Below are 144,179 nucleotides of genomic sequence, written 5' to 3' on the forward strand. Positions count from 1 at the left end.
ACCATCTCATGATTTGAGAACATCCTCTCATTATGTCTTCTTAGAAACCTTTTTCTGATATTCTTCAACAGACCACATAAATTCAAATAAATTAGAATCACCATCATCCTTTTATATTTATATCCATTTCTACAGATACATTGTATAAAGCTACATATTATATCTATTCCATTGTATTATATACTATGGAGATACTAATGATAATATACTGATACTAATCTGGTTTTTTGTGCTTTATATTATATTATTAAATTCTAGTTTGGTGGAACATTCCAATTTCCCAGATTAGAAGTAGTAGATTTTGCCAATAGCTACAGATAGATTTTGCCAATAGCTATAGATAGAATGAGAACCAGTTTGGTGTAGTGGTTAAAGCATTAGCCTAAAAACCAAGATATTGAGTTCTTGTCCTGTCTTAGGCATAAAGCCAACTGGGTGACTTTGGGCTAGTTACTTTCTTTCACAGCCCTTTCTGAAAAACCTTGCCAAAACAAACTGCATGGCAGTTTTCTTGGCAAGGCAGTCCAGGAAGTCTTGGAGAAATGGCTATGACTGAATAAAAAAAGGGGAGGAGGGGTTGAAGGTACAATACATATTAAAACAATTTAGTAATATATTTTAAGGCCAAAAACTTTATCTAGAGGTAAATCCTGTTAAACAGTATGATATTAGCTTGTCACTAGGCAGATATATAATAGCATGGTAATTCTGTAGGTTTAGGATGGATCGTCACTGTATATTATATTTTCTTCTAGAAAATCCAGGCAGTATTGCTGCCAAGAAATGGTACATCAAGTCACCGGGAGTCAATTCAACTTGAAGGAGATTTTATATTTTAACAGTTAGATAAATTGAATCAAAGCTTGAAAATGTGCCTATTTTTTTTGCTTTGATCTGTAGATCTCATAGAGGAAATATATTTAAAAATGATTCTGACATTACAGCTGCAACTAAATTTCCTCCACCCATGCAAACGTCAGGATAACTTCTAATTTGCTTGCTTTCTAAACAATCGCATATAAACACATCTCATTGTGTTTAAATGTCCATTAGTCTGGCTCTTTCCTAAAATTTGCATCCAAGCTCCCTCTTAATATCAAGACCTGAGATTTAGAGTCCGAAGTATATATTTTTTTGCCTTGGAGATGTACTTGCAATTGAATCTGACAATTGCAAATGCATGTAATTTGTCAGAGGTTGAATTCCACAGAGCTGTTTGTTTCAGTGCTAATTTTGCCACATTAAAAAGATTTGGAGGCCAAATGACAGCAGGATTGGGATGGTTGTGTTGGGCAGGGAAATAGTTGTGAATGGTGACAGCTTTATGTCCACTCTCACGGAAATCACTTGATTCATTGGGGAAATTAAATGCATCAATTTGGCACATCAGGATGAACTTCTCCAAAAGTTACATTTGGTGCCCAGGTCACATGTTTCATCTACTGCATAATTCATAAATCTTTCTGAGGATACTGAACCTCATAATATCTTTCGGATTGAAATTCATTCTCCACCTTAATCCTTCTGGAAGTGTTGGTCTTTCATCAATCCAAGCATTCCATTCTCCCCTTGGAAAGTAAATTCCTCTTGAATTTAATATTGACATTTTGACAGGAGACAACTGGACTTTCTTGTTTTTTCTTTGAAGACATTTTGCTTCTCATCCAAGAAACTTCTTCAGCTCTGACAGGATGGTGAGGAATGGAAGGATTTATATTTCTTGCAGACAGCTGGTCATTTGTATCCTTTTAGAGAGTCGTTGAAGCACTTAGAGGTTTATCTGTGTCCTCAGGGTCACCTGAGTAGTGTTCCTGGTTCCTGTACCCTGTAATTTTTCCTCTGGAAATCCATTCCTACTCCCACATCATTCAAAGGGTGTTCATCCCAAATTGTATAGCTAAAAGTCTGCAGAGATTGTCAATCATCCAGGTCATGGTTATCCCAAAGATGCTTTTTACAGGAGGCAACTGGACTTTCTTGTTTTTTCTTTTGAAGACTTCTCATCCAAGAAGCTTCTTCAGCTCTGACAGGATGGTGGGGAATGGAAGGATTTATATTCCTTGCAGACAGCTGGTCATTTGCATCCTTTTAAAGGGTCATTGAAGTACTTGGGAGGTTTATCTGTGTCTTGGAGGTTTATCTGTGTCCCAACCATGACCTGGATGACTGAGAATCTCTACAGACCTCATTTTGATACTTTGTGTGCAGAAGAAAGGATGGAAAGAAGGAAGCAGATAGCTGGATAGCTCTGCAGACAAGGCACTGTAATTTAACACCAGCTGTCTGCAATTAAAGTAAGTTCAAATCTCACCAGGCTCAAGGTTGACTCACCCTTCCATCCTTTCTAAGGTAGGTAAATTGAGGACCCAGTTTGTGGGGGCAATAAGCTGATTTTGTATAAAATATACAAAAGTATGAAGGCTATTGCTTAACGCACTGTAAGCTGCCCTGAGTCTCCGGAGAAGGGTGGCATATAAATCAAATTAAAAAAAAAAAAAGAAGAAGGAAGGGAGGGAGGGAAGGAGAGAGAGAGAGAGAGACTAGTCATCATAGACTAGTGATGGTGAACTCCAAACTCTCCTCTGGACATTGTACAAAAGGGTCCTGCATGGGAATGCTTGTGCAATATTTAGATGCCTCATAAGCTCCAGAAAAGCAGGGTCCTCTTGTGCAACTTGCCAAGTGTCCAGACCTCTGGAGTTTCCTGAAATTGCTTGAGAACACTCGCAAAATGTGTGGAGGCTCCAGATGCCTCACGTCTCACGTGTCAGCCAAAATAGTGTGTCACCTGTGATATGCCACCCCTAGCTTTGTCATCATCGGCATGGACAGATATGTACACACGTGAACATATCACATTCTCACACACTATTATTTAGGCTTAAGTAAGAGCATAAAGCTTCCATAGTAGTGATTTGATTGACATCTGAAATGCCTGTTTGACGTAGCAAGAATCTGCTTTGTGCCCAGTGCATAAGAGGCCAGCCATTGTTTTAATGTGCTCACTTCCTTTTCGATATATGTGAGGAAGACAGTGAAAACTAGTGAAGTTGCTGCTACTCTCATGGTGAGGGGATTGAAAGGAGATCTTAGGCCTGCTGAATACTCCCAGCAATGCTGTGACATATAAGTATATTATCTCCTTTATAGCAAGACCATAGCTGATAATAATAATAATAATAAAAAACAGGCTAGGAGAAAACTCTTGGCTACAGATGATCAATTTTTATATTTTGCTCAGGTAGCAAGTTGTTCAAAAGCATATGCAGTAACCTTTGCTTTTGTTGATAATTAAGTGGACACTTTCCTGGATTCCCAATATCTTTTTATTCTCTCCGTAGCATTTTGGGAGAGTTGCTCTATTGTGATTAGTGTATGACTATTTATTTGACCAATAGCTCAGAACAGTAACCTCGAGAGAGATAATCATTACAGGATAATCACTATATTCTATCATTAGAACATTTTGTCTCTTACCTATTTAGCTATGCTTAGTCATAAGCTAATTCTAAATTAAAACAGACTGTTGCTACTACTACTACTACGTGTTTGGTAGTTAAGAACTGAGCAAAATGGATGCATACCTATTTTGTTGTCCTACAAAAAGCAAGTGGGCCATTTCAAGCAAAAGTTGGAGTGGATGTGGAGATTCTGAGTTCCTAGCAGCTGGCTAGATTTACTAAAAAGGGCATTACCAAGAAAAAAAATAATGGGAAATCCCAACTGAGAAGACCATTAGTATTCCCACACATTTGAGTTTTTCCCCACTTATACTCATAATGTACAGAGTGTTGCTTCACAAACCTTTGTCTTTTCACACTGTACAAATGACACAAACTTCCCAATTAAAGCCTGGTGGTAAACCTTCTATTGCACCCTGTCCCAACTGAATATTCTTAAAAATTATATGGACTACAGCTCCCATTCTCCAGCAGGTTCAATAGGACCAATGAGATTTGAAAACCTGCATGTCTGGAACACAATCTGTCGGAGAGGTAAGGCAGTATGTTGTATGTATGCAAGTGTGGTAAAGTGTGGATTGCAACTAAAGGGAAAAAATGTGCTGATGGTAATACCTGGATGATGTAAGTTCAAATACCTCTCTTGGGATCTAATTTAGGACGGCTGTCTTGAAGGAGGGCTTGCCGTTTGCCTTTACTTGATCTTGACTTGTACATTTATGATACAGAATGTCATCAAGTGTCAGTGCTTGCCCTCTTATCCAGACAAAAGCACCCTGGTCAGCACAATCCCTTGGAGACTGAAGGAATGTGCAATCATTATCTCCATCATCATATTCTCTCCAGAAATAGAGGCTTTGAACACGTCGTTTGCTATGTGTCATTCATGGATCAGGATGTTTTTGAAGTTTATTTGAACATTTTTCATGGTTGGCAGAAATTTCTTCCTGCACTTCTGGAGGGGCACCTTTATGTGTTCTGGGATGAGTTTAAAAATCGAAAATAATAATAGCAAGACTTGGGATGCAACGTCTGCTCCAAAATAGATATAACTCAGTTGCAAGCATGTTCCCTCCTCAAGGTTTTTGTTTTTTTTTTAACTCCCTCACCCCACCCTTCTCATTGAGGAGATTAAGCCTGTACTCTTCCTCCATTTAAAATCCAAAATGCTCCTTTGGACTGACAAGAAACACAGAACAGATACATGTGACTGCCTATCATTTTCAACTCTAATGCAAAGGATTTATGCTAGAGATAAAGCAGGGGCTCAGAAGAGAATAAGCAAGAGGAGGAACAGAACCCTCAGAAAAGGAATGGACACATTTGCAGTTGTACATGTAGAGCATGAAATTGTGACTATATTGAAGAAGGTGTAAATGATCTATGTATGTGTACTATGTAGGTGGTTAGGTGGCTAATAAGCAGGTGACTAGGACAGAGGATCAAAGGCAGCAGCATTATTATAACAGAAAATGGATTTCAGTCACATAATCAGTCAAGAAACAACTTTATTATTGGTGACCTCTGGCAACCATTATGGCTGGTACTCTGAGGCAATATTGTGTGCACTCTAGGGCTCAGGTAGAAGATGTGGGAAGATGGAAATCCCAGATGCTTTCATTTGTTATTGACTCCCTCTAATACAACACATTTATTATAGATATGTGCACGAATATATTTTTCTTTACATGAACAGTTTCTCAATAGAGAGTTTTACATATTTTTTTATGGAAGAGTTGGATGGCAAAATTCAGAAACGTGCGAATTTTGAAGGCCAACAGGGTAGCTGGGTTTATTCATGCTGATGTGTCTTTCTCGTATCCTGAGACTAATATAAAGTATGCTGTCGTGTATTAGCATACAATCCACCTTCTACATCATCTCAGAATCAAGTCCGCTGCTCCCAGAGAAAGGAAGGCAGGTTATTTAGAGAGTGGTGATTGAGCAGTGGCTTTCTAAGAGGGGCTGCAAATCACACTGGGGAAACCTTTTTTGAAAAATATATTTTGCCAAGTCCCTCAAATCAGAAGTGGACTGGTTGTAGAAGATTTTGTGAATCACAGGTCACTTCTGATCCATAAAGTGGCTAAACTGATATTAAGGATTTGAATTGGGATGGGGAAATACAGGGTGGTTATGCAGAGCTGGTGGTCCTGGTCAGTGGTGGTAGAGGTGGGAGGCTCCGCCCACCTGCCCGGACATCTCTGCGCATGTGCAGAAGAGTCACGCACACGTGTGAGTGCGCGCACACCCGTGAGCGAACCGGTAGCGACTGAAATTGAAACCCACTACTGGTCCTGGTGATATCTGTAGCATTGATGACTGATCTCCATCCTACCCCAGCTTCAAATTCATGAGGTAATTTTGATATTGACTCACCAATATTTTCCTCATCTGTAGCACTAGAGAAGCAGAGGCATCATTCACGGGAGAAGTACCCACCTGTTTACTTCTGAAACAGAGCCTTCCTAAACTCATTCTCCTTTCTGCCAGCCCTTTCTATAGAAAACCTTCCCTCATCCCCACCTACCTGAAAGTGATTTTCAACCAGCCCCAAACTACATGTAGTTCAATAAACTTCACATTTTTATGAAGCGGTGATAAATTAAGTATTTGCACGAATAGTTAGAAAACTTTCTGGGATAGGTTTGGCTCCTTTCAGCAACCAAACTTTAATGACCATGAAGGAATGAATTCAGTGAACTCCTGGGAAGGAGCTGCAAGGGTAAATTTGGAGCCCATTCAAGACACTGTCCCTCTAAGGCCCATCATAAAACACAGGATGTCCATAAAGGAATTCTTCTTCGGTTTTCATGCTGGATCACTCTGATATGGCTTCAACATGCCTCAGCAGTAGACTGTCAACAAGATGGAAGCTCTGTTTTGAAGACAGTTCGTCAGCAAATGATAAGCATGCTGCCTCAGTACTTGGAAAAGGATTCGGTGTAGATGAGGCCCCAGTTTGCAGAAGAATGTGAAACGAAGCCATCTATTCCCCACCCCTAATTCTGGAGGTTGCATTCTGTATGTCAATCCAGCCTTTTAAATAGGGGAAATTACTTAAAATGCAGGAAGCAGCTATGACTGTTTTATTAACTAGGCAAATATGGGAGAAGGATACTGTCTTCAGATCCATTCCAGATCAGATTAGTTCAATAAGCCTCCATACTGAGCATGTTTCCATAACATCCTTAGCAACCAGCTCACTGAGTTAAATACAGTCGGTGAAAGTAGATGGAGGTCTAGGCTAAGTTCAACTGATGAACAAATTAGAATATTGAATTGCAAGGAGTGTGTGTGTTTATCAGGGAGAATAACTGCTGCAAACACAATCAATGAAGGAATTTTGATTAGGGAACAGGGAACTGCATGAAGGGAGCTGTGCAGATAGCGGTGAGATATTTCTGAACTCACATCTCCTGCGTGTAGTTTCTGCCATTATTAAAGACAACATTCTATGCTGGAAAAGGTGGTGAGAGAATTGCCAGTATCCTCTCTGGAATTCCACTGGGTACCACTTGAAGAACCAGAATGGAATTTATGGTTGTAGATTTGGATTGAATCCTGTTCAGCAGAGTGAAACCCAATGCATGAGAGCTGCATTGGGTACAGGGCACGTTTCTAGATACAGCTAGGCCAAGAGTCAGCAACCTGCAGCTCTGGAGCCACATGTGGCTCTTTCACCCCTCTGTTGCTGCTCCCTGTCACTCAAAATATGTGTCATAACCACCAATGTGCAACACCTGCCGGCATGTGATTTATTGAGCTTTTCAAGCTCCGATAGGTCAAACATGGATAAATCCAAGAAAAGAAACATTTCAGAAAAATACAGAATGTTTCATTCAACCACATATGCTAGTTTTGTGACCGCTCAAGAAATAGTCAGGCACGGGAAGGGTTTTGTGGCTCCCGGTGTTTTCTTTTCTGTGGGAAATGGGTCCAAATGGCTCTTTGAATGTTTTAGGCTGCAGACCCCTGAGCTAGGCAATTTGTGCCTATTGGGTCATCATTGGAGAGATATTTCCTTACCTAAATGAAGTAACAGAATGACCAAGGGTAGGCAAAAAAAGCCGCTGGAGCAGGAGTAACTTCCAACTTTCTGCCGGCTTCCCCATTGTGTTTCCTTGTAGGAATCTGGCAGGGAGCATCAGACATCTACCCTTCACTTCCTGGCAGGCAGGTAAGGGGCTGTGGATGGGTGGAGGCAGGAGTGAGGGATTGCAAGACTGGCTGGGAAAGTGTCACAGAATGTTGAAAATAAAGATAACATGACCACAGCAGCAGCCATTAGCATTGATACAGCAACAACTTCCCCAAATTTCATTCCCTGAGGAATCATGGGTTCCGGATTTTGGACATATTTTGTAAGTTAGTGTCAGGCCTGCCTCCGTTCAGAACCCAAGAAAGAAAACCCCCGACTCCATTGAAGTAGAGAAGAGGTATTTTACTGAGTTTGAAATGATAGCGACAAAAGCAAGGCAAGGTCTGATTCAAAAGGCGTGAAAGTTACAGGTTGATAGTTTCCCCAAATCCCTCCCCCAGGGTCCCAGGATGAATGTCCAGTCCATGTCCCGCACAATGTCATGTGAAGCTCATTTTCAGGTATTTTGCCCATCTGGAATTCTAGGACGGTTGGCCTTGACTGGGTGTAAACAACTCCACTAAGCAGCGCAGTAATTCTTGAGAGCAAACCTCCCTTTTAGTTCACATGGGCTTTCACCACACCAGCTCACTTCCCAAATTCAAATGCCATGCCCCCCACTCCCCATTACTATGGCAGCTGATAGCAAGCAAGCATCAAAGGAAAGTCCCATGCTGGAGATCCAGCTGACAGTTAGCTCATTTGAGGTACCTTAGTTCAAAAATTGTTGCCCTATGATGCATCGTAGGGTCATGACAAAAGTTTTAGTAGTAGATGATAGATAGATGGGGGGGAGGGAGGGGGGAGGGAGAGAGAGAAAGTACTATATATACATACATTTATTTGCTTTTGTGGCTTCTACAATATATGTTGTCACTGCTGAGTCACTGCTAATTATGTTTTGTTTTGATTAGATAGACTGATTATGTATTCTGATTCTCAGATTTTGTTTTCATGATTTTTTTTTTTATTATGCGTCATAACTATGATCGACCCAGATCTCAGATTGGACCAGCACACAAACACTGTAAAATAAATAAGCATCTGGCCCTAATCAAAGAAAGGCTACTTAGTTATCCATTTGTCCTATGGTAGTTGACAACTAAATTCCCACCATTTTTTTAAAAAACTGGTGTCACATATTGTGATGGCTGGCTGGCCATCCACTCCAGGGCAAGGGGACAATTAAGTCTCTGTAAAGGCCTTTGTATCTCTGTGGGTTGTGAACCACCAAGAACTGAAGAAAAACTAATTACAGGAGCGTCTTTTTGCAGCCTGGAGAACAAAAGGAAGCTTAATATCAGAATAACCCTTTTATGAGTTCAGAAAGAGTCAAGATTTTAAACCATTTACATTTTTTTTTTCCTGACAAAATTCTGCCTTAACCACAATTTGGAATGTAACATGGATCTCAGTGACAACCTAGGTCAAATTGCACAGTTCCACGTAGTGTGAAGTGCATTAAAGCCTCCCATTTTCAGAGGATAAAATTATTCTTCTTTCTGTCATTTTATTCCTGAAGAGGACTGTGGAAATGGAGTGTTTCTTGTACATTCTGCTTTTTACATGTAGGCCATTTGCATAAACAAATGTTGTCCATGAAGACAAGGCCAACTGATCAGGTCCATAGCTCTCACAGGCTGAATGTGGCCCCACTGCTTGAAATTATCCCAAAAAAGATTCATTCAACCTATGAGAGAGAGTGGAAGAGTGCTTGCCATCTCCTCTAGTGCCATTTTGGTGACCACTTAACAAGTCTTTTCATCGTGGTGGGGAGGGCAACAAGCCCCACCCAGAAAGGGTCCCTCTGCAGAATGTTGCTGACACTGATATACACCATAGGTGTGATGTATACAGAAGAGATCAGAAGCCAGCTCACAGTGTTTCTCAAAGCTGTTTCTCCCCCCCAACCAAAACAGCCCGTCACCTGGCTAGCGAAAGAAAAGAACAGATGATTTGCTGCCAGTCAAGCTGAATGACTGACAGCCTGCCATGGTCCATCAGGATTAGCTGTACTATCAAGCATTTAGCAATGGCAGAAGGATTCTTTTACAGAACATTTAAGAAAGCAGATTGTCTAGTTGGGTAGGGGTGGGGTGTGCTTAGGAAATGAGTCTCATGACCTAAGCCTTTTCAAGTCCTGTATTCATCACCTAAGGCTCCCAAATTACCTGAGTTTGGGGTTGTGATTGTTCAACCAGAGCGAAATTTCTTCTGCCTACCCTAGCCTGGATGCCTTGCTCCAGACATCTCTGGCATAAGGCTGGTATAAAAGAGATCAGGCTAAATTGCTCTGGTTTAATTATGCAGTAGTTTTTTTTTTTTTTTTTTGACAGCAAACTTAGAGAGACGGCTTTTATCAGTGCCTGATGCCCACCTCAGGCTGTAAAATCTCCTCCCTGATGGAGCAGCTAGATAATAATTTCCCCTGATATTGAGAGGCCAAAATCCATGGTCCTGGCTAGAGACAGTGCAGAGTAATGCCCTTATTTATCTTGAAATCCCAGTTTTACTGATTCTTCTGATGCAGCAAATCTTCCCTATGAATCTAATGTCCTTTTCCTTTAAGTCTCTAAAGACCTCAAATCACTGATGCACAGCATCTCCTTCTATCTCATGGGCCTCTTGTGGGACTATTAATTGCTGTTCCAATACAAGTTCTCAAGATTTATACTAGGAGATCTTTCTCTGGATACTGAACACTGGAGACACCAAGGATGGATGGTCTGTCTGTTCTGCTTTCTATAATATTTGCCTGTTTCTTTCAAGCACAGGTTCACTCCATCCTTTCTCCACAGTTGTTTGCTTCTCCCTCTTAGCCACACTAACATTTGGAAACCATTTTGCATGCATTTTTGAAAGACGTTTTCTCTAAGAAATGTGGTATTCAAAAAATGTGTGCTTATTTATTTATAGGCTTATTTTATACAGCTGCCCATCTCAAGTACAGGACTCTGAGCAGCTCACATTAAAACAATTAAAATACTGTATATACAAATATTAAACTAAAACAAAATTTTACTGAAAGTTATTTTTGTAATGTAAAATGTTACTTAAAGGAACAAGTGGCAATTCTGTCTCCAAAATGCTCATTAAATAAGGGAGCAAAACATGATAAAAATAGCTCTAAGCACTGTCTTAAAGAATAGGGAAATAAAAATTCCACTCATTAACATTTTCTGACCTTTTTTTTTTTTCTTCATTTCTTTGGAGATCAGCCTTAATTATTTTACATCCACATTGTTTTCTTACCACTGGTTTCTTACTTTCAGAATGTTTTCTTCACACCTCTTTCTAGCCTACAGCCCTGATATTTCCTGATAATCTTTGAACCAAGTTCTCACCAGGTCCTTCAAGATCAAACAAAGTTGGCTAAGGGCTGCCATCTATTGCAACATACAGGCATATGGTTCTTTCTCACAGCCTGCATTTCTCCATCCTTGAGTATGTAAAGATCATTTCTTTTTTGGCTTGATAAGTCTATTATCTCTCCTTTCCTCCTGAAATTCAAAAGTGTTGGAATTCATTGTTGGAATGTATTTTTATGCAGCAACTACAGTAGTAATCACCCAGTAGATGGCAGTGTTTATAAGTTTGGATATATGGCAGATACTCTATGCTCTTTGTTCTAAATAGTTTCCTGTTTCCTGTTATAGATATATGATTGAGCAGTAAAGCACATGGTGACTGTGCTCTTTTGCTCTGTGATGCTTTATATAAACAGAATTTCTAACACAAAGCAATATATACAACTCTCCCTTTTATGTTTTCCATACAACCCCAACTCTGTGAAATAAGATGGGTTGAGGGGAAATACAGTAACTGGCTCAGAATTTGGGGAACTGCTGTGAGATTGAGCTCTATTCTGTCTCTGCAATGAGGCTCATGACTACTGCTTTCCTTACAATTTCATTGGGAGGCAATTGGTGGATTCTCAAACCCCACCAAAACCAAAGGCCTTGCATACATTCTCATCATAAAAAGATAATCTGTCTATGGAAATTCTCAGTCATCCAAATCATGGTTGTCCCAAAGGTGCTTTTTTCAAAAGGCAACTGGACTTTCTGTTTTTCCTTGAAGACGTTTCACTTCTCATCGAAGAAGCTTCTTCAGTTCTGACTGAATGGTGGAGAATGGAAGGATTTATATATATTTTTGCGACTCAGATGACTGCCAGGATCCTTCCATTCTCCACCATTCAGTCAGAACTGGAGAAGCTTCTTGGATGAGAAGCAAAATGACTTCAAGGAAAAACAAAGAAAGTCCAGTTGCCTTTTGAAAAAAGCTTCTTTGAAACAAAAGGATAAAGTCCCCTTCAAGTCAAGCTTGAGGTCCGCGTAGTTTTCTTGGCAGCAATACAGAAACAGTTTATAGTTGCTGATTTTCAGTTGCTTCCGACACTTCATGACCCCAATGCTCACAATTTCACCAGTATTGTCTGTCAGTAACTGCTTATAACTGAGTTCTTGGAAGTCCATGCTTCTGTCATCATTTACAGTATCCAGTCACCTTGTCTTCTCCTGACTTTTTTTTTTTTATTGCCCTCATTGTGGTGCATAGCTTTAATGTGAATCATTAGGACTTTGCAAAGGAAGAGGTGCTGAGGTTCTCGTATGAGTGTGAACATAGCACCTTTCTGCCATTCATTACAATAAGGTGAGCCTGTTTTTCTCTGGATTTTTACCTGGGTCTGACAAAAGATGCTGCAGCTTTGCACGAAAGCCTGGAAAAATATGGTTTTAAGAATATGGCTGTAATGAGCAAAAGAGAAGTGCTATGTTAGTTCAAGATCCAAAGCATTTCTTCATAATTTAGAAGCATGCACAAATTACTAATAATTATGTGAAATTATGTTTTTTTCAATGCAAATTGCTCTTATTTCAGTCTTATGATTTATTATATGTGTTGTTATCATAAATGCCCTAATGTAAATGTTTAAATCATATTTTATACATCTCTCAGAAATATACTTTTTTCAGTTCACCCCTTATAGCAAATATGGTCAGAAGAACTTACAAGATCCAACTTTTTCCTCAAAATAATGAAAGCCTCATCACATTCTTCTGATACTAGATCCTCTCTTTACGTAGATGAGTGCAATGAAAGGATACCTGGACAAAAGGGTTGGAACTTGCATCACAATGTTATGACACTGCTTTTATCACTGGTTGCCCCCAGGACAGGAGTCTGCAACCTTAAACACTCAAAGAGCCATTTGGACCCGTTTCCCACAGAAAAGAAAACACCGGGAGCCACAAAACCCTTCCTGTGCCTGACTATTTCTTGAGCTGCCACAAAACTAGCATATGTAGTTGAATTAAACGTTGTGTTTTCTTCAGAAACTTTTCTTTTCTTGGATTTATCCATGATTGGCCTACTGGGAGTTGAAAAGCTCAAAGATCGTGTGCCGGCGGGTGTCACCCATTGGCAGTTGTGAGGCATATTTTGAGTGTCAGGGAGCCGCAGCAGAGGGGTGAAAGAGCCACATGTAGCTCCAGAGCCACAGGTTGCTGCCCCCTGCCCCAGGAGATCCCTGTGAATGGGCTTTTCCTTTGATTTTTTTTTTTTATCAGAAAGATATTTTTGAATGCTTCTATCTGTACCATGTAAAACCTGCAAAGACCTGTGTTAGCATTTCTTGCAAATCCCCCTGTAATTTAAAACAAACAAGCAAACACACCATATTCATCCTTTATGGCCTTTTTCCCAACAAAAATGTTCTTGGGGCAAAACATCTTTGTTGCTCTTTTCTCCTTGCACACCAGAAAGCAAACTTTCCATCAGAGCATCCCAAACAGCAATATGCTCTTTAGCTATATAAATAGCCACTCTGTTCCACTCTGGAAACTTTGCTCCAGCAGTCACAATCAGCTAAGTGATCAAAGAAAGGGTCTTGTTATTCTTATTGGTTTAATAAAAGGGGGGGCACTTGATTATCTGGTGCAGGCACCCATGCAATATGTGAGAACTTATAAGGGTTTCAGCATTGCTCATTCCTCCTCCTTTTTTGCAAAGGCATTCCAATTTACTGGTTCTCACTCAATTTCCCCTTCTCAGCTGGCTGTGATATTAACTTTACAGAGAGTGATTTTCAATACAGAGGAGCAAAGAACAGCTCAAGTTCTTTCCTCTCCCTGCTGACTGCCGAGGCTGTTCTCCTGTGTCATAGCCTTGGGCCAGGGAAATAGATTCTAGATAATTGACTAACACTTCCCATCTTCTGTTGAGGATCATTAACCTTTAAGCCCATCTATCTCCTTTACAGTCTTCTCAGAACCTTTCTAACAAGTGTCTGAAAGGAACTTCATTGCTCCATGAGTTGCCTATATGACCACTTCATTGTTCCACATTTTGAAAGGGTTGATGGTATCAGGGCAAACCACTGATGGTGCAGACATTAAACTTAAGTTCACATCCTCACTAAACTGTAAAATTAGTGAGGTGACCCTTGTTCAGGTACTACCTCTTCATATGCCTTATTTAGTAGGGTAGTTGAGAAGATAAAGATAAGCATAAACCTTGCATAAACATTGTAAGTTAATTAGAGTGAACATAGAATGAAAATGCAATAAATATTATTTTTCTTTCGTTAGCATCATTTTTATTAAAGAAATTTTAAGAAGATACAAATAACATTAGAAAAGAAATGAAGAAAATAAGAATAGCGAATAAGTAAGAAAAAAAAGAAAAAGAAAAGATTATTAAAAAATGGCTTCTAATCTTTTCGCCAACCATTATAAATGCATTTAAATTTTACCCCCTCTCGCTAGAGTTACACTGTAATTTCCTTCTTTCCTTAAGCTACCCTTTCTAATCTTCAAATCCATAAATCACAAGATCGGTTATGCTCTTTTTTTTTCAGCAACATGTCCATAAAAGATTTCCAGTCACTGATAAATGTAGTTGTTGATCTTTCTCTAATCAGACAAGATAATTTTGCCATTTCTGTTAATTCTGTCACCATTGTTCTGTTATGGGTATGTTAGAATCTGTCCATCTTTATGCATATAATAGTCTAGCAGCCGTAATCATATATAATAATAATCTTCCATGATTCTTTAATAATTGACTGCCCATTAATCCCAGCCAGAAAAGTTTTAGTTGAACGCTGAACTTTAAAAATCATTATACCATTATAAGCATTTGAACCCAGAAATTTCCTGCTTTTTTACAAGCCCACCAACTCTGATAAAATGACCCTTCATGTTGTCCACATTTCCAACATAAATTTGAAGTACCTTTATATATTCTCGACAATTTTTCTGCAGTCATGTGCCAATGGTACATCATTTTATAATAATCTCTTTTAAGTTATATCATAATTTAAATTTCAGCCGTTTTAACTATTTGTTTTCCCACTGTTCCATCACCATATTCCTTCTTCCTCCTATTTTCCACACAACAATCCTATGAAGTTGGGTTGAGAGAGAGTGACTCAAATTCACCCAGATAGTTTTCATGCCTAAGGTAGGACCAGAACTCACAGTCTCCTGGTTTCGAGGCTGGCACCCATCAAGATGAAAATACCATAATAACTGATAATTTTAAAAATTGCAACTAAAACTTAGTCACTATTGCTCTAAATTATATAAAGGAGATAAATGTTGACGAATATTTAAAGACACAAAATTGATTACAAAAAAAAAAAAAAAACCAGAAAAAGTTTATGAATGTGCCCAGTGGTGAAATTCAAAATTTTTACTACCGGTTCTGTGGGCATGGCTTGGTGGACATGGTGTGGCTTGGTGGGCGTGGCAGGGAAAGGATACTACAAAATCTCCATTCCGTCCCCACTCTTGGGGGAAGGATATTGCAAAATCTCCATTCCCACCCCACTCTGGGGCCAGCCAGAGGTAGTATTTGCTGGTTCTCTGAACTACTCAAAATTTCCGCTACCGGTTCTCCAGAACCTGTCAGAATCTGCTGGATTTCACCCCTGAATGTGCCTATAACAATAAGGGAAGTTTGTAAAGCTATAAAAAAAACTTAGAATAGAGAAAGTGTCTGGGCAAGATGTTTACTATCCACTTATTAGGATTTTGAAGATGAATTACTTCAACCATTTGAACACATGATGAACTTTATTTAGAGACTGAAGAAATATCAAACTATATTGTCTATATTGGACAAAGGCCAATATAGCATTAATGCCTAAAGAGGTCAAGATTTGACCTCAAGCCACTCAATGTTATTGCCACAAAGTACATATTACTCATTTATGATGATTGTAGCTGAGAGAATGAAGATGGTTTTACAGGATTTAATTCAGGAAAATCAGTGTGGTCTTTTCCCTAAAAGTCAGCTGAGAAAGAATATTAGAAATATATCAGATAGTTTGGAATAATTGGAATAACATAATGAAAATCAAGCCGCACTGATTATTCTTGATGCAGAAAAGAGCTTTATCAATTTAAAATTTTGGAGCATGTAGATTTTGGTAGAATATTAGCAAATGAGTAAAATCAATTTACACTTCACAAAATTGTGAAAGGGCAATTAACAACACCTTGTGAGATACAGAAAGGAAGGAGACAAGGACGTCCCTTGAAATCGCTGTTATTTATTTTAACTTTGGAAATAGTGAATAGAGATATAACGTGAGATGAGAGAAATGAATGTTTTGTCAAAACAATGCTTTGTTTCAGACAATCCTGTTTTGACAACTGATGTACTATTCAAACAATGGCAAAAAGACATATTTATATGGCAAAGGAAAAAAGTTAAATATAAAAGTTACAAGATACAAATGAAAAAGGAGGGTTGGGTTTATCAAAATTTGGAATTATATTTCACTGCTTGCGATTTGGTCTGGATAAAAGAGCAGATGTTGCTGAGAAACAGGAGAGTTTTAGAGTTAGAAGATCGTGACCTGAGGTTTGGATGGCATGGATATTTATGATATGATAAAGCTAAATTTAATGTAGACTTTAAGAATCATTATTTAGAAGTGCCTTGTTGAGAATAAGAAACAAATATAAACCCAGATTGCACCCAAAAAATGCCCTTGTGGTTTTCAGCACGAAGCATTTTATAAGAAAGAAACAGTATATAAATAAAAATGGTTAACTTATTGAGAGTTATTACAACAGAAACACGGAGAATCTGAGATGAAATCAAGAGAGCAATCAACTGCAGAGGGATTTAGTTTTCAATAGTTTTTTGTATGCACAGTTAAGAGAAAGATTTAAGGTAGATAATATGACATTTGGAATTGAGCAGCAGAAGACAGAATTTGAACTATCTACAAATGATGAACAGGTAATTGCTGAAATGTATAAACCTTTATAAATATATTTTTTTTAAAAAAGGAGGGAGAAAAGACGCACCAGTTGCATATTTTCTGGTAAATACTGGAGATCTCATAATTCTGTTGCTTCTTCTAGTCTTCTTTTATCTAATTTAATGGAGATCGGAATTATACTGTCAGCAATTGCACTATCTCATTTTCCAATCTTTTCTTTCAGTAAAAGAAACAAAAAGTAGGCGATATAGATAGGAAAGTGAGAAATTAGGTCAGAGTAAAAGAAATGACATTGGGAAAAGGTTAATATATTTGGGACGTCCCACCCTTCTCTGTTACTTGTGCATTTTCAGGTTTGGAGTAATTCCATGCCTTGCACTTCAACCCTGAGAAAAAGACATCAGCTGAGAGAAAATAGTTCTCAAGATAGAGAAGTCAGTTATGTCAGCCTCCAATAATTACTTAACTTCAGTATCATGGAGCACACAGCAAAGAGACTGTTGAAAAGTAAGGAAAATAATGGATTTAAATTGCTATGATTCTAAGAGGCCAATCAACAGAACACAATCAACTATTTATGTGGCTTTATTCTAGTTTGCAGTAAAGATTCTTACTTATCTTAACTATGTTGTGAATCTCAGAGATACATCTGAGCCTAGCAATCAAATTAAGCCATGTGAAATCAAGAATAATGACTAAGTTCTGGTCCATATAGTCAGCTGAACATTTAGAAGGTGCTGATAGAAGAGAATATTTATAGCTCAGGGTTAAACTGTGGGGTCTTTGGTACTCTCTGAGTTTGGCTGTTTGCTTGCAGATATTTCATTACCAAACTTAATAATATCACATTTGCAAGAAAACATTTAAGCTCAGAGAGCACCAAAGACTCCCACTTTGAAGATGGCATAAACAGTAGAAAAGTAGCAGTTTAGGAAAGGATCAATGCCTTATTACTTCAGGTAAGATTGCTTACTTCCCATTGCCATGAACACCGGGATCAAGGACTGTACTGTGCCCAAAGTACAGGTATGTGAGTATCATAAATTACTATGGAACTCTTAACAGATATGAACTTTCTGCACCAGACTATCTGACTGTCCCAAAGGTGCTTTTTCAGGAGGCAACTGGACTTCCTTGTTTTTTCTTTGAAGACGTTTCGCTTCTCATCCAAGAAGCTTCTTCAGCTCTGATAGGATAGTGGGTAATGGAAGGATTTATATTCCTTGCAGACAGCTGGCAATTTGCATCCTTTTAGAGGGTCATTGAAGCACTTGGACATTTATCCGGAGGTTTATCTTGAGGTCACCTGAGTAGTGTTCTTGGTTCCTGTAGTCTGCATTTTTTTTTCCTCTGGAAATCCATTCCTACTCCCACACCATTCAAAAGGTGTTCATCCCAAATTGTATAGCTAAAAGTCTGTAGAGATTCTCAGTCATCCAGATCATGGTTGTCCCAAATGTGCTTTTTCAGAAGGCAACTGAACTTTCTTGTTTTTTGTTTTGAAGATGTTTTGCTTCTCATCCAAGAAGCTTCTTCAGCTCTGACGGGAATGGAACTCAGGTGATCCTGAGGACACAGAAAAACCTCAAAGTGTTTTAGCAACCCTCTAAAAGTATGCAAATTACCAGCTGTCTGCAAGGAATGCAAATGCTTCCATTCCCCACTATCCTGTCAGAGCTGAAGAAGCCTTCTTGGATGAAAAGTGAAATGTCTTCAAAAGAAAAAACAAGAAAGTCCAGTTGCCTCCTGAAAAAACACCTTTGAGACAACCATGACCTGGATGACTGAGACTCTCTACAGACTTTTAGACTATCTGAGCTTTATAAAAGTTAGCTATTCTACTATGGTTAGCAGAGCTTGCTGAAGTTGTGCATGATTTGTAAAGAGGAGGATATTGCAAAGCTTTGCAGGGATGATTCAGTTGAGAAAACTTTGATCAAGCTATCCTTTTAAAGCAGTTTTGCAGATCAAAACACAGCAAATGGAATTACGGGGCTGCCAATAACTCAGTAATCTTATAAAGTGCTCTGGTGCTGCTTTTTTTGTTGTTGTTGTTGTTTCGATGCTGCTTTTGGAGTTATTATAGAAAATACATTATGTGGCAACTCCACTTCCATATGTGAAGACTGCTGAGAGTCTGGAATGGTGTGATGGACTCTCTGACATTGACATAAGTAGGTGGCCCATGAGATTTATCACCTCATTAAACTCTTTGCTGTTTGGGGGAGGCCAAGCAAATATTGCTTTTGATCTTTTTCATTTTCTCGACTCTCACATTTGTTCAAATGGCCACCTACAAACTACATCTTGGTTCTCTTTTGTGCTAATGGAACAGCGATCCTGCCAATACAGCTTCAAATCTATTTCAAGTCCTCAACACACTGAAAACTGGCTCGAGGCTCAGCAGTCCTGAATCAACTCCTTTTAAACTCCACATGAGTGGGACAGGTTGACATCCTTTAACAATGAGCGAATTAGTGCCAGGCTAATTTAGAACAGTTGATCCAAATAGCACTGCCTTTAAGAATAGCGAAGGCAAGATTTAAAATGCTATTTTCTGTTTTGGCATCTCTCTTTGTAACTTGCCTATCTCTGTAGTTTTGTGCCACTAGCACAGCCTGCTTCTGCTGCCTCTGAACAACAAAGCCACCACTGTGACATAAACAATGCCAGACTTTGCTTATTGATGCTGTTCAGCCTCACATCAGAAATGAGATGTTTTCCAGGACAGGCCAAGTTTGCTAACAAATGAAGTTAATCTGTCCGATTCCCCCAAAATCAACAATCAGCTGAAAGCTAGGTCACTTAGATACACCAAATGGGGTTGGTAAAAAGAACTTACTACAGTTTTTTCAATTGCTTTATTTTTAAGTTGGAATAAAACACATTTTGGATTGAATCCATCGGCACAAAAAATTTACCTTTTTATTGGGTAATTTGGACTCCTTTCCTAGTCCTTTTCTTTTCTGTGCTATCTCTGCCCTAAGAGCCTGGGTGGGCAGAGCCACCCAGAATCACTGCGAGAGAGTGGGCAACCAAATAAAGAAATAAGAAAAAGTCCAGAGGAACCATTTCAAACATTTATTAATGAAACCCTTGCAAGTTCCAACTAAAGCTTGACAGAGTGAATGTACTCTAAACAGTAAATGTCCCAACTTTTTCATCCCATTCTACCCAAAAGTAATACAGCTATGAACATGCTGATCCTGCCACATTAACCTGTTCAAGTTTTTTTAATTGACTCTCCAAGTGGCTTGAATTGAATCAGTTGGCCCTTGGATGTACTTAAATCAAACCATGCCCTCTGCATTTTCAAACCTCCCACTCAACTGAGAATAAAGCTGATCCATATAGATTTCATCAAAAGTCAGATAAACCATGGCATTTTGAATAATGCCATGTTATCCATATGCCTTAGGAACATAAGGAAACTATTTATTGCATATGATAAGAGAGCTTTACATAGGATGACCTTCATGAACCCTTCCAGCAGAGGAAAGGTTGCTTTTCTAGTGATCAACAATGACCAAAATATCAGTGACTAGTGATGGAACAAGATAACTTTGAAAGGAAAAGAAACACGGCTCTTCTAAAAGTAGGCAAACATCCAGTTTCCAGTTATCAATTCCGTTCTGGGGAATCATTTCAAGAGCATCACCTTTCTCTGTCTTTCACTCTCAATGTCTAGAATTACTGAACTTTCCTCATGGTGTTTCTACCTTTGGATTATTTTGCCAGAAGAATAAAGACTGGGTCAGTGATATAAACACAATTTGAAATGTTGTCTGGATCAAGGATATGGTCTTATTTTCCCTTTAGGAAAATTATAGTACAATTTTGGATTCTCAACAGTAGTAGTAAATTGTCAGTCTGGCTTATCTGGGTTCTGAATTTTTCACATCTTCTGATTCCCAGCAGCTGGAGTTTTATCCTGTTAGATGAATGGAGAAGGAGCATAGTAACCTCCATCAATTTGTTCAGCTCACACGGTCATGAAAAGACCATGATTTCTGTCTCATCGTTCTTCTGTTTTGCTTGAAGCATAAGGCTTTCCAATCACTTTGGCCAGCTGATTGTCTAATGGTTGCTGGGGTGACTATAAACCAGGATATCAAAGGCAGATTGAGCTAACATAGCACCAGGTGATGAGACCTAGATATATTAGCCTTTTTGCTAATACATTTGCAATGCATGAATTGTTTCAATGGTCTCAAAAACACCCTGTTAAACACCTGTGTCAATTATACATTATGAAACTATTGATAGGAAAGATCTTAAAGCAGTGGTGAAATTCAGCCAGTTCTATCTGGCCCGGGCGAACTGGTAGCTCCGACGGCGGGAAGCTCTGCCCACCCGCCTGGATATCATTACATCCCATTTTTGACCCTCTGCGCATGCACAGAAGGCTCTTTGCGAACTGGTAGCGAAGGTAAATGAATTTCACCCATGTCCCAAGGCTAGGGAATATTGGACAAAAAATGGTTGGAGGAAATTATTGAACAAAAAATTGATATGAAGCCAGAGTTATTCCTTTTGAGTATAATAAAAGGAAATATAAGTAAAGAAATTCAATACATCATGCTCCATATAATCACTGCAGCCAAAATTACATTTGCCCAAAATTGGAAGCAAGAAAACACTCCACCAAACGCACTCCACCAAATGATCATAAAAAAGGTGCTAGAATGCACAGAAATGGACAAATTAACAATGGAATTAAGGGACAGAGGGGAAACAGTGTACTATGAAACGTGGAATAGGTGGTATAATTGGCTTAAAAAGAAGTCTAAAATCAATGTATAGTTAATGTATAGGAAAGATAAGAAAATGAAAAAATATATAATTAGAGTGTAGTAATCATGTAAATATTGTATATATTATACAAATAAGTAACTATGAAATAAGAATGTATATGTATAAAACAATAGGCCTGTAGATAAGTTGAAATTAAGAAAAATTTCCGATAACAGAAAGCTGTAATAGTGTAACTGTGATTTTAAAGGTTAAAAAGGTCAAATAAAAATTATTTTAAAAAAATAGAAAGAGAGAGGAACTTCACAGAAAAAACATTATTTTCTTTGTTGCTACTTCTTTGTACTAGGTGATGTAAAGCACACATAAGAATAAACACTGACCACTGAAAAGAATTTCACCCCTGTCTTAAAGCATAAGGAAGATACAGGAAATGGAAAAATCAAGTCAGGCAGGTGAACCTGTTAAAGCTAATTAAAACAAAGTAGCTGAACAATGAAGATGCTTATAGGGAACAGGTGAACAAGACTGGTGGACTGGTGCAATAAAAATAACCTGCTTCTAAATGTTAATAAAACAAAGTGGACCATTGTAGATTTTAGAAAGAGCCGCCATGGTCATACTCCATTCAGCATCAAGGATGGAACTGTAGAAGTGATCAATAGTATTAAGTATCTCAGGTTGCAGATAACTAACAATCTGAATTGGTCTCTCCACACTTCATCCTTAGCGAAGCGTGCAAACCAGCATCTGCATTTCCTGCGTCGGATGCAGAGAGCATATTTTTCTCCTTCTGTCCTGGCCACTTTTTACACAGACATGATTGAGAGTATTTTAATAAACTGCATCACTGTTTAGCTTGGTGGCAGCAGTGCCTCAGATAGAAAGTCCATTCAGAGAGTGGTAAGGGCAGCCGAGAAGATTATAGGAAGCTCACTTCCTGTTATTCAGGATACTGCTTATAAGCATTATGTACTTAGACCTCAAAGTGTTGTTAGAGACCCCACACATCCACTTTATGGTATGTTTCTGTTGCTCCCCTCTGGAAAAAGGTTTCCAAGTATTTCTAGCAGGACTTCCAGATTCTGTAACAGCTTTGTTCCCTATGAAAAGCAGAAAAAACTGTTACTACCAATCTGCCTTCCATTGAAGACCTGTATACTGCACGAGTCAGAAAGAGGGCTGTGAAAATATTTACAGACCCCCTCGCATCCTGGACATAAACTGCTTCAACTCCAACTCTCAAAACGATGCAATAGAGTACTGCACCCTAGAATAACTAGACACAAGAACAGTTTTTTTCCCAAACACCATTACTCTGCTAAACAAATAATTCCCTCAATACTGTCAAACTATTCACTAAGTCTGCATTACAATTACTATTAATCTTCTCATCATTCCTATCACCTGGGGTGGGTTCTACTTACCTTTACTACCAGTTCGCAATGGGACCGTGTGCACACCAAGCTTCTGCGCATGTGCAGAAGCTTTTGTGTATGCGCAAATCGCCTATGATGACATCCGGAGTGGTGGGCGGAGCCTCCCACCGGTTTTACTACCAGTTCTTGCGAACCAGTCCGAACGCATCTGTGATGGGCAAACCATCAGTGCTATCATCCATCTCCTCCCACTTATGACTGTACGACTGTAACTTGTTGCTGTATCCTTACAATTATATTGATAGTTTCCTAGTATGATCAGATTGCTTATTTGTACCATATGACTATCATTAAGTGTTGTACCTTATGATTCTTGATGAATGTATCTTGTGTTTTTATGTACACTGAGAGCATATGCACCAAAGACAAATTCCTTGTGTGTCCAATCACACTTGACCAATAAAGAATTCTAATTCTAATTCTATGCCATCCATCTGGTAAACTCACAAGATTCATTTTTCTCACCATGCACTGTACATGTATACATCTGAACTAGACTGTGTTATTTCTCTGTGTCATATAATATATGTGGGTATATGCATAATTTTGTATTTATTTATTTATTTGCCATGTTTATGTAGTGTATATTGGAGGTGGTGACCCCTTGAGAGCTGTATGCAATGAAATTTCATTTTAATGTATGCCAATTAGTAGTACATTTAAAGTGACAATAAAGTTATTTTTTTAAAAAAAAATGTTATTCTAGTTTACTAGGTCCCTATTTTGAAATATCAGTTAATCTCACCAATGATTGTGGAAAGTGGAGTAGAATACTAGATTTCTGTTTTGCTCCTGTCCTTTAGCCAGCCCCCCTAAGGAACTGATGTTAGGACCCAGGCCACATTTTTCCTTTCTCTATTGTCTCATCTAAAGAATTCCTTACCTACAAGGATTTGTGAATTCACATTCATATATACATGCTCACAACTGATCCATGATTTGGAGGAGAATAGGGGGAGGGAAGTTTGCAGATTAATTTAGAATAGTTGAAACTGGTGATATTAGGATAAATAAAGTCAGATTACTGCTTGGGATTTATGCATGATCAATAAGCCATCTCTCCTTGCCTAATTAATGCAAATTAAAATTGCTGCTCTCTTGCTTTGCAGTGACATTTGATTTCACTAACATTCTTCCCCTGAATGTAAAATTTAGAAGACAGCAATTTAAGAGGCCAAAATTTCATGCCTTGGGCTATTATTCTGGGATTTAAGCACTGCATTTTTTTTTTTTTTAGAAGATAGGTCAGTATGGTTTCTTTTTATATAATTGGTATTAAGAATTTGTAAAAAGAGTTAAAAACAAGAATTAATATAAAGAAAAGAAACAAGAAAACAAAGAAAATGTCAAAAGTGCAAAAAGAAAAATGAAAATCAATCGAACTAGCTTCTAATTTTTACAGTACTTATAAATACAAATACAAAATTACCTCTTACTCTATAATTTCAAAATATTCTTTCTTTTTTTCTATTATCTTTTTTTTTTTTGTAATCATCACAATTGTAAATCACAAGTTCATTTTTTTCTGTTTCACACAAAAAGTCTTTAAGGGATTTCTTTAAAGTCAGCAATAAACATATATATTGTCTTTTCTCTAATCAAGGAAGTCAATTTAGCCAGCTCTATCATCTTCAACCAACCAACCATTCTGTCATTGTGGGTGGTATCAAAGTTTTTCAATTTTGACCATGTAATAATCTTGCTGCACTTGTCACATATAAAAGCAAGGTTCCATGACTTTTTTCTAGTTGTCTCTCTGTTTGTCCCAAAAGAAAAGTCTCTGGTTTCAATCTGTAGTTTAGTCTTTCAAATTTTCTGAATTAGTGTACGTATTTGTGTCCTTTTTTTTTACATGCCCACTAAATATGATAAAATGTCCCTTCATGTTGCTCATGTTTCCAACATAAATTTCAAGTACTTTTATACATTCTAGATAATTACTGTATTTTTCGGAGATGCTCCTTTTTCCCCCAAAAAAAGAGGGTGAAAATCTGAGTGCATCTTATGCTCCGAATATAGCCCCACCCAGCCTCGCAAATAGAGATTTCAGAGGCTGAAAGAAGCCTCTGAAAGAAGCTCCAGAAAAAAAAGCCTCTGAAAGGCTTTTATCCAAAATAATATGGCAAGCAACAAAAGAAGAATTAGTAAAGGTTCTAACCAAACTATGCTAACAAATCTGGAGAATGACACAATAACCAACAGATTGGAAGAGGTTAATCTATATACCAATACCAAAGAAAGGTGATTGAACAGAGTACAAATAGTCCTTCAGAATAAAAGCCTCTGAAAGAAGCTTCAGAAAAAAAGCTTCCAAACAGAGCTTCAGAAAAAAAGCCTCTGAAAGAAGCTTCAGAAAAATAGCCTCCAAACAGAGCTTCAGAAAAAAAGCCTTTTTTTCTGAAGCTGTGTTTCAGAGGCTTTCAGAGGCAGAATTTTTTTTTTCTGAAACAGAGTTTCAGAAGTTTCAGAGGCAGAAAAAAAAAACAAGGCACAGAGCTCACAACCAAGAACCTGTTGCTAAAATTAACCTCTGGAAACAGCTGCTTGGGGGTATTCCGGGAGGGCGATCCATCCACCAATCAGCTTTTTTCTTATTTTCCTCCCTAAAAACTAAGGTGCGTCTTATACTCTGAAAAATACAGTGTACCAGCAATACTTCATTTTATAAAAATTGTCTTAGAATTATCACAAAATGTAAATTTCAGTCTTTTCAGCCACTTATTTGTTCCATTCAGGGCCGGATTTTCCTATAGGCTAACTAGGCTTCAGCCTAGGGCCTCAAGATCAAGAGGGGCCTACATTCAAATTGTTAGCAAAATTAAAATTACACTTTCACTATAGGTGAAAGGGCCTCATAAGTGGAATAGCCTAGGGCCTCTTTTCATCTAAATCCGGCCCTGGTTCCATTTGTATATTATAAACAAAAGTTTTAGTCATTTTATCATATATTCTTTTTGCCTGTTCCTCTTCTGAAAGACTGAGTTTGAAATAGAACTTGTACAGACAATGAACATATAATTTCTGAAATGTGTACACTTTTATTGAAATTTGAAACAAGATAGGTCAATAGTTTATAATGACAAAGGGACGAAGACTGAAATCCTCCAAAGGATATGGAAAATGAGAGAAGCCATCATTACTGATTCTTCTCTACCTTTTCAGTAATTAATTTGGGGAAAAAGCAAAAAAGAACAATGAAAAAAGTCTAGAGAATGGCAAGAGTGAAAGTCCAAAAATGGAATGCAGAACGATGATCACTAAATCCAATTCCTTTCTGAGAGGCCTTATGATTTTTATTTTTTTAAAAAAGATAGTCATCTGTGCACTCAAGGAGGAAAGTCATTCTTAAAAGGAAGAAGAATTTGATGTTGAGAGCATGAAAGATACTTCATACAAGGTTTTGGTCACAATTGCCATTTTTAGATTGTATTTATTTAATTTAATGTTTAGTACCAATTGATCGCAGATCTTTTTCCGTGGTGAAGAACTGTGACATACTTCGACACCTCTCTCTCAATTGTTCTGAGGTCTTCGAAACTCTATAGTACAACCCAATATACAAATGCAACCAGAGCAAGGATTAGCATAAGAAACACACAGGAAAAGTAGGCATTTCCTTCGAAAATCCAATGAAAAATGGGAATACCTTTATATAAACAGATGGATATCATTACTCACAGCAAGAAGGTGGGAACTTAATTCATCATCTCATCCATTCCCTTATTTCTTTTGCCTCATTCTATGGATCTATTACTATATGTACCTCTTTCCTTTCTCAATCTCTCCTCCTCCTTTCACTTTTAATTCTAGCCTATCTTTTTTTTTCTCTCTCCCCACAAGAAACAGCTGTCCAAATTCCCTAATCACCTAGGATCCCTCTATGCTATTTTGGAGGGGGAGGAGGGCAGCAATATCCATTTTTGTCTAGAGAATTGCCCAATGAACTTTACACTCCTCCCCCCCCCAAAAAAGAAGGTGGATCAGACCAATGATATCAGACAGGCAATTAAATCTAAATTTCAATAAATAACAGAATAACAGAAGTGAAAGGGGCCTTGGAGGTCTTCTAGTCCAACTCCCTGCTCATTGTTTTAATCCAATTCAAGGTAATGACAAATGAATTAATGACATCTAATTAAGACTGTGTTGATGACTATTATACTTAACTTTAATTATGTGTTGATCATGATTTTTTGTTATATTGGTTGTGTGTGTGTGTGTGTGTGTGTGTGTGTATTTATATCAATTTTTATTTTTCATTGATGTACTCCATCCAGAGTCCCAACTTTGGGGTAGTCATATAAATGCAGTAAACAAACCAATAAATAGTTCCCCAAACTGACAGCCCATTTTGGGACTGGGATTGTGGGGACTGCCACTCTAGGCCTTAGATTATAGAACATCACTCTATGAATAAGATACAATAGCTTCTAAGAAACAGTTATAATGAGCAGTCCTGGAAACCCGATCAGTTTTGGGTTAGTCTTTGATCTAGAAATCGGTTACAGCAGGGGTGAAATGCTCCCAGTTCAGATCAGATCACCCGATCCGGTAGCGATGGAGGTGGGTGGTTCGGAAAACCGGTAGCAAAAATCCCTGCCCGCCACCCCCATGCCCAGCTGAGCTGCACAATCATCAGAGGCTTTTTTTTTTTTTTACTTTTAAAAGCATTTTTTCTATGCTTTTAAAGCATATGATTTTTTTCGGCCAAAAAATGCTTTTAAAAGTAAAAAAAAAAAAAAAAAAGCCTCTGATGATCACACGGCTCAGCTGGGATCCTCAAAGGCTTTTAAAAGAAAAAAACCCTCTGATGATTCAAGCTGAGTTGCCTGATCGTCAGAGCCTTTTGAAAGCTCTACAACCTTTTGAGAGCTCTACAACCTCTCTTCGCCAAAGAGGTTGTAGAAAAAATGATTTTAAAAGTAAAAAAAAAAAATGGCCATGCCCACCCAGTCACATTACCCCCCCCCACCAAGCCACGCCCACAGAACCGGTAGTAACAAATTTTAGATTTCACCACTGGTTACATGCAGCGATGTAACCGGTTGCCCCCGGTTTGCACTGGTTCTATAGAACCGGTAGTAAAACCGGCAGAAGGCTCCACCCACCGATCCCAACGTCATCAAAATGCTTCTGTGCTTGTGCAGAAGAGCATGCACGCACACGAGCCCCGCTGCAAACTGGTAGTAAAGGTAAGTAGAACCCACCCCTGGTTACATGACCAGAATGGAAAGAAATGAGAAACCTGAAGGTAGTTGTAGATTTTGAATAAAGAGTAGAGGAAAGATCCCAAGACACTAAAGATGGATTCAGGGTGGGAGCAAACCAAGAGACTTTAGAAGGAAGATATTGATCAATCCCCTTTCGGGTAGAAGTACTTTGGGACTGGCTGTATATCCAAGCTGACCAATTTACTGGCATCTCTTCATAACTCACAATTCAGCAAGACATTTTTGCTTGTAAATGCAGTTCTTTGATAATACTGTCCTTTAATCTAACCAATATCTTATTGATTGAGGGTTTTTTTTAAATCTTCCAATCCTCAATCCCTAGAACAATGGGATACCTTTGACTTGGCATCAGAGTGAGGTCAGTAATGCTGCAAGACTCAAATAAATATATGCAAATCACCACTGTATCAGAATTTCTCTTCTATAGATCATTGAATTCACTTCTACAATTTAATACAAAAACCTTCCTTCTTTTGTACGGGCTGATCCCCGATATATCTTCTTGCAGAATTCAGGTATCAAATATCACCATCATCACAAGGGAACAAGGAAAAAAAAATCACAGTTCCTTTGTGTTTTTAATTGCTTTCCTTGAAAAAAAAAATCCATTGTTTCCCCAAAGACCTTCTTTCTCTGCATGGGCCACCCCATCCTGACAAACCAACACTGAAATCTCTAGGAGGCATTTCATCTCAATCAATTAGAAATTGGATGCTTTCTAACAACAATGAAAGGAGGCTTTAATTTTAGAGCTAATTAAATATCAACAATTGGAGTGTAGCAATAGACGCTTAACCTGAAGTAACCCCACTGTTTATAAAAGAAGAAAACACACTGGCTGCAGGTCTGAAATGAGTTGTATTTATTTTAATGCCAGCTGTCACATTCAGGTTTCTTTTATTTTGCCCCCATTGCAATCATTTTTGTCAACTTCCTCTAGGACCACTACCTTCGGATTTATTTGTTGTTGTGTTGTTGTTGTGTTGTTCAATTGCTAAGTCAAGTCTGATTCTTTGCAACCCAATGGTTTATAGCACCCTTGTCCTCCATCTTCTCCCCAAGTTTGCCAAAATTAATGTTCATTGTGTTGATGATGCTTTCTAACCATCTCACTCTCTGCCATCCCTGCCTCTTTTTGTCTTCCATCTTTCCCAACATCAGGGTGGCAACCATGACCTGGATGACTGATAATTTCTACAGACATTTAGCTATACGATTTGGGATGAGCACCCTTTGAATGGTGTGGGAGTAGGAATGGATTTCCAGAAAAAAAATTGCAGTTTACAGGAACACTACTCAGATGACCCTGAGGACACAGATAAACCTCCAAGTGCTTCAGCAACCCTCTAAAAGGATGCAAATGACCAGCTGTCTGCAAGAAATATAAATCCTTCCATTCCCCACTATCCTATCAGAGTTGAAGAAGCTTCTTGTATGAGAAGTGAAATGCCTTCAAGGAAAAAACAAGACAGTCCAGTTTCCTCCTGAAAAAGCACCTTTGGGACAATCAGGGTCTTTTCCAATGAGTCCCTTCTTCTCATCTGATGGTCAATGTATTTGAGCTTCACCTTCAGTATCTGTTCTTCCAAAGAACAGTCAAGGTTAATTTCCATTAGGATTTTTATATCTATCAGATGATAATTAAATTGGCATTGCAGGAGTGGGTGAAATCCTATGCCAGGTCCAGAAGTTGGGGCAAGGATTCCCAAGGTGAGAAAAAGTTGCCCTTTTTCCTCACCCCAATTCAACTATAGTTGAAGGTGAAGAATGAAATCATTGAGCGATTAAACTCCGTGGGTTTATTGATAAAAAATTTACCTCAGTTTTTACACTGGTTTTTTGGAGAAAATCCATAGCTCTTTCTCTCCAAACTAATCAGAATTGAATACAGGTATGCATTTGTTTCTTTATAAAATACCAGGGTGGAAAACATGAGAAGGAAAGTAGATAATTGAATGACCTATCTTCTAATCTAATGGAGCTGTATACACAAGACTCCATTGATAGCAGCTCATGAAAAAAAGATTATGGATTATTCTTTTCTTTGGGGGAAAAAATACACCCTGAAAAAAATATCTATACTTTTTTTTAGGTAGCCTATATAGCTGTTGTACATCTCTTATAGGTGGCAAAATCTTATTGCTTAGTCTCAGCTTCTTCCCATCGACCTTAGTCCTCTTAGGAGGGGAAGTGCCAGATTTCATTCTTAGAATGAGATTCAGAGAACCAAAAGCATCTTTTACAACTTCAGCAATATGAGATTAAAGCAACACTTGACACAATAGTTTTAGGCAGCTATTAATAAGAAAGGACTCCTGCCTTATTTTATATCAGATAAAGCAAACCTTAATTCATGTGATTAGTTATCCCAAAGGTTTTTTAAAAAATTGGCCATGGCTTTTTAAGAATGATTTTTCACTGATTTCTTTATTTCTAAAAATTACAGATTGTTCCAAAACAAAACCTCTCAAAGGTAACACAGTACAAATATAAATAAAATCAATACAGAAGCAAAACCATCATTTCAAAAGTAGAGCAAAGCATCACATGATAGCATGTCACAAAATAATTAATCATATTTATATGATCTCACAAGAGACTTACACTGGGTGGCATACAGTACTTAATAAAAAATAAATATATATTAAACCAATTGTTATTAAAAACTATAAACATGTGAGATAATTAAAGATAAAATTGTAGTCTAGGTTCCAGGTAGATCTTTGGGAAAAATATTTTATAGCTAGGGGCTACGAAGCTCAAAGCACATACTACATTTGTTTTTAATGCGCTCTTTGTTGTTTAACTATAGAAAAAATGGGTGCTCGCTTCGGCAGCACATGTACTAAAATTGGAACAATACAGAAAAAATGGATTGCTCCTTTTTACTCCTCAGAATAACTGTTAGAAAAACAAATGTTTACTTTTCATCTCTTCAGTCACAAACAATATCTTTAAAAAGTATAGTTTGTGGTCATTAATGATTCACTGTGAAGCAACAGCCTCAATTCTACCAACAGTATATGGCTATACTTGCAAGACACTTTTGAAAACAAACCCACCAAAGGATCTTGCATTCTGACATATGGTAACAATCTGGGGTGCATACATTACAAAAAAAGAGTGGAGGGAGTTTTTTTGTTTTGTTTTGTTTTGTTTTTAGAAAGGCAATAATAATACACAGAGAGGAGATGCAGTTTGTCCATCAGCAAAATTAAACAGTGCTAGAAGAAAAATATCTTGAGTCTCTCCAGTAGTAAATGACCTACTTGTTTTACTAGGGCAGTTCTTTCAGCTGATATATGTAAAATGGATGAAATATTCATTCACCCCTTAGAAAAATAAAAACAAAATATATAAATATCTTCAAAAGGAGCTTGCAATTTTTGAAAACTATGAACATGAAAAATGTTGCCAGAGATTTGTCCATCTAGATTTGTATTCCTCCTCCTCCTCCATAAAATCTTGATATTAACATATTAAAGTAGAGCAACCATCTTTTCTAATCTGAACACATTCTAGATACATAGACCTCAGTTCTCAGAAATTCTAGCCAGCTTGCTCATTGTTGAAAATTCTAGGATTTGAAATCCACACATCTGGATTTGTGCAATAACACAGGCTGGAAGTTTGAATTGGGTTCACCACCTTTTTCTACTCATGGGCTAGTCCCTTTTAAGAATTACACAATAGGCAGATTCAATATACTTCTCTCCATTTCAGGAAGAGCTTCACCTACTGCATAAAGCCAGCAGAGAATTTCCCATGGCTGCAAACTTCACTTTCTTTTAAAACCAATGACTCCTTGGCAGAATTCTTGGAGGGGAAAAACCTTGACTAACTGTAGGATATGGCTATCTACAGCAGCCTTCTCAGCTTGGACACCCTTCAAATTATGAGTGGCTTCCAGTGTCCAGTGCCAAGAATTCTGTGAGATAAAATGAGATGATGCTCAAGTTGGGGAAGATATACAAATAAGCACTGCATCCCTTTCAAGGGATTCAAGTTATTGCAAGCTGTGTTGATAGTGTTGGACTTGAAATGTACCCTGGGAATATTTGTATTTATCAACACGTTAGCCCAAGATCAGCCCCTTTAAAAGAAGGAGTTAAGCTATTTTGACACTGGAGTCCTCAATAGATGCAGATTTTGTCTGAACTGAGTTGAATAAATGTATTATATGAAAATAGTACCTTCAGTTCAATATTAGAACTCAATTTTTACATGTGGTCTATCTTAGGTTCAGACCAGAGGTGGGTTTCAGCTGGTTCTAACCAGTTCTGGAGAACCGGTAGCGGAAATTTTGAGTAGCTCGGAGAACCGGTAGTAAAAATTCTGACTGGCCCCGCCCCCATCTATTCTCTGCCTCCTGAGTCCCAGCTGATTGGGAGGAAATGGGGATTTTGCAGTAACCTTCCCCTGGATTGGGGACAGAATGGAGATTTTACAGTATACTTCCCCTGGAGTGGGGTGGGAATGGAGATTTTACAGTATACTTCCCCTGGAGTGGGGTGGGAATGGAGATTTTACAGTATACTTCCCATGCCACGCCCACCAAACCACGCCCACCAAGCCATGCCCATAGAACTGGTAGTAAAAAAATTTGAAACCCACCACTGGTTCAGACCCTGGGATGGCCAGCCATTAATATCTGCTGATGAAAAAGTCCACTGTCTGCCTAGGAGTTTGGAAAACGGCTTCTGGCAGGAATAAATGAATTAAGCTAGCCTCCCCATCCAAATGCCCATCCATTGTACTGAATTCCAGCTTCCAGAATTCCCCAGCTGCATGTAATCCATTAATAAACATGCAAACGTTGGGCTTGGAAAAAAGCAACAAAGTGTTCATAATTTATTTGGACCAGAGGTGGCCACACTGATATTGTGCTAAATAGTGAAAAGATTTTTGCGGGGGTGTAGCCCTGCTCTTTGCCCACAGATTTGAGCAGGAGCTGCTGGACGGTGTTGTAATTTCTTTTCCCTGCTCTGTTCATTGTGTTTGAATGTTTTTTTTTTCCCTTCCTCTTTCTGCTTTTCTTGTAATCTGCTTAACCAGCTCAGCTGGACAGAGATGCAGGAGGGATGATTTTCTCGGCATCAGATTTGTTCAGTGTAGCTAATAGCATGGTTTTGCCTGTGTTTAATAAAAGCAGGTGACAAGAAAATTCAGGCTAATGAAATTATTTCCTTATTAAAGTGATAGGTTGATTTTCCCCTCATATTTATTCATGCTGCCATGCTTGTCTGTAGCTACGGTCCCTATTATTTCCATTCTCTTGTAAATAGGGGGCAAACTGTCTCTGTCCAAATAATATTTGATGGCTGCTATTGCTGTTTACATGCAACCGCTCTTGAGGTTAGAGAAAGCAGCACAGAGGTGCCAACGCTGGCATCTCAAAACTTTCTGAATCCTGCATTGCTACACCGAATGAAGGAGGTTCTTTGGGAAGGCACATGACTAAAGGTCAAACTTCCAAGATCCCGAATGTCATAGCCAGTAGCGGAGGAGAAAATGCAAGGACAAATAAGAAATACAATGCCCTTCATGGAAAAAAAGTTATGTATCATTAACATTTGCTTGCCAATCTACAGCTAAGAACAAAGCTGACTTTTTCATGGAAAAGAGATTCTAAAACAAAAAACAAAAAAAACCACTTGTTGAAATCTGCAGGTCATGTAGCTGCTAAAGAAAGAACTGAGGTTGGCAACCATCAAAGGGTTTGAGGAATAATGCTTTTGTCTTTTGTCTTATCAGTGGCTATGCTTATATTAATAATGAAGGCAGCTATAATCACTGAAATAATCCTTCAGAATTTTTGCTGTCTTATTACACATTTCCGTTGCATATTAATATTCTCACAGCAATTTATCACTTAAAAAAAAATAAAACGTAAGTTTTTTCGTGAAGCGCTGAAGAGCAAAAAATAAAATAAAATCCTTGAATCCATTCATTAAAAAAACAGAGAAACTCAATCTCCTTGGATGACTCAAACTTTGAAAATTTCATCTAATTCCACCAAGAGCTAAAACATTGATTTATTTCTAAAATAAACAAAGTGAAAACTCCGCAATGTTAAATTAGCTGTACCTGTTTGCCTGAACTCTAATATCTTATAATCCTCTCTGAAGGATTATCATTTCTTTAAAAAATTACATTACTTTCTGTAAATTGGAAAATAGCAATTCCTGCTTTCTGATGATAATGTCTGAGGAATATGGAGATAAAGGTTCAAATCCTGAGTCCAATGGAGAAGGTGCTTCTGCATCAATTAGAAGAAGTCGGTTGAAGTAAGATGTGGCCCAACTCTTGTGGGCTGTGCCCACTTTCAGTAAAAAAAAACCCTGGAATGTGAAGAGAGAGACCTAAAAGGTGAACCATGCAAGGGATAGTAGCAATTTTGGTTTATTACAGTAATGTAATGTTTCCCCTGTAGAAAGGTAGTACCCACCCCTCTCCTAGAAGAATGAAATATTTTGAGAAATATTAAAAAGGCAGAATATTATATTTCCCTAAAGGAGAAACATGCTCTTGGAAAGCAGTCCCCATCTTTCTTAATAGTCCCAGCAGGACTGGGACAGTATATCTACAAAACAAAAGACCTTCAGAGTGATGGGATTAAGACTTGACCCTTCAAGACATAATAGGACCATTTAGCAGAAGACATACAGCTCATTGCATTGCACAATCTCCTAAGAACATTGCATCACTCAGCAACTTCAACCAAACCTGGGAGCTCAGACAAACATGACTCCATAGGAATCTGACAACAGCCAATAGAATACATGTTCTTGGACAGGAACAGGAAGTTCAAGTTCAAAGCCTAAGAGAACATATAACAACCCCCCCCACACACACACACACTCTCTCAACTCCATGTGTTCAGTTGCACCAGAGAATTATGTACTTGGTGGTTCTGCTTCACCATTAAACCATCTTTCCAATCAGCCTTCATGTTTCCAGTATCTTTCTCCCAGCTTGGAACTGAACCTGATGGATATTTCTCCCAACACCCCTATCCAGTCATGTTCGACTCTAGGGGGTGTGCTCATCTCCCTTTCCTAGTCAAGGGAGCCAAAGTTGTCCAAAGATGCTTCTGTGGTCATATGGCCAGCATGACTGTATACCAAGATGCACAGAACACTGTTTCTGTGCCATCAAATTGGTGCCCATTTATCTATTTGCATTTTCATGTTTTCAAATTATTGGTGGACAGGAGCTGGGGCAAGTAATGGGAGCTCACACCATCGCACATTGCTCAGATCTCAAACCTGGACTGTCAGCTTTCCAACTGACAAGCTTAGTGTCTTTAACCAGTAAACCATAGTGCTGCCCCCATTACAGTATAATACCCAAACAAAAACAGGTCACTCAAAAGAAGGAATGTCTCTCTCCCATACAGAGATAATCCTCCTGTATGAAAATGTAAGGCAAGCTTAGAATCCTCTTTTTGTAATTCGGTATAAAATATCATGATGCTTGGACATTCCCACTTAGGTAAAAAGAAAGGGCTGGAATTTTTAATAGTGTTGTTAAGAGATTATTGCCTAGTTATCTTCTGTGCTGGAGATCCTGGGGCTTTATTGGCACCTGGCCTTGTGCCTGCCATTTTAGAAGTTAAGGACTTTCCTGTGGGATGGGCTTCATTTGAAACCACTTGCCTCTCTAGTTTACTTTTTAACAACTGGCAAGAGCATCAACCTTCATTTATAAACTAGAAAATGAGGCACATCTTGAAATATCTGTCAAGGACCTAGGAGTACTCACCTCAAACAATCTAAGCCCTAGAGCCCACTGTAACAGCATTGCCAAAAAGGCATTAAGAGTTGTTAACCTAATTTTGCAAAGCTTTTTCTCTGGTAACATTGTATTGCTAACTAGGGCATTCAAAACCTTTGCCAGACCAATTCTCAAATACAGCTCATCTGTCTGGAATCCACACTGTATATCAGACATTAATATGATTAAACGGGTCCAGAGGTACTTCATGAGAAGAGTAGTCAACTCCTCTACTCACAATAGAATTCCCTGTGCCACCAGACTTGAAATTTTGGGCTTGGACAATCTGGAACTATGCCGCCTGTGGTATGATCTAAGCACAGTACACAAAATTATCTGCTACAACATCTTACCTGTCAACAACTTCTTCAGTTTCAACTTCAATAATACATGGGCAAACGATTGGTACAAACTCAAGATAAACCACTCCAAACTCCATTGTAAAATACAACTTCAGCAACAAAGTGGTCAACACCTGGAATGCTCTACCTGAGTCCGTTGTTACATCCTCAAACCCTCACAGCTTCAACCTTAAACTGTCTACCATGGACCTCACCCCATTCCTAAGAGGTCATATCCATGTTTATATTTATACCTGCTATCTTGTACATGTTTGACAAACTAATAAATACTAAATACTAAATATTTCTGAGTTTGGCAAGGTTTTTTTTTTTTTTAAGGAAAGGAAAAATGTGGACTTGAGGGAGAATTCTGAATGTGGAGGTTTTATCTGTTATTCCTGTTATTATTATTTTTTCTAATATCAGAGACTTCCTAAGATCAAAGAAAATCTATCATGATTTGCTTATTTCAACAGCATTCTGACAAAGAAAATGATTTCAGGTATACTGTAGTTATCCGAGATCTGACCAGAAAACCTTAGTGCTTTGAGACAGCAAATATCTAACTGCTGGCCTCCCCTGTGAGACTTTTCAATGACCCAAATTGCTATGTTTGCATGATATGATTAGCCATACTTAGCTTAAATAAGATTAATTGAATGATTAATTGAATGGAATCAATTTTCTGGATTTGTAAAATACACTCAACCGTAAATTAATCAGCCAGACTGAATTCTACAACCCATGGGACTTAAACGTGGAATCTCACCCAGTAGAGAAAAACAGCCCAAGTTGCAGAAGCTCCATTTATCTTCTCTCCTGGAGGCCCTTAACAATTGATTGAACAAACCAAAGTTCTACTAGTCCAGAATTGCCCAAAAGATATTGATGGGAAACCCAAAACAGAACATGGAAAGGAGGAAATTATTTAAATGACTGTTTCTTGTTTGTATGTTTCTCAAGAACATTTCGCCATAAGGATAGATAGTGGCCTTATTCTCGAATAGTTAGTCTAAAGAATTTTATGCATTTCGTGTACCATTGCCAGTGTATGTTGGAAAACACCCAGCCAAGCAGAGAGGAAGACCTGAGCAGAGGGGTTAGCTTTGAATTCTTATGCAGCCGCAACAAATTCAGGACTGATGCACATGTACACACACACCAAGCACCCTAAAGCCTTATCTTTCTGTTCCCAACAGAAGGCAAGCAGATTGGGGAGATTCCTGTGTATTAGGCAGAATATAATAAAGTTGAACTTTAGTTTGAACTTTACACATATGGATCTGGTTCCTTGTGTCCGACAGTGTGATACCACAGCATCAAAATAAGTGCCAATCTATATTACAAGTCCTCCAGTGGCTATTATGAAATAAGAGAGAAAAAGTTAATAATGATACTTTGGTAGGTCAGCACAACATTCCATAATAGCTAAGGTCAGGGAAGTCATTGGCCAGGACAATTATTTACAGTGGCTGCTCATGTTGTAGAATGGCCACAAAACATTCGTTGTCTCTTAATTTCAGTACAAGATGAGAGGGACAAATGCAGGTTGTCCTTGGGTGACCGTGTATGTCAATTACCTACTGTGGGTTTTCTTCAGCACCCAATCAAAGATCTCATGATCTTTAGTTGATTGAGACAATATGTCAGTGAGGCTGACCAGAGGAAGGCATTTGAGGGGGTGAATTGGAATGCGGAAGAGTATTGTTATTTCAAGGAATTTAGTGACACATTTTTATTTCTTCTTCATATTAAAAAAAAAGTTTAAAGCACATTCTGAGTTAACCTGCTTGCTTTTCACTCTTGTTTGCTGAATAAAGGAGGAGGGAAGGGGGAATCTTCACATCGCAGCAAATCTGTGAGAGCCTCCGACTTTTGGTTCCCATCCCAGAGTCATATGCCACCCAGTTAAGGTCAAGTCTTACAGGCTCATGTGCATGGAAGCAGGGACATGAAGTCATGGTGCCAGGTTTTGATAAAAACTTGAACTTATTGTTGTTCTTGAGAGCTTCTGCATCGTACTTAGCATTGTGTGCTGTGGAAATTGGCTGTCCTTGGGGTATCTCTGCTATTGCTACTAGGGAGCTCCTGACAGCTTTTAAGAGATTTGAGTACCATTTTGCTTGGGATGTATGTTTTTTATGTTATGCTTTTAAATCTGTTTGCTTGAATTAATAAGAAAATTTAAAGTTTTTTTTTATTCACTGCTGTGCTTATTGTCTCTGGATCCAAGGGAACCAATTGCCTGGGCACTTGATCACTGCCCTGACACTTGGCAAAATAGGAGGAAATTGGCAGGGAAAAGGAAAAAAAAATCATTTTATCTATTTCACACAAGGAAAAAGCTAGCATGGCAATGGCCTTTCTTTTTCTCACTTACTCATTAAACTCTGTCCACTAAATGTTGATGACATCGCCCCAGAATTACTTGTAAAAAAAAAGTTGAGCAGAAAGCTGGGCTGGTCAGTTTAGAAGAAAAAGTCCTTCACCTATAATGGAATAGAAAACCAGTCCATCAATACTCTATTACTAAAGAACAGCCGGATCTATAGTATTCCAGGGTGATGCGCAACCTGGGGATCTTCCTGGATTCAGACCTCCTAGTCAGTGAACAGGTGGTAGCTGTGGCCAGGAAGGCCTTTGCCCAGCTCCATCTGGTGCACCAGTTGTGCTCTTTCCTAGATTGTGGGACATTCATTCCCTAGTCACTTCATGGCTTGATTACTGCAATGTGCTGTACATGGAAATGTCTGTGAAGACCACCCAGAATTTCCACTGGTCCAGAATGCAGCATCACAGGCAGTAATAGGCCTTCCTCAATATATCCATGTTATATTGCTGCTTTGTGACCTGCACTAGTTGTCAGTTTGTTCTGGGTATGATTCAAGGTACTGCTTGTTACCTATAAAGCCCTACATGGCATCAGGTGTGGTTCTTGGAGGACCACCTATCTTGCATTGTATCTGCCTAGCCAATTTGATCTTAAGCAATACCATTGATTGGTATCCTCAGAACCGTACCTTCTCTATCACAGTACATACGCTATGGAATGTGATTTCCCCCAAGATCCAAATGGTTCCCACCTTCGTAGTGTTTTGGGGAGGCCCAAACATCTGGCTCTTTGCCCAGGCCTTTTGCGAGGATGCTTGGAGCTTCCTTTTAACTCAGGGGTGCCAAACTCGCGGCCCGCAGGCTGGATGCGTCACGTGCTGGCCCCGCCCCGCCCAGTTTAGCAAAGGGGGAAAGTCCCGCTACGTCACGTGACACCGCCATGACGCCACGAGTTTGATACCCCTGTTTTAACTAGATTGCTTTATGTTTTTTCCACCTAGTTTGTTACTCTTCCATCTCTATTCTGTTTTGTTTCTTGTTGTTTTTATTGTCTTAATTTTCATGCTTAAATAATTGAGTTCTAAATAAAGAGTTGCTGGGAGTTGGGCAGCATATAAATTTCATAAATAACAAAAAGAACAGTAATAATCCGGATGAGGAAGGAGCATGTGTATAACATCTATCAAGGAAGTAATCTGGCTTTAAAGCTAGATTTATTTCCAGATCAGTTTAGCAATTGAGACAGATTTTTGAATAAAATAAAAGTTTGGGGGTGCCTTTACCTCACTGGATATGCTCTAAATGAATTGGAGCCATAAATCCCATTCTGACTGGAAATTATGGGACCATGAAAATTAAGAAAGAAAAGTATAAATTTAGAGGTTTTGCTGATGAGACTTAAGTTTTGATTCTACAAGGACCCCAGAATAGGACAGAACACTTGAAGAAGAAACAACAAGTTGGTATATTAGCTGGACTTAAAATAAGTAAACAAAAACCAAAAAAATGTTGGTTAAAAATATGAATGTTCAAGATGAAGAGATCTTGATGAAAAGGATGGGTTTCAAAACTGAAAAGAAGGTTAAATACTTTGGAGGTTACATTGACTAATATGAATTATATGTTGTTTCAGAATTACTATGTCAAGGTACGGAAGGACATTAAACAGGATTTATTGAGGTGGGATAAACTTCAATTGTCATTGCTAGGTAGAATTTCAGTGATTAAGATGAATGTGTTATCCAGGATGTTATTCTTATTCCAGACAGTACTGATACTGACTACGGATGCACCATTTAAACAATGGCAAAAAGGCATTTCTAAGCTTGTATGAAGGGGGGGGGGGACCAGAATTAAATGCAAATTGCTACAAGATGCTAAAAAAAACGGTGAACTAGCTCTGCCCTATTTAAAATTGTACTTTGCTGTTTATTGTCTGGTATGGATGAAAGACTGGGTGAGGAATAGGAGGTTATTGGAGTTAGAAGGACACAATATGAGCTTTGGATGGCATGGCTATTTATGCTATGACAAAGATAAAGTTAATATAGATTTGCAAATTCATTTTGCTAGGCATGCCAATCTGAAAGTTTGGAATAGATGTAAAGTAAGATTGACTCCCAAGATTCCTTTATGGTTGTCATCCCAAGAGGCATTTTTAGAAGAAAAATGATAACTTTACAAACTTGATTGACATATGCTGATTTACTGAATTTCTCTGAAGGAGATCCTAGATTAAAAATCTGAGACCAATGGAGAGAATATTTGTAGCTCAGAGTAAAAATGAGGTGTCCTTGGTGCTCTCTGAGCTTGGTTGTTTTCATGCAGATGTTTCATTACCCAAACTAAGTAACAGCACTAGCACTAGTAGAGAACAAGGTTTGCTCTGAATTTATATTCTAGTGGCTTGGCATTAACACCAAGATTAATATCAGATCAACAATCAAGAAGTAAACAATACCCCACTCAAAGAACTGCCAAACAAGCTAACACTAAACAGCCCAACCAAAGATCCTCTAAGACTACTCCCACCAACCCTGACAGAGGAAGCCACTAGAATATAAATTGACAGCAAACCCCACTCTCTACTGGCACTGATGATGCTGCATAGTTTGGGTAATGACACATCTGCAAGAAAACAACCGAGCTCAGAAAGCACCAAGGACCTCTCAAAAACCAGAGAATTGCACAGAGAAGATCATATTTGTCAATGATTTGTCAAGATTTAAACTGGATGACAAACATTTTGTTTTTACCAAAGAGAAAACTGATTTTGAGTTAGATTTATGTACTGATGATAAACATCGGTTTGCTAAAATGTATTAATTATTGGTGTAAATGAGTATGGAGGATGAATATATTAAAGATTGCGTGATCAAATGCAGATGATTATAACACAATGCTTAATAAGTGTATGAATATGTGGAGCAAAGGGCTAAAATTTACATTGAATTATGAAAAGGAACTTTTATTAGATGATGTACTGTTGGTATTTCAACACCTAATAAATTGTCAAAGATGTATGAAGGTATGTCAAATGTATGTTGGAAATGTAAACAATCTGAAGGTACTTTTTATCACCTCTGGCGGAGGTTTAAAAGAGCTAAGACATACTGGAATCAGACATGCACAGAGAATTCTTAAACTGAATGTACTACTGAAGCCAGAGGATTTTCTTTTAGATTTGATGGGCAGATTGGGAGGACGGAAATGAAACTTTATTCTTATATATGACAACAGCAGCAAAGCTCCTCTATGCACAGAGTTGGAAGGATTCATATATATGCACAATGAAGGAATGGATGGTGAAATTAATGGAGTTGGCAGAGATCGACTGCTTTGATTAAAGAAAAGATTTTATCTAACTTCATTTCTACTTGGAAACCACTTTTGGACATTTTTGGACTAAAAGGGATGAAATTCTAATCGTGGGTTTTGATGTTTAAACTTGTTTTATGATGCATTGTTTGTTACGGTTTATTCCTCTTCAAAGGGTCATTGATTTTTTTTAGGTTTTTATCTGTAGCAAAGACAGTCAGAAGTTACTTTTTTTACATTTTTCCCATTTTTGTCTGCACTCCCCAATTTGGTTTTTTCCCTACCCTTCCCTCTTCCTTTTTAATTCCTTTTTCTTTTTTGAGATGTGAAATTATGGAAATATGGGATTAGCAATACCAACATATTTTGGACAGACCAATTAAGGAGGGATTTCTTAGAACTATATTTCTCTTAGATAGAAAATCTTATGGGGCAGTGGGAGCAGTTAGTTATGGGCTTCCACAGCATTTATGTTAACATTAGAAAAATTCTGAGGGCCTTGCAGGATTCTGCAGTAATTTGCATATAACGATTCCCTTAATGTTAGTAAGATTTCCTTAAATTATTTGGAGCATCATGTTCACTGAAATATTTATTCACATAGATAAGTAGCTGTCTTCATTGCAGGGATTCAGATTATACTCAGAGTGATTATCCTGAATTGATCATCCCCACAGTAGACAATATAAATGATCAAGAACAGTCTCTGATACATGCTCTGATAAGAATTCTCTGAACCTAAAAAATGCATGTAGGAAAGGAAATTAATAGAGCTGGATGTTTGACAATATTCCACATTTAAATGGAAATGTTGTTGAAGCTGCTGTTATATTTATATCCTTCCTTTCCTTCAGGAACTCAAGGTATGTCCCATAGTTATAGGTAAAGGTTCCCCTCGCACATATATCCTAGTTATTCCCGACTCTAGGGGGCGGTGCTCATCTCCGTTTCAAAGCGGAAGAGCCAGTGCTGTCCAAAGACGTCTCTGTGATCATGTGGCTGGCATAATTAAACACCAAAGGCGCACGGAACTTTGTTACCTTCCCATCAAAGGTGGTCCCTATTTTTTCTACTTGCATTTTTTACATGCTTTCAAACTGTAAGGTTGGCAGAAGCTGGGACAAGTAACAGGAGCTCACTCTGTTATATGGCACTAGGGATTCAAACCGCTGAACTGCCGACCTTTATCCCTATAACCTGAGATCACCCATGGCTGAGTGAGGCCTTAGCACTCTCAAATCTAAGTCTAAAGACAGAACTACATAAACATTTGATTGTACCTCGTGTCTGAATTAGACGACACTCTCTCCAACTTGCCATTCTGGTACTATTACTCTCAAAGTAGTTTTCTTTTCTTGCTCTCTTCCTTACGCACCTTGTGACATCATGATGAAAAAACTGCAGTGTAGGTACTTGCTAATTTGTCAGACACAAGTCATCAGTGTCATGACATCACTGTAGGCTTGTCATCATTTTGGCATAAGCTCAGTTTGCTGCAGATATCTGGGTTTATTTTACTTATTACTATCAGTTCCTTGGGACCGATTGCAGCTTCTTTGTGCTGCTGACTTAACTGTGTTTCAAACTTGCAGCATTTCCTGGTATATATAGTAGTTGGCACTGGGAGTGGTGCGGTAGTCTAGAGGTGGAGCTTTCGCCTCACAATCAGGAGGCTGTGAGTTCGATCCTAGGTAGAGGCAGATATTTCTCTCCCTGGGCACAATGAGATTATATCTGATGAAAAATACTCCACATTGGTAACAGGAAGGGCATCCAGCCAGTAAACACTCAGCCCCATTCAGTTGCTCAGACTCCACCCCACCAGGGATTATGGGGTCATTAAAAGAAGATAGTAGCTAGCATTGGGACCCTACATTATCTTATTTAGTTGCGTTAAGAGTCTGGACAGCACATGTGAATGACTTCGGAGTTTAGGTTTGATTCCACCTGATTGAAACTCTACAGCCATTCACAAGTGATCTCCATGCTCTGCCTTATTCAGCCCATAATCTGTCTGGAGCAGAGACTGACTCAACTGGTAAAGTTCCTTCAACAGCTCTTGCCAAATTGCTTGAGTTAAGCAGCAAGGTCGTTTGTAGTGTTAGAAGAAATATCCTCTGGGTTCAGCTCCAAGTGGGGAAAAAGACACTGGAAACATGAAGACTGCTTGGAAAGATGATTTAATGGTAGACAGGATCACATGGTTTGAGTTCCTGAACAGGAAAGGTGTCGAGATGCTGCGAGTCCCCGGGTTTTATGCTCTCTCTGGGTTTTGAACTTCCTGGGGCACAGGAATAGTATCCTGATTGGTTGTCAGACTCCCAGGGTGTGGGGGTCTTAGCTAGCCTTGCTGGCTGATGTAATTTTCCCAGGTGCCATGTGGTGAGTTTCTGTTGCTAGATGGGTCCTATTGTGTTAGTTTCTGTTGCAGATGATGGTCCATTGACAAAGATGGGAGGGAATTGAGTTTCTGCCTCTGGCCCATTGACAAAGGGTGGGGGACAGGAAGGTGGGAGCTGCTTTGTCTTTAGAACATGCTTCTCCATTTCTCATCCAGGGAAACGTAATATTCTGCCTTTTTAATATTTCCTAAAATATTTCATTCTTCTAGGAAAGGGGTGGGTGCTTACTTCCTACAATAGCACTATAATGACTTTTCTCTTTTTGGTGGTGATGATGGTGGTGATGGTTGAATGGCCGGCAGCTGTCTTACTAAGCAATCAGCTCTAATGGGGCACTTGCTGGTTGTTGTTTGGGGGGGGGGGAGTTATACCCCAAGCAATAACAAAACCATCCTTACTCATTTGCCATAAGGAATTATTAGTAGGCAAAACACCACACCATGCAGCCTCCTTTCTCTGATTGTCACAGAGGGTTACCCAGTGCACACACTGAGGTTATTAGGCATGCTGGTAACAGTTTTGCTTATTATTTTAAAGCTGTCTAAGCCGATACCTGCTTATGCAAGATTTCCTAACCTTTACCTGATGGGTGCATTGCCTCGTTTATTTGTATAACTCTCGGCTTGTCGTTCGTTCTGAACCGCGACCGTTAATAACCACCAGAAACGCTGCAGAGAATCAAGGTTTACTTCGGCAGGTACAAGTTCGCAGTCAAAAGTAAAGTACAAGTCGGTGTTTCGGTTCAAAATCGGCGCTGCGTGTAATCACCCCACAGCGCTATTTAACAGAAATCTAGCCCTTAAGCAAGCATCCGGCAATTATCACAATCAACCCCCCCCCCTCTTGGTGCCAACAGCTGCGAGCGCCGTAGGCAGCAGGGACAGCAGGTTTGACATCCCTGACGACATCATCATCCATCGCCAGCAAGGAACGCCGCTAGTCCGGAACTGCATGTGTGTGTCTGCTGCTGTCCATCTCCATTCCTCGCCTCCCATACCCCCCCCCCATCAATGGCGAGCTCCGGTAGGATTCGACAATAACATTTAGCCCGCTGGTTTGCTTTTAAAGCATTGGGTCCAGGGCTGTTCCTTCGTAGCATTTTCTTCTCTTGATCAAATAGGATCGTGGGGGTTCATTTAGGCATCTCCAAAGTGTTGGGAAGCATCAGCAATTTGGAACAATCAACTGCTCTCTCCCTATTCCCTTCTAGTAACCACCTGAAATTACAGGCAGCCATGTCAATTTCACAACAAAATGGTATTATTTTGCCTGAGCTTGAGGTTCACTGAGGAAGCAAACAATTTGCAAAAAAAAAAAAAAAAAAACCACCAGAAAGCAAAAAGAAGAAGAAGAAGAAGCTGCAAACAAAACTGTGCAGGCAAGGTTCATCCCCAAGAGACAGGCTGCCTGGCTTCATTACTAAGTGGATGCAAATTCAGTTAGTGGTAGACAGAATGGGGAATGAGCTGTGAGCAGTTCCCTGGTACTGTCATTTCATTTTCTATCAATACTACAGGAGCCTCAGTTTCTGCAATTTGGCAAAACTGTCAAAATAACGTGATCCAGGAGCAGTGGTGATCAATGCTTCCCAATGCTTCGTAGTGCGCTTTCCCAGTTCAAACCCATTGTGACTCCCTTCCTAGCAGAGAAACCAAAGGAAACAGTTCAGGAACATGGGCACATGAACAAACCAAAGACTCCATGTTGTTTTCCTTCTCCTTTCCCAGAGTGTGAAAATTTTTAAAAATTGAGGCGATCTGTGCTATAACAGATCGATGCAGGTCTCTCCATGGCCAAGGTGATACCTGTAAATTGGACACAAAAGTAGAAGCTTTTTTCCATTTCAATTTCTCACCAACTGCTCTTCCGACGCGTACTACATTCTACCCTATTATAGATCTATATTCCTTAGAACAGATAGTCCTCGAACTTACATCAGTTCATTTAGTGACCGTTCAAAGTTACAACGTGTAGAAAGTTAGCACCCTCACCTCTCCTAGAGGAATGAAATATTTTGGAAAACATTAAAAAGGCAGAATATTATATTTCCTTAAAGGAGAAATGGAGAAACATACTGTTGGAGAGAGAACGTAGCCTCCAATCTTTCTTAATAGCCCCAGCAGATGCTGAGGCCAGCTTTTTGGTGATCCATTCAAGACAGGATATTGTGAAACAAAGGCAGAATGATAGGATTAGAAGCAACCATCACCCAAGGTCCAACACAGGAAAAAGCCATTAAGCCACAATAGGAATTATTGCATCATCCTCAGAGCAGTCCAAACTTCAACTAAACTCTGCTCAGACAAACACCTAGGATTTGTACTTTGCCTACAGAGCCAGCTATGACTTCTACATAACCCCACATGGTCCCATGGGAGTCTGACAACAGCCAATAGAATACATGTTCTTGCACAGGAACAGGAAGTTCAAGTGCAAAGCCCAAAAAAGGTATAAAAACCCCTCACTCTCAACTCCATTTTGTCAGCTGCATCAGATCCACAAACATGTGGTCGTGTTCATCAATAAATGGACCCTCTTTCCAATCAGCCTCCAGTCTCCATTTTGTCTCCAGGGCCTTTCTCCTGGCTTGGAACTGAACCAGATGGATATTTCTTCCCACAAACGGCAGTGAAAAAAGTGACTTATGACCATTTTTAACACTTATGACCTTTGTAGCAGCCTCATGATCATGTGATCAAAATTCAGATGCTCGGTAGCTGGTTCCTATTTATGAGCATTGCTGTGTCCCAGGGTCATGGGCTCCCTTTTTCCAATTTTCTGACAAGCAAAGTCAATGAGTAAAAATGATTCACTTTACAAACGTTGCTAACTTATCAACTCCAGTGATTCACTTAACAACTGTGGCAAGAAAAGTTGTAAAATGGAGCAAAATTAATTTAACAAATGTCACAACAACAGAAATTTTGGGTTCAATTATGGTCATAAGTCGAGGACTACCTGTATACCTTATATGTCCTTGTGCCTCATGAAATCTAACTCATTTCACTTGTTTCCTTTACTTTGTGAAATAGGATAGAGGCATTTAAGGTAATAGGTTAGACATCCTTTGTTTAGTATCCCTTTTCCTCTATGCATGTATTTTTTTATTTCTTTATTAAAGGAAATTAAAGTAATTTCCAAAACATTTTGCTGCTATATACAGTCCAATACTTTCCATTTTAATACTTACCAATGGTCATATGAAGGTACACGGTGGCTCAGTGGCTAAGATGCTGAGCTTGTAGATTGAAAGATTGGCAGTTTGAATCCCTAGTGCCGTGTAACGGGGTGAGCTCCTGTTACTTGTCCCAGCTTCTGCCAACCTAGCAGTTCAAAAGGACATAAAAAATGCAAGTAGAAAAATAGGGACCACTATTTTTGGTGGGAAGGTAATAGCGTTCCGTGTGCCTTTGGTGTTTAGTCATGCCGGCCACATTACCACAGAGACGTCTTCGGACAGTGCTGGCTCTTGACAGAGATGAGCACCACCCCCTTGAGTTGGGAACGACTAGCACATATGTACGAGGGAAACCTTTACTTTTTAATGGTGATATGACCACCTTCTCCTTAAAGCAGTGGTTCCCAACATGTGGCCTATGCCCCACAGGGGGGAAGTTTGATTTTTAATGGGGGCAATTTGAACCTTGTTTAAACCAAGTTAATGGCCTTTTAGACTTTCTCTGCACGAGTAGAGTTCACTTTTTGAGTAAAGTAAGAATTATATGTCACAGGGGGGCATCAGGATTTTAGAGATGCTTAAATGGCCAAAAACATTTGGGAACCATTGCTTTAAAGCCTCCTAACCAAGTAAGCCAGCCACTATGCAAATATATACTTTTCCTCTTTAGAACGAATACTATCTCTGCAAAGCAGTTTGTCCACGCTTCTACCTTTGTTGAAAAAAATCCAAATTTCCGTTGTTGGCACCAACATTGCAACCAGGAGGTCAACTGATTATGTCCCCTTTCTCTTGGTGGACTGATGAGAACACCACCTGGGGCTCATGACCCTCCTTCCAAAGCTATGAAGTCCTCCTTGACATATTTTCTACTGCTGTGGTGCACATCAACCGAAAATATTTCAAGTCATAATTTTTCTTCATTAAAATAACTGTTCCCTGCATTTCATCTAAATCCACACACTTTTTAAACATTGAGCATATTTTAAATATTTCCATTAACATGGCAAATAGTCATACCTTCAAAGGTCAAGTCAAGATCTGAATCAAAATTCACTTTAATGCTAAGCCCTTGAACCCAAGATCATGCTAGGGCAGGGGTGTCAAACTCAAGGCCCGGAGGCCGGATCTGGCCCATGGGGTGCTTAGATCTGGCCTGCGGGACCACCCTGGAAACAGTGAAGGACTGGCCTGCAGTGCGTCTGCCAGTGAAAATGGAGCTCAGGAGGGCTCTGTGCAGCACTCCCAAGCTCCATTTTTTCTGGCAGAGGGTTGCAGGAGGCCATCCCAGCCAAAAACAGAGCTCGGGAGCCCATTTTTGTTGGCAGAGCACTCGGGCCACCACAGGCACCCCGACATGAGTGATGTCGAGCTGGCCATGCCCACCCCAGCCCCCAAAGGTCAGACACAACCCTGATGCGGCCCTTAAGGAAATCGACTTTGACAACCCTGTGCTAGGGGATGAAGGAAGCTGTAACCTAACTCATCTGGGAAGGACTAAGTTCAGGGGTGAAATGCTCCCGGTTCGTACCGGATCGCCCGATCTGGTAGCGATGGAGGCGGGTGGTTCAGAGCTGAGCTGTGCAATCATCAGAGGCTTTTTTTTTATTATTTTTAAAAGCATTTTTTCTACAACCTCTTTGGCCAAAAAAATGCTTTTAAAAGTTAAAAAAAAAAGTCTCTGATGATCGCACGTCTCAGCTGGGATCATCAGAGGCTTTTAAAAGCATTTTTTCTACAAGCTCTTCAGCCGATCAGGAAAGTCAGCTGGGATCATCAGAAGTTTAAAAGCATTTTTTACAACCTCTTCAGCCAAAGAGGTTGTAGAAAAAATGGTTTTAAAAGTAAAAAAAAAAAGTTGGCCACGCCCACTCCGTCATATTACCCCCCACCACCACCACCACCAAGCCACTCCCACAGAACCGGTAGTAACAAATTTTACATTTCACCACTGACTAAGTTGGAAAGGTTTTCTATGCATTCAAGTTACTGGTGGTGTTTTCTTCTTAACAGCTTGGAGTTTTGGTCATAAGGAAAAATAAATCTCTTTCCTGGACATTCCATGCCTTCCTGTTTAAGGTACATAATATTTAACTGCAATAACTTCAACAGAAGGAAGTTTCTAAACTCCCATAGAAGAGGCTGAGAGAGGAGCTGTTTTGACAGAGAAGTCATTGCTGTAGCGTTCTATTTTTAAATTTTCAAGGTCGTAAGATTTATTGCCTAAACTTACTTTTTATCAGGCATGACTGAATAAAAATGATAGATATATTTGTTTGCTTTACAACATCCTTCTATGGTTATTAAAGTCTCTAAGGTGTTTGCTTTGACAAAGAAAAAGAGGAAATCCAATAGGAATTTAGCAAATTTAGCAAATAGCTTCACCGGATAGATAAGATGGATTTTATCCATCTTAACCTTTATGTCAGTGTGTGTGTGTATGTGTGTGTGTATTCTGTGTATTCTCTGATCAACATTTACAATTTATTTATCTATGAGATAAAACATTGTACTGTACCATGCTCACATTCTAGCTCTTGGAAATAAGTTCTCAGGAAGATTCAATAGCTTCTAATGTGGGTTTATTAACCTTTTATTTAATATTGTTTTAAAATGTGCACACCTCCCAAAATCTACAATCCAATCAGAAAGAAAAAAAGGAACCAAATCTGATACAGTTCAACTAACCTAATTCACAGCCCAAACGAAAAAGCTGAGTTCAGTTATAGAAGAGATTCTAATTTAAACAACGGGAAAATAAAATAAGCATCCCAATCCCAATCGCATAATTAGAATTTATTGCCCGTGTTTGAGATATTATTTAAAAAACAACAACAAACCTAAAACTAGGGAGGAAAAATCTATAATGATCGTCAAATAAGAATCTTTCTGGGTCCATCCTTTCATTTACCATATGATGAATTAGGTCTGAAAAACCTGAAATCTCTTCATGATTTAAGTAGGATCAGCTTGTGGGCGCTCGTGTGTGCGCGCAATGCTCCTGCGCAGGCACAAAAGCATCCGGGCGGGTAGGCGGAGCCTCCCACTGCTGCTACCGGTTTGCCCAATCTGGGGAGAACCGGTAGCAGCCCACCACTGGGTAGGATCATCGTTAGTGACCTCCGGCACCTTCTAGTCACAGAACCAACACTTTTCTGAAATAATAGTATAAGAACTGGTTTTATATTGCCTCAGTGATGGCTGGATAGCTCTCGATAACATTCCAGCCTTGGAAAATAGTGCAGCATGCTTAATGAAGTTCTGCCTATTTTGAGAATATAGCCACTGTAATAAACAAAGAAATCAAATCCATGTGTCTCAAAATGAAGTAATTAAATGACAAGATAGATTTAAAGACACAAATAAATTGATTCAATCACTCAAGCTTTCCCCCAAGGATTCATTGACAAGGCAATCCCAGATCAAGTAGTCTGCAGTCATTCATAGACTATACAGTTCCAGTAATGTCATGCTGAAAATGCCACAGATCAACCCTCCATGAGACCATATCTGGCATTCTGGCTTTATTTACTTCTCTCGTGTATCTGTATCAGGATTCATGTCATCACAAACAAACGACATGTAAGAAAAAGAAGAACCAGTCAAGAAAATTAGGCATTTTTTAAGATTCGGAGGTCTTCAAATCATCATGACTAAATTCCTCAGAAAGAGGCATAGTTCCGACTGAATATTTGGAGATAATCCATAAGTCATTTCAAATCCATACAATAATAGAGCACTGGATCCAATTGAGATAAAGCCAAGAAAACAAACAAATCTATTATATAAATCAACCCATTCACTCAAGGCCCAAATGACCAGATTCTAATTATCATACTTCAGACCTACTATATGAAGATTTCTGGAAAAGTCTGTAATGCTGTGAAAGATGGAAGGAAAGAGAAGAAGAGGATGAACAATAGCAAGGTAAAGGACTCGATTATAATGATGAGTATACCACTAGAAGACTTGTAGGGTGAGTTTGGGGATAGATTATCCTGGGGAAAATCTATCTATGCGGTCACTAAAAATTGACCTTGAACTAATGATACATAATTAATTGTTTGTTCCACTAGATTTGTTCTTCAATAATTCAAAAGTTAGGACTTTATTTCCAGAGTTTTGTATTAAAAACTCAACTCATATGTTTATAGAGTGCCATGGATATGACCTTGGAAAAACTATACAGAAACCCTTAAGACAATGACAAGTGCAGAAGTATGCATTAAGCCTAGGAAAGTGAGAAAGTATCAGAAAGAGACTGGCTCCCCCTTAATTCCATGAGGGTCTAGCAGGGAGAGAAAAGAAAACACAGGCAGATTTGCAAGATTCTGTTACTACAGCATAACTCAATATTTTTTAATTTTCCTATGGAATCAGTTTCCTGATCTGGTTTTTCTCAGAGACCTGGTGTTAAAATCTTGTGTTTTCCTTCTCTTTGCTTATACCTCAGGGATCAGGCGAAAGTTATGCTAAGTCCCTTTCTAATACTTTCCTGTCTCCTTGAGCTCAGTATAGGCTTCTGCACCTGTTGCTGTCTTAATGGCTTCTCCAAGGTCATCTCCACAGCTTCTTACCATTGGCCTATTTCAGCTCAACAGTTTTTTAATTCTCCATAGACATTGTAAAAGGAGATCTAAGTTGGTGTATGGGGGCAAAAAAAAAAATCAGCAGTCTAGTAACACTATTTCTAACTAACAAATTGTATTAAAAGGCATGAGCTTTCCTGAGTTGTAGCTCATATGTATTTAAGCTCACAAAAGGTTACAGTCTTAATACAATTTGTTAATCAGAAAAGGAGCTCCTAGGTTCCTGATTAATACTCAGTACTATTTCTGTTGTATCTTAATACATTTACAAGATGTGAAATCAAGATGTAGTCAGATTGAACAGAAACAATCAATTACAGAATGCCAGTAAAAACTCTAGAGAGTTAAACAAAAGAGCACTCTGAGCTTCCAAAATGCAACAAATCTACAGTTCTGACCACATTTTACAGTGTAGTATGGCACTTAGTGTATAATTCAAAAGTCAAATGAGGCTCTTGGCCTGAGAAAGGTTATAGGACTCTGGTACACAGGAGCAAATATAAAGATAAATTCCAAGGTAGTTTAGCCATCCTTTAATACTCTTCATGATACATTGTTATAAACTTAAAGTCATGGAAAATTGTAAATTCTTCCAATTTAAGCTGGTTGCAGCATGTAGCTGACCTTGAAAGCCAAGCAGGATTGGATTTGGTTAGTTCTTAGATGGGGAAAAGAAAAAAGGTAAAAGAAAATATTGGGTGAGGGGTGAAGGGGAGGATTGTTGGAAAACAGACTGAAAGTGAGTATCTAGGAATATCAGTTTTTCTAGTCAGGAATTTCAGAGCAAATGCAAAGAGAGGATCAAGAGGCAACCCCTTCCTAGATATCGCTGCACTTAATAACCCTAAAGGTGAATTAATTAAAAGAAGAAAGGAGTCGAGGTTTCTGGAACTGTATCTGCATTAACCATAGAACCAAGGAGAGCATCTACTTCGTAGTCCAACTCAGATTAGGGCCATGGAGAACATTTCTCTTGCATTTTTCCAAGCCAGACTCATTCCTTTTGATAACAGGGAACTTCCTTTCAAAATGTCTTTTCTAAGGAGAAGAACATTTCAGCTATTATTACAAGTGAAGTGTGGTGGTATGTTATGAGCAGGGTGGTATTCTACCAGTTCAGACCGGTTTGAGGAAACCGGTAGCTCCGACGATCAGCTGGGAGTGAACCAGTTCACTCTGACAATCAGCTGGGTCTGCCCACCCGCCCCTGCTCTTTACTTACCTATATCTTCACAGCTGATTAGCGTGGCAGAGCGGATTGCCGCACCTCAGCTGTTTTAATTCCCTAGCACTAATGTGGAAGGTGATTTTTTGTTCAATTGTGAAGCGATCACTGAACCGGTTGTTAAACCGGTAGGATCCCACCACTGGTTATGAGTGACGTTATGAGATGGCCAAGGAACGTGAGTCAGTGTCTTGCCTTCTATTTTTCAGTCATTGGTCCAGCAGTCTCCCTGGCTTTCCACGTTTCCAATAAATCCCAAGAGAAGATGTCATAAAGGAACTCTTCTTCTGGACCACTTTCAGACTGAGAAACATGGGCAGCCTGGGAAGCTTCAAGAGAAGAAAGAGAGAGATGTGAACGGGGGGGGGGGGACACCTTCTGCCACTTCCCCCCCAAAAAAGAAGCTCAACTAAACCAGCAAAAGAAATTTGAAAGATGTGTGTGTGTGTGTAAGCAGCCCAACAATAAACTACACAATCCAAAACCTCTCTTACAGCCCGTTTACCAAACTTCTGAGAAATTGCAAGGCAAAGATCAAGAAACACGAATTGAGGTTGTCATTCACGAATGCAGAAGGGAGCATCCTTCTTCCCTTTATTTGTTTTTGTCTCTCTCTCCTATCCAAAAGCTAACCCAATGGGAGGAAAGGGTTCGGTCAACAGGAACATTGTTAACAAAGAAAAACATGCATATGAAAACCATTAGGAGAGCTAAAGGCTGCTCAGCTGTGCATTATTTATTACTGTAGGTTAGAGAAGAGGGACTCTAAATGGCTGAGATAATACCTTAATGGGCAAAAGTAATGCTGGGGAAGGAGTAACTCTTAACTCTTGAGCCTCAACAGTCGTGGATGGCTTGTGAATGAAAGACAAAACATTTGTTTGCCTCAAATATTCATTATTTAGTAGCACAAGGGAGCGGGGGATAGCTACAAAAGCCAATAAATATACACTTACAGCAGTGAAGCAAATTAGATGATGGGGGAATGTAGATGTGAGGCCACTTGAGCAGTTCAGAAGCTACACTTCAGTCCAAGTTTATTTTTTTGTTTGGAAAAGGGCATTACATTTATCTACTAAGTTTTAGGTGATATATAAAATTGCTCCAAGGCATGGCACTTAATGCATATAATAACCAGATCATTCTTTAAAGAGCATTTTAAGAATGGAGGCACAAAAACACAGTATTTCTTTCATGTCTAAGCTGTAGAGATAAGCAGAAGGAATACTCTCAAGCACCCTAGCTCCTTCACTCCCATATTCTTAATGGCTGTCCAATTATGAACCCAACATTGTACAAACAAGATTTACATCGATCTTGGTATCCACTTTCTGAAATTTTAGAATCCTGGAATATCAAGTTGGAGAAGGATCTGAATGCAATAGTTACACTTACCCATTATTAGAGAAATAGGCTATTCATACCACGATTATTTTTTCTATCACATGTTGAAGCCTTCTGTACATACATTTCCCATAATTTCTATCAAGTCTAATTGTCAGTTATGCTGCATAGGAATGAAGGTGATTGTAGCTGAAGATATTTGGAAGGCAGCTCATGTTGAAAGAGGAAGGTTGCTGAGAGAAGTTTACTAAAGAATTGTATAACTGCAGCACAGGGCTGTCAGGAAATAGTCTTGTTGCCAAATACCAAAGACAAAAATAAACCTTGTTTCTTTGCAGTTCTCTCAAAAGCCCATTTAAAATATATATAAATTTATTTCACCTATTAGTAATGGGTGGTAGTGAATAGGCCTTGCTTGCAAGTTTTCCTATTTCCTCATAGAGCAGGAAAAGATTCTTAACTGACACCTTGAGGTATTAATGCCAATTATTTTATTTACCATCCATTTCCAAAGACTGGGAATAAAGGCATGAATAATAATGAACCAGGTGGACCAATGGGGAAAAAACTTCCTTATATCCCTAGATCCTGATCAGAATGTGGTATCTTCAGCAATAGTTCAGTGGTTGCACTAAAGCTAATCTATAAATTCACTCAGACCTGTGAATAGATCTAGGGATATAAATGTCGAGCGTCACAGCACTCGACACCATACCGGGACGCCACGGAACGCCATGGAAGCGGCAGCAACTACAGAGGGCTGAGTGGGGGGCACAGGGTGTTGGTGATGGGGTCCTGCGACTAGGCGTTCCAGAGCACGGGGAGTAGGTGGGTGCACGAGGGATTTCGGCGGACAAGCAGCGGGCGGCCGACGGCGCTGAAATAGGGCTGGCGCTGATGACGTCATCTCCCTGCGCCCGGAAGAACGCCGCGGGATGTTTAAACGCAGCCAGCTGGCCGGAATGTCCCGGCGCTATATAAACCGCTGCGTTTGTAAGCTGCTAGCCGCGTCTTAGCCCTGCTTTAGCAGTCCGGCATCGAGAAGAGCTGTTGTCACTAATAAACTGGGATTCTCGCTGAATTGCCTTGTGTGCTTCTTGCGACCCCGTGAAGGACTGGTGAGCACGGTCTCTGGACGCCGAGAGGAAGACGCGGCTCTTCTTTCTGCTCCGGGGTTGTGCTCCATCGCGCCGGGTTGTGAACAGCCGGCAATGGCAGAGGGGGTCTCCACAGACGTGCTCCCGGAGGAACTCGGGACGGAGGAGGAAGTGGCTGATGATACGGTGGTCGAAGCGCCTGAAAGAAACAACCAACCGGTGGTGCAGCCAAAAGAGCGAGAACCCCAGAAGGAGGTAACCACGGAGCTCCGGGGAGAGGTGGTGCTCGAAGACCCGCAGAGCCTTGGGGCGACGGTCCCCATGGGCGTTGGGAACTGGTGGCATAGTTCGGTCCTGGCTGGCGCGAGGGTACAGACTCCCTCATACACCGGTCCCCAGTTCCAAGGCTGGAGAGAACGCCAGTGGGGCGAGGACGAAGACGGGGAGTGGAGTTACACCACAGGGCCGGGCGCCACCACAATGGACGTCCTACGAGACAGATTCAGGGAAGCCAGTTTCCGCGACGCACCCTCCTGGCAGCCTTGGGCACCCAGTGTGGACCCGTCAGGGTCATGGCAAGGGAGTGGAGTTGATAGCAGGTCACGGATCGCCAGCCCCAAGTTCAAAGCCGAACGACGTACAAGCCGGGCCAGCGGAGAACTCCCACCAGCGACCACCAATGCAGGTCTCTCTTTTAGTGGGGATGGTGGCCGCGCACCGCCAAGGGCGGGTGCCCGGCCCGGCAGAGATTGGGGCACAGACCCAGGGGTTGATGGGCAGCGTCCATATGTTGGGGCAGGGATTAGGCCTCCACAGCCCCGCCAGATAGACCCATTACCCCAGTGGGGACCAGGAGCATGGACCCCACAGACTCTCTGGGGACTACCTCCCATGCAGGCCACGTTTGATGGGACCTCAGAAAAGGTCGCACTGTTCCTCAGTCAGGTGATTAGTCATATGGACCAGTACGGCAGGCTTTACCCCTCACAGTGGTCCATGGTGGTCGCTGTGACAGCAGTTCTAACTGGGGAAGCTGCAGCTTGGGTTGCTGACCTACACAGCGACCATGCCCGTGAGTTAACGGACCTCGGGCTTTTCCTGGAAGCGTTGAGGGCCCGTTTTGAGGATGAAACCCGAACCCAAGTGATCGAGGGGGAACTTGTGGGATTGAGACAACGTGGTCGCCCGGCGAAAGAGTACGTTAAGGAATTCCGGAACCTGGCTAGTAAGTTGCGGTCCTGGCCAGAACGCCTCCTTATCCACCAGTTCCAGACTGGCTTAGACAGAGAGATACACCAGGCATGTGTGTACCGGGGCCTCGGTCCTCGTCTGTCCGAATGGTATAAGGCGGCTGTAGCTTTGGACGTGGGTCTTCGTGAATTTAGACCCCGGGTTGTAAGCCAGAGTCAACCAGGGCGGGATCCTAGTGGTAGACCTGTTGGGAGGGGCCTGACCAGGATGCCTTCAGTAGTAGGCACCGGTGGAGGAGAGGTTACCAGACGGCCGTTCCGCTGTTACCGATGCAACCAGGAGGGGCACAGGGCGTCTGAATGTTCCCTACCACCGGCACGAGTATCTACTCCACGATCCCAAGGGCTGACCACCGTGCCGAGGGATCGATCTGTTCGTACACCTGATCAGTCCAGAGCAGTGACTAATGCCTCCCTGTTGGACTCGTTGACGCCATTTATCGTTAGCAGTTCTCCTGGGACAGCTCGTGTTCCTGAAGCCAGTGAGGATGAGGAGGCAAGACCCTATGGTGAGTGATCCTATACGCCCATTTCTAATACCCATTGTGTTATGCCACCCCAGAACAAAACAGGAATGTAGCCAAGAGGCCCTAATTGATTCCGGTTGTACTAGATGTCTTATTCGCCACTCTGTGGCGGAAGGACTAGGGCTCAAGATGTCCACCTTACGCACCCCCATCAGGTTTGAACAAGTGGATGGGTCTCTTCTCGGCGGAAAGCCGACTGCTCATGTGACCGAGCCAGTCCTGTTACGTATAGGGGAACACCAAGAACTGATCCGTTTCGTAGTTATTACACGGATGATTGAGCCCGTAATCCTCGGGCTTGCGTGGTTGGATAAATGGGAACCAACCATATGGTGGGAGGGGGGTTACCGGAAAGTACGGATTCCGATAACCACAGAGCTATGCCCAGTGGCCCTACAGAAAGCAACACCCAACCAGGCATATCCACCAGAGTACAATGACCTCACCCGGGTGTTCAGCGAAGAGGAATGCGATGTTTTACCACCGCATCGGGACACAGACTGCGGGATTGAATTAGTTCCCGGGGCGAAACTACCGAAACCACGAATGTATTCTATGACACCAAGAGAGGTGGAGGAACTAAGGAAATACATCGACAAGAACTTGGCACGAGGCTTTATACGCCCCAGTCGATCCCACCTGGCAGCCCCGGTGCTTTTCCGTGAAAAGAAAGACGGGGGATTACGACTCTGCGTCGATTACCGGGGGTTGAATGCCGTCTGTGTTGAACCGTTATATCCGTTACCCCTGATAAATGACCTCCTAGCGACATTAGCAACCGGAAAGATATTCACCAAATTGGATCTTCGTGAAGCATACTATCAGGTCCGTATAAGGCCGGGGGATGAGTGGAAAACCACTTTTAATAGTCCATTGGGGAGTTACCACTTTCTTGTGATGCCCTTCGGGTTACAGGGGGCCCCGGCTGTTTTCATGCAATTAATCAATAGCATATTACATGAGTTTCTATACTGCGGGGTTTTGGTCTATCTAGACGACATACTCATTTATTCGAATACGTTGGAGGAGCACATCCTTTTAGTGAGACAGGTACTCGCTAAATTATTAGAGGCACGTCTTTTTGTCAAGCTATCGAAGTGCGAGTTCCACAGAAAAGAGATTGACTACCTTGGCTTTCGGATTACAGATACAGGGATAAAGATGGACCCAGAAAAGGTTAAGGCTGTGTTGAGTTGGCAGGCCCCGCGAACCTGGAAACAATTGCAAAGTTTCTTAGGCTTTGCTAATTTTTATCGCCGGTTCATACCCTCATTCGCTGAAACGGCGTTGCCGTTAACGGAACTGTTACGCACAAAAGGGGTGATCCCACCTGGGATGAAACCCAAGCCGGGACGCCTGATACCCTGGAACACGACTTGTCAGGAGGCGTTTGAGAAGCTCAAACATCCAAGGAGCCTGTATTGAAACATCCAGATACGTCATCACCGTTTATCATACAGGCTGATGCTAGTGATGTGGCTGTCGGTGCCGTCCTTTTACAAAAAGACACCGTAGGAGACCTGCGACCTTGTGCATATACATCCCGGAAATTTACTTCAGCGGAACGAAACTGGGCCATTTGGGAAAAGGAGGCTTTTGCGGTTAAGTGGGCGTTACAGACCTGGCGACATTTATTGGAGGGTGGGGCACACCCCTTTGAGGTCTGGATGGACCACAAAAACTTGGAAGCCCTGCAAACACCCCGCAGGTTATCCCCCAAGCAAATCAGATGGGCGCAATACTTCCAGCGCTTTCGTTTCACCCTGAAATATAAACCCGCAGGCAAAATGTTCTTGGCCGACGGCCTATCCCGCATGCCACAATACAAGAGTAAAAAAGACGGTTCGTTGCTCGTGTTAATACCACCTCGGCAAGTCGACACATGTGCTGGCGGAGCACGACAAACTGACAGCTGGTTGGCCACATTGCGAACCGCGTTGTTAACCGATGAGTGGCTCTTAAAGAACCAAACAGGAATGACCCACCGTGATGGATTGGCGTGGTGGGGAGAGCGTTTATACATCCCTGCTGCATTAAGGCAGCAGATCCTACAACAGTGCCACGATGTGAAAACCGCAGGGCATTTCGGTTTCCTGAAGACCCTGCATTTGGCTAGACAGCAATTCTGGTGGCCTAAAATGAGAAAAGAAGTCGAGGCATACGTCCGAAAATGTCATGTTTGTGCTGTCTCCAAACCACGGTCCAGAAAACCATTAGGGCTATTACAACAAGTTGCGGAGCCTACCAGACCGTGGGACGAGATCTCGATGGATTTCATCGTGGATCTCCCTAGTAGTAAGGGATATACTGTAATCTGGACAGTGCTTGACCTTTTCTCAAAGCAAGCCCATTTTATCCCATGTAAAGGATTACCATCAGCACAACAGTTAGTGAAGTTGTTTTTGCAACACATATATCGCATACACGGTGTACCTAAGCGAATCATATCAGACAGAGGGGTGCAATTCACTGCCCGATTCTGGAAAGAGTTCCTTAAGGAGATAGGAGCCACCCAAGGCCTAAGCTCGGCTTATCACCCCAGTACGAACGGAGCTGCAGAACGAGCGAACGCCATGGTGGAGCGGTATTTGCGCTCATATGTGTCTTACCAGCAAAAGGACTGGGTGGGCTTATTGCTATTCGCTGAAACAGCATACAACAACTCGGTACATCGTAGCACAGGGTACACTCCATTCCAGGTAGTTATGGGACGGGAGTTTACGGCTATCCCTGAGTTAGACCCCCTCGATCCCGAGACCATATCCCCTCATGACTGGATCCATAAAATACGAAACCTATGGCCCCAAATAAAGGAAGCGCTGGACAAAACAGTGAAAGAATACGAAAGTCAAGCAAACAAACACCGGTCGACCTGTCCTCCTTTTAAACCTGGAGACCAGGTATACCTTTCAACTAAGTACCTGCGTTTACGCCTCCCCAGCCGAAAATTGGGTCCCAAATACATAGGCCCTTTCCCGATACTAAAGGTCATAAATCCAGTGACGGTCATGTTAAAATTACCTCCATCACTCGGGAAAACCCACCCAGTATTTCATGCTAGTCTCCTAAAACCCATTGGCACACCGACAAGCCCACAAGAAACCCCAGGACCCATAAACGGTGCCCATTACGAAATCAGGGATATTGTTGATTCCCGATATCATAGGGGCCGGCTACAATATTTGGTCCGATGGACGGGATATCCCGATACCGAAGCCTCCTGGGTCCCTCTACACGATATAAACGCTCCCCGTTTACTTGCACGCTTCCATAGACACAATCCCTAAAAACCCCAACCAAAACCACAATGCAGGCGTTAACCGGATTCTGTTTTTCCTCTTTTATAGATGGACGCGTGGTAGGGGGAGCCGCCTGTCGAGCGTCACAGCACTCGACACCATACCGGGACGCCACAGAACGCCATGGAAGCGGCAGCAACTACAGAGGGCTGAGTGGGGGGCACAGGGTGTTGGTGATGGGGTCCTGCGACTAGGCGTTCCAGAGCACGGGGAGTAGGTGGGTGCGCGAGGGATTTCGGCGGACAAGCAGCGGGCGGCCGACAGCGCTGAAATAGGGCTGGCGCTGATGACGTCATCTCCCTGCGCCGGGATGTTTAAACGCAGCCAGCTGGCCGGAATGTCCCGGCGCTATATAAACCGCTGCGTTTGTAAGCTGCTAGCCGCGTCTTAGCCCTGCTTTAGCAGTCCGGCATCGAGAAGAGCTGTTGTCACTAATAAACTGGGATTCTCGCTGAATTGCCTTGTGTGCTTCTTGCGACCCCGTGAAGGACTGGTGAGCATGGTCTCTGGACGCCGAGAATGTGGTATCTTCAGCAATAGTTCAGTGGTTGCACTAAAGCTAATCTATAAATTCACTCAGACCTGTGAATAGATCTAGGGATATAAAGAGCTCTTTCCCACATTGGTCCACCTGGCTCATTATTATTCATGCCTTTATTCCCAGTCTTTTGAAATGGGTGGTAAATAAATAGTTGACAATGTTTCAGTAGACTACAATCACCCTCCTGCACATTTTTTCTGTGGAAGGAGAAATAGGAGCCAGGCTTGGTTTCAACTAGCTAATTTAAATTTGGATTAAATGTTACAAGAAGGGTTTTGTTATGATGAAGAGGACCAATTCTGATGGAATTCAGAATGTCCAAGGCAACTCATATTGGGCAAACGGCTTATTTGCTCAATCTTTGCTACTTTTCTGATGGTCATTAATGGGGCCTCTCTAAGTTGTGGGGCCATGGTCCAACCCTAATTTCAACAATACTAGAAGGAACCACCAATGACATTAGTTGTTGCTTAGAATCAGAGCAGACAAAGGAAAGATGAGAAGTTAGCATAACAGAGATGCCATTGCTGAAGGTCATAGCAGTAAGTTAGAGGAACTTCAGGGGGGAAAATGATGGTCTCTTTCTCCTTTGGTGATGACGCCTCCTCCAAGTGAAATTACTGATACATGTGGAGGAAAATAAAGAGTTCCTTCACCCCCACCACCTTCTTTTTGTTTGTTATTTTGTCTTCATCTTAATATGTGTTTGTTAATTATGTGAGGTTGCTACTGCAGAAGCAATCAAGTAGTGCCTCAGATGGGAGCCACCTAGACGCCATCAATCTATTTTGTGATGCACAAAAAAAGATGATGTGAATGAATTCTCGGTGGCGACAGTAGTTCTCTCTTCCTTCCCTCCAACATTGCATTTCACCCCCGCCCCACTTTTCATTTCTTAAACCCTACAGGCATCCCATTACTGTTAACCAGAAGTCATTCCAGGGCTCCACTCACCATTAAGTGACTGGTGTTTTCTTTCTTTCTTTCTTTTTCTTTTTTAATCCAGAGTCTGTGGATGATTCATGTCTCCTGCCAAAATTAGTCAGAAAGGTCAAGGGATACCAGAGATAAAATGTTAGCATCTTCAGCTGAAATTGCTCTGGCCACATACAGCCAGAAACCCTCTGCTTTCTTTTTCTCCCATTCACATTCAGTCCACTATCTTCTTTTCATATCTCTCCCCAAACCCCTTTTTATTTCCTGCAACTTTGTTGTATATTTTTTCTTCCTAGCCCAGGACTGGCTGTGAACATTGGTGTGAAATAAAAAGGCATCAGATGTAATCAATTGAACTTGCAAGTTGCCTGCGGACACCTATGAGCTGCATATCCAATTATACTGTGGACGTTTGTAATGTACGTTGATTTGTCCTGTACTTTCCTCCTGTCTTTATTTTTGCTTCTCATTCCCCTCTCCCCCACAAGTTTGCTTTAATCTTTTTACTCTTTTCCTCTTTGCACTTTAAGGCAATCAGCTTCCCAAAGTGTGTATGTACTTTGAAGGGGGAGGAAGGGAGAGGGAGGGAGGGAGGGAGGGAGGGAGGGAGGGAGGGAGAGAGAGAGAGAGAGAGAGAGAGAGAGAGAGAGAGAGAGAGAGAGAGAGAGAGAGAGAGAGAGAGAGAGACTAATGTGCTCTATCTAATACGGTTAATTTGGGCATGGACTGTTAATGAATCCTTTCCATATTAGCACCCAGGCAAATGTAGAATATTACTGTCGAATATTCTACAAAAGTAGAATATTAACTGTGTGCCAAGCCATCCCCAGCACCAACTGACTGCATTATAAGTTTCATTGTTTAGTACTGAGGTAAAGTTTATTTAATGTGCAAGACACCTGCAGTTTTCCTCTGCATTGAAAATACTGGGCAATCAGTAACTGCCATTTTTGCACAGTTCAAACTAAACTGCAACGTGTAAGAAGAATTCTTTAGGGATGCTACTGAAATGCAGTATTATCACCTATGGAATTTAACCCTTTGAACTTGCACTTTTTAAAAAACAAAAGTTCAAACAGCAAAGAAACCACGATAATATTATATTTCATTGTGAAAACAACATGGTATAAGAAAAGAAAGAAGGCCTGGAAGTGTACATCATAAACAAAACAATCCTCCCTACACATTCTTCCAAATTCTTCCTTGCCCTTTTCTGGGAAAACGCACATACACACACACTAATACCCAATTCAAATGTTGACAAATTTCACATACCAGCAATTCATTGCTAAAAATCAAGTGTCAATCTCTCTTCCTATGACCTTTCTCCATGTGTGAAAATTCTCCTTATGGAAAATTCCAAATATTGAGGTAATAACTGAGAAAAACATATGCATCCCTTATATGGTAATTATTCTACCTGTTAATGGTCAGGCCAAAAGTTTGCAGTAGTAGGACAAACCCAAACTATATGTGTTAACATTTCCATTCCTGAATTGCATTGCCAATAGTAGCATCATTGTAGCTAATTTATATTAAAAATTCTCTGTTCTATTCAATATATATAAAATAAAATGTGCTGTTATATTAAATTCATTATACAAGGTAAGGTTCTACAGATTTACAAAAACAGGATATTCAAGTCTATCTGATTTCTTCCACTTTATATGAAAATGACTTAATGATTCAGGAGACAGTCCTAAATCCTCAAAAACTTCAACTAATATGGAAAAGTACCGATAAAATAACCATGGAAGAACAAGAGTAACTCAAGTGTGGATGCAACTTTCCAAGAACAAGATGCCACTGAGCTTCCTATTTATTATGTATTATCACTCTGATGATGACTCTTGGGGACCACAGAGATAAACCAAACTAATTCCTTCAGGTCTTCCAAAAGGTGCATCTATCATCGCTGTATTGAATTCCATTCACTTTGCCACTGGGTGTCTCCTCTTTACTTCCAACTTTCTTGGCATTATGGACTTTTCAAAGGTCTCATTATTTGCATAATGTGTGAAAATTATGATCATTTGACCCTGGTCATTTGTGACTGCCAGGTACAAATTCTGCATTAGATTCTTATGTGATGCATTTGTTTTTGTAGCTATCAGGGGTATAGTCAAGACTCGCTTCCAAAAACAGAATAAAAAAGCATCAATGTTGTTGCAAACTTGATTTTTCAAAATCTAATTTCACCGACAAAGGAGAATATTTGTAGCTCAGTCCAGCTCAGAGACCATCAAGGACCTCTCTAATTTCACCATCGGTACTTCTGGGGAAGAAGTGTTAGACTGAAGAGACCTCTGCAAAAAGCAGAGCTGACAGAATAAAGAGCCCGTGAATAGACCAGGTCTTCATAATCCCTTGAAAGAAAAGGAGAGGACTTGAGATCACCTCAGAAAGCTGCTTCTCATGTCTCAGAGCCTGGGTCTTAGGCTGATGCTGTGCAACGCCAGGTCCGTGGCTAATAAAGCCCCCCTCATTTGTGAGCTGATTCAGGAGGGGGGAGCGGACCTGGCGGGTATTACTGAGACCTGAGACCTGGTTGGGCCTGGAGGGGGGGGTCCCCCTCGTAGAAATGTGCCCACTGGGTTTCCGCGCATTTCATCAGCCAAGGGCCCAGGGTAGGGGTGGGGGGGGTGGCGGTTATTGTGAAGGAAGGTCTTGATCCTAGGGAGGCCACTGTACCTCAGATAGCCGGTTGTGAGTCTCTCCTTGTGAAGTGGGGCCATGGGAGGCAGATGGGCCTGCTGGTTACGTACCTGGCTCCTTGCTACGTGGCAGCGACCCTGCCCGAGCTCCTCAATGTTATAGCCGGTGTGGTGGTTGATACCCCCAGGCTTTTAGTCATGGGGGATTTCAACCTGCCGTCCATCGGTGAAGCATCTGAGGTGGCTCGGGAGTTCATGGCTTCCATGACGGCCATGGACCTGACCCAGTTAATTCAGGGCCCCACTCACATAGGAGGAAACACGCTGGACTTGGTTTTCATCTCTGGGCAGTGGTTGAATGGCTTAGATACAGGGGATATAGTTATTGAACCCTTGTCATGGTCAGACCATTCTCTCCTTAGACTTGACTTCCTGACCGCTATGCCCCACCGCAGGGAGGCGGAACCGATCAGGTGGTTCCGCCCCAGGCGCCTGATGGATCCTGATAGGTTCCGAATGGAGCTTGGGCCATTTCCTGAGACTCTGGCGCGCGACTCGACGGAAGACCTGGTGGCCGCCTGGGATAGGGCGGCCGCTGGTGCTTTAGATCGGGTCGTGCCTTTGCGGCCTCTGACCCGGCGCCGAATCTGCCCAGCTCCTTGGTTCTCCGAGGAGCTGAGGGAGATGAAACGCCAGAAAAGATGCCTAGAGAGTAGTTGGAGGGCCAGTCGCTCCGAATCTGACCGTACACTAGTGAGGTCTCACATCAGGACCTACTTAGTGGCGATAAAGGCGGCGAAGTGTAATTACTTTTCCGCTCTTATCGCGTCGGCAGAAAATCGCCCAGCTGCCTTGTTTAGGGTGACTCGCTCCCTTCTTCATCTGGGAGCGCGGGAAGACCCCTTGCAAGGTCGTGCTGAGGATTTTGCGCATTATCTGCACGATAAAGTCGCTCAGATTCGGGAAGGCTTGGACTCTGACTGGGTAGGTACAGGCGGGTTGTCCGAGGTCTGTCTTGAGACGGTTATCTGGGATGAGTTTGACCCTGTGACTCCCGAGGACGTGGACAGGTTGCTGGGGAGGTTGAATGCAACCACATGTTTATTGGACCCGTGTCCCTCCTGGTTGGTGCTGGCTACCCGGGAGGTTACACGAGGCTGGCTCCAGAGGATTATAAACGCTTCCTTGAGTGAGGGGTTCTTGCTTTCCGCCTTGAAAGAGGCGGTGGTGAGGCCCCTCCTCAAGAAGCCCTCTCTGGACCCAGCTGTTTTAGCGAACTATCGCTTCCTGGCGAAGGTTGTTGAGAGTGTGGTTGCGCGACAGCTCCCGCAGTACCTGGATGAAACCGTCTATCTAGATCCGTTCCAGTCCGGCTTCAGGCCTGGGTACAGCACGGAAACAGCATTGGTCACGTTGGTTGATGATCTCTGGAGGGCTCGGGACAGAGGTTGCTCCTCTGTTCTGGTCCTATTAGACCTCTCAGCGGCTTTTGATACCATCGACCATGGTATCATGCTGCGCCGGTTGGAGGGGTTGGGAGTGGGAGGCACTGTTTTACGGTGGTTCTCCTCCTATCTCTCCGACCGGTCGCAGTCTGTGTTGGCTGGAGGGCAGAGGTCGACCTCAAGGCACTTGGTTTGTGGGGTGCCACAAGGGTCGGTCCTCTCGCCTCTCCTGTTCAACATTTATGTGAAGCCGCTGGGCGAGATCATCCGTGGTTTTGGGGTGCAGTGCCATCTGTACGCTGATGACACTCAGCTGTACATCTCCACCCCAGACCACCCCAACGATGCCCTTGAAGTGATGTCCCGGTGCCTGGAGGCGGTGCGGGTCTGGATGGGGAGGAACAGGCTCCGACTCAATCCCTCCAAGACTGAGTGGCTGTGGCTGCCGGCGTCCCGATATAGTCAGCTGGTGCCATCGCTGACTATTGGGGGCGAGACATTGGCCCCCACGGAGAGGGCGCGTAACTTGGGTGTCCTCCTGGACGCACGGCTGTCTTTAGAAGAGCATATGACGGCCGTGGCCAGGGGGGCTTTCTATCAGGTTCGCCTGATACGCCAGTTGCGCCCCTTTCTGGATCGGGACTCCCTATGCACGGTCACTCATGCCCTCGTTACTTCCCGCCTCGACTACTGCAATGCTCTCTACATGGGGCTCCCCTTGAGGAGCACTCGGAGGCTCCAACTGGTGCAGAATGCGGCCGCGCGGGTACTTATGGGAGCGACATGGCGCTCCCATGTGACACCTCTCCTGCGCGAGCTGCATTGGCTTCCGGTGGTCTTCCGAGTGCGCTTCAAGGTGCTGGTTCTTATCTTCAAAGCGCTCCATGGCTTAGGACCCAGTTATTTACGAGACCACCTTCTGCCTCCGATAACCTCCCACCGGCCAACACGCTCCCACAGAGAGGGTGTCCTCAGGGTGCCGTCTGTCAGGCAATGTCGGCTGGCGACCCCCCGGGGAAGAGCCTTCTCTGTGGGGGCACCCGCCCTCTGGAATGAGCTACCCCCAGGGATACGACTAATCCCGGACCTCCGTACCTTCTGCCGGGCCCTGAAGACCTTTCTATTTCAGCAAGCCGGGCTGGGTTAAAAATTTTTTAATTGGGTGAATTTTATGGGTAATGGGGTTTTAAATTGGAGAAGCCTAAGATAATTTAATTCTGTTTTAATGTATTTTAATATTTGTATGGTGTGTTTTTAATTCTGGCTGTTCACCGCCCCGAGTCCTTCGGGAGAGGGGGCGGTATAAAAATTTAATAAATAATAATAAATAATAATAATAATGTGGTGTTTGCAAGACAACAGTCTCCAGTGGGCTTAGAACAGGGATGTCAAACTCGCGACTCATGGACTAGATGCATCACATGCTGGCTCTGCCCCCACCCAGTTTAGCGAAGGGGGGGGAAACTCCCGATACATCACGTGACGACGCAAGTTTAACACCCCTGGCTTAGAGCTTTGGGAAATGAGGAAATAACCACCTTGCTCAAACTGCAGTCAGTCCCTTTGAACACACACTAAGTTTGCATACTTTATTTTCTAATCACTTTCAGAAATTGCTTGCTAAGTGCTTTTTTAGCTATTAGGAACCTTTGGATTGACAAGTTTGACAGCACTGAATGAGTTCCCTTCAATCCTTAGCGAAAGAAGTTTCAGCTATAAATCGAACAACTCAAATGGGAATAAACAGCAAAAGGATGATTAAAACTTTGACTTTAGAAAGTTTTATGGACTTAGAGTCCAGATGTGGACTAAGGGTCCAGATATATTTGAAATAAGATTTTGGAATTAAGTATAAATATCTTCCCATGGGAAAATACTTTGTGTGTGTGTATACACACACAAACACATACAATAACAGTTTAGAAATTGGACACTAGAGGGAACTACAGGGAACTAAAGATTAGAATTAGAAGAGAAGAACACTTAAACTCAATTTATAATTACAGAATAAAGCAAAGTAATTTACCAGTATTGAAGGAAATTTATGAACAACTGACTGAGAAGTAAATTTTAATAGTATCTGCCTCTGTAGATAGACTGCATTTAAAAGATGTTATGGAAAAGTCTACCTAACAAGCATAAAGCAGTTTGCTTGGAAGTGGATTTAAAAATGACAAGCTACAAGAATGACATGGAAAAAGATGTTATACTGGATTTTTTTAAAAAAGACTGATGTCTTAATAATTAAAAAGGATACAGGCAGTCCTCAACTTACAACTGTTCACTTACTGACCATTTGAAGTTAAAACAGCACTGAAAAAAGTGAATTGTGACCATTTTTCACACTTATGATCATTGCAATATCCCCATGATATACATTTGGATGCCTGACAATTGACACATATTTATGACAGTTGCAGTGTCCCAGAGTTATAGAGTAGAATAGAATAGAATTTTTTATTGGCCAAGTGTGATTGGACACATAAGGAATTTGTCTTGGTGCATATGCTCTCAGTGTACATAAAAGAAAAGATACGTTCATCAAGAATCATAAGGTACAACACTTAATGATAGTCATAGGGTACAAATAAGCAATCAGGAAACAATATCAATATAAATCGTAAGGATAGAAGCAACAACGTTACAGTCAAACAGTCATAAGTGGGAGGAGATGGGTGGTGGGAACGATGAGAAGATTAATAGTAGTGCAGACTTAGTAAATAGTTTGACAGTGTTGTGGGAATTATTATGTGATCACCTTTTGCAACCTTGGGACAAGCAAAGTCAAGGAGAAAACCAGATTCACTTAACAACCGTGGCAAGAAAAGTTGTAAAATGGGGCAAAACTCATTTAACAAATTTCTCACTTAGCAGCATAAATGTTGGGTTCAATTGTGATCATAAGTTGAGAACTACCTGTATATAAATAACAAAATAAGAGAATGGCCTGTATAATGTATACTAATGTATAAAGTTGTACAATTCATGGCTATATTGGATTTATAGAAGAGGCTGGTTGAAGCTGTGAAGACAAACTCAAATTCTATGACATTATTTGAAGGGACAAAAGATCAAGATTGTAAGAAGTATAAAATTGGTCTATTTGATCAAGGTTAAAATAAATGTTGCTCTTATCTTTGGAAAGCCTTAATGGACTTTTGCTAACATAAGGATTGAAATGATGAGGCTTCATGGATTTGTTGATAGATAAGAGATGGAATATGGGAAGAAGAAACCATTTGTTGTATTTTAAAAGGAGTATTAAATTGTTTATACTTGTGATAAAGGGGGGAGTCACTTGTTAATATATTTCTTTTCTTTTTCGTTACTATCTTTTTTTTCCTTTCATTTCTATTTCTTTTTATTTTTCTCTTTCTCTTTTTCTTTTGTGCACCTTTTTTCTTTTTATTCTTTTCTTTGTTAGTTTGTATTCATTTTTCCCATTATAATTGTAATCTTTCACAAAATTACTATTTAAAAAAAACAAAATCCAATTTCACCATTAGATTGCTTGTGTAATTCTGATCTTGTAGCTATACAATAATCTAACTACAATTTCCAAGACTTTCATTGCTATCTTACCAAGTGCTAGCCTGTAGCATATTTCTTGATTGTTGATTACACACTGTTGATAATTGAGCCAAAAAAGCAGAAGCTATCCATCCCTCAGTGTCTTCATTGACAATTCTAAAACTGGTTGCAGAATCAGTTGTCATTAGCTTGGGATTTTTATTTTTATTTTTACATTTAATCACAGTCCCACTTTTTTTTTTAACTGTGCTCCTTGACTTTCATTACTTAGAGCTTCCAGATCATTTACATTTTCAGTTATCAGAGTTGTGTCATCGGCATACTGCGGGTTATTAATATTTCTTCCTCCAGTTTTAAAACTATGCTCATTTTCTTCCAGCTTAGCCTCCTTCAATATATATATACAGTATGTAAGTTGAATAAATAAGAATGGATAAATATATTGAAAAAGCCTTTCTGGTACCAGTCTGTTTCACCATCTTCCTTCCAGACTATAGCTTCCTGTTCTACATATATCCTTACCTGTGTATAGATTTTGCATGGGGACAATGCAGGGGTGAAATCCAGCAGGTTCTGACAGGTTCTGGAGAATCGGTAGCAGAAATTTTGAGCAGTTCAGAGAACCAGTAGTGGAAATTTGGAGCAGTTCAGGGAACTGGTAGTGGAAATTTTGAGTAGTTCGGAGAACCGGCAAGTACTACCTCTAGCTGGCCCCAGAGTGGGGTGGGTATGGAGATTTTGCAGTATCCTTCCCCTGGAGTAGGGAGGGAATGGAGATTTTGCAGTATCCTTCCCCTGCCATTCCCACCAAGCCATGCCCACCAAGCCACGCCCACAGAACCGGTAGTAAAAAAAATTGGATTTCACCACTGGGACGATGAGATTCCCATTTTGTTAAGTGCGCTCCGTAATTTGACATGATCAACACAACTGAAGCCATAGTCAATAAAGCATACATTGACTTCTCTTTAATATTCTTTGGGGTGAAGAATTTTGTAAAAAGACACAAAAACGTAGGAAGGAAGGAAACAGCTTAGAGCACATCTCCTCCAGTAGTCAACATCCAGAGAAGCAGGAAACTGCACTGGATATACAGTACAATTAGGGAGGAAACAATACCCTAAGGAAGGCTCCATCATAGAGTAAGCTACACTCTCACCGAGACTGGCAGGACAAATGGCTATAAATAAACAGCCTATTTTCCACACTGATGATGTTACCTAGCCTGGTAATAAAATGTTTGCAAGCAAAGAACCAAGCTCAAGAGCCCAGCATTTCAACCCTTAGCTACCAGTTCTCTTCTATTGGAAGATATTCTTACAAGGCTCTTTTAGACAGAATTGACAGAATCTAATTTCAAAATCGATCAGCTACCTCTGCTTTGTGGTCTTGACTCTTTTCCACTGAAGTGTAGCTTTCCAGAAGCATCTTGCATTGAGAGCAAGTACATAAAAGCTTTATTGTTCCATTCCCATTCGCTAGTCCCCCACATACAGTCTGAAGTAACATGCAATCATCTTTGTTTCTCCTGGCTTTGAAACCCTGAGATCATTAGGAACACATCCGTGCTGACTATTTGATGAGGGCAAGAATTTAGAACATAGAACAACGGAGTTGGAAGGTACCTTGAAGCAGTGATGAAATCCAATTTTTTTTACTACCGGTTCTGTGGGTGTGGCTTGGTGGGCGTGGCAGGGGAAATATATTGCAAAATCTCCATTCCTGCCCCACTCCAGGGGAAGGATACTGCAAAATCCCCATTCCCTCCCCATTCCTTGGGGAAGGATAATGCAAAATCTCTATTCCCACCCCACTCTGGGGAAGCCAGAGGTGGTATTTGCCGGTTCTCCGAACTGCTCAAAATTTTCGCTACTGGTTCTCCAGAACCTGTCAGAACCTGCTGGATTTCACTCCTGCCTTGGAGGTCATCTACTCCAACACCCTGCTTGAGCAGGATAGTCTATGCCATTTCAGACAAATGGCTGCACCATTTCAGTCAAAGGGCTTGTTTCAGCCCTTGCTGTGAGCTAACTAGTGCCCCTGGAACAAGCAAAAATTTCCGCTGTACCACTTCACACAAATGGGAAATAAAATACATTGCTTAATGCCTCTCCTCTTTTTGTCAGTATACACATGCATTCATCAGATCATTTGTAAAAACAACGCCCAAAACTCTCCATCCCTCAACTGGGACAGTTCCTGGTCATAGATAAGGTTACCAGATCTGGGCTGCTGCAATCCAAATGGCCACCAGAGAGTAACAAGGACTTTTGGATAACTCTTTGCTGCCACCTAGTAATTATCTAGAGTATTGCAACCTAGTGACTCTCAGCCAAACCCACTTCACAGGTTTGTAGTAGTAAGGAAAATAGGAAGCAGGAGTTTGCCATAAATATATGCCACTTTGATCTGACCAACAAAAAAGACAGGGTAAACAGCAATAATATTTTTTTAAAAAATTGAAAAATAATCTTTCTGGTATCAATACATAGTGCTTACAACTATGTTTTATGGATTGTCCCATTTGCTACTCTACCTCAAATGATAATACATCTTTGACCAGCCATGCTACTTTGTAATAACAGCTGAATCCTTCTGTCAGCCTGTCCCTTCCATTTATAAATAAATCCAATTGATTTTCAGCCAGGCACTTCAAAGCCTGAGCCGCAATTGTCTCTTGAGCTTTGACTATGGTGGCCAATGAAACTGTTTGGCTCTCATTTGCCCATGGGACAGGATACACAGAGAGAGAGATCAGAGCCAGAGATTAGGGAAAGGGAGAGAAGAGAGATACTGGAGAAAAAAGGAGAGGGAAGAGAGAGATGCCATATGTGTAATATCTCCAGAGTCAAAGGCGTGAAAAGGCAACTTTGCTGAGGAAGCTGCAGACTGCTCAAAGACTCATTTGATAGGCACTCAGAGGCTACTCTTATTTATTGCTGTACACAGTTGGATGGTGTGCTCAAATCACTGCCCTTTAAAAGCCTAGGAAATGACCTATTACTTGCTGTTTATATGAGCTGTATAAGCTATGAGCTCATGTACTGTCCGATCACACCTGGTCAATAAAGAATTCTATTCTATTCTATTCTATTCTATTCTATTCTATTCTATTCTATTCTATTCTATTCTATTCTATTCTATTCTATTCACTCAAACGCAAACTCTAACAATTCTAATTCTATTCTACTGTTTATTGCTCAGAATGCTACTGCTGGTAGTAATGGAGTATCTCTGGTCTCCAACCACCTCTGACAAAGGAAAGAAGGCTTGGTGGCAGCACACAGCATCTCTTCTGCCTTGCACCTGCACAGAGGAATGACTTTGCTTTTTCAGGTACAACTCTATGTCATTTCCCATGGAATACAATTTGCAATCTGCCAGCCTGGCATTTTGAGTTCCCAGACAGCCTGGACAATAGTTGACTGGCCATTGCAGGTTTTGTGGTTCTGGCACCTTAGAAAGACAGAAGATGGGAAAAGCTGAATTAATGATTTCATTAATTGATGAAGAATATATGCAGAAGGTATAGGGAATGGCCTTGGAGGAAAGGAGAAAGAGCTGCTACCAAGACCATGATCAGATAAGAGAGAGACTTGAACCCAGGCCAAAAAATAATCTGAAAAATCTCAGACTAGCCCCTCCCTAGTTAACATAAAGATAAAATGAGGGAGATATGTTCAGATTTGCAAAATTCTCTCATTATAGCTATTACAATGAAATTAGTCCTAACTTGTATGGCATTAGTTTCTTCGTTCGAATGTGAATGTGGCACTATTCAAACAACTATTATTTTTTTTTACAATGTCCTATGGGACCAACTTGCACACAGAATGACTTGTTGATCAGAAATATCTCTGCCGTGGCCCGGTACTGGACTAGAACTATATAAATCTATGTTTTATTAAAGCTTTTAATTTTTTTAAAAAAAATAAATTAATAATTTCCCCTTTTTTAGTTCCTACATTTCAGACATGGAGCAAGATGGGTTTCTTAAGTCTGGTTTATCTTTTTATACTGACAATATGCCTATCAATAGTTCCCCTTCATGATCATATACAGTTGAAAAAGGGAGTATCCTCTTGATATGCAGAAGGTCCCTGCCCTCTAATATTGATGGCATTTGCAGGAGGAGTAAGAAAGGCAAGATGGTGGTTACAACAAAGCAGATGAAGCTTGGCCCTTTATAAGGGCATCAACAGAACACACAGAGAGAAATGGGAGAGCTTCTATCACTCTACTGTGACCACAATTTACCATTTTTTGATCTGTCCACCAATCATGGAGGCAGAAAATGGAGGGGGGGGGGCAGAAATAACCCTATATGAAATCTTAGAAAACCATTGCCAGTCTGTCAGGGTATGAATATTCATGGACTGGAATAGATCAGCCAATGTGGACTGAATGGAGACATGGTAACAAGGTCAGCCAATGAATAGGCATGGTAACAGGCTCAGCCAATGAAGACTGTTTAGAAACAGAAACTTAAGCTAGAAGTCTGGGCATGGCTTAGCAACTGAGTGCAGAAGCTTAACTGCCCTGTATAGAGGGGGCTCTCTTTGTATTAAGCTCTGTGCTCAGCTCTGAAATGAAACAAACCTGGGCTTGTCTGCCCTGCTGAAATGAAACTAACTGTTCTCTCCTGGTTGTGTTTTGTTTGTAACTGCTATGTTGGAAGATATCTGCTATTGGTATTATAAATTTACTTCATGTATTATTATGTATATAAAGAAGTTAATGAATCCTGCTGCATCAGTCTGCCTGTGTGTGCTTTCTGGATTTAATGTCTGCAACAAATTCTTACACAGTCTTCAGGAGGATCTACTGAATTTAATTGGTCAATGGTCTGCCTTTGCATAAGACAGCATCCTACATTCCTTTGAAAACCTGATGTGTGGCTCAGCAGATTCTTCATGTTGCTGATACTCAATATTGCACACTGGATAATATCCTAGGCCAGCATCAGGGCCTTGAACTTTTCTTTGGGTGGGGAAAACCTGGAAACTTTCAGATTTGGGTTTTCCCAGTTGTGCCAATATGACATCTCTAATAAAATGTAACTTTGAGGAAACTCAAGCTTCGGAGGTTTATTTCATTGGGGATGTTACTTGGAACCCTGAACAGATGTCAGGATTGGTGTTGGGCCTTTAATGGATACTTGGTTGGCCAATAAGAACAGATGGAAATCCTAAGTGGGCTTGTGGTCCACTCTAGTGGAGCCTAAAAATAAAAGATTAGTACAACTATCTCTCATGACATTGAAAAAACTTTTGCCTGAAAAAACAATGAACCTATTGCTGACTATTGCTTAATCCTGTAGGAAGTTAGCACCCACCCCTTTCCTGGAAGAGTGAAATATTTTAGGAAATATGAAAAAGGCAGAATATTATATTTCCCTGGGATAAGCATATTTTGAAGCAGCTCCCATCTTCCTGCCCCAACCCGTTGTCAATGGGCCATTAAGGCCTGGGCCAGTCTATTCTACATAACAAAGATCTACCTCCTTCAGGCAGAGCCATAGTAGGAATTGCCAAAGATCCAACAAAGATAGGATTAGCTCTCTACACAATATCAGCAGAAACTCACCACATGTGACCTGGGAAGCACATGTGACCATCGGCTAGCTAAGACCCCCACACCCCCTGGGAGTCTGACAACCAATCAGAGTACTCTTTCTGGGCCCCAGGAAGTTCAAAGCCAGGGAGAGCATAAAAACCGAGGGACTCACTGTATCTGCCCCTTTTCTGTTCAGGAACTCAAGCCATGTGATCCTGTCCACCATTAAACAATCTTTCCAAGCAGTCTCCATGTCTCCAGTGTCTTTTTCCCCACTTGGAGCAGAACCTAGAAGGATGTTTCTTCCAACAATCCTCTGAAAGATTTTTTATCCAAAGCATAGCCCCATATTCTTACAAAGGAGGTTGTACCAAAGTTAATCTCTACAGCCTGAAGGATCTATAACTTGAGTGTGATCCAGAGATTGAGCCTCAACAAGTCCTTAAGAGAGGAGATAACTGGGGATCCAGGGCCAGAAGGCCGAGAGAGTTCTTGATTGCAAGGAAAGAAGTGCTCAGGGATGCTGTTCTGGATAGATAAATATTTAGGACTCTGCTGTGGATCTCAAACAGGTAGATGAAAGCATACACTTCTTTTTTTCCAGCTTCCACAAAAGCCTGCAATAAATATGCCATTGGCTTAAATGTTGTATTTAAAATATGCTTCTTTAATGTTTCAATTAATTAAAGTGCTCACCTGGGGTTTGAAGCAATTCTTCTGAATCATTTTAAAAATGTACATATCCCTAATAATATTAGAGTCTAGGTTGGTTTTGTTCTCTCATTAAGAATTATGACTAGTAGTAGTAGTGGTACTATAATAATAGTACAGAAGATGAAGATGATGATTGATGATGACTAGTCAAACTGGAACAATGTTGCTATTTGCTGCTGTTCCCTCATTACCCAAGTTGATCAGGGCCATTTGACTAAGATTTTTGTATACGTTTTGTTGTACTTGAGTGGTGCGACGGCTCAGCAATTAAGATAATTTGGCTTGTCGGCTGGAAAGCCAGCAACCAGGGTTCAAGGCCCAAGCTCTATGTGATGGGGTGAGCTCCATCCTCGCCCTAGCTCACGGAAATGTCTTTGGACAGCACTGGCTCAATGGCCTTGAAACGGAGATGAACTCCACCCCCTAGAGTCAGCAATGACTAGCGGAGTAAAATCCACAGAGGACTTCTTTTTTTGGACTTGACTACTACTTATACTTATCTATTTATTGACTATAGAATTAAATATTGTTGTTGCCGCCATGTTTAGCCCAAGATCGATGTGCTACAAACCTATCAACCTGATTTGTGTCTACTTTCTGAATTTATCTCCATATTTATCTGCTTGAACAAGTTCTTGAACAGGAAAGTGATCACATTACATTTATTTTATTTAAAGCATCCCTTTTCCCCTGCTCAAGGCAGCTTATGACTGGATTCACACATTATGCAAAATTATGGTTTGTTTCATTGTGGTTTTTGAATAGTCCCATACTAGATTGGTCTATACAACACAAAATTTTACAAACCACAATGCCTGAAGGTGCCAAACCAAACAAACATTTGCCTCAGTGTTTGCATGAACTTGGCCTATCAGAATTCTTAAAGATAGAAGTAAAGTTGCCCTGGCCCACTCATGTGTGGGCTGGAGAAGATTTGGTTCCAGTTAACCATTCCTGAGCTGTCTTTAATGTGACAGAGAGCTTTGTGAATACTACATCAGTCGTCCAATTGTTTAGCATATATAGAAAGGAAAACAAGATAGTAACATTTCCAATAAGACTTCCTCACCCCGCAACCCACTGTTTTAGTCAAGTGACTCTTAGGTTTAGAATGCTGAAAAAGAATAATGTTCTTGCATATAAAGATATTCCAGAAGTTGACTCTGGAAAAGGACAAGATTGTTTTCCCTTGTTCCCTCTACAAAGATTCTAGGATTACATTAATGTAAACTTCCACCAGTCCTTTCTCATGAAATACAAAATAGGTATGAAGAAGCCAATTTGGCTAATAAATTAAAATATGGCTATTTTGCAACCCCTGTTTACCTGGCCCCAAATGGCAGCAGGTGTCGATACCAAAGTATGCCACACAGCATCTCAGACTAGTTAAAAGTACTTCACTGCGTTTCCAGTAGAGCAATATTACTGTCCATGGACCATTAGCTTCACATTATAAAGTTTTATGTCATAAACCAGGATATTCCCTTGATGGAAGTAAATTAGAAATGATATGCATATGCCAAAGACAGAGGCTGGAGATGAGAAGAGAGAGATTTAGGAAAGGCATATTTATGACGTATTCCTGTGAACCTGTGGTATGGAGGGAACACCTGATATAAAAAGTAAATGGTAAATCAATTGCTCATTTTTTCTTTCTTTCAAGGACTCACGAATGGATGGAAACTGAGTGATAATGACAGCCTCAGATTATTCTTTTGATAGAGTTCAGCCATCTATAATGAGTTATGAATCTCTTGTTCTATCAGGCTGGGAAGTGTGGGAAGGTAGGCTGGCAGTAAAATCATATTTTTCATATGGTTTTGGCATCCAACAGGGCTTCCTCCAAAGTGGGCAGTAGTTGAAACTATTGTCACTGTCCCAGTCTATCAGGGCAATATTTTATTTAATGGGTGACAGTGGATACAGGGTTTTTGCACATTTGGAAGAATAAGAGATGGGCACACTTTGAGAAATGTAAGCAAGTTTCCATCATGTTAGGTAGCAATAGCACTTAGACTTATATACCGTTTCACAGTGCTTTAAAGCCCTCTCTAAGCGATTTACAGAGTCAGCATATTTCCCCCAACGATCTGGGTCCTCATTTTACCCACCTCGGAAGGATGGAAGGCTGAGTCAACCTTGAGCCTGGTGCAGTGGTGAAATCCAAAATTTTTTATTACCAGTTATGTGGCCGTGGCTTGGTGGGTGTGGCTTGATTGGAGTGGCAGGGAAAGGATACTGCAAAATCTCCATTCCCATCCCACTCCAGGGGAAGGATACTACAAATCCCCATTCCCTCCCCATTCCTGGGGGAAGGATATTGCAAAATCTCCATTCTCACCCCACTCTGGAGCCAGCCAGAGGTGGTATTTGCTGGTTCTCCAAACTGCTCAAAATTTCTGCTACTGTTTCTCCAGAACCTGTCAGAACGTGCTGGATTTCACCCCTGACCTGGTGAGATTTGAACTGCTGAACCACAGCTAGCAGTCAGCTGAAGTAGCCTGCAGTACTGCACTCTAACCACTGCGCCACTTCAGCTCATTTCAGGTAGCATGAAAAATATAAAGCCTTCAGTGGAGACCATTCAAGTTAAAGGGTCAATTTGATCCAGAAACAGGTATTGTTTGTACTATAGCTACTGCTTCTCATTCAAGACTTTTATCGCCCTGAGAAGTGAGTAGCCAAGATGAAGATGTCCTTTGGTGAACTAAGAATGCTCTATGGCAGAAACTTTGTTTGTTCATGGAGTAGACCATCCTGGGGAGAGATCAAGAGCTGATGTTCACACTTTAGTTAGGAGGTTATTCAATTGTGTGAATTAGCCAAAACCTGATTTGTATTTGAGGCTGAAAATGGGATGACCCAAATACATTTTTCAAGATTCAGGGTTAGGATTATATTCAAACTGATTCAAGATCCAAAACAAAATTCAGCTATAGTTCTCCCCCCCTCCCCCCCCGCCCCACACACACACATAAGAATGGGATATAAAGAATATATTCTTTAAAGGATAATAACCTACCAATGTATTGACCAGATATTTCAAGGGTTTCATAGCAAAGTTTTTGAAATCTTTCCCCTTTACTCCTTTAAGAGAGAAATCATAGCAATGAGAAATAGAAAGCATTGCAATCTTCCAACTGTCCAGCAAATGGCCTATATAATTTATTCTGGTATAAGGAAATATACTGTTTAATATAGAGTTAATATAACAGCAAGTATTTAGTTCAGATACACTCACATAATCAGAAAAACTGAATATGTCTTCCGCTCCCTCCCAGTGAATCTGCCTAAAGATATGAGATGTAAACAATACAGCAATACTGCTCCAGGTACTTTAATAGGAAGGGATTGTAGAGGTGATAAAACTCAATAACTAGATATTCCTGCCAATATCAGAAACCTAATCATATTCCCCAACTTTGTCCACATAGGCTGATGAAAGTAGTGAGGTGGCTCTGTTATTATTAACACCCGTTACTTCTTGTTTTTATAAGTTTTTAATGCTTTTGATGATGATGATGATTTTAAGTATTATTGTTTTATCTTTGTTGTAAGCCACCCAGAGTGACATGTTTATGAGAAGGACAGCTATATAAATTGCACAAACAAATGAATACAATCTGTAACAATGTCTGGGATGTTGCTGTCTCCAAAGGGATTCAAGACACCGTTTTCCTCACATCATTCTGCTAAAAAGTGTATTGAAAGAGGTAAATTGACTGGGTCTCCTTTAATCAAATCACCCATCTGAAGAGTCACTCAGTCTTAGTACTTTTGTCTTGTGTGACCCAAAATACTTTATCTTAAGCTTAATAACTTGGAAAAATGCAATTTTTAAAAGCCTGCATAAAGAGGCCACAATCTCTTAAGTTATATCTTAAAGTAAAATTGCTCGCTAATCTTGATTACTGAGCACAAACTTCACTTTAGCAACAGGTTGCAACGAAGTCCAATTTAGAGAGACAAGAAGGGACTAGAGAAAGAGGCTGATCTTGCAGAATGAGGGACTAAACACAATAGCATGTCTCTGCTGTTCCAATAAATCTCAAAGTAAAAGTCAAGGAGCTGTAATAGATGCAGAGCTAAGTCACCATACGGTGCTTTACAGTCCCATCCAATGGACCAAACCGTTAATCTGAGAATGAAACCAGTAAAATGTGTAAGGCTTCAGATTTGAAGGTACAAATTAAAAAAAAAAAAGATGGTTTAGAGCAGTGGAACACCCAGGGTTGCACCTGCCTGCAACACTTTAAAACAGCTGACTCTGTTCTCAGAATTGTCCGGCTATCTTCTGCAGCTGCAGCATGATCTTGGTAAAATATACCTTTGGTTTAAGTTACCGTTGTGCCAGCTGAGAACCCTGCATGCTCTGAAGCCCTTTCTAAACCTCCAAATCTGAAACATTGAAAAGCCTATGGTGCTGATGCAGACGGAGAGGTTCACTTTATGCTCTGCGTATCTGGATTTGAGCTTGAAGCTGGAGGAGGAAGCTTATCGTGCTCTTTGCCATGTTTGTATACATAGCCTCTATTCCCTGCATGCCTGCTAGCAACTTTACAGCAACAGTTAAATCACTAATGGGCCCTTTGCATTTCCAGCATGTGAGAACTATTAGAACTGATGGGGGAAACAGATGCTTTGCCCCCCACTACCCCCATGTGATTTATAACATTTATTCTTCCAAAAGCATTATGATGCATCCACTTACAAATGCTTTGCAGCTGTTGCTGCCATGACAGGCACCAAGAGGGAAGGTCTGAAGAGGGAGGTGTATTTTTAGCTTTCTCATTAACCGAATGCTTTCAAATTAGCCTTCTATTAACCTCAAAGCAGAATGAAAGCAGTTGAAAGCAAGGGTGTTTTTTTTTTTTCATGCCTGCTTCCAGGCTCAGACTCCTACAGAATACCAAGGTTCTTCTGATTAACATTACAGATCTGCTTTGGAACTCTGATGAAGGGGAATGTTGTCATGTTTAGCTCAAGTAGTATGATTGGTCCAGTGGAAAAGGTATCATAGAAGTGGCTTTGACCTGACAGGGTTCCCAGATTGGTTATTCTCTTGAGAAGCTCTCAGTTGAGTTGTCTATATCTGGGTCCCTGTTTATCTGGGGATCTTGTATTGGTTCCACAGTCTGCAATGTAAAATCAATATAGCCATTAGACTTTTTCATGGAACACTATTTCAGGATAAATATTGCCCTTTTTCTATCGCCCCATTCTGTGCTCTATGTCACGGGTGTCAAACTCAATTTCATTGAGGGTTGTATTTGACCTTGGGGGGCCAGGGTGGGCGTGGCCAGCTCAACGTCACTTGTGTCAGGGGCACCTGTGGTGGCCCAAGCACCCTGCAAGTGAAAACTGCAATGGCTTACTGCACCCGTGGTCCTCCTGAGCTACATTTTCGCTGGCAGAGGTATCACGGACTGCTCCTTCACTGTTTCCAGGTCGGCCCTGAAGGCCAGATTTAAGCACCCCGTGGGCCGGATCCAGCCCCCGGGCCTTGAATTTGACACCCTTGGTCTATGTCATGGGTGTCAAACTCACCGCATCACATTGCCATCATGTGATGTTTTGCAAGTTTTAAGGGACAATAGTAAAAAAAAGTATGGTTGCTAGTTATTCTTTGGCTATGCTATTTGTTTGTTTAATCCTCTTGATTTTTTAGGCAACTCTTTCAGTTGCATTTTAATTTGTGAATGACTTTTTTTTAATATGGAGACTGAACTGGAAAAAATGGATAAACATAATAGCATTTATTATTTATAAAGTGCTTCAAGAAACTACATGCTTTGCATAAATAAATAGTAATCAATATTAGAAAAAATTGTACATGGAACCAGTAACTTTTGAGAGTAACTATGTATGAACTAAGGAATGTTTTTGGCAGCTTTCTATGAGTGACAAAGTTAAAGTTAATATAGATTTTTAAAAGCATTTTGTTAGATGTGCCATATTGAGAGTTTGGAACAGACATAAAGCAAGATTGTCTCCTAAAATCCCTTTATGGCTGTCATCCCAGGAAGCCATTTTTAGAAAAGAAATGACAGTTACACAAACTTATTTGACCTATGCTGATTTATTGACCTTTACTGAAAGAGAACTTAGATTAAAAACAAGAGTTGGAAAAATAACTTATTTGTCAATGGTATGCCTATGTACAACTGATAGAAAGTTTTAAATTGGATAAAAATAATTTTGCTTTTGTAAAACACTAAACTTTAATGTGTAAAACACATTAAAGAAAACACTTTGAAAGGGATTTATATACTAATGATGAACATATTATTGCCAAGGTATATAAACTGTTGTTGAAAATGAACCAGGAGGATGAATATGTTAAAGATTGTATGATGAGCAAAAAATCTGGGATATAGTATTATGCTTGATCAATGGAAAAATATGTGGATTAACAGATTGAAATTTTCACTGAATTTGAAAGAATATTTTTAATATTCTTTTAATAAAAAGATGTGTCATTAGTATTTGACTCCTGAGAGATTGTCAAAGATGTATAAAGTAAAAAATATAAAACAAGTGTTGAGAATGTAATCAATATGAAGGTACTTTTTATCATCTTTGATGGACATGTAAGAATGACAAGAAGTATTGGGACCAGGCCTGCCGTTTGATTCAGAAGAATTAAAAATGGATGCACGATTAAAATCAGAAGCTTTTCTTTTAGGTATTATAGATAAGATGATTGAAAGAAAACATAGAACTTTGTTTCTATATACGACAATAGCAGTGAGACTTTTGTATGCACATAGGTGAAAAGATACACAAATTCCCACAACTGAAGAAGTAGATCGTAAAATTAATGGAACTCACAGAAATGGCAAAACTGACTACTTTAATGAAAGCAAAAAATTATTTAACTTTGTTTCTACTTGGTGACCACTTTTGGACCTAACATGATTATAGAAATATTATGTATCTTTGTTGTTATTAGATATGCATATCTTATATTTGTATACTGCTCAAAAAAATAAAGGGAACACAAGCAGAAGACATTCGAGATCTGAATGAATGAAATAGCCTTATTAAATACTTTGTTCTTTACACTGCTCAAATAACTAAAGGGAACACAAAACTACTGTATGTAACGAACAAAGTATTTAATAAGGCTATTTCATTCATTCAGATCTCGGATGTCTTCTGCTTGTGTTCCCTTTATTTTTTTGAGCAGTGTATATGTTTAGGTTTAAACTTAGAAGAGGTTATTTTAATATATAATTGTGGTATTAATTTGATTGTTTCATTTGTATATTTCTTACATTAGGTTTTTGTGTGTTTGTTTTATCTTAGAGCAAGAGATTGGTTTATTATATGTTTCTATCTGTATTGAAAAAAGTCAGAAGTCAGGCTTTTGATATTTCATTTTTCCATTTTTTAAAATGTTTGGTCACTTTTAACTTTCCTTTTCCCTTGATCACTTCTCTTCTAATTCTGATTTTCTTATTGTTATTATTTTGTATTTTATCTCTTTTTGAAACTTAATAAAGTTATGGTTTTTTTAAAAAAAATATATATTTTTGGTAGATCCACATAACATTCTACATGTGTCCACAAGAACCAGAATATTTAAGCATCCAAGGAAGAGTTAAAATGAAATGTATAAAGATCCTCAGTGTCCTATGGCACAGACAGAAAACTAGCCCAATGTTTCAATGCAATGAACTTTGAATGCAGTTACAAGCATTCAGTTGACTGGAGAGTAACTTTTTAAAAAAAACAGGAATGTTATTATGGGTGGTCACACAGTTGAAGAGAATTTTAGACTGGATTTTGCACTTGATATCCACCTATAAAGTCCTTTCCAAAGTCCTTGGATAGGCAGACATTGTAGTTTGATGGTGTTAAATGTATCATTGCAGGATTTCTTCTTTTCTGATTTTGCAAATATTCACTTATAATTGCAGCCATGCTATACATTCGTTGGTTTGTTTCTTGCAGTGAGCTGGCACTTATATTTGATATTACAGTATTGACATCTTTTAATACTTGTGCTAGCTGTTTCTTTGGAACAAGCGTCAATGTAGGCAACCTTATTTTGCTGTTTTGTGTGATTCCAGATCCTCAGTTATTCTTTGTTTCAATTCATCTTCTTTTTTTAGTTAGAGGGCTTTGTTCTTTTTGAGGAGAGAAAGTAGAGGAGAGGGTGCCTAGTTTGAGAATGAAAAAAATTCAGTAGCCATGCTGGCTTCTTCTACTGCTGTCTCCTCCTGGTTTCCTTCTACATTCTGGTGGGTAGATCTGGTGGGTAGATCTTTGCAGTTCTTCCAATTTTGCCTCTGTGAATACTTTATTTTCTATTATAAACTGATGTTGAACTGGTAGCTTCTGTTCTGTTATTCTGATTCTGGATGTTGTTCTTACCAGAACAGTTGCATTCTTTTATTTCCTGGACTTGATTGGTAGTAATGGACCATTATGTCTTTGTTTTCAGTATTTGTATATTTGTGATGGATAAATTATTATTATTACAATATATGCTAAGAGCCTTGGAAAAAAATTGATGAGGCACAGTAGAACTCTCATATAACTAGAGAACTATCTAATCATCATGCATACTGGTAATAGGCTTGTTTATTGTAGTGTATTGATTTCGCTTTTAGTGATGTTTTATCTTTTTGTTAATTGCCACAGGATAATTCAGACCAACTAGAATGGTTAATGAGCATAATTTACAACATACCTACCAAGATACAGGTTTAATAAAAGTTTATAATGCTAATTTAAAACATGTCTGGTTAATATAGCTGAACAAGCACATACTGTACATCAGTGGTGGGATTCAAATATTTGTACTACCAGTTCTGTGAGCGTGGCTTGGTGGGCATGGCATAGCTTGGTGGGTGTGGCTTGGTGGGCATGGCAGGGGAAGGATACTTTAAAATCTCCATTCCCTCCCTACTCCAGGGGAAGGTTACTGCAAAATCCCCATTTCCTCCCGATCAGCTGGGACTCGGGAGGCAGAGAATAGATGGGGCGGGGCCAGTCAGAGGTGGTATTTACCAGTTCTCCAAACTACTCAAAATTTCTGCTACTGGTTCTCCAGAATTGGTCAGAACCTGCTGAAACCCACCTCTGCTGTACATATATCCATTTCTTGGGCCAGCTCCCCAAGACCTTTGAGTTACCTATGAACCTGGCATGAGGTGTGGATCTCAGGGAAATCTGGACACAAAAGAAAAGTGATAGATCCTAGAGTAAAAATAGAACAATACAGGTAGTCCTCAACTTATTATCACAACTGACCCCAAAATTTCTGTTCTGAGACATTTTTAAGTGAATTTTCTCCTATTTCAAGACCTTTCTTGCCACACTTGTTAAGTGAATCACTGCAGTTGTTAAGTTAGTAACCTGGTTGTTAAGTGAATCTGGCTTCCCCGTTGACTTTGCTTCTTAGAAGATCACAAAAGGGGATCACATGATCCTGGGATACTGCAATCATCTTAAATATGAATCAGTTGCCATGTATCTGAATTTCTGAATACAGAAATGTGTGGAATTATAATAATGAAAAGCTATGCTAATGTAGTTATGCTAAAAAGGATATGAAGTATCAAAAGTAAAAAAAGGGTATGAATAAAGATTCATTTTCATCAAATACACATAAGAAAAAGAATTCCTGCAAAAATGATATTGTGTAATATCTAGAGAGAAAAAGATAGTTGCAAAAATGTAATCAAAGAAAATAAGGACTACTTAAGATTAAACAAGAAGGAAGAGAAAATGCAGAAATAAAAACATTTTTTTTGGTGGAAATAAAAACATTTTTGAAAGTGGGTGAAGGGGGCTAAACAAGGAGCCTCTGGAAAAGTAGTTGGAATTAAAGATTAAAGTGATGAAATGGTTATGGATGAGCCTATAAAGATAATAGAGCCCCCAACCCAACTAGTATTTCAGAAGTCCTTAAAAACATGGTTGTTCCTTTCAGCATGGGGTTTGGAAGTTGAGTGAGCCTATCAGTACACAGTTTTTTTTTTTTCTTTCTGATTGGAGTTGGGCTTATCTTCACTCACCGTTACTTTTTTAATTCTTCTCTAAAGGGTTGCCATGAAGAAGAGGGGGTCAATTTAGTCTCCAAAGCACCTGAAGGCAGGATAAGAAGCAATGGATGGAAACTAATCAGGGAGAGAAGCAACCTAGAACTAAGGAGAAATTTCCTGACAGTTAGAACAATTAATCAGTGGAACAACTTCCAGAAGTTGTGGGTGCTCCAACACTGGATGTTTTTAAGAAGAGATTGGACAATCATTTGTCTGAAATGGGATAGGGTTTCCTGCCTGAGCAGGGGGTTGGACTAGAAGACCTCCAAGATCCCTTCCAACCAACTCTGATATTCTGTTATCATGTTCTGCTTGGCTTGGCTTGGCTTTAACCCTATGTAGGCTGTCTGCTTGTGAGAGGTCAACAATATATATTGATATAACAAACATACATAACATATTTCTCAAGTGAAAGAAAGCTGAAAAGAGTTTTTTAAAGGTACGTATGAATATGTCAAAGTGTCAAACAGAAACAAATGGTAGAAAGTATAGTAGTCTAAGGAAAAAAAATGATGAAAAGGAAGCCATAAATACGATTTGAGAATATTGGAAAATTGTAGGTTTGCAGGTTTAGATGGTGTAACCAAAGAAATCTTGGTTTCCTTATGGATGTGGCTTATTTATAAAATGACTGTGAAACTCGTCCAATATGTATGTGAAGACTAAACCTGTGCATGATAATTGGAAGAATGCTGTTACAGTTCCCCTTTGCAGAGAGAAAATAAGGAGGGTAAGTGAATGCAAAAAAAAAAAAAAAAAAAAACCCTACAGGGGAATTGCTTTGTTACGTGTGCCTGGAAAGATGCTTTGCAGAATTTTAATTGAAAAAGTACAAGAAAGGACCATGAGCAATATCTGTGAAATGCAGTGTGGCTTTATGCCAATCATCAAAGCAGGTGACTGAGAAGTGTATAACTGTGAGGTTTATTGTACACTTGTTAATTTAGAGAAGACATGATAAAACATACAGGCTGGAATTATTGTACAAATATGAAAGTGATTGAATGTGATGACAGAGATATATGAAGGAAGTAAAGGATGCATGAAAATCAATGGGATGCTTAATAAATGGTTCAGTATTGATCTGGGAGTACGACAAGGATATGTATTTTCCCTTGGTTGTTTATTTATGGATGCATACAAAATTAATGATTGTGGGGATATTAGAGATGTATTGGTTGGAGATCTGAAGTTCTGAATGCCAATGAGGCCGTACTGTTGGCTGAGAACAATTTGCAGCGACTGTTAAACATATTATGTAATGCAACATACATACGGATCTGAACATTAACATTAACACAGAACAAACACGTGGTGTTTGACAAGAAAAGTAGAATGAATAATTGCAAGGGTTACAAAATGGCGATAAACCAAAATGGGTAAATCAATTTGTGTATGATGACAGCAGACTTACGAAAGAAATGAAAACAGGGGAAATGTAAAATGAGCAGATACTGTTGAAAAGATAGTTGAGTAGTATGCTGTAAGGGTATGAGTGTTTTCTGAAGACATGAAAATGGAAGGAGGAAATCCCAAAGGTGCTTTTTCAAGAACAGCTGGACTTCCTTGTTTTTTTTGAAGACGTTTCGCTTCTCATCCAAGAAGCTTCTTCAGTTCTGACTGAATGGTGGAGAATGGAAGGATTTATATTCCTTGTAGCCATCTGGTTGTTAGTCCTCTTTCTGAGAGTTGCAAAAAATATAAAGACCTGGATAACTGAGAATCTCCATAGACATTTGGAAGGAGGAAACTTAAAAATCATGATGGGTGGAGTTGCTGGGTTCCTTAAAAGGGAAGTTGTGATAAATTTAAGGAAGAAATATGAATTTTTGAAGTAATGAGTAGTTATAGTAGAAGCAAGGGTGGTTTGTAAGTACAGAAGTACTGTGAATGGAGGCAGTGGAAAATTAATTTAGTTCTATTTCTTTTTCTTAGGTCATGTCTTTAATTTATTTGACTTACTATTTCTTTTCTGACATATGGATTGGATAAAGGTAAAGGTAAAGGTTCCCCTCGCACATATGTGCTAGTCGTTCCTGACTCTAGGGGGCAGTGCTCATCTCCGTTTCAAAGCCGAAGAGCCAGTGCTGTCCGAAGACGTCTCCGTGGTCATGTGGCCAGCATGACTAAACGCCAAAATGCATGGAACGCTGTTCCAAAGGTGGTCCTTATTTTTCTACTTGCACTTTTACATGCTTTTGAACTGCTAGGTTGGAGAAGCTGGGGAGCTCACCCCATTAGACGGCACTAGGGATTCGAACTGCTGAACTGCCGACCGACAAGCTCAGCATCTTAGCCACTGAGCCACCATAGATGATAGCACCATAGATGATAGCATCTACGGAGGCCAGTACCAACCTCCTGGTTGGTACTGGCCTCCCGGGAGGTTACACGAGGCTGGTTTCAGGAGATTACCAACGCTTCACTGGGTAAGGATGTCTTCCCAGCCACCCTGAAAGAGGCAGTGGTGAGGCCCCTCCTCAAGAAGCCTTCCCTGGACCCAGCTGTTTTAACTAATTATCGTCCTGTCTCCAACCTTCGCTTCGCGGCGAAGGTTGTCGAGAGTGTAGTGGTGAGGCAACTTCCTCGATTCCTGGATGAAGCTGTCTATCTAGATCCATGCCAGTCGGGCTTCAGGGTGGGTTACAGCACGGAAACGGCATTGATCGCATTGGTTGATGATCTCTGGAGGGCTTGGGACAGGGGTTGCTCCTCTGTTCTGGTCCTCCTAGACCTCTCAGCAGCTTTTGATACCATCAATCATGGTATCATGCTGCGTCGGCTAGAGGGGTTGGGAGTGGGGGGCACCATTTTACAGTGGTTCTCCTCCTTCCTCTCTGACCGTACGCAGTCTGTGTTGACAGGGGGGCAGAGGTCGACCTCGAGGTTCCTCACTTGTGGGGTGCCGCAGGGATCGGTTCTCTCACCCCTCCTGTTTAACATTTATGTGAAGCCACTGGGCGAGATCAACTGTGACTTTGGGGTGAAGTGTCAACTGTATGCCGATGACACGCAGTTGTACATTTCAACCCCAGGCCACCCCAATGATGCCCTTGACATGATGTACCATTGCCTGGAGGCTGTGCAGGTCTGGATGGGGAGGAACAGGCTTAGACTCAAACCCTCCAAGACTGAGTGGCTGTGGTTCCCGGCGTCCCGATATAGCCAGTTTACACCATCGCCGACTATTGGGGATGAGATCTTACCCCCCTCAGAGAGGGCTCGCAACTTGGGCGTCCTCCTGGACTCACGGCTGTCTTTGGATGATCATATGACGGCCGTGGCCAGGGGGGCTTTTTATCAGGTTCACCTGATTTCCCAGTTGCGCCCCTTTCTGGATCGGGACGCCTTGCGCACAGTCACTCATGCCCTCGTCACTTCCCGTCTGGACTATTGTAACGCTCTCTACATGGGGCTCCCCTTGAGGAGCACCCGGAGGCTTCAACTGGTCCAGAATGCGGCCGCGCGAGTAATAATGGGGGAGTCCCATCGCTCCCATGTAACACCCCTCTTGCGTGAGCTGCACTGGCTCCCGGTGGTCTTCCGGGTGCACTTCAAGGTGTTGGTTACCACCTTTAATGCACTCCATGGCTTAGGACCTGGCTATCTACAAGACCGCATTCTGCCACCGATTGCCTCCCACCGACCGGTACGCTCACACAGAGAGGGCCTCCTCAGGGTGCCGTCAGCCAAACAATGTAGACTGGCGACCCCCAGGGGGAGAGCCTACTCTGTGGGGGCCCCTGCCCTCTGGAATGAATTACCCCCAGACATACGAAGGATCCCCGACCTCCGCACCTTCCGTCATGCAGTGAAGACCCTGTTATTCCAGCAAGCCGCTCTGATGGAATAAATGATTTTAATTTGGTCTTAATGGGGTTTTAAAATTGGTTTTAAAATGAGAGTTTTAAATTCGGCCCATGATTTAATTATTTTAAATCTGCTCTTAAATTCTATTTTTGTACATTGTTTTTATTATGGCTGTTCACCGCCCTGAGTCCTTCGGGAGAAGGGCGGTATTTAAATTAAATTAAATTAAATAAATTAAATAAATTAAATTAAATTAAATAGCAAATAGACAGACGGACAGACGGACGACAGACGAACATTTCACATGAAAGATTCCAAATTCCTAGCATTTTCAACTACTGTATCAAGGACAAAACTCTGTCTGAAAAGCTGGAGAAGGGCCTGTTCTAGCCAGTATTCAATTGTACAGACTAAGATGGTTATCAGGCAGCTTTCTTATGTTTCCAGCAGCAGCTGATAAACAAAAGAAACTTGAACAAAGCTTGGATAGTCTAACCAGGTTTGAGAACTGAAGTGGCTGTGTCAGGCGATTTCTAAGCCCTTGGAACAGGGCAGGGGAAGAATGGCAGAGACAGCAAATCACCCATCCAGTTCATACTACGGGAGCAGACAAAATAATAAACAAGGTAAATCAGATTTGGGGCCTGCTGACCCAGGCTGTCTCTCCAACGAGAGTCTGTGATATACCAAGCATTTAAAATTGCATTTCAGCTAAGCTAGATGAACGAGTTTCTGTTCCAGCTCTGTCTTTCCCCCTGGATGCCGCCAGTGAAAAATGTCCCATCATAATCTGGTTGAAGGCATTTTTCATAGAAACACTTGAGGAAATTGCTTGCTGCCAGGAAGGTGTTTATTTAATGAACGTGTTGCTAAACAGATAAAGATGATTTTCTGCCCCTGATGGACTATAGCCTTGCAGTAAATTATACGGAGGCAGAGCTACTGCTGCCACTTACTAAGTCTTTACAGCTTATGATGGGGCTGAGAAACAGAGCGAGGCTCTCTGTCAAGTCCTGATTTAGCAAAGTCTGGAGATGTGCTTTGGAAGCTGGAACTTAAACACTGTTTGCAGGCTGAGTTTAGCCAAATTTAAGAATAACAGGCTGCACCCAGATTCATTATGGATTAGGAAAAAGCTTTGTGAAAGTAGGTCCAGGAAGTCGATGCAAGCAAGCAAAGATTAAAGTGTGATGAAGGTGCAAAAAAATAAGTAGATTGTGATGGTGATTAGAAGTTTGGGCATCCAGATTTATAAGTTGATTGGCCTCCAAAGTTAGATAGTGAATGGAGGGGTGTGAAACTAGTTCGGAAAGAAGCAGAGTTGGCTCAGAAAATATCTAAAAACCCAAGGAAGGAGTACAGATAGTCTTCAATTTATGACCACAATTGAGCCTGAAATTTATGTTGCCAAGTGAGAAATTTGTTAACTGAGCTTTCTCCCATTTTACGACTTTTTTCACCACATTTGTTAAGTGAATCACTGTGGTTCTTAAATTAGTAACACGGTTGTTAAGTGAATCTGGCTTCCTCATTGACTTTGCTTGTCGGAAGGTCGCAAAAAGGGATCATATGTCTCCGGGACACTGCAACCATCATGAATATGAGTTAGTTGCCAAGCATCTTAATGTTGATCACATGACCATGGAGATTCCACAATGGTTGTAAGTGTGAAAAACAGTCATAAGTCCCTTTTTTCAGTGCCATTATAACTTTGAACGGTCACTAAATGAACTGTTGTAAGTCGAGGAGTGTAGTGAAGTGAAGAAGAGAAGGAAAAAAGAAAAACAAGGTATTGGGAACCAATGGAATGGTTCTTGCTGAAGGCAGTAAGATTACTGAGTAATGAGCAGTAGTGGGTTTCAATTTTGGTTGCTACCAGTTTGCTCGTGGGCGCACGGGCGCTTACACATGCATGGGCAGAGACATCCGGGTGCTCCCGCCACCACCGCTACCAGTTCGCCCAATCTGGGGCGAATCTGTAGCAACCCACCACTGGTAATGAGGGATAATTTGAGAAAGCACAGAGTGTTTCTGCCTGCAGTGCTTTGCCCTCCTGGGATTCCACTCTTTGTAACTAACCCTGGGAAGGAGCAGCTGGTAGGATGCAGAGACTTCCAGAATATCAGTTGGCAGCTTGACCAATGGGGAAACAATGAGATTGGCAGTGTTATCAGAGAGGAAATTGCCCAGTTATTGGCTGGGGGAAAGAACCGAAGCTTGGAAAACTTGAGGAAAAGTATATGGGAGGCCCAGTCCAGAAGGAGAAATTAAGCCACCCATACTAAATTTTGTGGCAGCAACAATGTCGCTGAACGAGGGAAGAGGCGTGGATGGTATATTGAACTTTTGAAATGTATTGTACATTTAAGGAGACTGCCCTGCTTTCCAAGAGAGAAGACAAACAGGCTTCAAGCAAACCAGGTTATCTCATTTCAGTGGTTTAGATTTGCTTAAAATTAGTCCCATGTTTGCCTCTATATTTGTATGGCTGTTGTGCCTCTAAGGCAAATAATTACTTCAAATCTGCTCATGCCAGGAGCTTCCATTTCTTTGTTCCTTGGATGCTCAGGAAGGGAAGGAAGCGGTCCTTCAGAATCCATCACCCCCAAAGCAGTAAAAGATTTGGCAACAAACTTGTTTGAAACCAATTTATAGGATTTGAGAGGTATCCTGTTTGGGAGATGTCCTGAGAAATTGTCTTCTCAAACTAAGGATCAGATTTTATCAGCTCTTCCCACATCCCTGATAATCAGCTGCTCTCCTTGAGGCTATTCCATTCAAGGATAGAGATCGCAATTTCTCCTGCTGCAGTCAGGGTAGCAAAGAATGGGTCTCTTTCTCTTCCCTACTGCCTGCTAAGAATCCACCATAAGCTTGGATCCAGAAGTGGTATTCAGCTGGTTCGGATCGGTTTGCCCGAATCAGTAGCGGAAATCATGGGTGGGCCTACCTACCAGCCCCGGCTCTATGCCATCCTATTTAGGCACGTTTTTGAGGCTGGGCTCATGCGCGGAAGGCACGTGTGAGAGCAAAGTGCATGTGCTGAAGGCAGGCACACACCCAAACCAGTAGTAAGATACTGTGAAACCCACCACTACTTGGATCCCTCATTACCCTCCATGTTTTAATCTTTCTTCCTCTCCACAAGACTTGTGTCCATATTTTCTTTCTTGTTTTATCATTCCATTCTCTCTTTTCTGTTTAATCTCTCTTCCCGCTTCATTCTTGTTTTTTTTGGAGATTCCAGATATTAGGGAAAGTTGCAAATGAGAATGGAGGCAGAGTTTTTAATGGGTCTTACAATCACCTCCAGGATCAAATTATTGCCAAATATGCAGTGTGGACAAGGGGTGGGTTCTACTTACCTTTACTACCGGTTTGCAACGGGGCCACACACATGCGCTTGCTTCGCTCTCATGCACATGCGCTCTTCTGTGCATGCGCAGAAGCATTTTGATGACGTTGGGGTCGGTGGGCGGAGCCTCTCTTCGGTTTTACTACCAGTTCTATAGAACCGGTGCGAACCAGGGGCAATCCACCACTGGTGTGAGCTCAATTTTTACCATTGACCACATAAACAAGAGACAGAAGCCCCATTCAGACATCCATTATCCAGAAGGCTCTAAATATGAAGCTCCAGATACATTCAACCCCGTTGATGTTGCTTTAATGATGTCATCTGTTGCAAGCATTCATGTGAGGGCTGTGAACATCAGCACAGGGAAGCATTGTACATACAACTTCCTCGTGAGCCAAGACCTTGCATTAGGTAGATCTTAGCCCATGTGGAGCCTATCTTAGCTTCATGGCTGCAGATATTCTTGCTGAATGTCTGAATACCTGCAGCAGTGACATCAGAGCGATGTGCGTGCAGTTATTATCCAGAATTCTCATATGTTGAGCACTGCAGATGATAAAGTGCCTGAATGGAGCTATAGAGTTAGTTACTCAAGTGTTACTTGAATTAAGCAGTCTATTGTTGAAAATACCTCTCTCTTTATATTACTGATATTAACTCATCAGTATAGCCCCCCGGTCTCCTGCCTGCTTTGCTATAGCTTCTTCCTTCTCTGCACCATAAAATGTTAAAAGAAATAACAGAAAGACACTATCGACTAACCATAGCGGACAATGCTTAAAGGCAGAAGAAACTACCACTTATAAAGCTTATGTTGGATAAGAGCCAATGTAATCAAGGCCTTATGAGTCAGCTCTCACTGATGCTTTCGCTTGCAAAATACAGCCCAGATACCATTTGGAAAATGAAGTAACCCGAAGAGCAGAAATATATGCAAATAAATCTAGCGAAGACTGGCAGCACAATGGGGTTTTTTCTTCTATCAATGGTATGTTGTAGTGATGGATTTGTTTAACTGTCCCCCTTTTCCTGAATGCACTGTCAGATGATGTAACACAAGTCAAAACCTCTGTGGGCCCAACTGGATGGAAAAATGGATACCTGCTTCTACTTGTGTGCAACTAGACAAACAGAAGTGTTTACAAAAAGATGTTCTAAATGCATCATGCTATATTGGCCCCCACCAAACTGGTGTCACCAGTTGGGCCAAAATCCAATATCATTTGACTCACATTATGTGATTTTTGATCACCTTGGTTGGGAATTATACTGTATATGCCAACGTAACGGAAAAGAGGATTTTAAAAGAAAGTCAAATGTTTGCAGATGGCTGCAGAACATAAGAACCAAAGAGCTGAATAGGAACGTAAGAAGATACCAGATCTGAGCACAGACTTATTTTAGCTCATATTGTTTATGCTATCAATTTCCAAAAGCATCGTTCCCAGCCCTATTTTGAGATGTCAAGGAATTGAATTGGGACCTTCTGAATGTAAATCATGCACTATATCGCTGGGTTCTGAATGATGAAGCTGTGCATGAAGAATAGCTATTGGACATAGTCCACGAAAGAGTGAACCATGTGCAAAAAACAGCATGAATTTCAGACCTTGCCTACTTAACTTGCTCAAATAATATTGGAAATTGTGCAGAACTGAATCTGTAAATCAGTAAGGGCATACATTACACTCTACAGTTAATGTACATACTCTATGCTTAAGGATGCATATTAATAGTGTAATATATGAAATGCCTGTAATCAATTTGTATCTTTTTGGCAGCACCAGGCAGTTATCCATATTGAATAGGCAGTCTGCAAAACTTCTTTTCAATGCTGCCTCTATCCTAGGTTTTATTTATACATATTCACCAGTCAACTCACATTTGCACCATTATCAACCTAGATGCAATTAATCTGGAGTGATCCCCATTAAGGCCTGTGGAGTTGCTGCCAAATGAGTGAATGGAGGATCCTAGCATATTGCCCCAGTGCTGAAAGCTCATTTACCAGCACTCACAATACTCTTCATAATGATCGAATGGGGATATGTCTTCCTTTTTATCATAGAATCTTCCCTCTGCTGTATAGAAAGATACATGAGAAGCTTGGCTCCTGAAAGCAGAAAGGAGGCATGAATGAGGATGGCCATACTGCTACAGAAGATCCAAAGCTTGTTTTGTAATGGATTTATCATACGTAATTCTACATTTAGCTGTACCTTTCAAAAGTAATGTTTAAGCTCCCTGTGACTCCTGGAGATGACATGGAAAGGGGCATGGATAGGTGATTTTTCTCAGCAGCAATACAGAAGTGTTTTGCCATTGTATCTTCTAGGTACAATATATCATCTGTCTGATAGAGGAGAATACCGTATTTGTAGAAATACAAATATTTGGCTAATTGTTTCATTACCCAAACTAGATAACATTATTAGTAGCACTGAAATGTCAGCCACAAAACAACCAAGAAAACATGGAGCACCAAGGACCCCTCAAATCATCTGTCTCTTTGATGAATTATTTGATTTGTGGAGCGCAAGGGTAATTTCTACAAGGCTGTGAGGTTTTATCAGGTCAACAGATATTCCTCTGTAAAACCTTTCATCAAGTATGAATCAGTCCAAAGGAAGAGGTAGGCAGGGGAAATCTTCACTCCCATGACAGGCATAGCATTGTCAAATCCTCATTTCCCCCTCTTTTCTTTCTCTATCATCTAAGCCGCTTGACTCATGAACCTGAATGCAAATCTTACATTAAAAATACATAATAAAGGATCCTTAATTAAAATATCTTAATGAGAGTGGCCTAGCAGTGTTGATGTGGCCACATCAGGGAACTGGAGGTCACTGCATCTGCACATTTAGGATCTTGAGTTCATGCTGCTGCAGCTAGTGTACATTTTTGTATGCTTCACTTTTCATAGCTTTTTGCCTTTGCTTCCCCCTCCCATTCTAGCTACATAATTAAAAAAAAAAAAACAGGAAAGAAGGAACCTACAGGGGAACAAAAGTGGAAAAGGGGGAATGAGGTGATTATATTTTGGATAGAGAAAGACTTCATTAGCCAACGATGTGCATGCGTTGTGCAGCTGAACACAAATTAGCCCTCAGTATGTTCTGGAGGAATTTGATAGTGATGTAGCCAGATATCAATCTGGATTCCTTTTCTTAGAGCAAGGCTGGCCAACTATTGCCCTCAGAAGTTTCCTTTAAGGTTCAACATGCATTCTCCTTGGAAATCAGATGACCAGTTGATTGGTTGGCTACCAAAAAATGCTATGATATAGAGACACTCCATAATAAAACGACTGTCTGCTGTCAAGAAAGGCAAAGAGAAGATTACTGACTTCCTTCTTCTAACAGTAGCAAAACTCAGTGATTTGAAGTGGATAACTGGGACAAAGGAGGAAGTGATCTGGCTCAAGATCGCAGGTTATTTGTTGTCAACTGCCATGAGTAACAGAGGAGTTTGCAAAAAAGGGGGGAGAGCGGGTTGGGGAGAAACAGTATAACAATGGGGTTTCCACCAGTGGTGGGTTTCTACTGGTTCGCCCCGGTTCAGTTCGAACAGGTAGCGGCGGTGGCGGGAGGCTCCGCCCACCCACCCGGACGTCATCACAGACACTCTGCGCATGTGCAGAAGGTTCTGCACATGCGCAAAAGCTCCGCACATGAGCAAAGCAAGCGCATGCACGCACACGCTCACAGTTCCGAACCGGTAGCGAAGGTAAGTGAAACCCACTACTGGTTTCCACCTAGCACCATTGTTCAGGAAATAGATAGTCTGTGTGTGAGTGTGTGGGGGGAGATGTGGATATAAATATGGTACGCTTAGATCTTCAGCCTCCGAGTTGTGTTTAGACAACAAATGCAGATCACAGGGCTGAAAGTTTTGCCCATCTGTGCCTTAGAGCTTCAACATTCTCTTTTTCACATAATCTTTTAAGCAACAAGACCCAAACTTGGGTCACTGTGGAACATTTCATATTTCTTTCAAGTGGAAATAATCACATGAGATGCACTTGATGTTGGGATTCTTCTGGAATGGGCTTGGGGGTGGGGGGGAGGGTTGTCCAGTAACCTATTCTATTTTGAACTGCCTTGGGTTTTCTCACCACTTGTATCCTTTTTCTTCTCATAAAAGACCCATGAAGGAGAAAAAGATGGAAGAGTGAGGTAAAACCTTTGAGCTAGGAGTCCTCCTCTAACTAAAAGAGCATATACAATGTTTTAGAAGGATCTGCCTCTCTCTAAGATGTCAACACATCTGAATTAAGAGCTGAGGTGGCGCAGTGGTTAGAGTGCAGTACTGCAGGGTACTTCAGCTGACTGCTAGCTGCAGTTCAGCAGATCGAATCTCACCAGCTCAAGGTTGACTCAGCCTTCCATCCTTCCAAGGTGGGTAAAATGAGGACCCAGATTGTTGGGGGCAATATGCTAATTCTCTATAAACTGCTTAGAGCGGGCTGTAAAGCACTATGAAGCAGTATATAAGTCTAAGTGCTATTGCTATTCAGAAAGGCAATAAAACATGGCTTTTTCCTCAGGTTTTATTTATTTATTTATTTTATGCTGCCTGGAATCACAATGTTAAATTGGGTGGACATATAAATCTTTCTTTCTTTTTCTTTTTCTTTCTTTCCTTCTTCTTTTTCCTTACTGCCTTCAAATCAGTTTTTGACACCTGGAGACTATGTGGATTACACTCTGCAGTTTTCTGGGCAAGGTTTTCAAAAGTGGTTTGTTATTGCCTTCTTCTTGGCAGATAGAGAGTGATTTGCCCAAGGTCACCCAGCTGGCTTTGCACCTAAGGCAAAATTAGAGCTCATAGAATCATAGAATCATAGACCTGGAAGGGACTTTGGAGGTCTTCTAGTCCAACCCCCTGCCCAAGGCAGGAGTCCTTATACCATCCCGGACAAAGGTTGTCCAATCTTTCCTTGAAAACATCCAGCAACGGAGCACTCACAACTCCAGGAGACAAGTGTTCCATTGAGTAATCATTTTTATTATCAGCAAATTCCTCCTTAGTTCCAGGTTGAATCTCCCTCTGATGAGCTTCTACCCATTGCTGCTTGTCTTGCCCTTAGGAGCTATGGAGAATAAATCAATGTCCTTTTCCCTGTGACAGCTCTTCAGGTATTGGAAGACTGTTATATTCACAGTCTCCTGGTCTCAAGCCTGGTGCTTTAACCACTAAACCAAATCGGTTGTCTTCTTTAAATACATTTTTTAAAAAAAACAAAAAAGAGATTTTCTCCCCACATTTTCATCTGCGGCTGGAAATTTTATGTGAGTGTACCAGGGGGTACACATTCAGTAGGTTCTGACAGGTTCTGGAGAAACAGTAGCGGAAATTTTGAGTAGTTTGGAGAACCGGCAAATACTACCTCTGGCTGGCCCCAGAGTGTGGTGGGAATGGAGATTTTGCAATATCCTTCCCCCTGGAGTGGGGAGGGAATGGAGATTTTGCAGTATCCTTCCCCTGGAATAGGGTGGGAATGGGGATTTTGCAGTATCCTTCCCCTGGAGTGGGATTTTGCATTATCCTTCCCCTGCCACACCCACCAAGCCACACCATGCCCACCAAGCCACGCCCATAGAACCAGTAGTAAAAAACAAATTGAATTTCACCACTGTAGTGTACCCTTCTAAAAGAAGCAAACCTGCACACTCCCAGTCACAGGGGTAAAACTCCATGAAAACAGAACAAACAGATATAAACTGGGAGAAGAAGAAAAAATCCATCCAGTTCAATACCTGTGCAGCTGAAATGCCCAAATTCTTCTGCAGATTAAACAAAGCTAGGCTTAAACATCTCTGTCTGTATGTGGGATTCATTGGGGACAGAGGCTGACCTGGTTTAATGGCTCATCCTTCCATATTACCTGCAGTAAAATTACATTTGAAACACCAACATGAGAGAGTTTGTATTAGCTGGAATGCTCAGAAATGCTCAGCCACAATTTCCCATTCAGTATTGGACTATCTGGGGAGGAGTAGCAACTGTAATGAAGAAAGAGAGCGAAGGAGCGTTGTGACAGACGATTCACCCTTAGGCAAGTCAGTATAGTTTCCCCATCTGTGAAATGGGGTTACTAGGATTTATCTACTTTCTTGGGGGGAATCTCAAAGGATTAATTTGTGCCAGTGTTATGATTACATTAAGTACATGGTGCCTGCTGCATAGATAACACGATTAGCAACTATTCTGCACAGTCACAGCTCGCTTCCGGGGATATTGTATCACATTCTGTGCAGCTGGGAAGAAATGACCCAGAGTAACAGGCAATTGAAAGCAGATTTATTGCCTTGGCTTTAGGTTATAAATCCTTGGCACTGAGTCTGCAACACTCGCAGTGTAACACATGGGGGTGGTTGGTGGTTAGGCAGGAAGGGCGTTTCGAATATCAACGCACTGTCCAGGCTCAGAAAGGAGAATGCGTTGGAGGTGTATCGCTTTTTAAAGGTCAGCAGGTACCACTGAGGCAGTCCTGATGTAGTCCTTTATAGGAGAGCCTGTAGAACTAAGTCAGTGAACTCCTACTTGAAGTTAAACTGGGTATTGTTAAAAGACTCTTTCCGGAAGAGCAATTGGTTGTGATCCAGTGTCGTGGAGAATTAACACCTTTCTATGAACAGCCTATTCCTATCTTCTCATTCTCGGATCTATGTTTGGATGGGTATCTGTGTTTTTCATTACCCAAACATATCCAGAGTTCCATTTTACATTCTCCTGGGTTCCTATTTCTTCAGGATATTCACTAATATGTCGACTGCTTGATAAAATATTGTTGCTGAATGTATAGGGTCCCCTGTTTGAGCAGGGGGTTGGACTAGAAGACCTTGTCCTGTTATTCAATAGCAATAACACTTAGACTTACCATATTTTTTGGACTATAAGATGCTCCAGACTATAAGACGCACCTAGCTTTTGGGGAGGAAAACAAGGGGGGAAAAAATCTGGCTCTGCCTCTGCTTCCCAGCAATTTGCCTCCTTGCAGCAAACAGCAAACATCCTGGGCAGCTTCAGCATAGCCTGATTTAGTATGAGCAGCTGCTTGGCAGTTGGATCAGCCTCCCGGAATACCAATGATCAGTTGTTCCAGGCTGTGAGGATCGCCACTGCCCATCACCACCGTTGCTACCCATTGCAGCTGCCACCTATTGCTGCCTCTGTGCACCCCATTTTCAGCCCGTTCCAGGCAGTGGGGATAGGCAGCAGCGGTGGCAATTCCTCCTGCCTGGAACAGGCAAAAAATGGGGTGCATGGAGGCTGGAAATGGGGTGCACCGAGACCAAAAATGGGGTGTGCAGAGGCAGTGATGGCCAGCAGCGGCAATGGGCAGCAACGGCTGTGGCTATCCCTGCAGCTTGGAACAGCTAATAGGCAGTATTCCGGGAAGCCGATCCAACCACCAATCAGCTGCTTGTGCTTGTGCTAAATCAGGCTGTGCTGAAGCTTTGCTACAAGGAGGTAAATTGCTGGGAGGCAGAGGCTGAAGGGTGGGGGCTGGCGGGTGGGTGGGGCTTCAGCAACATTCACTGTATAAGACGCACAGGCATTTCCACCCACTTTGGGGGGGGGAAGTGCGTCTTATACACCGAAAAATACGATATATACCATTTCGTAGTGCTATATAGCCCTCTCTAAATGGTTTACAGAGTCAGCATATTGCTCCCAACAATCTGGGTCCTCATTTGACTGACTTCAGAAGGATGAAAGACTGAGTCAATCCTGAGCTGGTCAGGATCAAACTCCTGGCAATGAGCAGAGTTAGCCTGCAATATTGCATTCTAAACATTGCGTCACCACGGCTCTTTTCAATCCCTCTCCTAAAATCCTAAAGGGGAAAAGCCCAACTCCCAAATGTATTATAGTATTCAGGCAGTTCTTGACTCACAACCATTTGTGTAGTGACCATTCAAAGTTACAACAGCATTGAACAAAGTGACAATCGGTTATTGCATTTAGGAATGTCACAGCATTGCCAAGGTCATGTGATCAATATTCAGGCACTTGGTTTCCGGCATGTAATTATGAGAATTGTAGTATCCCAGGGTCATATGATCACCATTTAGGACCTTCTGACTTCAGGCAAGCAGAGGGAAGCCGGATTCACTTAAATTGGAAAATTCTGGTCCCAGTTGTGGTCATAAATTGAGGACTACCTGTATATAAAATTTTTCAGTCTGTGGTTTCTCTGCCTAAAAGTGTGCAGGACTGCTAAGCTGCATATAGAACAAACTGTAAATTCCTGTCCTGACTCAGCTGTTGTTCTTTATTGTATATAGTGTCAAATATATGACTACTTGCCTATTGGACTTAAGTTATTAGTTTCTGCTTGATGCAATGATCTGCTGACTATCAGAGAACAAGTCTGTTCTCTTGAAGCTATGGTGGCTAAGCAGAATGGTAGGAACAGGTAGTTTTCAACTTACGACCATTGAACCTGCAATTATGGTCGTAAGTCATGCCAGTTATTAAGCAAGTTATCATGTGAGTATGCCTGTGTTTACAATCTTTTTTGCGGTGGTCATTAAGTGAACATCGCACGTAAAGCTAACACAGTGGCTGTAAGTGATGCCACAGTCATTAAACAAACTCAACTTTCACTATGTGTATGTTTTTTGCTGGAAACTGGAAGTAAACACCAGTTTCCTGAAAAAAACATTGTAAATCACGATCATGTGATTGTAGGATGCTACAAATGACTGTAAATCAGGGGTGAAATCCAGCAGGTTCTGACAGGTTCTGGAGAACCAGTAGTGGAAATTTTGAGTAGTTCAGTTGAACCAGCAAATACTACCTCTGGCTGGCCCCAGAGTGGGGTTGGAATGGAGATTTTGCAATATCCTTTCTCCAGGAGTGGAGAGAGAATTGGGATTTTTATTTATTTATTTATTTTTATTTGATTTATATGCCGCCCTTCTCCGGAGACTCAGGGCAGCTTACAATGCGCTAAGCAATAGCCTTCATTCTTTTGTATATTTATACAAAGTCAGCTTATTGCCCCCACAACTGGGTCCTCAATTTACCTACCTTAGAAAGGATGGAAGGCTGAGTCAACCTTGAGCCTTGGCGAGATTCGAACCTGCAGTAATTGCAGGCAGCTGGTCTTAATAACCAGCTTCATAACAGGGTGCCTTAGACCACTGTACTACCAAGGCTCTTGGTTTTGCAGTATCCTTCCCCTGGAGTGGGGTGGGAATGGAGATTTTGCAATATCCTTCTCCTGCCATGCCCACCAAGCACGTCCACCAAGCCACACCACACCCACCAAGCCACACCCACAGAACAGTAGTAAAAAAAATTGGATTTCACCACTGCTGTAAATGCAGGTTAGTTGCCCAGTGCCCAAAATGCCATCATGTGAACTTAGAATCCAGCTCCTATTTGGGAGTTTGTTGTAACTTCGAAGATCCTTAAGAAACCAGTCATAAATCAAGGATTATCTGTAGATGAATCTGCAGAGATGAGATAGCTTCATCCTCCTTCCTGGATGTCAGCACCTTTTCTACTAGAGAAAACAAGACTCTAAAAGAATGTTTCTCCAGGAGGAACCCAATCCTTGGAGGATAGACCTTTTTCTTCTGATAACAAGGAGAGTCCTCCAGAGGATGGGCAGTTTTTTTTTAATGTAATTCAAGCATTAGGACTACATCCAGATGGGTTTGTGATGGATGGGTAGCTTTCATGGTAGCTTCCCTGCCTGGTGCAAAGGTTGCAGACATCATGTGCCATTTAGATAAACTGTTGGGTAATGCCAGGGAAGAAGCTAAGCACCAAGGATATTGGACAATGAGATTGGCCAATCCTGGAAGCCAAATGTAGACAGTCAGGTGAGAATAAAGCTCAGGACCACTGAGCAAGACAGCTAGACAGGCAGAGCTCAGAGATTTTAATGAGTGGAAGAGATTTGGTAGGAACAAAGGAATTTGGAGTGGCGGGACACCAAACCTGTACCTGAACCAAGTAGAACCAGATTGCTGGTGGGTAACATCAAAGGGAAAAGCATGTTTTTCCACGGAGCATGTTTTCCATGGAGCCCTGTCACAAATGGACAAGCAGTAGGCTGCATTTGGTTGGGACAGGGTTGATGTTTCAGTAAATGCCGTAAGAGTTAGGTTTAATGGGCAGATACAACAGTTAGAATAGGTTGCGAAAAAAGGTTCATACCAACAATATTTGGAGAAAAATGTATGGTATATAGGTACTACAATGCAAGTGGTAAAATCACTGAGCCAAATTGGGGAATGGTTTTGACTAAGAATGTAGATGTTGCAGCTAAACCAGAAACTTGGTAGAACAGAGTTATCAGTTGGATATGGTGATTCCTGCACACAAACTTTATAGACAGGACAAGGAAGGACATACCAAGCAAGCAATTGCTCTTTATATCCACGTGGCTGATGTAACATCTAATCTATTAGAAAACATTGGCAAGCACAATATAATTTATTGATTTCTCCACAAAATCTTGATAGCAATAGCAATAGCATTTTGACTTATATACCACTTCACAGTGCTTTACAACCCTCTCTAAGCAGTTTACAGAGTCAACATATTGCCCCCAACAATCTGAATCCTCATTTTATCCACCTGGGAAGGATGGAAGGCTGAATCAACCCTGAGCTGGTGAGATTTGAACTATCAAATTGCAGGCAGCTGCAGGCAGCAGAAGTAGCCTGCAGTACTGCATTCTAACCACTGTGCCACCACAGCTCAATATCTGATCTCAAATGTCAATTTGATGTAGGCATACGATCAAAATGCAGAATTATCTTGAAATGATGACCCAAATCAGGGAAGTAAGAAAAGGAGAAATTTAATAGAAATAACAGGAACTTCACCTATATACCTTCATAGACAGGGCACATTCATGTTCAGGTCACACAAGGAAACCACATTTCTAAGTACTCTACATGACTGCCTTGGAACAGTTAGTCTTTGAACTGAGGAAGTGGGGAGGTAGCCCTAGATTTAATCCTAAAAGGTGATAATGATTTGGTGCAAGATATAGATGTGTTGTTATCAGTAGGAAACAGTGAATATAATGCCATTATATTTAGTTTACGTGCAAATTGGAAAATATAGATGTGCAAATATATGGAAAATATAGATGCCTAGTAACACAGTCACATTTGTTTGCAAATAGGGAAATTTCTAAAAAAAATATTCAGACGATTGGTGAAAACTGAGACTTAATCTTACAACACATAGACAGACTCAACCATAGTTTCAACCAGGAAACTGAGCATCCTAGATCAAGCCAAATCCAAAGATGCTAGATAATTCCTGAAAGCTTGACATTCAAACAAATCAGCTGCCAATAGACACAGAGAGATAAACCACATTTACACACCATTCAAAGTAGACAATTAAAAAAGCTAAGAAGGAAACAAAAAGACCAAAAACACATCCTCTCCTGCAGCCAACACCCAGATAAGCAAGGATTAACATCAAACAAACAATCAAGGAACTACCAAGGGAAAAATCCACACTGCCAACAACACTGGCAGAACAAACTACTGTATAAAAATGGGAGCAAACCCTTCATTAGCTATCACTAATGATGTCTCCTAGTTGGGTAATGAAATGTCTGCAAACAAAAACAAACTCAAAGAGCACCAAGGACCTCACAGTTCATCTCTGAACTACATGTATTGCCTTCTATTGAAAAAGAGACTGCAACAAAACTCTTGCCAACATTCTTCACAAAATCAAGAAGTTATTTAAAGCCAGAATTATTGAACTTAGCTAGAATGTATGCTGCAATGTTAAAAAAGATCAACCAAAGTCCAAGAAAAGAGCAACATGACTTTCTAGTAGAGTCCATCCTGTCTTTCTAAGGAGAACCAAAAAAGAGCACAAACTCTTAGAGAAGAAGTATAAAGAGGTCATATCAACTACAAAAAACCGAATCTGAGGAGCCTCTTTAAATAAACTCAGCAAGGAAGCAGCAAGTTCTTAGAACTATTTGCATCTGTCTTTATTACAGAAAAGATGGGACAGATATCCAAGCTTCTATTGATTTTCTCAAGGACAGAACTGGGACAACAAAAGCAAACTGAGGTAACAAAAGATGTTCTAGGACCTGTTGAGAGATTCTACAGGAACAAATCCACCTGCAAATTCCCAAAATGTTCAAATGTGGACATTTTGACCTCTTTGCAAAATTGTGGGACTTTTTAAATTCAGATTTGGTCCAGTTCCAAAAGTAATCAATATAATACCAACCTTTACAAAGGAATCCAAGGGAGAGATGTTAGATTATGGGCTGGTGTAGTGCAAGGGTATTATTCACTTACCTTCACTACCAGTTCGCAAATGTGAGCATGCGTGTTCACCTTCCACACATGTGCAGAGGGTAAAAAACAGGATGTGAGAACGTCCGGGTGGGTTGGTGGAGCCTCCCACAGCCGCCACTACCGGTTCTCCCAAACCGGATAGAACCGGCTGAATTCCACCACTGGTGTAGTGGCAACGTGGAAGACCATTGTTATTTTGAGGAATTTAGTGACATATTTTGATTTCTCCTTTGAATTATTTTAATGCTGATTCTGATTCTGCTTGGCTTTTCTAGCCTTAAATATGGAATATTTGAGAAGCGGGGGAGATAGAATCTTCAAATATCTTCAGAGCTATGAAAACGCCAGATTTTTGATTCCCACCCTGAAGATATAAGCCAGCCAGCCATTCAAGGTCAGGTCTTGCAGTCTCCTGACCATAACAGGACCGTGAAGTTTGATTAAGAAGTTTTGATTAAAAAAAATGTTGGGGTTGTTGTTGACAGCTTCTACATGGAACCTAGTTACTTGGGACTTTGGAAATTGGCCACCTTTGAGGTAATTTTGCTGTCGTTATTAAACAGCTCCTGGCAGCTTATAGGAGATTTGGGTATTATCACACTTAGTCTGTAGGCTTTTTATGTTATGCTTTTAGCTAATAATAAAAATTAAAATCCCTTCATTTACTTGTGTGCTTATTGCCTCCAGATTCAAAAGAACCAATTGTATGAACACTTGATCACTGCCCTGACACTTGGCAAAACAGTTGGTCAGCTTAATGCCTATTCCAGGTAAGTAATTAAAGGGCCTGGTGGCTCAGCAGACTAAAAGCATTGTGATTAACACCAGCTGCCTGCAATTACTGCAAGTTCGAATCTCACCAGGCTCAAGGTTGACTCAGCCTTCCATCCTTTCGAGATAGGTGAAATGAGGACCCAGTTTGTGGGGGCAATAAGCTGACTTTGTATAAATATGCAAAAGTATGAAGGCTATTGCTTAACGCATTGTAAGCCGCCCTGAGTCTCTGGAGAAGGGCGGCATATAAATCAAATTTTTAAAAAATTAAAGAATAAAAATAATAAAAATAAATACAGGTCTTGCATGGATTCTATAAAGAGAAATCCTGCCTTACCACCATTTCAATGTTTTTAGGAGTGTTAACAGATGGTCTTGTTGGCTTTATATACTTTCAAAAAGCTTTGGACAATGTTCCTCTTCAAAGACACTTGTTTAAATATAATGGTTATAGGCAGTGGTGAAATGTAAAATTTGTTACTACCGGTTCTGTGGGCGTGGCTTGGTGGTGGGGGTAATGTGACTGGGTGGGCGTGGTCAACTTTTTTTTTTTTTTACCTTTTAAAACCATTTTTTCTACAACCTCTTCGACTGAAGCGGTTGTAAAAAAATGCTTTTAAAAGCCTCTGATGATCCCAGCTGAGTTGCCTGATTGGCAGAAGCTTTTTTTTTCTTTTAAAAACATTTTTTCTACAACTTCTTCGGCCGAAGAGGTTGTAGAAAAAATGCTCTTAAAAGCCTCTGATGATCCCAGCTGAGCCACATGATCATCAGAGGCTTCTTTTTTTAAAAAAGCATTTTTTCGGCCGAAGAGGTTGTAGAAAAAATGCTTTTAAAAGCCTCTGACGATCCCAGCTGAGCCACGTGATCATCAGAGGCTTTTTTTAAAAAGCATTTTTTTGGCTGAAGAGGTTGTAGAAAAAATGCTTTTAAAAATAAAAAAAAGCTTCTGGTGAATCCACAGCTCAGCTGGGCAGGGCGGGGGGCAGGGATTTTTGCTACCGGTTCTCCGAACCACCCGCCTCCATCGCTACCGGATCGGGTGATCCGGTCCGACCAGGAGCATTTCACCCCTGGTTATAGGATGCAAGGAACTGTCCCTTGATGGATTGCCAATTAGGCTCAAAAACAAAAACAGAAGAATAACAAAATTATCTCCATGGATGGAGGTAGGAGGTAGAGACAGAAGAGGTTGGAATCAGAAGGTTTTTAAAAATAATTATTTCTTAATAGAGTTAAGAAATATAGAGTTAAACATAACAAATGTTTAGATGATTCTCAACTATCCAGGACTGCAATATTCAAAAGGGATTATAAAGAGCTGCCAAAGTTCTCCATGCTAGCTCTAAATTTGTCCTGCTGAGACATTTCTTCTGCTTCTATGGGGTGGCATCACCTTGGCCCACCTGCTTATTCTGGGCTCTGATCTTTCCCATGTGTGGAAGAGGCTGGGTGACTAATGCGATTTCAGGTGCTTTCTCTCCACAGGAGTACAGCTCCTTGTGAAGCCACAGGCTGATTTTGCAACAGAGGCCAGGAGCCGTTGGGTACAAGGGGAACAGCTATTTAACAGCATCTAATTTGTGTATATATGATAGGGAGTCATGGAGATTACTTTGGAAAAGCCATCCAGAAGCTGATAAGACAACAGCAGGCACAAAGCATGAAATCCAGAGGGGTAGGAAAATATTAGAATGAGACTCAGATTGGCTTCCCACAACTCCCTAGGGTATAAGAGAGAAGAGGAAAACTGGCGTAATCTTTCTCTCTTCAAAAGCAAATCAGTGGTAAAAAAAATAAAAACTATTGAGGATTGTCTACCCCCGTATTCACAAACATACACACTTCTGCCCTGGCTGTATAAGCTCAGTGGGGCTTTGGACTTGATGTTTCTTCAATCACAAGATTGATTTTTGCCTTCCACACAGAGTGACTTTGAAGAATACACCTATGTATGTGTCCTCAATTGTAAATGTCCAACAGTGTCTGGTGTGTATGCCATGTTTAGCAAACAGCAATTTTATATCGAATTGCTTAGAAATAAATCTAGATTGTTCTGCAACTTTTGTTTCTCTTTCAAATTGGTGCCAATCATAATTTTTCTAAATAAGTTTACTAAAATTAAAAATACTTTAAGGAAAAGTTAAGAAATCTCACCATCTGTCAATTATGGCTATAACTTCCATGGTACTTTATAAGCACATTATTTTATTCTTGTTTTCTAGTGACACATTTCTAGAAGTACCACACTGGTAAAAAAAAAAAAGCCTTGAAGCAACAGGATAATTGTTTACTGGAATTCATGATGTCCAAGTTGAATTATTCCCGTGGAGCTAGAAGGAAAGAATTTTTTTCGTTTTTCTGTCCCTAATGCCACAAAAAATTCTTATTTCCCTGCTATACTTCATTTCTTCCCATTCTCCTTTTTGAAGTGAAAACATTAAAGCTATGTGGGGTGGGATTTTTCCCCTTTTTTTCCTTGATGGGTTCTTTAAAAAGGAGCAGACTTTGGTAAGGTTTCCTGGCAATTAGAACTCCTGCTTTAAAGGACTGCTGAGTGGAAAACAAAGGAGACAGGGCAATAATGGAATAGAGCTTCTCTGGATCAGTGGGAGGGAGGGGAGAAGAGAGATAGACTAAACAGGAAAATTAATCATGACTATTGCTCCATTTATACATAGCTATATGGATGCCATTGTTTATTTCCCCCCACTTCCACCCGATAAAGAACAAAAGTGGTAGGTAACCACAGCAGACTGGGATGCTAAGTAACGTTTGATATCCTTTCTATAATTGTTCCCAAGGGACCCATTATGATAATTTTTCCTCTATAACTGGCAAATTGTGTAACGAGTCCGATGATAAACTAGGAAGCAAGACAGAAATTTGCATTTTAATACAACTGTCGAAATCATTTATCCACAGAAAGGCTGGACGGGACACTTTTGAGATGGTGCCACGTTCTTGGTTGCTGAAGGGTCAAACATCCAGCTCTACATTTTGGCTCAGCCTTTGTGATCTCCCTGTGAATATCTTCAGGAGGTGACTTGACACCTCTACCACTAGCCAGGGTGACAGCACCTTCTAAAGGCTGCCCCTTAACCATTATATCCACTGTTTTTCCTTTTTTATATACAAAATATTGTTACTGGGTGGCATCCGCTGTGTTTTGCCTCCATGCAGACTAAAAATAAAACAAGTAAAAAAAAAAAAGTTAGAAGCGTGCAAAAGTTACAGCATAAATTTACTGTATTAAAGAGAGAGATGAAATATTAACTAGATTTAGTATTTTGTTTCAAAAAGGCATTTGTTTAACTAGAATTAATTCATTAACCCCCCCCCAAAAAATGAAAACCAAATGTGAGAAAAACAATCCTTACCTTTGTTGTTGTTGTTGTTGCCTTAATTTTTCAGCTAATGCCATTTCTCACACTGTTAAATAATGCTGATTTAAGCAAGTTTTCTCTGCAATCTTGATATAAATCACAGCCTTTTACCCTATCCAGAAAGTGTTACTTAAGAAAGGATTGCTCTTTTCTAGTTACTATCTTGCTGATGTGCTGTTATTAAAAAATGAACAAGTACAGAGTAGGACTGTGCACTCTTTGAGATTTTCAGAAGTGCTTCAAACCTTGCATGAAGACTGCTATTCATTAAAACAGCCTGTCTTCCATGAAAGCCTGAACAAAAAAAGATGCTGCTGCTTTAAGGCACCCATTCATTAAGTCACTATGGTTCTTAAAGCTGCAGCACCTGGTTTTCATGTTCTCACAACAGTGGAGAAAAGACTGGGCTGCTTTGATGATTACAAGTAGTCATTGCCCGTGCTTGTGCCAGCTTCAAAGCACTTCTTGTGTAATTCATATCATTAGTGATATATCAAATTGTTTGTGGGACTAAGTGAGGTTTCTTTAAGCACATCCTGATGCATGGATTTTAAAAGCAATGAAGGACAGCAGATAATTTGGCCACTTCCGTTACATGAAGAGCCTGAACCTTTGATCTAGCAGAGAAAGCTCTCTTAAACTGAAAAAACATTTGTCCCTTTTGTGGGAAGAGGGCATCTAAATAACGTGTAATCATTTTGGTCAGAACATCTAGCTAAATATCCCAGTTGTTAAGTTGGGTGATTGAAGAGACTGAAGACAGGCTTCAGACAACAGCTCTTTATTCAGCAACTATGTACAATCCAGCAGCTTGCCTCTCTGGCAGCTTGCCCTTATATAGGGAGCTGTCAGGGAGTTCAACCAATCATGTTTGAGTATTTTTCCTGCTCAAACAACGGACCAGAAGGAAAACCTTTCAATCTTTCAGTATCTAACACCAGTGGCATTCCTGTTTTCAGTTACATAGGGAAAAAGTTAGGCCAGGTCAAGAAAATTTCTCTTTCCTGACAGCTTTCATTTGGAATTTGATAGCTTTATTGGGGAAAATGGAACGCAGAAGCTTTGGAATTCTGAGAGGTGCATCTAAGATATTGTGAAGATTGCTAGTTTAGCCATGTTTTACATTCAATATTTGTGTTTTCTGGTTTTAGTACAGGGCTACCAAACTTGCGGCTCGCAGGCCAGATATGTCACACTCTGGTCATGCCCATGCCCAGTTTAGCGAAGGGGGAAAGAGTTGTGATACGTCATGTGATGCCGTCATGACAATGCGAGTCTCAGGAATGCCGTGCGAGACGCAATCAAAACATAGCTACAGCCTTTTTCAGCTCTTTTGGCACGCTGGTTTATTCGCATCCGCATCCGGCTACACACTGTGATTCATAAACACGATTGAAATCGGCACTACGTTACACCAAGAATGGGGCGTTTATATAGCCCATCTTTCTATTAATGGGTTTGAGAAGACTACTATGAAATACGGGGTGGATGTACATGTTCCTCGATGCTTTCAGCACACATTAGCGATGTCGAGCAGGTTGCTAGGCTCGACAGCGAGTTTAACACCCCTGTCTTAGTAGCTTCCAAATATGTGGAGATCAACTTCCTGATTTCTCAGCCATGGCTTTGCTGGCTGGGGAGTTTGGGGAGTTGAGACTGACACGTGTAACAGTTCCCTAGAACTGTTGGTATCAGGCAGCCTTATCAAATCAAATCAATCCCCAATAAAGTTGGGAAATGCTGAGATTATGATGGTGCCTTGGCCCAAGACATTTACATATACATTTCAAAATGTTTAAAAAGGGGGAGGGGAATGGAAAGAACAAATTTGGGGGATAGAGCCGGTGAGAACAGGTAGAGCCCTCTGCAAACTCCCCAGAATTTTTTTTTACTCTTGGGGAGGAAGCAGAATGTGGCTCCCTATTCAGCTTGTCGCTGCTCCGGGCGTCGGGGGGAACTCTGCTTCTTGCAGAGCCAGGCAATGGGACCAATCCACTTAACGAAATTTAACAGATTGTTTGAACAAACAGGATGAAATCCGGATTTGGGACCCTAAATTGCAAGTATTTCTAACAATCCTATGAGTGATTTTAAAAGTGAAGAAAGAAAGTTTTAAAATGGCGACTGGCTGAGGCTTGAGAAGAAGAAAGCTGAAAGTGAAAGTCCTTCCGTTTGAATAGCTTAATACGCTATAAAGTATCTGAAACAATAGCGCTGGCTAGAATTGAAGAGAAAAATTTCTATTTTATGTTTCTTCCTTCTTAGAGACTTGATATTGATATTGTTTGGAGAAAAGTCCTTTTTTTAAAAAAAAGAGTTTGTGTGGCAGGATGGCATTAAAACAGACAAAGCCAGACAACCAAGCTGTGGGGGGGGGGGGTTCCCCCATTTACAAATCATATGAGCAAGTTTTGAGCTTGCAGATTCAGAAGAATGGCTCTAAAGACCTAAAGGAATTTGTTTTGGAGGAGATGGCAAGACATGATGAGATTGTGAACCAGAATCTTGAAAAATTCAGGCAGGAAATTAAAGAGTTGGTACAACGAAAGTATGATAATCTGAAACAACAGATTGTAATAGCTTTGAAAACTTTTTCAGAAATAGTTATAAAGATGGATAAAGATACCAACTTAGAATTAGAGTCTAAAATGAAGGAAGCTGATGATAAGATTTATAATTTGGACAATAAAATACAAAGAATTGAAAATGATTTGATAAATATTCAAAAAAATAGCTCAGAAGTAAAGCCTAAAATAAAGAAAGCTGACCACAAGACTTACAATGCAGATAATATAAAACAAAGGATTGAAAGAGAACTCACAATAATGCAATATAGGTCCATGGAATTTGCGGTCAGAATGAGGGGAATACAGGAAAATAACAGACAGGATTTGAGAAAGATGTCTGCTGAAGTTCTGGCTGCGATTTTAAAGGGTAGTCCTGAAGAGGTATCCTGTAAGATTGATAAGGCCTACAGAGTAAATTCTTGGGTTGCAAAGCAAAGGCAGTTGCCTAGAGATGTGGTGATTTACTTTACTGATAAAGGAATAAGAAATGATATTGTGCAAAAGTCTTTTAACTCCACTCTAGAAATGAATGGAAGGAAGATTTGGATATATAAAGAGCTGCCGTCCAAGATGTTAAATGATAGAAAGGAATTTGGATTTTTGGTGGCTGAGTTAAAGAAACAAAACATCCCATTTAGGTGGGATGTTCCAGTTGGTATAATATTGAGATACCAAGGAGAAAGATATCAACTAAATACTGTTGAAAAAGCGGAAGAATTTTACTACAAGGTTTTTAAAATGGATCCAACATCTCCACGTATGTCATCAGTGTCAGGAACACAGGAGGGGAATAAAGAAAAGCAAAATGAACAAGAGATTGAAATTCAGGCTAAGCAGATGGAGATGGAGGTAATGGAAAAACAACAAGTTACAGAGGCCCTTTTGGACGAGCCGCTTTTGGATTCTCCTTCAGAGGTTATAGCTGGATTACCTATAAATATAAGAGAGGCGGCTTTGGATTTTAATGAGATGTCTTATCAAGTTACAGACCAGCATGGAACTCAATCAGCTGATATACAAGTCGTAGAAAGGCAACTAGGATGGAGATCTAAACCACAAAAAGTTAAGAAAAGAAGAAGCAGGTTCTACAAAACTAAAAAAATTTAAACTAAACAGTCTAATGCCAGTTACTGAAGAGACGATTAAATATAATAAGCGGGATTTATAGATGGCTGATATATGAAAATATAATTGAGGCAAATTATTGACTTATACTATTTTGAGAAGAATAACAGATCTCTGCAGTGCTGGTGCTTTTGGGATGTGGAAGATGGCCTCTGATTGAGTGGATTGGAACTTTCTATTTTGGACTCTTTGAAAAATGGATTATGTATATGCTGAGTTATAAGGCAAGAGAACTATGGGATTGGGGCATGCAGAAGATCTGGTTGTTACCCCAATGTGGTGGTTGGAATTAATAATCTAGATAAAAGACACTACAGAAGATACTATATGGAATATAAATATAAAGTCACTCAGGTGGTTTTTTATATACGAAAATACTTACTATTGATGGGAGCAGATGGTAATGGAAGATACTGAATATACTGTTGGAAGCTGAACCTGATGTTACCCTAACATGGGCGATGGAATTAATAATCTAGTTGAAAGACATTACAGAAGATACTATATGGATTACAAATTTAAAGTCATTTGAGGATTTTATTCATATATGGAAATATTTTTTTAGTTGTGTGGTGTGGGCAGAAGAACAAAGATATTAAAAATATTATGTATGGTAGACCTGTAGGAAAATGGGTGGAGATGGGTTAGGTTACTGATTGTTTAGTTTAGGAAAAGGGATGTTATGTTTAGATATAAATATACGTAAAAGATTTGAATTAGGAGATATATGTATGGGGGTGGAGGAAATGGGTAGATTATGAGTTGAATAAATGTCAAATTAGGATTTATTATATAGTTTTATAGCTGAAGGTTGCTTTGAAATGTATAGTATAGGGGGGATATAATAACAATGTTAGAAAGAAATGGTTAGCATGTGGGGGGGGGGGTGTAAAAGGATGGTAAAGTATTATATAATTTGATATTAATTTGGATTTTACTTTTGGAGAAGCCATGGGGGGTGGGGAGGGTGAGAGGGGGTTAGGGAGGAGGAGGGGAAAAAGGGGGAAAAATCTGTATTTGAAAAACTTTTTCAATTAAAAAAAAGACAAAAAAGGAAGGGGGGAGAAATGGGGGCAGACCCTAAATTGCATGACTCACGAGACTTCATCAGAGTGGATACACACCTCTTTTACCATGTTGTACAAGTATCACATGGTGAGCTATGTGTTAGTAATAAATGTGATTTTATGGGGGTTTTCTCACACTCGCAAGTGATTTATTACACATAAATATATATATATATTTCAGGTTCCGTCTGTTTCTTGAACTTGGAAGATTGGCTTATCCAAGGAATGGTTGGTGAATAAACAATGAGCAACTCCTGCTCTTGCTTGATCTCAGACAGAGGATTAAATTTAATCTGATCTAAGAATACAAAGGTTATGACACAAACCGCCCCCTTTGTCCACTTGCAGGTTTTTCTTCTCCATTTGTGTACAACAGAGGTAGAATATATTTAATAGGATTTTTTTCCCCCTAGAAGCACAAATAGATAGGGGGAAAACAAGCACTTTCATTTACGGCAATGCTGTGGGTTGCAACTCTCCCTTCACTTAGTCCAGAAACAGTGACTTTGAGCAAACAAGGCAAGCAGTTGCTACTATCTCTAGTTTCAAGCACTTTCTTGGAAATTCGGCCATTGTGTAATTTGCTTGCTTGTAGATTTGGTTTCTACATGATCCGAATAAGAAGTTGCTTGCCTTTCAAGCAGCAATGGTCCAAAGATCCTTTCAGCTGCAACTTTTTGATTATGAGTTTATGAAGCTGTTAAGGTAGCAATGATTATGTCTTGCAAAGTTTCGTATTTCTTCTCTGCTCTTATTGCATTTGCAGATTGCAACCCATTGACCTTATTCTTGGAGACCTGAGCCCTCTTGGGCTGGGATGACTAGAGATTCCCCTACAAGGCTGTAAAGAGTGATTTTCAAAGTATCTATCAGACAAAATCACTCAGATTCATTTCCAGTTAGAGTCCAATCTTGGTTCAGTTCCTGTAGAAATGCCATTCTTGTTCTATTCTCTGGGAACTGTTTGAACCTGTTGGGCCTGAGGGACTTTATGACTATGAGCTTCACCACCTGCTTTAGACCCCCGTCACTCCTTGTTGACGAAGGCTGCCCTTGGGGTGACATGTGGGTGTGTTCTAATGGTGGTGGATTCTCCCTGAGAGAGGGGGTTGTGCCTTCACTGCCTAAGGAGGCATTGGTCTATTTGCTCCTCAAGAGCTAGATGATGATCCCCCTATACTGGAAAATTTTCAACAATGTCCAACCTTCCTTTTTTTAGGGAAGGTTGTGGAGAAGGTGGTTGCACAGCAGTTTCAGTTGATTCTGAATAAAATGGATTATTTGGACTCCTTTCAGTCTGGATTCAGGCCTGGACTTGTGACAGAAATGACATTGGTTGCACTTTTGGATGATCTCTGGCAGAAGCAGGATGGAGGTAATGCATGCATCTGGCTCTCCTTGATCTCTCAACAGCTTTTAATTTCATCAACTATGGTATCCTTCTGGATAGGCTTCGGGGTTTGGGAGTAGGTAACTTTTTACTGACCTGGCTTTTTGTCTTCCTAGAGAACCAATACCAGTCAAGGTTGAGACATCCAACCCTCACCCCCTACTATGTGGGCTGCCATAGAGTTTGGCACTCTCTTCACTCCTGTTTAAAATCTACATGAAATCCGTAGGAGAGATTGATTCATTAAAATGGGGCAAGATGTTATCAATATGCTGATGATACACAACTATACCTCTTTGCCTCTGGCAAACTATGTGTTGCTATTGATTTCCTGTCCCAGTACCTGGAAGCTGTGGAGTTCTGTATGGCAAACAATAGGCTTCAACTGAACCCTCGCAGGACTAAGTGGGCTTTTTGTTTTAAGGCCTTCTAACACTGGGACATATCTGGTACTGGAGGGATTGTACTGCCCTAAATAGACAATCTAAGGTTCCTTCTGGTCTCAAGACTTCCACTTGAGGAGCAGGTGACAGTCATGGCAAGGAGAGTATTTGCATAACTCTGTGTTCTGATCCAGTTGCTGTCCTTGTCACATGCACCTCATCTTGTCTTATCTTGCCATACTCACAGTCATTCATTCCCTGGTCATCTCCTGAATGGACTACTCTAGTACGCTCTACATGGGCTGCCCTTGAAGAGTACCTGAAGCATCATGAGGTACAACATGCAGTGGCACAAGCCACTTATTGGTGTTCCTAGAATCAAATATTACACCTCTGCTCTAGGAGTTATATTGGATGCCAGTTTGCTTCAGGGTGTAATTCAAGGTGTTTTGACCTTTAAAACCCTACATAATATGGGCCATGTTATCTGAGCATTTGCTATACCCCAATTACCAATCCCATCAAGTCCTCAGGAGGGGCATGTTGAGTCCTGTCCACCAAGATGTTTAATCTGTTGCTTTTTCTGTTGCAGTGTCTCTGGAACACCATCCCCCTGAGATAAATCCTCAAAACAGGATTTTTTTTTCATCCCTTGACATTAGAGAGCTCACACATTGTTGCACCATGAAGGCAAATATACATGTCCCAGGATAATGTTGCAGAGTCCAACCCACAGAGCTCACGCTGGAGCCTATCCTCAGGGACTTCTCAGTGAGGAAGGGCTCCAGCATGAATCTGAAAGCTTGGAAGACAAAACCGCTGGTCCAAGTGACTGATTCAAGTTGAACCCTGCAGATCTTAATCAGCCCTCTCACAATTTTAGTTTTACTTATGATAATTATTTTTTTATTTTTTTAATTTGATTTATATGCCACCCTTCTCCGGAGACTCAGGGCGGCTTACAATGCATTAAGCAATTTAATTGTTTTAATTTTTTTTTACATTTGATTTTAATTATTTTGTTATACATCACCCAGAGTCACCTTGTGTGAGATGAGCAGCCACAAAACTTTGATAAAATAAATATTCTTGCCTGCTTTTGAGGACAGATCAGTAACTGCAGCTCTGTGCTGCCAGGAGATAATTCCTCAGAACTATGTTCTAATAGCCAAGGCTCCTCAGCTTTCACCCACAAAGCTGGTTTTTTAATTCATATATCAAACCTCTTGTACCCATAATTATAATCTCCACTTCTTTGCAATTTCAAATTAAGTTTTCTGAAGTTGACCCTGCTGCTACTAACCCTTTGAACCTGAGAGGAAGTGGTGTCATGGGCCATTAATCTGTAATTCTATCCAATAAAGAATAGGGATGATATATTTCTCACAGATTCTGCTGATGGAAGTGAATTTTGGCATTTTGTGGCCAAAAGATCTATGGTGGTATGAATGTGGGGCGAGGATAAGGATTTCATTTAATGTTTTCAGTGTACTTTAATCATTAAAACCCCTTGCATGTTCACAGCAAAACAAAATTACCTGCCTTAAGTTTCCTAGAATGCCCATGTGTCTGGATAGATGATAGTTGATAGAGAGATAGAGAGATAGAGATAGATAGATAGATAGATAGATAGAGAGAGAGAGAGAGAGAGAGAGAGAGAGAGAGAGACTAGATGGATAGATAGATAGATAGATAGATAGATAGATAGATAGATAGATAGATAGATAGGTTAGACAGACAGACAGATGAGAGAGAGAGAGAGAGAGACAGACAGACAGAGAGACGATGATAGATAGATAGATGATAGATGATAGATAGATAGATAGATAGATAGATAGATAGATAGATAGATAGATAGATAGTTCGATAGATATATAGATGATAGATGATTGATAGGAGAGAGAGGCAGAGAACGACACAGAAAGAGACAGAGATAGACAGAGACAGAGAAAGAGACAGAGAGATTAGATAGATAATCATTGTGTGGTCACATGGGTGAGTTTTTGTTCTTGCCCTAGCTCCTGCCAACCTAGCTGTTTCAAAGTATGCAAGTGCAAGTATTTATTTTTTATTTATTTTATTAATCATATTTCTATGCCCCCCACTCTCCGAGGACTCTGGGCGGCTTACAACAATCAACAGTATACTAAATAGCATATTGCCCCCAACAATCTGGGTCCTCATTTTACCCACCCCGGAAGGATGGAAGGCTAAGTCAACCTTGAGCCGGTGAGATTTGATCTCCTGATCTGCTGAACTGGCAGTCAGCTGAAGTAGCTGCAGTACAGCACTCTAACCACTGCGCCACTTTGGCTCTAGATAAATAGATGCCACTTTGGTGGGAAAGTTACAGCTACATAACGATGGAAGTGTCTTCTGACAAATACTGGCTCCCTTAGTGAGGAAATAGAGATGAGCAATGCCCCCTTGAGTCAGACGTGACTGAAGAGGGGAAATCTTTACCTTTTTTTTTTAATGAGCTCATGGGCAATCTCAAAAGTGCTACAGGATAGGCAGCTTCACAGCAAACAGCATTACACTGTTGTGAACGTGCAGGAGAATTAATGGTTAAAGAAAAGGGAAAAAGAATCCCCATTGCTTGCTAATTTGTACCCTTAAAAAGTAAGTGGATGCTTCCTTTACTTTTTTTTTTATAATAATTGTATTAAAAGTTTTGGTTTCAACAGTAAAAAGAATCCCTCCCCTCCAAGGAAGCAACTTCCCACCCTCATCACAACAAGTATAAACAATTTCATAATATCTTCACCTCCTCTTAATTAGCAAATACAAAATTCTTCATCTCATAATTCATTTATTAATTATAGGCAAATCTAATAAGTAACGTCTTCCCCAATCCAGCTGTCAGCAAAAAGTCCAAACAGAGCTGTAAAATAATATTAATTAATGTATATAAAACTTGGTACTCCAGATCTCAACTCTTAGCTATAAGCAAAACTCCATGTAAAAGGTATAAAGGGTCTCAATATCCTATGTAAATAAAACACTGGTTTCACATGACAAAGAGGGACCATTTCTCTTTGTTTAAAAAAAAAAAAAACAAGTTTACAAATATCCCTCACTTCTAGAATATCTGTAAAAATATCTGTAAAAATTTACACATCATATGAAATATAAGCAAACTAATACACAGTATCTTTCCATTCCAAATGCCAACAATTCTATCCTTACACACACACACACACACACACACAAAACACCCCAAATAGCAAGATAGCCCATTCAATTAAATATTCCATATCTCAACTCTTTATAAACAAACCCACATTTAGAAAATATGAAGTAATCTCAATATTCTAATATACACAAAAGAAGTTTAAAATTTAACATAACAAAGAGGAATAATTTGTCCTTTATAAAGGACAAGTTCACAAAACTTCCTTACTTTATGTAAAATGACAATACAGAGCCAGTGTAATTGTTGTCAAATTAGGATACATAAAGTAACTGCAGGGAGAAAACGCCATAGTAAATGTAAGCAGATCCAATACACAACATTTTTGCAATCCAGATAGCAGCAAATCCAAAAGGACATGCTCAAAATAGCAACGTGTCCCATTTCAACTCTATTCAAATAAAGCAACTTTGCAAGTTTTTTGCACAAAATAATATTTCTCTTAACTCTATTCAGACGATTATTGATCCTTGTTACGAAGTTCTTAATACTTTAAACAGTCTCTTTTGTAAATCCAGCAAAAAGAAATTATTCTAATTGCTACCTGGGATTGTCATTTTTATTTCATTGTTACTTTTAAAGCCTCCTCCGTTTTTTTCTTTGTATCTGGTGACAAATTTGTATTCAAATTCTTGTTCATATTGTACTTTTTCTGCAACGTCTTTGGGGAACAGACTGTTCCTAAGAAGACACAACTTAATTGACATAATTGATTCAAAGTCCCAATGCACTTCCCGATACAATTCCTCAAAAATATTTCTGAATGACATTATAAGTTAATTTTTTTATTATGTCTCTAATATCAAAAACACTTTTTATGCTTTTAAAATTAACTTCAAAGTCTTAATATTCAAAATCTAATATTCTACCATTTTCTGAGTTCTTAATCTGTTTAAAACTTTCTGTAGCCAAAATGTGGTCTTGTTTTCTGCTTTTTAATTCTTAAAAATTATAAAAATACCTTTTTATTTTCTTACGTTAAGGACTAAAGGCACTCACCATGTATTTGCAATCAACCCTAAATCTGGTGCTCTTTTCTGGAAGACTGAAATGGCCTGGATTGGACTTGTGGATATTTCAAATCAAGGCTGAGGGCACATATGAATTTAACTAGCATTTAGCTGTTATTTTTATTTATTCTTCGTTATAGAATGTTCATGTTTGATTTACTATTTCAGTTTTCCAGGTTTAAATCACAGATAGTGTTTGTCTTTCAAGTGGGCAGTGCTACAGATCATTATCAAATTAAATTCAGCACCATTCTGAAGAACATTAATGCATTTCATTGTGCAATTTTTTGAAATCAAAAAGAATGTTTATTTTACTATGTTTTCCAGCAGGTGCTTCTCACCAAATCTGACTTATGGACACATTGCCTCGCCTTTAGTTTCTGAGGCACACTTAATGAATGTTTCACTGAATCCACTGTGTTTATAGTCTAATCAATAATCTTATGCCACACAAATGCATAGTGCTGAAATTGTACAAGAATTAGGTATGATGGAAAGGTTATATATTATTTTAGCAATAGCATCTATGTTTGTGATATTAGATAATGCCACAAATCACAATATAACACTGCACATGTAGAGAAGTAGAAGCTCACATTGCTATTTCAGATTGTGTGGGAGTTATTTAAAGCTGAGAGGCCTGCTACATGGGAATGCATTCTTCAAAACAAAGATTGTGTGGTTAATCAGGGTTGTACAGCTATGCATATGGTGAAAAACAGCTACATGGAGAAATATTCAACAACGAAAGATTTATTCCCAACAAATCCCTCTGAAAGTGGTTTCCATGGAGGCAAGGAGGATGGGGTATCAAAGTTGGCAAGAAGGCAAATGGAGCATTTTGATGTAAACCCACCCTTTCTATATATGCAAAGCTGTTGTATATATTAAAAGGGGGTGGGGCATGCAGCACAGTGCTCCATGTGCCATCTTGATAATTCTGAGACATACCAAATGCTGCTGCCCTCTAGCCATCTAAGGACCAAATGGAATTTGGATGAAATTATTATTTAAACTGGTTCTAGAGCTACTACTCTCACTAAAAAGATTAGAACATGCCTAAATTGGACATTTGCACAATAATTAAGAACATTGCTAATTAGAGTACTTCATATATGGGGATCAAATAATAATGCACACTGGCCCCAGCCTTTTTTCAAATAGGAATTTGAAGATCAAAGGGAAAGGAAGCAGGGGTGAAATCTACTTACCTTCCTTACCAGTTCGGAAGCACGCATCACATGCGCACGCAGACCTTCTGTGCATGCATAAAACCTTCTGTGCATGCACAGAAGGTAAAAAACACATTACTTCCTGGTTAAAACCAGAAAGTAATGCCACCTGGGCGGGTGGGCGGAGCTTCACTCCTCCATCACTACCGGATCGCTGAACCACCGGCCAAAATCGCTACCGGATCGGGCGATCTGGTCCGATCCGGGAGCATTTCACCCCTGAAAGGAAGGTAGGCTGTAGATACAAAGAATCTGAATGAGTATTGTGAACTATGTGGTTATATTATGCATCTAGGCAGTGGTGGGATTCACATAATTTAACAACAGGTTCTCTGCCCTTATGATTTCTTCCAACAACCAGTTCACCAAATTGCTCAGAAAGTTAACAACCGGTTCTCCCGAAGTGGTGCGAACTGGCTGAATCTAGGGGTTAGAAACACAAGAATACAAAAATCAGCATAATTGAGATTGGGGATTGATACAGGTAGTCCTCGATTTACAACAATTCATTTAGTGACCATTCAAAGTTACAACAGCACTGAAAAAAGTGATTTATTAGCCTTTTTCACACATCATCCCTGTGGTCACGTGATCAAAATTCAGATGCTTGGCAACTGATTCATATTTATGACGGTTGCAGTGTTCCAGGGTCACGTGCGACCTTCTGACAAGCAAAGCCAATGGGGAAGCCAGATTCACTTAACAAATGGGTTACTAACTTAACAACTGCAGTGATTCACTTAACAACTGTGGCAAGAAAGATCGTAAAATGGGGCAGTTAAGAACTGCCTTGCTTAGCCATGGAAATTTTGAGGTCAATTGTGGTTGTAAGTCAAGGACTACCTGTACAGGTCTCTCATCTTGTGATTTTTTGCACACACCACACTCTCTGGAACATGGTTTTTCTCCCAAACTCTGGCCTACTTCATCCTCCACCACATTTCTTTGTGATATCCTTAGTCACCACTGGAAGAAATCAGTGGCGTGTAGTCACCCATCTGGGAATGAGATGGTTGTTATTTTCAAGTATCCAAGACAGCACTGTTGTCTGCCTATCTCTTGTTGCCCTTGCAACAATCAAGAGACTCAGAAACTCAGTTGCCCATTTATCTGCAACTTCAGCATTGGAGCCACGTGGAAAAATAAGAAATACATTATGCGAAGAAAGCAATTTACTCCACCTGCAAGTCTGTCACATTTTTTTTTCTTCCATTGTTGTATTGCTTTTGCAAGGCTTGGTGAAAAAGTGTCCCTCCCCCTTCATTTCTCCCTTTCAAGCATAATCCAACCTTTTGATTAGTGTTATCCAGCATGTGGTGGCACAAAATGCTCAAAAGTCATTATTCAAGACTCTAAAAATAATGAGATAGCATAAAAAAATCACGTAATTAGAATACAGAAATAATGTGTTTGAGCTCTTTTTTGTTTGCCACTTCTTACATCCTGACACCATTGATTTTCTAGGCTTTGGCTTTAAACCCACAAGGGTTAGAAACTTATCTTTGAAATAACAACCCCCCCAAAAAAAAATAATACTATGTTAATGATTTTTTCCGCTCATCAGAGCAACTAGTTGAAGCTTATGGAAATTGAGATGCATAAAGGACTTAAACAGCAGAGTTCTTTGCTATGCTAATAAGATAGTCAGGGCTGGTTTTACCAGTAGACAAAATGAGATATTCACCTCAAGTGGAAGAAGCTGGAATCCAGCTGGAAATGGTGTGTCCCATCCACTAGCTTTTTCTTTTAGGCTCATTTTCACTGTAATTTAAGAAAGATTCCAATCATTTTTTATTTTTTATTTTTTTGCACAGTGAGAAGTAGGGATTTGTTCTTAAACCACACAATATTTTATGCCACCCATAAGTACAGTAGATATATTGACAATCGAGGCCTCTGGAGGCTTGACCAAGTTTAATGAGTCTTATGTGTCAGTTTGTCCTTTTGTAGAAAGTTAGCACCCACCCCTCTCCTAGAAGAATGAAATATTAAATAGGCAGAATATTATATTTCCCTGGATGAGAAAAGGAGAAACATGTTTTTAAAGAAAAGAGCAGCTCCCTGCAGCTCCCTGCCCTCAGCAGATATTTGGTGCCCATTGGACAGGACTGGGCCAGCCTACCTACAAGACAATTAGACTTTCAACTCCTGGGTGATGGAATATGACCCTCAGGCAGGAGTAGGTTCTACTTACCTTTACTACCGGTTCACAATGGGATTGCATGTGTGGGCTTGCTTTGCTTGCGTGCATGCCTTGCTTCTGCACATGCGCAGATCACCAATAATGACATCCGGGGCTGTGGGTGGGGCCTCCTGCTGATTTTACTACCGGTTCTTGAGAACCAGTCCGGACCAGGAACAACTCACCACTGCCCTCAGGACATAATAGGATTAGCCCTCTACCCATCTAGCAGCAGGGCTCACTGCATTTCAAAATTTCCTAAGGACATTGCGTCACCCAGCAAAGTTCAACCAAATTTATCTCAGACGACCTCAGCTATGACCCCTGCATAGCCCCATGGGAGTCTGACAGCAGCCATTAGAAGACATATTATTGCATAGGAACAGGAAGCTCAAGTTCAAAGCACAAGAGAGAGTATAAATACCTCCACTCCATGTGTTCACCTGTTCACCAATAAACCATCTTTCCAATCAGCCTCCGTGTTTCTTTCCAGTGTCTTTCTCCCCACTTGGAACTGAACCAGATGGATATTTCTTCCAACACTTTGAAGCCTGATCCAATAAATACAGACTTGAAAGAGTAGTTTATTCACTTAAAGTAAATAAGCATCAGAACTTAGGGAGATCGGTCTTCCGAGGAACAAGGACAGGGCTCCATTCTTGCACAATTCAGAATATTTCTTTAGCGATCAGTTTTACTTAAAATGAAGCTATTTCCTTCTAAAATAGATAGGATCAGAATCCAAGTGTCTTAAGCATTTTGAGTGTGTACTTGTGGCTCTTGTGGAATGGATTGTTTGCATACATTGAACAAGCAAAATGAGTGCGGAGGAAGCAGAAGATCATGCATTCAGAGTTAGTTCTGATTTTCTGGCACCCTCCCAATGTGTAGAAGCAGAGATGGGGAACATTGGGTTAATTCTTACTTTAGTAGAAACTTATACTATTTTAAAACCAAAATAGGAACCACTATTTAGTTAGGATTTGACATGCACATTTATCTGAACTTATTAAATCAAGTCACTACTCATTCTTTTTATTTATTTAAATGTAAAGGGAAAGTCTGTGCAATGAGCATGCCTTTGTGAAAACAATGTACAGAAGAAATCTAAGGGGCAACGGTTAAAAACTGTGTACATTATATTATGATGTGGGCTGTGGTAGGCAAGAACGGACAGCATAGATACAACAGCATTTATTGACTTAACTGGAACTGAACAACAACAGGCAAATTCCTATAATTTATATTCTGGGCCCACAGGGCCTCAACCAATCATAATACTTGAAAAAGCCCGTCCAAATATGAATGTTCTAAGTTTCCCTCCAAAACAGTTGAAGTTAACAGTTAGGGTCATCTAAAGGTTAGTTTCACTTTAGCAGGGCTTAACACAACTATATGTATTCAATACATAACACAATATTTAATAACTTTATTGTCATTGTACGTATATACACAGTATACCCATAGAACAAAATTCACTTAACACCCAAAGACCAGGTCCAACACACATAACAATCCCCAAACATACCCCCATTCACCACAAATTCCCCACCCCTAAACCACCCAAACATTCACACAACAGACTAAGTAATGCTGTCCAACAGCTCACTGATGGTGGCCAGCTATGGAATGTAAATCCAACGGTAGTGCAAACTTTAAAAAAAAAAAAAGTCAGCTAACATTTGAAAACAGAACTGGATATATTCTTCAAAACGACAAATTGAGAGAAACCAGCATGTCTTTGTTACCAATTGAAGGGCAGTAAAAGGCCAACACAGAAGAATCAGGCACTACAATACAATAGAGATATACTGTGCACAGGTGGCATCTTGGGCTAGACTGGTAAGTGGGAACCCAATAATTCTATTTTAGTGCCATTTCACTTGTTTTCAAACTCTGACATTTTCCTTAGCATAGATTGGAGACCAGCCTGAGACATCAAAGAATCAGGGATGATCCACTCACAATGCACTGATGACAGTACTAGGCTAGCACACTCTTGCATCTCTGTATGCTCCTCTTATCTTGCTCTTTCCATAGCACACAAGCCTAGGGAAGTATAATTCTTCCAGATCCCTGTGGTAGCGCAGATAAAGAGTCAGAACCCAGGATTATCTGCAAGATAGCTAATTGTCCTTTTCAGCCAAAATCAAGTTTTGTGGACCAGAAGCTCTGTGCCATTGTCCTGGTACAGCTTCTTGCAGAGATTTGGTTTCCAGTACTATGTGAATGCAAATCTGTGCAATGCACATAAGACAATTGAATGCTTTGAAGTTTCAATCCCGCCACAAAAAATGGAGGCAACAGCAACTTTAGAAAGAAAGGGAGAGTGTGTTTTTTTCTTAGGAATGTTCCTTCCTAGCAAGGGGTCTATCACAGCTGTCAATAACCTTCGTGGAAGCAAACTAAAATTGCATCTATCAATGGAAAAGGGGAGAGAAATTACTTATCCTCTAAGTGCATGTGCGTGCCTTTCAAAGGGCCAGAATGGAGGTTAAAACCCATAATTTAGCAAAGCACTGGCAGAAATTGATGAAGCGTTTAAGGCACTAGAGCAATTAAAAAAGAAAAAAAAATCTGGATAGAGCAGCCACTTGGGGAAAAAAACATTACAAATATACACCAAATAGAATAATATATATTTCTTTTTGTTTACTGCTTCCAGCCTCATGTTCTAGCCATTTGTGAAACAAACAACATTTGGGTATATTTAAATGTCCCTACATTTTATTGAAATTATAAATCTTTGCAGGTGATAAACCTCTTTTAAGGTTTGTAAAGTTCTGCTTGAGATTGTAGGAATATAGTGTGGTAAAACATAAATGCTTGTCTGATCCATAAATAGGAACTATAAAAATATTTTCTATCAGCATCTTTCCATACCAGCATCTAGACAGACCTTTGGGAAGGGTTGGTATGTTTGTAATATTTTTGCCTCTTTGCCTCACTTTCAAGTAATCAATATTGAATGAAATAATATGACTTTTTTTTAAAAAAAGAAATTTGTGGGTAATGCATTGCTAGCATTTCAATGAGCATCTTTGCACATAGCTCGTGAGCCATAGCTCTGTTAATACTGAGATTTCATGCATCTTTGGCTTTTCCTATTCATTGCAGCTTGTTCTCACTTTTCTTCCCCAAACAAGCAAGAAGAGAGCCAACAATTCCTGTTCTCTGAGCACTGTGGATTGGGTCCAGAGGAAGAGACAAGTGACTTTGAATGATAAGACTCATTCAAAAAGTTGGGGTTTCATTAATAGAACAGGAAAGATAGAGTGCCAGCAGGAAGCATACTCCATCATTACAATAGGTTTGGGAGCTGGGATGTTTTCTCACATAAAAAGGTAAAGACTTCCCCAAATAGAACTGAACTTCTAGTGACATCAAGAATATGTAAGGTGTGCAGGGGAAGAAGGGAAGTGGGGCAAAGGGAGAAAGCAGGATAAAGCAGTCATGATGCAAACGCCACACCGTTTTGACATCTCACACAGGTATAAAAGGTGCAGGCTTTGCATTTTGATAGATGCTGTTGGTATCATTTTGGCAAAAGCGGACTTTACTCCTGTGGACATTTCTGGTTTGTCAACTGTTTTACCTGGGTGTTTTTGGAATTTCTGTATTCTGCATTCCATATTCCCTATTCTGTATTCTAGTCTCAGTCCGTCTTTACCACCGAATTTCTCCCATTCTAGAACTGATCAGATCTCACATCTACTTTGCTTTCCGAGGCAAGCCAAAATTTGCTAAACATTGCCATATAAATGAAAGGTTCTTTGCTCAAATTTCTTTCAAACTCTGGGATCACTAAGACACAAGAAGACAGGGATCAATATAAGTGGGTGTGCCTATGTGAGTGTGTATGTTAAAATTTGTAATTAAATAATTAAGTCATATTGTCAATATTATCTTCCCCGATCATTTTAAAGTCATTTTATGTGCCCCTGCTCTCTTTTGCAATGGCTCCCAAATATGCCAATTTGATGCAGCTCTGTCCGACAACAGTTTTATATTCCCTGCAATAAAAATAATTGGGGGGGGGGGGCTTTTTAAAAAACAAAATAGCTAAATTCATGTAAATTTAAAATGTCATTTACAATTATTCATAGATCCCTGCCATGAGATCTTCTCTTTAGAAGACTTTGAACAGTACTTGGGCTTGATAGAACTCTGAGATTTCAGCCTAAACATTATAATCACTGCTCCCTAATCTATTTTGGGACAAAATTCATTGTATCTATCTGAGGTGACCCTTTTCTAATTAGAATAGGATAGCAGGTTTTTTTTTTTAAAAAAAGCTTTTTGTCCGAGAAAGGTATTTTCGGTGGCATTAAGCCTGGAGGTTAAATGATGTTACTGAAAAATAGGGAACTAATTGTTTCTTGATTACTATTATGTTTTATAAATGTGCTTTTCTTTAAAAATGGAGGAAGGAAAAAAAGAACAATTAATAGTATGACATGATAAATTGTGTGTATGTGTGTGTGTGTTTTTAAATAAATGCATTTAAATAACAGAGAGAGAGAAAGACAAAAAATGTCACCTTAACCCATTGTTATAATTATGTACACTCCTGTTTTAATCCAGTTTCTCCAACAAAAAGATTGCCTGACTATTTTAAAATGTGAATTTCCTCACAATACCAACTGATTATAAGAATCAAATTAGAGCTAGCATATTTTTGTAATTAAACTCCCCCCCCCCCTATAGAAGGAGGGGGAATTCATACTTGCTAAAGTAGTTAGGCTCTAACTTTTTCCACTTGCAAAACGTGTCAAGATAATTTCCAATAGATGAAACTTGCCATTCATTAATTCAAGAAGAAAGACATGTTCTGTAGTATACATTTAAATCAGGAAAATTGAAACCATCTTTCCTCCCTGGCAGTTGAAATTTCCTGAGTGAAATATGAAGGGGAAAAGCTTCCCCAAATAAACCTTTAAAAAGTGCATTAAATTTCTGAATGTACATTTTGGGGAATATATAATAATATACAGTATAAATTACCTGTGGCAAGAGATAATTTTACTTCAAATATTCCATTTAAGTGAAGCCCATCTATCCAAATCTATTGCTTGTTCTAACAGCAATACATTTAAATTCAGTTTAATTATCTGAGATATATCTGTAGATATTCTCAGCCCAAGGTAAATTATTGCTTCTGGGAACTATCAAAAAGCTGCTACTGACAGTTTTCAAGCCCAAAAGACATTGCTTAGGACTTAAACCAATTAAAATTATATGCAGAAAGGACTCCAAAGGCATAAATTAATTGTATTTATTTTTGTATATGAGACTAAGGGTGTCAATAAATATTAACATATCATCTATAGAAAGGGCTACTGTATACTAAGTAATATTATACTGTATACTAGCTAATATTGGTTGAAAAAATCTGGAGGGCCACCATATAGTCAAGGAAGAAAACAAAAAAAAAAGTCTACCTCTTTGCTGCCATCTAAGTTTTATCATCTGTGCAGCCCAGTTCAAGCTGCCTTATTTTATCATCCTTCCCTGCATATAATTGTGATGCTATGTGAGAATGACTTTAAAAGACAAGGGGAAGAGATATTGCCTTGACAACAATCAGATAAGTGGGTGAGGAGCCCACAACTGCAAAACAGACAGAAGAAGAATCCTATAAAGATTTCACCCTAAATTATCAGGCTCTAAAAAGAGGGACACGGTGGCTCAGTGGCTCAGTGGCTAAGATGCTGAGCTTGTCAATTGAAAGGTCGGCAGTTCAGTGGTTTGAATCCCTAGTGCCACATAACGGGTTGAACTCCCGTTACTTGTCCCAGCTTCTGCCAACCTAGCAGTTCGAAAGCACATAAAAAAATGCAAGTAGAAAAATAGGGACCACCTTTGGTGGGAAGGTCACAGCGCTCCGTGTGCCTTTGGCATTTATTCATGCCGACCACATGACCACAGAGACGTCTTTGGGCAGCACTGGCTCTTCGGCTTTGAAACAGAGATGAGCACCGCCCCCTAGAGTCGGGAACAGCTAGCACATATGTGCGAGGGGAACTTTTACCTTTACCTTTAAAAAGAGACAGTGGGAGGTTTGCAATTCAGACTTGCAAGATTCTGTTAATGTAGCCTTATAATAAAGTGGAATTAGCTCATCTAGTCATGTTTCTTATCTGGACTACAATACCTAAGAAGACTGGCATCACTCTTGCAAATCTGAAAATACAAATCTCCCATTGTCTCTTTTTACATTCTGATAAATTAGGGCAGATCATTTCTGAGTTTCTTTCTCTGCCCATTATGCAATTGTGGGCTGTCTCCACCTTTTTATCTGGTCATTCTAAAAGTAGCATCTCTTCCTCTTACCTGTCAAGATCATTCCCATATACGACTTCCTGTCTGGTTTCCGGTGCCGCCAGACGGTCCTTCGCGACCGCCGCCCCGTTGCCTGTAAAAGAGCCGCCTTTACATCTGAAAGGCGGCTCGAAAAACTCCATTTCCTGATGGAAATGCGAGTCTGAGCAGGCGGGGGTGGGTAGAGCCCTCTGCGAAGTCCTCAGAGTTTTTTTTTTTTAACTCTTGGGGACGAGCAGGCTGGCGCTCCCCCTTCTTCCCTCGCCGCTGCTCCAGGCATCGGGTGCACTATGCTTTTTTGCATAGCTAGGCGCTGGAACCGGACTAATTAATGAACTTAACAGATGGACTTATTAAAAATATGAGATTTGGATTTGGATTTGGGACCCTAAACCGCAAGTATTTTTAACGAATTTACAAGCATTTTAAAGTGAAGAGAAGGAAAAAAAAAAAAAAGTTTTAAAATGGCCGCGGAGGCTTGAGAAGTAGAAGAAAGAAGAGTCTTTTCATAACAGATACAAAGTAGCGGAATACACAGAGCTGGCTACAATTTGAAACAACAATAGTTATTTTAGGTTCCTCTCTTCCTGGTAATTTGTACTTGATCTTGCTTGGGGGGTAAAAGAGAAAAGTTTGCTGGAAAGATGGCGTTAATAAAATCTGACAGACAAGAAAGTGGGGGGGGTGCTCCCCCACTCTCTGAGCCTACAGACTTTGCAGAATGGTTGTAATTTAAAAGAATTTATTCAGGAGGAAATGGCAAAATATTATGAAACTGTGAATCAGAAATTTGAAAATCTAAGGCAGGAAATTAAAGAAATGATACAATTAAAGTATGATAATTTGCAACAAAAGATTGTAACAGTGACTAATGTTTTTTCAGAAATTGCTATAAAGTTGGATACAAATATTAAATTGCTAGAGTCTAAAATGGAGAAAATTGATAACTTGGACAATAAAATATTAAGAATTGAAAAGGACTTAGCAAATATTCGAGATAATAGCTTAGAGGTAAAGTCTAAAGAAGAAGCTGGTCACGAGGCTTACAACGCAAAAGATATAAAGCAAGGAATTGAAAGAGAAGCTGCTATGTTGCAATACAGGATCACAGAATTTGCGATCAGAATTAGAGGCTTACAGGAAAATAACGGTGATGACTTAAGAAAAACATCTGCTCAAGTTTTGGCTGGGATCTTAAAGGTTCATCATGGGGACGTAATCAGTAAAATTGATAAGGCTTACAGAGTGAATTCCTGGATTGCCAAGCAAAGGCAATTGCCTAGAGATGTGGTAATTTATTTTACAGAAAAAGAGATAAGAAATGATATTGTGCAAAAATCCTTTAACTCTACCTTACAACTGAATGGGAGAAAAATTTGGATATATAAGGAATTGCCGCCTAAGATCTTAAGAGATAGAAAGAAATTTGGGCCCTTGGTGACTGAGTTAAGAAGACAAAATATCTTATACAGGTGGGATGTCCCAGTGGGTATAATATTGAGATATCAAGGAATAAGATATCAGCTAAATACTTTTGAAAAAGCGGAAGAATTTTATAATAAGGTACTTAAAAAGCAAAATCAACGAGAGACAGAAACCCAAGAAAAGCAGAAGGAGATGGAAATAATGAAGATACAACAAGTTAAAGAGATCTCCATAGATGAGCGGCTTTTGGATCCTCTTTCAGAGGCCTCAGTTGGATTATCTAATATAAGAGAGGCGGTTCCGGACCCTAATGTAATGATTTGTCAAGCCACAAACCACCATGGAAGTCAATCAGCTGATATACAACTTACAGAACCAGAAAGATCTCAGCCACAGAAGCAAACCCAACAGGATCAAGTTACACCTCAGCAAAACCAAATAGTTGGTACACAATCTACAGAAAGGAGTTTGGGATGGAGATCCAACCCACAAGAAGTTAAGAAAAGAAGAAGTAGGTCTCACAAACATAAAAACTTTTAAACTAAACAACAGTGTAATGCCAGTTACTTATGAAAGGACTGAATGTATGAAAAGATAATGGGCAAAGTATTGGCTTATTTTATCCTGAGGAGAGTGGCAGATCTCTGCAGTGCTGTATTATTGGATGTGAAAAAGGCCTTAAATCAAATGGTTGGAAATATCTTGTTTGTCTTTTGGAGTTCCGGATAAATACGTGTATGCTGAGCTATATGGCAAGAGACTTATTGGATTGGGGCACGCAGAAGATCTGGTTGTTACCCTATTACGATGGTTGGAACCAATTATCTGGATCAAAGACACCTCCATAAACATTATATGGAATATAATTACAAAGTCACTCGGGTGGTTGTCGGGGTTTTTTCTTTTCCAATATGAAGATATTTGCTGCTGATGGGGGCAGATGGTAACTGAAGATATCGAAAATACTGTTGGAATAAGGATGCGATGTTACCCTAATATGGGTGGAGTTCATCATCCAGTTGAAAGATATTACAGAAGATGCTATATGGATCTTAAGTTTAAAGTTTTTTCTTTTAGGATCTTATTTACATAAGGGAATATTTTTCTAGGGGATTGGGTAGAAGAATAAAGATATTAAGAATAATTATGGTAATCTTGTAGGAAATTGGGTGGAGATAGGTTAGGTTATGGATTGTTTATTTTAAAGAAAAGGGATATTATGTTTAGATGTGAATATTTGTAATGAAGGGGGGAACCGAAATGGCTAGTGGAACTGAATAAGTGTTATATTAGGATTTTTTGAATACTTAGAATAGATGTATGTTTTGAAATGTTATATTGTTTGGGGGGTAGTAAAAGGGTAGACTATGAGTAGAAATTGTTAAATTGGGAGATATAATAATATTATTATTTTAAATCAGGAATTATTAGACAATGTTATAATAGAATGCCACTTTGAAATGCTTATTATAGCATAGTATAAGGGGGGTATGATAATCTTATTAAAATGAAAGGGTCAGTATATGGAGATTGAGTATGTGGATAGTAAAGTATGATATAATCTGTTATGAACTAGGGTTTTACTATGAGGAAGTCAAGGGGAGGGGGGGTGGGGCGGGGGGGAGGAGGGGGGGGTAAAAAGGGGGAAAAATCTGTATTTGAAAAACTTTTTCAATAAAAAAAAAAAAAAAAGATCATTCCCATATACCAGGGTGTCAAACTTACGGCCCACAGGTTGAATGCATCACCTGCTGGCCACGCCCACACCCGGTTTAGCAGAGGGGGGGAAGTCACGATACATTATGTGACGACACCGTGACAATGCAAGTTTGACACCCCTGCCATGTACCGTTATATTGGTTGGTATTAGTTTGTTTAGTCCACATACTAAAAGTGCCAATTGAATAGAGGAAAGATAGCAATGCCTAAAAAGCAACTAAATGTGGGGCATGTCAATTTTTTCAGTTTTCAATTTCCAAACATTAGGGGTGTTCAAAAGTTGTGGACATGCCTTGGGGATTGTAAAGATATTTTGGTTACTTTAATATAATTTAGATGTGCTTGGTAAGTAACTACATAAATATCATAACTTTTTAATATTTTGTTTGTTTCATTTGAGATCCCCCTAATCTTCACCTGTGTTTTTGGAAGGCCTTAATCTATTTGAAAAATCCCTGAAAAAAATAAAAATATTGAAATAATAAAAATCGGTAATCCCAGTTAAATTTTATAAAATACCTTTTCTGCATCATAAACCCTAGCATTATTTCAGGCTACAAAATTGACTCATAATCTCAAATTGGAACCCCTCTGTCTAGAACAAATAAATTTAAACTATCTGGTCATAGCGTCATTGTATTACCAATAATACTGTTAATTTCTTCCAGCTGGATAGGTTTAGTAAAGTAGTTTATTTTGTTGAGTATCCATACATTAAAAATTCAGCTGAGGGAAAAAAATGTTCAATTGGTTTTCTATTACATCACTATATTTTCAGTAGAGAAAATCTTAAAATGTGTATATTCTAACAATATGCTTGGATTATTATTGTCCTAAATCCTTGGAATAAAACTCTGTTGCTTTTAAACCTGTATGACATATTATTGCCTCATCTTCTTCCAGATACCTTTATTCCTGCCTGAACAGGAAGCAGTTTAATCAGATTGTAATTAAAAGTTTGTAACTATTTGGAAAAATCTTAGAAGGACAAAGTAGTATACACTGAAGCCAAATAAACTTAGACTTCTGGGTTTTTTTTTTCTTTTAAATATCTTTTTTCCTTAAGTATAACATAAGAAGAAATGTTCCTACATCAATAATAACCTGCAGCACTGAAGCATGAAAAAATATTAGAAATATTACTACTGACACCTCTGTTTTCCTTTGTTTGTCAAACCACTGATTTAAATAGTTTTGGCTTTATTTGGTTGATTAATCATCATGGCTGCTGTTTCGTACTTATTTATTTTATGGATGTTTTAAAAATCATTTTAATTGTTTTAGAATTTTAGAATTGTAAGCTGTCCAAAATCATTTGGTTGAGCTGAGTTATAGAAATTGAATAAATAAGTAAACAAATACAGTTTCCCACCCAGCTTTGCCACAGTCAATCCTTAATGCAATAATTCTTTGTAAAAATGTAATAATGCCGGCCGATGAGCCACAGGCTGCAGGCACTTCCTCTCCTCAGTGCCCCAGACCAGGTCAGCAAACTATGGAAATAAAATGGCTGAATTGCAACAATGCAATTTCAAACTGGTTTGCAGGTAGATAAGGGTATAAAGATGAGGGGGAAACTTCTTTTGTCCCAGAGATTGCACACTCTCATTCCTACCCTAGTTTACCCAGAATTTAGAAACGGGTTGAAAAAGTTTAGGGCCATTCCTTCTGGTGACATCATGGTGTCACAGAATGGCCCTTTAGATTTCCAAAAGGTCAAGTGTACTTTCACATTCCTTATTGGAACATTCAAATCATGCACTAATTCAAGATATATCCATGGGCTGTCAGATTCCTGAATGTGAAATAACATCATAACTACATAGTACGATGGACTTGCAGGGCTGGCACAACGTGTAACATGTTCACACTGGTGCAATAGGACTCGGTGTTTGTTAATATGATTTATTGGGTTAGGGATTTTCTGTCTTCACTGTGAGTTGTTTTGTGTTGGGGTGGGTACACTGAGGGAGCTCAACCAATCTCATTGTACATAAGTTGTGCACTGACAATAAAGGTTTTGAATTTTTTTGAATTTGAATTGAATTGATATTTAGTCCATACTCTATGCGGAATACTAAGCATGTAATGTATGAAAAGTATATACACGTAGTCCTCAACTTATGACCACAGTTGAGTCCAAACCTTATGTTAAGTGAGTTTTGCCCCATTTTACGACTTTTCTTGCCACATTTGTTAAGTGAAACACTGCAGTTGTTAATTAGTAAGCCAATCTGGTTTCCCCAATGACTTTACTTGTCAGAAAGTCACAAAAAGGTATTACATGACTCCGGGACACTGCAACCATCATAAATGTGAGTCAGTTGTCAAGCATCCAAATGTAAATTACATGACCATGAGGACGCTACAATGGTCAGAAGTTGTTGTGGCCCGTACGCGGCCTGTGCAGCTAATTGTAGCGTCCTCATGGTCATGTGATTTACATATGGCAGAACAGAAGTGTGAAAAATGGCCATAACTCACTTTTTTCAGTGCTTTTATAACTTCGGTCACTAAATAAACTGCTGTAAGTCAAGGACTACCTGTCTTTTAAAAAATCATGTTTACAAATCTGATTTCCTTCTCTGTAGCCTGTCAATGCATCTGCATTAGCTGACATGCTTCGTATTTATCTTTAACAAAGAGAGAATGATACAAACACCTATTTACCTTCATCTGCGTGTCTGCTGTGTGTAAACCACATAGAATGAACTTGGCCTGGGGAGGGGAAGTAGAAGGGAAGGAGAGGAGGAACAAAGAAAGTAGAAAGGGGCAGAAGAAGGAAGAGGAGGGAAGAAGAAGAGCAAAGGGTTGTGGAAAAACAAAGAAGAGAAAATGGTAAAAGAGCAGTCCCGAACAATGAAAGTTAAAGGATAAGATGAATGATCAATGATTAATGATGGATAAGAGACTGTACAGTTAAATATGTTTATGAGAAATAAAAATAAAAAGATTTGTAAAAAAAAAGAAGAAGAAGAAGGAGAAGAATGAACTTGGCCTGTGGAATCCCTCAGCGAGTAAACTGGCCAGCACTGCTTGCACTGGCACAAATCAGAAAATGCTACTTTTGATGTATAGCAGGAAAAGAGGCATGGAGGTTGCCTTCTAGAAGGCTGGGGTGGTTTGAGGTTAGCAATGCAGATTCCTGCCATGAAGAAAGAGTCAGTTGGCTCATGCGCTGGGACATGCAGGTCATGAGGACGAGGCCAAAGAGAGGGAAAAAACAGCAGAGGCAGTCCTTCAAAACAAATCATGCAAAAAGCAATCGGAAGAAGAACCCTGTAACTCAGGGAAAAAAAGCTTGGCATATTCTCTTCAGATTGGATGACCTTCAGGAAGTCCTCTGACCCTTCCTCCAGTGTCTTCTGCTAGCCAAATTGTTTCATCAAAAATATTAAATGCTGTATTATATTGCGCAGCAAAAATATTTCCATGTGTCCCTAGTTTACCTGTACAGAAATTTTAGATCATGCTGGAAATTGCTCAATGGATCTCAGGCGTTTTATTTATTTGTTTATTTTTAGGGAAACCTGACTATAATATATAGGATATACTTATAAAAGCGAAGACATGTTATTCTGGTGAGAATATTGGCACAAAATAAGTCACACCTAGCCTCCACAGTGTTCTTTTCTGTAATAAGGAAAGATTTTTATTGGATTTTTATCATCCTCCCTCTCCCATACCAGATTTCTCAAAATCTTTAAAAGCTGGCTATTTCTTCCTATGAGGAACTGGCATCTGAACAGAACCCTCTATTTCTAATTAGAAGTCCATCAGTAAACCTAGTATCTTCACAAGAAAAGTTGAATATCTCTTTTGTTTGCCTAGAAATTGTTCTGCTTGCACCATTCTCTCAAGTTGCAACATATCTGTTTGCTTGTTAATGTTTTCTTGTTTGGAACTAGAGTCAGTGAAGAATTTTGATGAAGTACGATATTTGGACCGTTCAACCACAAAGTTTGCAGGTAAGCAAGATGGATTTGTGCTGTGTGTATGGGGATGGAACTAATTCACACTTCTTGCTTGCCACCTAGTATTTCATGAGGGGAGGAACAGATTACCTTGTCTCAGATCTTTCTCACCCCACTGGGAGGGCAACCGCCATTTTAACTTTCTGGTTCTGTGTTAGAAAGGAATGTCTTCTTCTGTCCAATTGGGCAAGCAGGGTGGTCTGGACCATCTGAAGCATGTCCTATACAAATGTCTCAATTCCAATTGCCTAATGTATGCTCTGGCAGGCACACTTCCCGATTCCACTCCCTGCCTTTAACAGCCATTTTACAGAGTTGCAAAGCTCCCTACAACCAAGGCCAGAACTTACTTACTTACTTACTTACTTACTTACTTACTTACTTACTTACTTCTTTCCTTCCTTCTGTGAAAAATTAAGTCCTTGTTTTTTTTCTCTTTTTAACTGGAAATCAACAAAAGACTTATTGTCTCTTTTCCCCCAGAAGTCTTAAAAAGACATGCCCATTCCTAGCATGGATGGGAGGGGAATATAATCAGGGAATCCACCTAGTTGGAAGCCTTGTTAACTGTGTCTGGACAGTATCTGGGCACAGCACCTGACCATCACTGTGGTCCAAATAAAGGAAGGCATTAAAATCTGGAAAACAATTTCTTGTTTTCAATTCCAGCTTAAAAAACAGAGACCATGTAGAATAGTTTATTCATATTATATATTTAAATAGTTTTAATGAATGATAGTTTTTTCAGTGTAAATTTTTGCAAGTTTTACTTCAGTTGAACAACTCAGGATCTCTATATGTAGATTCTGCACCTGTATTAAACAGCTAAAATTGCCAAATGTTCTCTTGGAGCTCAACTTTTGAAATTCAAGGGGGCGGGGGAGTCGTGAACTTAAAATACAATCTGGTTGAAAAAAGTCTAAAAACACGGTATTTTTTCCTTTTAAAAGAGATTCTCAGAGTTTATTACTAATTGATTCCTGGCCCCACAACATAACCTATTTTCCCAGCAAGTTCCAAAATGTATTTTTGATCTTTGCACTGGTATTTTGCTCTCACGTCTCATGAGACCTGAGAAAAATGTGATGGTTAAAAGCTTGGGTGCTCGAAAAAAAAACACTACAAGCACTCTGGAAACTGGCCTGCCTGTGTTTCATTTCAGTTCTTAGCTGGCAGTTTGACTCTGATTCCTGAAGAGGCTACACATTTGTGACTCTAGAGCAGATTGAGGACATAACAACCAGAGAAGCTGAAAGAGAGATGGCTGGCAAGGGCAGTGTTGAATAGAGGACAGAAGTGAAATGTGATGAGATCAAATTTATGCAGAACTAAAAGATGCCAAGAATATATGTGGTGAGACAAATGGCTTAAGTAATCAATACAAAAATGATTCAGCTTTTGCTAAGGACACCAGATAAGGACTCGGGCTGCAAAAGATGCCACCAAACATATGAATGACACTTCTTCCATTCAATGCACATCACACTTCAAACGTAAAGTTCCCCAGATGACAACCCAAATCAATAATGGCCTCCTTTGCATGATGCTTTGATCCACAGCTATAATAATACAAAAAAGTTTAATCAGACACTACAGTTACAAAGCGTTTCAGCCTCATCCTCTATATTTCATTTCCTTGGTTGACTAAATAGGACATGAAAGGAGCTTTTCCTCCAAACGGTTACAGGAGCCATGAGTGAAAGATTTAAATGAAGCTGGTTGTGAGGCACAGCAAAATAATGTTTTTGATTTCTGTGTTCTGGAATAAAAGAGTTAACATCCCATCCCTGTTGGAAAGCAAACCCCAGGAGACCCAATCTGTGCACTGTTAGTCTTATTTGTTTTAGCTTTTCAAAGTAGAAACAAACAGGCCATGGTTAGAGGGGAATTTGTCAAAGGGTGGTTAATATTTTATCAAGAAATATTGAATGCTGAATAGTCAATACTGAATATTCAATTTTCAGGGAGCCTACCAGCTGCCTAATTCCTTGGGGAGAAAAATAGTTCTATTTTCTGGAAGGTCTGACAATTAGTTATGACTGACTCCATCCTAGTGGATTGAGGAATCTGAAATTTTCCACATATCTAAAGGACTCCAGGACTGTGTGAAACTCAAGGAAGTCTCCTTGAAAATGACAATAATGAACTGCGACCCAAATAAAGAGTTACTCTTTGACAGTAGAGGCTACAGGTTTATGCTTTGACAAGAACTTACCAGAATACAAGATCACAAGGAATTCTAGAATTCCCAAGAACATAACTTGGAATGTTATGTTTCTGGGAAGATAAAGGGCATTTTTACTGAAGGATACTTGGGAACTGTCTGAATGCCCCAACATCCTCAGAATCTCTGTAAAAATTCTTTGCATGAGCTGATATAGAGAAGAACCTTCACAAAACTGTTTTCTTTTAGCAATATTATTGCCAGTTCACACAAATACACACATGTACACATCCACCCACCCACCCACATACATATATACTCTGTGTGTGTGTGTGTGTGTGTGTGTGTGTGTGTGTGTGTGTGTGTTCAACCCCTTTCTTAAAAAGAAAAAAAAAACACTAGAGAAGTTAGAAATTGCCGACTACTTCTCCCAGTGCTGAATTTAATGAGCTGATCTGAATTCCAAAAGGGAGAATACCTATCTGTTTTATCCTGTCTGTCCAACCATCCATCCATCAATCATCTCCTGAAATAACATAAAACACTCAGTAAAAGTTTCATTTTATCTCTTCCACGGGGATAGGCTATAGTGCCCGTTTAGCATAACTAGCATAAGTTTCATGCTAAGAGAAACACTGAGCCAATACTTGGTCTCTGAAGACAGCTGTCAGCATTTCTTACTGTGAAGATCCTGGCTTACTCTCCTCCATTATCAAAGATGTTTCAAGAGTTAGCAGAGAATCTCTTCCTAGTATCTGGCCACCTCTGATGAGAACTATCAAAAAGGAGAAGAGGCCCCTAAGTTTTCCCACCAACCATGAGACTCCAGCCAGCAGACCTAGCAATCACCCAAATCCCCTGGCTACATTTCCCCCACAATGGCAAGACATTTTTATTTCTATTTATAATTACAGTAATTACTTCTAAATTTGCATCTCTACATATCCATTTGCATGTTATATGCAAATCTAAGTCCCCCTTTTAAGCTATGCAGTTACTCCTTTTTCTTTGATCATTAGCACTGGAATATTTACTTCCCTAGGAGAGACATCCTCTAATTGGGAGAGCTAAACATCAGCAGTGTAGCTTCTGCCATTTCTTACTCAAAAGAACTGTGCTTTTGCATGGTGGCCCCTTTCTTCTCCCTTACAAAATAGGTGGGACTAGATGCATAATCTAAATTGGAAGTAGTTCATTTTAAAGTTTGGTTCAATTAATATGAATTAATTTCCTTGTATTTAATAGTTTTCTTCTTCTGTTACAATGTTTCTATAAACTTAAAGGTGTGGTATACATTTAACAAGGGATGTGGTGGCTCAGTGGCTAAGATGCTGAGCTTATTGATCAGAAAGGTCAGCCGTTTGGCAGTTCGAATTCCTAGAACTGCATAACAGAGTGAGCTCCCATTACTTGTCCTAGCTTCTGCCAACCTAGCAGTTCAAAAGCATGTAAAAATGCAAGTAGAAAAATAGGGACCACTTTTGGAGGGAAGGTAACAGCATTCCGTGCACCTTTGGCATTGAGTCATGCCGGCCACATGACCACAGAGATGTCTTCGGACAGCGCTGGCTCTTCAGCTTTGAAATGGAGATGAGCACCACCCCCTAAAGTCAGGAACGACTAGCACATATGTGCAAGGAGTATCTTTACCTTTTATACATTTAACAATGGGGAAATCAAGATGTTCACTGGGAATCAAGTTTTCTAGCTCTTTTGTATGCAGGAGCAGGTGGGAAGGCACTTTGTCTTTTCATCCATACAAAACCTTTTAACATATAGGTTGAGTAGGAAATTTACAGTAACAGCTCCTTGGTTGAAAATGGATTGTTTGGGGAACAGGTAGGTATGAAATCCCCAGAGATAGGTGGGACATAGCTGCTTACACACCACAAAAGTACCAGCGGTAGAGTGGAGGTGTCTATCTTCACTATGAGAACATTGTTGGAGGTAGAATTCCTTCTCTGCCAAGAGACCTTCTTGGCTTGCACAGGAGAAATCCTTAATATACTGAAGATCTGGTTGTTCTCCAGATGATGGAGAACAATCAAATCCACCTGTCCAATTGTGAACGGATGGGAATTGCAATTTGCCCTTCATATCCCTCACTCCAAACAGCTTCCCAGAGATCTAAGAAGTAGAGCCATAGAACGGTGTAAGTTCATAGAACCCAGCTGGATTTACTATATAGGATGGTGCTATGCAATATAACTCATTCAGTCTCCAAATACCCCCCAGTTTTTATACTGTTCCATGTATCCCAGCAGAGCAATTGTATCAAGATTAAGAAAAATGATAGTACTGCTTTATATTGCACCTCACTATTGGTGAGGCCTCACTTAGAATACTACATCCAGTTCTGGTCACCACAATTTTAAAAAAAAGAGATGCTAAGCAGGGGTGAGTTCTACTTACCTTTACTACCGGTTTGCATCGTGCCCGCACGCATGCGCAGATCGCCTATGATGACGTCCAGGTCAGTGGGCAGAGCCTCTCACCAGTTTTACTACTGGTTCTTGCAAACTGGTCCAAAACAGGGGCAACCCACCACTGATGCTAAGGCCCTAGAAAGAATGCAGAGAAGAGCAATAAAGAAATTAGCTAATGGAATTAGGAATATTTAGCTTAATGAAGAGAAGATTGAAGGAGAGACATGATAGCAATATTCCAATACTTGAAGGGCTGCCACAGAGAAAAGGGCATTGATTTATTCTCCATAGCACCTATGGGTAGGGCAAGAAGCAATGAGTGGAAGCTCATTAGAGAAAGATCCAACAAAGAAATAAGGAAGAATTTCCTGATAGTAAAAATGGAACAGCTTGCCTCCGAGAACTGTGGGTGCTCCATCACTGTAGGTTTTCAAGAAAAGGTTTGACAACTATTTGCTCGAGATGGTATGAGGATCCTGCTGTGGGCAGGGGGTTGGACTTGAAGACCTCCAAATTCCCTTCCAGGCCTATGATACTATGATTTCATGTATATATTGAAGCATCTTGGTCAACAGTTTCCAGGAAGTCCTGCATTAAACAAAAGAAGAAAACATCTCTCAGAATCCCATACAGGCTTGTTCAAAACACTATCTTTTAAAGTGACGAGAAGTAAATGTACTCCTTTATATGCCAATGTTATGCTCAACTTAGTCTACAAATTGTACTGAAGATTAATTTATTGCATTACCCAAAGGCAAATACATCCATGTTACAGTTTAATAACAAAATTATAAGTACAATGTCAAGCAATATCAGGAAATGTTCCATTAATAAATGCATTTTTATCATTCTAGGGCAAATGCAGCAACAATTGCTATAGTTTTTCTGGTGGCAGTTGATGATTTGATTTTTCATCTGAGTTACCAAATAATGTGCTTATTCATATGTAGCTTTCATAACAGATACCAAGACTTTTGGATGTCACAGATTAGAATAGTATAAAAACATGGAATGTAAGGGTTGGAAGGTACCTTGGAGGTAATCTGCTTTAACCCTCTGCTCACTAAAGAATCCATTACTACAACATCTCTTACAGAGGATCATGCAACTTTTGTTTGAACACCCCCAGCAAAAAAAGTGTATACTACCTTCTCAGGCAGTTTGTTCTAATGTTCACCTGAATCTTCATCATTCTAATTTGAACTCATTCTTTCTTATCCTGTATTTTGCAACAGCACTAAACAATTATCGCCTCTCTTTTATTTGTTGGTATTTCAGAGACTTGAATACAGTTGTAATGTCTTCCAACAGTCTTCTCTTCTGTGTATTAAACAAAACAAACATCTCCAATTGTTCTTCATAGTTTTTCCTTCCAAGATCCTTGTCTTCTTCTTGGACATGATACAATTTGTCAATGTAGTCCCATAAATGGATGCAAGAGTCTATGTATGGTCTTCATCTAGACAGTTGAATAGAGAGGAATTATGTCTTCTCTTCCACTTGATGCTATACTTCTTCTGATTGGAGTGGATCACACTCAGCTGCATCACACTGTTAAGCCATGTTCAGTTTCTGTTCCATTAAAACACCAGATTTTTTTCACATGTAATATAGTCCAGTTTGGTTACCCCCATGCTTGCCATTTGGTATTCATGCCTCTCATTTTCCTACTCCAGTATAGGACTTTCTTTCTATAGGAATTCTTCTTGCAGATATCTAGTTTGTAATGATCTTATTGAACCTTGATACTATCTTCTGATGTATTTGCAATTTTTCTTTGGCAAATTTGATAATTCTGTTTTCTAATCCTGAATACACTTAATTTATAAATAAATTAATCAGCATAGAGCCTAGAATGAGGTCTTGCAGTACACCATTCAAAACTTGTTTACAGCTTAATGTGGAGCCATCAACAGACATTCATTTAGCCTAATTATTTAGCAATCTCTATATCCATCTGGTGATATGATTGTCCAACCCATATTTTG

The sequence above is a fragment of the Pantherophis guttatus genome, chromosome 2, assembly GCF_059756535.1.
Source record: "Pantherophis guttatus breed Tessera chromosome 2, ASM5975653v1, whole genome shotgun sequence".
Taxonomy (NCBI): Eukaryota; Metazoa; Chordata; class Lepidosauria; order Squamata; family Colubridae; genus Pantherophis; species Pantherophis guttatus.